Source organism: Nyctibius grandis, chromosome 6 (assembly GCF_013368605.1).
Source record: "Nyctibius grandis isolate bNycGra1 chromosome 6, bNycGra1.pri, whole genome shotgun sequence".
Classification (NCBI taxonomy): Eukaryota; Metazoa; Chordata; class Aves; order Nyctibiiformes; family Nyctibiidae; genus Nyctibius; species Nyctibius grandis.
In genome coordinates this window covers 35,668,991-35,813,169 of record NC_090663.1, presented here as the reverse complement: position 1 = coordinate 35,813,169, position 144,179 = coordinate 35,668,991, and the positions used below count along the sequence as shown (strand labels likewise).

The following is a 144,179-nucleotide window of genomic DNA, read 5'->3' as shown; positions in this document are numbered from 1 at the left end:
TGTGTAAGTGGAACAAAGCCCAGAATCATCTAAACACTACTTTTTCCCAGGTCTCCTCAGAAACAGAGCAGTAGCATAGCAGTAAAGACTAATTTCCACAAGAAGCATAGGTGAGGTGAGTACTTGCAAGTGGTTCTTTTCCAGAAGATTAGTCAGCTACTAACAGTGCATGACAATACTTTTGTCCTGTAGAATGACATGAACAAAAGGAGCTCAGCTACATACTCAGAAATAAAGCTTTCACAATAGCCTGTAAGAGTAGAGCAGATTTTCAGTTACTAACAAATCATGTCTGTACTAAAAAGACTTCACTTTTGATTCCTTAGTGAACAACTCTGAGCTTGAAATGTATGCTAATGAAATATGTAAAGGCATCATGGATGCCCCATTATCCAAAGTAGTATAAAATAAATGAATACATGTTCTCAAAAGAGGGGGGCAGTGCTTTTGGGTAGTCATTCATTGAGCAAGTGCCCATTGGGGGGCATTTGGAATTTCATATTTGACAGTACTCCTGCAGTGTTTCATTAGTTCTGTTCACTTAATTATATCTTGTCTAAATGATCACTTTAATTTTTTATAGTATCAGATTCTGTTCAAAGAAGCCAGTCATGCAATACTAAAGGCATACAGCTTTATAGCTCCAAGCAGCCGTTAAGAGGAGTAGAATCCCTCTGGACCTCAGTGGAGATTTCAGCGGGCACAATTGCAATGAAATGTTATCAATTTTGCATTACTTTTATACAGAACAGGTGTCTTATTGTAAAATATTCCTGCAGGTACTGAGAAAAGATAAACCATAGAGATAAGACAACGACTTCACTTTAGAACAATTGCATTAGGCAGTATAGACACAGTTTTGGCATGCCTTGTATTGCTTTTTCAGTGTTACTGGCAACTTCCTGAAAAAGAAAATCTTTTAGGATTAACTCTTTCCCTGTGTATTTTTCTGGGTACATTATATGTCAGTGAAGAGCCACACTTACAAAACATAACACCCTAGCAGATATGGCTTAAAGAAATAGGGCCGTATGATCACAAAACACTTGAAATAATGTCTATTTTTTTTCCCATCAATTAAAAACAGTTGCGGGGGTGGGAGGGTCAAGATTTTACTCATATGCTCCACTGCAAAGGAAAATCTCTCTGCTGGTTCACAGAACACTTTTTTCCAAATATAAAAGGATGAAAATTAAAATCCAAAGAGCACAGATGCACGAGTTGAAATTCCCACCCCACTACATGATCATTTTGTCCATTGATTTCAGTGAGGACAAAGTTTTACATGGAGTTGATAAAGCTCCAGCCTGTCCACCTTCCTCCATAAGAATTGCCATGAAACTTTTTAGCCAAATTCTTGCATCAAGACCATAATCATTATTCAGTCAAGTACCCACGTGGGTGTGAGGTCGAAGGAAGAAAGGAAATAGATATTCAGTGAACCTCCAAGGCGTATGCAATTCAGAGACATTAATAAGCACAGCAGTGTGGAAAAGATCAGCAGACCTGTTCCTGCCTCAATGCTCTCTCTGTGGACCACAGGCACCCCTCTTCTACCATTTGCTAGGAATGGGAGAATTACTCTGAGCCAGTACTCCAGGGAGAAAGGAGTGTTCAACTGAAAACAATGTTCGTCTTGGGGCTCTCACAGAAACCCTCCCAGCACAAAGTCCTGGACAGGCATGAAAGTGTTCAGTCTGTCATACACATTTTTTCACTTTCGTTAGTTTCAATCAAAGGCTGCATTAGTGGAACGCCAATCAAAAAATCCAATATGACAAAGTTGTCTCTTCAAAAGAATTAATATGCTTCGAGGCTTAAATCCAAACTGTAACAGCTAGTATGAATGATGCGAGTACAGTGGTAACCAGACCAACAGAATACTCGCCCAGAAATTGGATTACCTCTGCCTCTGTGCTTCCTTCACAAGATTTTTAGCAGAATTCAAATGCTAGAATTTTTGCAAGTCTTTACTCTTTAAAAAAAAACCTTTGTCTTGTAATTGTAAAACAAATACTGCGTACTTTATAGGTCTTTAATTTTCTTTAATGCTTTGGCCCCTGAGATGGACTTTAAAAGTTATTTGAATTCAATTACTTTCATAATGAGGATGCACAGTACAAGTGAACTTATTGCTGTAACAAAAAGGAACTGTAGTTAACAAATGTTGTCATCTCTCTCTCTCTTTTTACCTGCATTGTGTGTATCAATTTCCTAAGCTCACCTTTTCCTGTTCTGCCAGGGCATGCAGCACCTCTTGATTTAAAAAAAAAAAAAAAAAAAAAAGACACAGTCTCTGATTGCTATTATTTTCCGTAAAGGTTGTGGGTGGGCAGGATAGTTTGCATATCCTACTGTGTTCTTTTTTATACAGTTTTTACATCTAACCTTCATATTTTTTTTCAGATGAGAAATTCTAAGTTGGGAAGTCTTTCACAATGAAGACTGAAAAAGTGCTCTAGTGTCTAAAAAATAGTCACTAAATCTCCACTTTTCTTTTCAGACTCCCCTGCAAATAACATCCTCATTTACGTGTGCCTACAATGAGTGAAAAGGTCAGTACACTGCAGAAAGACTACATCTGAAGAACAGCTGTCGTAGCCTAGCTTACGAAGTCACCTCTGGTTGCCTGACTTTCAAGAAGCATTACAAAAATCTTAGAACCAGCTTCAAAAGTGCAGTCACTGCACTGTGCAGCTTTCTGACAATTCCTGCTCTGGCCCTATTTTTACATTAAAGAAACTCGGAATAAAAAAAGTGCTGTCGTTGGCAAAATAAAAAAATCCGAACCACTGACACTTAGGTAGTTACATTTAGCAGCTTTTCAAGGCTTTGATCACCCGCCACCTGCCTGAAGGTGATATATGGTTAAACACTCCCAGCTAAAGGCAGTTCCTGGGAAGAAGATGTTATCACTACATGAGTAGCAAGGGGGATTGATCATAATGCTGTACATTGAACCGTACCTCTGAGACTTCAGATTTTCTTCTTCAATACACAGACAACCATAAAAATCTGTTCTCATTGCTTTTAATGACTTCTAGACAACTTAGATTTTTTTTTACTAGGATTTCCAAGATTTGGATGTGTAGTAAGAGAAAAAGAACTACAAGTAAATGCTGGAGAAAGCATTAGAAAAAAATTAAACCAGTTACTACAAGCAGCTGAATATCTACAAAGATATAGAGCAACTAAAACTTGATGGAAAGTTATCATCATCATACTTAATTTTCAGAGCAACAAGGGCTCAAACTAAAACAGATAAAAGGGTAAAATCCTAATTCAAAGCACAATGGTGTTAATGGAAGGATTGATCAAGCTCTAATGTCCGTGGGCAAAGATGAGACCAGGGGATGGGTTGGGGTTCGGGGGATGGATAGAGAAACAAATTACTGAAATGTCAGCCAGAGCATGAATGGGGATCTCATCAGCTATTCTGCAGTAATTGTCCCAGTGGAAAGTGTTTGCTCCCTACAGCAAATGTAAAATATCTTGCCTGTGCTCCAATGATGAGCAATTTACTTACATTCACTTCAGGTATCTAAGAAAGGCATACAGACACTTGCCGTGATACAAAAGACATGCTGCAAACTCACACCTAGTCTACCATATATTAACCTATTTAAATAGCCACACCATTCCTTTCTAACATATTGTTTGTCCTCACTATCACAAGCAAAGCAGAGAATTGTAACAAGATGTCAATAGCTGCCATGGGACTTCTGACTTAATCAGGCTAGACATTCTCACAATAACCATCATTACAGTAGTTAGGGGCAAAATAATACATTGACTGAGAGTAGCATAAGATTTTTTTACATAGTCAGTTCTGACTCTTACTTGCCTTCGTACTGATATCTGAAAGTGTCTTTTTCCCTCTTCCTCACTGAAAGTCTAACGTGAATATTGAGCATTCACTAGTCAGCAGGTAGGGAAGTTTGGTCAGCCAGGGGCTGGAGAAGAAGCTCCCTTTCCTCCTTACGGACAGTTTTGCATGGTGTCCTGCCATGGATTCAGTTGTAGAGAGGCAAATAACCTTCAGAATTTCCCTTAGCAGGTACAATTAGTTATTTTTGTTCAGAGGGAGATAGAAGTGTCACAGATATGAATCCCAGAGGAACTGATTTTGAGGGTCCAGAAGCACCCCTCACTTAACATTTGGGAACAAGTCCCAGATTGCTTGTGAACAAAATAACTTAAAACTACAATCTCATATAGACATACAGTCCCACTCTTAATCCCTGAAAATCAGGAAGAAGTTCCAAAATACCACCTATGTGCCAGGAATACCCACATGATAAATAGCTATATTTTATGTGATGATGAATCACATCGGTGACAGGAAAAATCTGGTATCTTACTTTAATTCTAACTCAAGGAAGTCACATAAATCACGTGCAAGGAATGATAAACAGACAACAAGATTGAGATTAATATACCATCCCAGCCCTGGATACTCAGCAGATTACTATGCTACTTCAATTTACCAATAGTTTTAATTAAGAGAAAAGGAAAGAAACTACATTCTCAAAACCAACAGAGAAAAAGTGATTCCTCTTGACTCCCGGTATAAATATCCCTGAGGTATCAGTGCCGGCACTTATCAGTATAGGGCTGAACCCAGATCAGCAAATGTCTAGAACCCTTCCTGTGCAGATGTTGGTATTCCTGAAGTTATTTCCCTGGACTATAAGATGAGAAAAGAAATAAGGAAATGAGACCACTCTTACAGAGAACCACAGACCCCCTTGCACAATGTCAAAAGATTCTTCACTATGGCAAATTCTCGTGTCACACTATTTGAAGATTATATTTCAATATTTCTGCATGTGAATTATATACACACAATCCCACCAAACTATTGGATTACTAAAAATCAATTTACTATGGGATTACTTAAATACCATACTATGTATCCAGTGACTAACTGTACACAGTGTGTGCAATGTTCTGACTTGAGTGAGCTCAGCTCAAAAGGCACCTGCATAAAGCTTTTCAAAGCAACTGCAATAAATTTTACTGGATGTGGGAAACCTTATAAAAATTAAATAATGTCATGCTTTATAAGCATTTCATTCAATGTGACTAAACACATGGATAGCATTGAGGATGATATTTAACTTTTTCCATGTGCAGATTTAATACCGCACAAAAATTTGAGTCCCCTATTGCTATTTTCCACCATGTGGTAACTATTTAGTTGTTTTTTAAATGGTACTGAATCACAGAGTTGAATTACAGAGCACAGCAACTACCAGTGGGCGTTGGGTGTATGTATGTCCTTCTGGCTTAGCACAGGGTCACATATACTGGCATTAAATCATGACAGTAGTCCTATGGCAGTACTGGTTAGGTTAACACAGGAATGAACATGCTAGTTTGCAAAATCACAAGCTTACGTACTCTCTAAAAATAGAGAATATTAATGTCAAGATTTGATTAATGCGACCTCCATCAGGTTGTCATTTTTAGTACACCTGTGACAATAACATACTGTACAGAGGTATATATGATGCTGGTGGAAAGCCCTGTTAGCATACACAGCTCAATTAAACCAACTTAGACTAATTTATACAGCTGTGCAGGTCCAAACTGTAACTGAGAAGTGTCCATGAAAGTTGAGGTTAGAAGCATTCACAACATGGAAATAATGGAAAAAGAATGTTTTTCAGCTTCTCTCACAGGTTAGTTTACAACCTTAATCACTCTTTTTGGAGAGAGAAGCACTTTTACAGACCCACTGCAAACCACCACGGGAGTAAGAGAAACAATCATCACAAACACTTCTTTTTTTCAGTATCAGTGATGAAGATCATTCATTTCTAGTGAGTGAGTGCAACAGATCTTTGTTGTTTTTAAAAGTACAAAATTTTAAAATTTAACTAAAGATTTTTTGGTCTACATTATATGATGTACATCACCACTGAGGTATCTGAACATGTTCCTCAAAAGCAGGAAAAGATCTGCCAGATCTTATGCACCCCAAAATTGTGTACAAATATACTGCATTACTATGAGCTTTATGGAGCCTTAGCACTCTCTTAAAGTATTCAAATTCGTATTTCCTAAATTAGTTTATTTCTTACTTAGTACATCTTTAGCGGTGTTTGAGATAACACCCACAGCAACACAACAGACCATAATAATAATAGTATTGATAAGGAATGAAACAAAGAGTCCCAATTCCTAGCAATGTGAGCATGAAGATTTTAGTTATTCTTTTTAGAAGAGTCAGTGGTAACTAATGCAGCCTTAGCCAGGTTTAATTCTCTGCTAGTCATTGTCTCTCAGTATTGAGGGGAGCAAAGATTTCTCACAGTTTCTACTACCCAATGTTTGTAAACGTATACATAGTAAAAAACTGAGTAGATAGTTGAGAATACATCCCCAGTCATCTGACAGGGTATTCTTTCTAGACATATTGTACTACTGAGATATTGTACGTACAGCACTATCTACCTAAGGTGGCAAAGGGACGGTACCTTTTTATAGACTACAGTTTTAACATGTATCTACCAAAATCCTCTGTAGTATTATTAAGAATAGTAAAAGGCAGAGGAATGGATAGAAGTAGACCCTCCCCTGGAAAATGACAACTGAGATGAAAGATGGTGGAATTGAAAAGAAGGAATGAAGAAAAAAGGTATCCAGATACCCATATGGGGCAGAGGGAACAAAAGCAGAAGGGGCAAAAATCATCGAAGAAGTATCCATTCTTATGATCCCCATAAAACATTTCTGTTCAAGACATTGTATAAAGTACTGAATCCACTTCCATGCATCTGTTCAGTAAGGTCTGTATTCTGGAGAGTTTTATGATAGAAAAATCACTACTTTTGCCCCAGGACACAAAGAGGCTCAATTGCAGGATACACATTAATTCTCAGAAAATCCTTTGTCCTAAGCTTCTACTGAGACCCTTGAATTATGTCCCTGTCCTTGTATCAGTAACTCCCCATGTGCATTTTTCTGGGAGCATTATGTATATTAACAGCCTTTTGACATGCATTTCCATACATTTTTAGCTCTTGCTGTACTTAAATGTTACTGTATTTTACTTATCTTAGCATTTTTGTTTACAGAAGAAACCTTGTAACTATTAAATTGCATATAAACTATTGGAAGATTGAGACAGCATCAGTCTGGCCTTTCTGCTTTTTTTGTACTTGATATCAGACATAAGCAGTACTTTCCCTAGCTAACTATTTTTTTGGCATGAGACAAATCCAAGACCATAGGCATTTTAAAAATATTAATTAGATATTACAACTACAACTGTGTCGACAATCAGCAGTACTTACTCTTCTTTTGTTAATAATGCCAAGCTCCCTGGAGCTCATTAACAATCCTCATCTAGTCAATCATTTAAGCATCATGTCTGATGAACAGGATATGAGTCAGTGAATTAGCAAGTAGTCTCACTAAGACATCACTCCACAGTTACAGCAGGGCTTGTCAGGCCAAGTTCAAAATGAATGTACATGGAATCTCCAATTGCCTCTTGCTCAAAAAGCAAGGTCTTCTTTCATCTGTTCTTTCCACTATGGGCACTAGAGTCTCCGCTCTACTCCATCAGCCTCTACTGTTTCAATATTTCACAAAATATAGGAAAGAGGACTACAAAGCATGTAGTTTATTAATAAGTAGTTTCTGTAGAGTAGTTTCTGTAGAGAGAGGCTTAGTTTTCAATACATACATAACATTGTTTATAATAGGTCTTATCTAACTGTAATGGTTGAAAACCTTAAAATAGCTCTTACAAAAGGATAGACCTTCTGTATGTTACTTGCATTATAATAGGAAAGCAGTTCATTAGTACCTAAAGAATTACATCTCTGCACGAGGTTAATACCATTCTCTTTCTGCTGTCGGCATGATAATCTTTCCCAGGACTTCAAAGCTCCTCCTAGCATCCTGTGGAGGACAAAGCTTGTTGTAGGTGAAGAAAACTGAGTGTTTCTACATCATTCTACTATTTCCTTTGTTTGGAAATTTAAAAGACATTGTTGTAGAAAGCTACCTAATAAATCTATCATTTGTTATATTATGTTCTATATATATATATATAATCTATCTTTCATTATTTAGAGGCCAAAAGGCCAAAAGTAGAGATTTGTGTGTGCCCTTCACCACGGAAGAACAGAAAAAAGCAGCACAATGAAGTAGTCTCTCCCATGGAAAATAACATTGTCATCTGCCTTAAAGAAAAACACAAAACATTTCAAAACCCATCTCGGAGATCAGTTTAGAGTGCAGACATCATAACATCTAACCCAGAGAAAATAAAGTCTTTCCTGCAACTTTCTGCGTATATCTTACTATTATTTTCTGCATCCTATATGTAAATGTTTGCCAGTTCAATTAATATTATAAAGTTATTTTCATCATAACTGAGAAGGCAGATATGTATTCTCTTATTTCAAATGGCTGTCTCTTAAAGACTGCATTGACAGCAAGCGGTTTAGAGATTCTGAGCTCCAAGATGACACATAACTTCTTACTGCAACTGAAATTAGACTGTAAGACAGCAAAGAAATGCTAGTGGAGCCAACTTATCTCTGTATGAGAAAAGCTTTTCTCTGTCTCCCTGAGCACATTACAGTACCAGGCATCAATATTTATTCATAGGAGAAGGAGAAGGAAGAAGCAGGAGCATCTGCAATCAGGTATAGTGCAGCCAACAGATGCTGGGCAAACTGCAAAAGAATGCTACTGATGCAGTGGGAGTAGACAGCCAGACCTTTGATAGCCTCGCCATCTTGCACTGAGCCAAAACACCCAACCATGCTGAGCAACATGCTAGCTGGAACCAAACTCACACCAATCCAGTGCAAAGGTGAAAAGATGGTGCAGTAGCTTGACAGTGACACCATGCTACTTATGCTCCTGTGGTTTTATTTCATCTGGTTGAGCTGTTATTTTCCTCATCAAACATCTGTTTGTCATCTCTGCCTCTGCTTATGGATCTACACTGGTATAGTGTTGATATGGGAGCACTCAGAGTGAAATTAGATACTGAGCTCCTGAACATCCTTCTTAAATCATTTCCTGGCATTACTGGATGAGCTGCCTACAATACAGAACTAATGCCGAAAGCAGCTACTGCTTTCTGTTTTATGTTGCTCTGATACTTGTCAGGGAAGTGAGCAAGTAGGCACTTACAGCTGCTGGTAACTAACTCAAAATACTTGCTGGGAAAATAAGATTAACCACAGTTATCAAAAGTACAATGACAAGAATCTTGTACATATAAGCATGCACATCGATACACAGAATAGAAGAATAACCTAAATCTGAAACTTTCTTCACTGTCTCTATTTCAGTCTTATTTTGGCATTTGCATTTTATCCATACAGATGATTTCATAAATAGATTTGTCCCCAGTGCCCAACAAATCAGCGTCATTGTAGAGAAAGCTATAGCCCATCTGTCCAGGCACAGGGTATAGGATAATCTCTGCACATCAGCTACTGAACTTGTTACCAAAAATTGCACTGAGCCCATTTCTATCAGCTCCCATCCAAATCCAAGCCTTAATCTTCAATAGAAATGAAAACATTCCATTCTGCTTCTGTTCCCAGACTGACCTGTGGTTTGAGACAAACAGAAGAGAAAAGCAGGGGGTAAGGAAAAGTGCTGCAAAAGGGAAAGGGGGGAAGAGAGGAGAGGAGAGGAGAGGAGAGGAGAGGAGAGGAGAGGAGAGGAGAGGAGAGGAGAGGAGAGGAGAGGAGAGGAGAGGAGAGAGAGGAGAAAGAGAGAAGAGAAGAGAAGAGAAGAGAAGAGAAGAGAAGAGAAGAGAAGAGAAGAGAAGAGAAGAGAAGAGAAGAGAAGAGAAAAAAGGAAAAGTAAATAAATGCCTTTCCCTGCTGAAATTATCTTTTGCCAAAGGAAAACAAGGAGAGATTATAACTGTGGGAACAATTGGTCTTGTCAACAAGGGTTGTCAGATAACAGCTTTGGACTTGTTTAAAGTACCACAGATGAGAAATCTAGATGTTTGCATTGTTCTGAGGAAGAAAAAGCAGTAAAGAGAAGTGTTTAAGTGTCCCTGACACATAAAACTAAACTCTGCAGTTTAAAGGCAGATTGCTTTGATTCCAAGTGGCATTACCCTGCCACTTTCAAAGATCAGAGGGGCTTGTGAAGCTGTGTGATTGTTGGCATATTCACCACATATGAAAACTGATTATACAGCAAAAATAAAGATGAACACTGAATTGTTGAGTGTAACAGGAATACTGCCTCTGTCCCTGTTTAGATGGACTGAACACTCAGAATGGGGAAGTGAACAATAAAAAGCTGAGCTTGCTCATAATTCATATCTGATTTTTTTTTCCTACAGGCTGCTGCTGCATTGGTACTCTGTTACTTGCCCTCTCGTGTGTTGTTAATCCTTATGTGTCCATAAAGTAGTGGGAAACAGATGAGAAGAATAACAAAACACGGGACACAATACAAATCAGTCAGGGAGGAGCCAAGAAACCAAGGGTAAAAGTTGCTTTGAAAACTAGGAATACTACAGGGAAACAGAACTTCTTGTATTTTTTCTTCTGCAATATCCCATTACCCTCTATTGAAAGTAGATCTGTGTTTCATTTTTATCTACTACATCACTCCACTTTTACCACCAGATTTCTCTACTTATAACACGCATTGCTCATCGAGTAGATTCCCATTATCCTTCTGGTATGTGCCATTGATAGAGCAAACTAAAAATTGATTTCATTATCTATCATCACTTTACAGAAAAAAAAAGTATCTCAAAAACAATTACTTACGTCAGTTTCTCTACAGCACAGCTAAACAGGAGGCCCCTTTGGAACTGAACAGCTTTCTCAACATTAGAAAGGATGAAGCTTTAAGTTATGGTCAAAGTTACAAGTCCACTGTGACATTTAAGCAGCTTTCCCTCACATTGGACCTGTACATAAATAGGTGATCTTCATTCCCAGTGCTTTCAGTTTTCAAGCCTCAGGTATTGATGTAAATTCAGAAAATCTAATATCAATGGTGATGTTGGATTTGACACCAAAAAAAAAGTCTAAATATGCATAAATATGAAAAAAGGATACATGAGCCCACCAAAACATTTTGAGGATTTTGTATATAGCATTCCTAAAATTTGCAAGAATTCATTAACTTTCAAAACACTTGTAATCCAGGGGAAATGTAAAAGAATGCAATATAGCTAGCACAAGCAGGGCTGAACTCTTAAGGACTTGTATGAATTAAGGAAACAAGTTTCATTACCATAGCATGGCCTATTTCACACACATCACCACCCTGCTAAAATAGAACATGCATGGCTGAGAAAGCTCTAATCCTTGTAAAAGGGTGCAACAGTGCCTCACAAGTATATAAAACACATTTCAACAGTCATATATATATACAACTAGTTTCTATACATGTGAATGTTGATACATGCTATGCTACAAGTACAAATATCCCTATAGCAGTGTAATTTTTTAACAAGTGTTTTAATAGAAAAATATTTCTGTAATTATAAAGTGTAGTTGTATGTTCATATATGGTATATGTAACACACACACACACTATGACTCAGAACTTTCTCTTTTTTACAAGGAGCATCTTGCCTTTTTACAATTGGAGCACTAGAGCCATCCATCTGCTCCTATTTCGAAACTAACCTCAACACACTTTCCTCCCAGAAGCCTTCCAGCAAACATGCTTGGGGATTATATGAACAGACCTCCTTTCCAATCTTTTTTTAAACTGAGAATTTGTTTGAACCAAATTTTCACAGGAAAAAAAAATAAAACCAAAGTTGTTTAGGTGAACACAAGTGCAGGATGTTGGTGTTGCAGACTGTTCTTAATATTAGTTCTTGCAAAAGTACTCAGACATGTTTTCAGTGTGATAAATACCATTTTACTGATTGCTTCACCTCCTCTCCACACACTAGCTTATGCTCACTTAAACTATAGCTATTATTCATGTGTTCACAGAATACAAAGCTCTCTAAGGGCTCCTTGGAAGCAGCAGTCACACCAGTTTCCCTGACAATTTTCACTTCTATAAAAAAACCCAGTGGAAGCACTGGGTGTCCAGTCATTGTCTCCCTATTTCTTAATATTGGAAACACATCTTCATATGTTAGGAAGGAACATCGTTATATGTTACGAAACATTTCCTTACCAAAAGGGTAGTCAAACACAGAACTGGCTTCCTAGAGAGGCAGTCAATGCCTCAAGCCTGTCAGTGTTTAAGAGGCATTTGGACAATGCCCTTAACAACATGCTTAAACTTTTGGTCAGCCCTGAATTGGTCAGGCAGTTGGACTAGATGATTGTTGCAGGTCCCTCCCAACTGAAATATTCTATTCTACTCATAATTCAAGGAGCAGATCTCATCCTGCTTTTTCCTCTTTTCCATTCAGCTACCTCTGCAGCTTTTTCTTCTCTAAGTCAAGCACAGTTTGGAAAAGAGTTACACTAGGCAAAGAAAAGGACCCTTTTGCTCTGCTTAAACAAATAAATAATTAAATAAAACTGTCTCCCACTCCATATTTCTCATGTGCAATCTTAAACTGGTAAAGAGTTTGCATCAAACCATCCCCTGTACATACTTACAGGATGTGGATACATGCGTGCACTTACAGGCACATGTACATTGATTGTTGTACTACACATCTAAAAGCAGTGCCTCAAGCTAAATGAGAGAACTTGTCTTTTGTTTGCTTCCTGAGTCAAGTGGCAAATTATGCCTAAGAAAAAAATAACAGGGCATAGCAGTAGGCTGCTGCGAAAATGAATAAATCAGCAGCAGTCACTGCTTTAGCTCAGTTTCTCAAGTGCTGCTTTTTAAGTAATCTTTGAAAGATTTGGATAGGCTGAATAGCCTTTCTCTGATCACAGGGGATGAAGCTCAGTCTACTTTGCACAAAGTTTAAGTAGCAGAAATTCTTCAATGTACCAAAAGCAGGTGTGGAGCACTTGGGATAAAGGGGAGAAGGCCTTCACAGAGCTAGTTGTTACCAGGCTGTGATCCATACTATTACCCTTTTATAGGTATTGTCCATTCTCCAATTACCACAGGATACATTGGCATGCAAACTTAAAGTGGGCAACAGCAGCTACACAGTATCTGTCCATTATTAACGCAGTAGTACTCCAAGAACCATGCTATACAGCTGATCTCCTAGAGACAAAATAAAGTTGTCTTACACAAGCTTCAAGCTACAATCATAACAGCTTGTCTGTGTGCCTACACTTAGAAAATATTGCCCATTTTCTTGTTTGTTTTCAGAGACACTTGGCTGTGGAAGCACAGAGTCCACAGCCCTCCTGTGGCCTATTGCATCGCCTATGCAGCTTCCTCAAATGGCTTAATTATGTACCCTTGGGAGATTTTAACATCAATTAACTCAAATTGTTCTACAAAAGTAAACAATGGACAAAATCCTGTTTATATTACTCAAACAGTTTAGAATACTTGTTACTGAATGAGTGATGAGAGTGTATTTTCCAGGCCCTTTTGTGCCTGATTCACATCAGTCACATCCGAAGATGAGTTGATACAGGCCCCAGTAGCAGAATTGTAGCTTGGTGATCAAGATGCAGCAGTTCATGCATTTAACTGTGAAAAGCCTTTTATCAATTCCTGTCTGTTGGCCCAGAGCTGATCATCAAACAAAGCAAGCAGGATTTGGCCCACAGTGTGCTCCATTTTGAAAGCACACAGCTGGGATTGCCAGCATAAGCAAATGTTGGCAATGTTTAACTCTGACAGGGATGCTCTGTTACATATGCTACGGGACTGTCCAAATCCCTGGCAGAAAATAAAGTGCCAGTGTTTAAGTAACCAAAGATTTAGAAATTACACATTTGTTTATTTTAGAAGCTCTAACCGTACTCCCAAGCATAGCTACAGCACCAGAAAAAGGTTGTTCTGAGGATGATTCATTGCCAAAAGAGAAATCCTTATCAACTAGAAATCAGCAAGAGACAATTTCTTGGATTCATTGCAAGAATTATTTCTGAACTGAAACATTTAGTCTTTAAAGGAAGTCTCCTTCCATCCAGAGTCCTGGATCACTTTTATTAAAGACTGAACCTTCCTCATTTTATCATCTAAGTATCTGCTGGCACTGGCTGTAAATCAGGGACTTGGAAGAGAAGCTGAATCTATATCATGTTTACTGTGGCTTGCTTGTCTCCATTTTTTTAAATCGCATCCCATAACAGATTTGCTGAAATTGGTCCAGGAATGCCCAAGTGTAGCAAATTTATGTATATTTGACAAAGTGGGTTGCAACAGAATGAAAGTTATGAACAAAATCCCCAACAAATAAAAACTCTTCCTTTGTATTTATCTTACGCAAGCTCACATAAACACCTGCCCTCTTTTCTGCACCTCATAGCACTCCAGAGAAGAGAGTTAAGACTGAACCAGCAGTCAAATGAAAGCCACCTACACTAAAAAAATACATAAAATTCTAAAGTAAATCATAAATTCTAAAGCAATATCCGCTCAATTTCATTTACGATGCTTCTCAATGTAACTCATTCATCCCCTCACTCTATACTGTCTAACTACACAGTAAGCATTTCAAAAACCTTTTTTGTCCTTGTTGCTAAAGCACTTTGTACAGTGTTGGCTTTCAACTATTAATAACAATAACTTGTAAATAATGTTTACCTAAATGCAAGTGCCCAAAAGACTGACTTGGAAATGGATGGTCTATTTACTTAACTTCCAATGGGTACAAACATTCAGTCTTTAAAACTCATTTATTTCTAAACACTCATTCTTCCCCATTTAATTTTCTGACAGAAGTTACCCGTAGGTTAATAGAAAAGTAAAGCTGGAGTAGTCAGCTGCAGAATACTGAGCTGCAGGATTTCTACTGTAAATGCCATTTCAAAGACAAGTCTTTTGCACAAGCTCCCTTTCCATTCTTTTCTAACATTTTCTTTTCTTGTCTTGAATTGTTTTCAGCAATATTCCAATATAATGAATTTTTCTCGATTTACTTTCAAGATTTAGTGCCCACTGAAGAAAAAATTTGCAATAAATGCAAATAATGCACCTTGTCTATTCCAAGACTTCTCCTCAGGAATCATAATGGGACCACATGTACAGCTGTAAGGCATATCTGTATTTCTAGTTCATCTTGCATGGGACCAAAGCACCAGATCTTCACAAATCGCACCTGTTTTTATACTTCTCAGCTGCAGTAGCTTCATTTTTCAAATTCCATCACTTCTAGCTACATTTCTTTCCAACTTTAATGTCCTGATCAATCTATTTGTAACAGTAATCCCTATCTTTAACTGTTCTGGGGTCTACATGCTTCTCTATAGGGTGTATAGCATCCTATTTGTCATGAACTACACTCAGTTATTATATCCAAACTCTCATTAATTTATCTTCTTACCTCCAAAACCGAAGGAACTTCTATTCTGAATTACAAACTTTTTTCAAGCATTCCCACCTCCCACTGTAATCAGGAGCCAAACTCCCATCACTTTTCTGTTAAGTTCCATAAGATGACTCCTAACACAAGAGGAGACATGTGACTTCCCCAGGAGCTTGAAGTCTTTGCCAGCAACACCAGAAGAACTATATTTTCTCTTCTTAAAAGTGAAAACAACTATTCAGTTACTAGAGACACGGTGTTAAATGGCTTTCCCACTCACTCAAGGTTTTGAGGATGTCAGCTTTATCATCTCTCCTGAATCTGAATGGAATGTTTTAAAAATGCAAAAATTTATTCAACTGAAAATCTGAAAGATAATTGTTTCAGGGTAAATGAAATACAGTGCTTTGATTAAAATCACTTTGAAAGATTTTATTTTTTTAAATAAGTTATTCAAATTCTAAATTTGAAGACCCAAGTCAGTTTCACAGTACAGTGCTGAGCCCTTTCTTTGGAGGGACAAAACCCACTAGTACACTGCCCAGTAGCTGCGGGATATCTCTGCCAGCAAGTTAACTGTAAAACTACATAGATTAGTTGAGAATTGCCCAAGAACTCACAAATATTATTTTTGTAGTACACACACTGAACTTTCAAAGCATTTGAACAAATTATTATTCTTCTCTCGTGGCCTCCTTACTATTTCTGCCCTTTTTGCATAACTGTTTTAATCAATTCTGGCTTACTCCTAACATGCTCCAAAAAGCTATAATGCTTGTTTACTTTGAAGCTCCAGTACAGGCATCAGATGATAGATTTCCAAAGTTAGCTCACTAAGTAATTCACATGCATTTCTCTTCACAAATACAATCACACCTACATTTGGAGATCACTAAGCTGAGGAAGGTAAAATAACATGGAATAAATTATAAATACATATAGATTAAGGTAAACAGTATTTCACCTCTTTTTCTAATTGTCATCAGGTACATCAGTCTGGTAATGACAACTGCAAAAATATTTACCAAAAAGGAACATGCATGTATGTCATGAGTTATCCTGTCTAAGGGCACCTCTAACGTCTGATGGCATTAGCATCATCAGTAACATTTTCATTTTCCTGGTGTGGTAGAAATTTGTGTGTGCATGTGTATGTACACATGGCTATGCATAACTGGGATCTAAAATGATAAAAGAACTATTCCAAACTCTGAAAATTCCTTTTCAATCTTATGAGATTTAAAATTATTTCTATGATATATCTCACAACAAGTATTTCCACAACTTTTAAGTAAAACTGCAAACTTTGCATGAAATAGGAGCAAACAAATATCAGGTTCAAATATAGTAACTCATTATTCACACAGATTCATGCCTTTGCTAACCCAAATGGTGACATGTGAACTCGACTTCTCGCACATTTTAGCTGCAACAGTGATGTGCATTCTACAGTCATCAGTGTAAGTCAATGCCCAATCTGTTCCCAGATGCTCTAAGTTTTCCATACTGAAATCAGAGTTCTAAACTAGTATTTTTCAGATATTTCTAATTCCCTGCAACCATTTTTGGAATATGGTTTTAAAAGTATGAAAGAACTGTATGTAGTAATTAGTACTTAAGGCACCTTTTATAGTTACCTGTTGAAAACACTTTCTAATTTCCGTCACTGTGCACTGCACGCTTATTATATTTTGCAGCTATTTCACCTGGATGTTTTAATTCCATCAAAAAAAACCTTTCCCCCCTAACAAAATCTTCACTTTCAGCAAATGTCTAAGCTGTGTCTCAGGGTAGCCTCAAAATTTGCAACTTTATTTTGAACACAAAAATATAGCAATAATGTGTTGAGTTGATGACAAGCTAACGATAAAGCCCCTATTAAACTGGCTTCCATAAAGAGTGATATCAGAAAGGAACTTCAGTGCAGCAGTATTTGTCATTGCATTCCCCATGCAGAAATCTGAACTAAAGGAGTGCCTGCCTTCCCCTTGATTTAACTGGGAGTTACATAAATAAATTTCTTCATTGGTTGTTTGCTAGGTTGCCCATACACACAAGGAGAACATTAGATGTCTCAGAATATGATCCCAAATGAGCAGCCTGGTAAATAAGTTATTTCAAGCTAATAAAGAAATTCTAAGAAAAGAGGGTATACTTCCCCCCCCACCAGGAATCCTCTGGAGTGCTACAGAAACCCTTTCTTCTCTAAAGAGCTACAGTTTTAAATAGAATACATGGCAAATTCTCTACCTTTGAAAAGGTTTGTCTCAGCTATCAGAGAGGAGTGTGGTCCTCTGATATGGTCAGCAGTAGTCTCAACACATTGAATTAACTTGGGATCAGCTTCCAGAAAATACAATTAAATTAAATTTAAAAAAAAAAAAAAAAAAGCACTAGTATTAATTTTCCTTCCTGGGACTAGAAGTTTCACTTAAAATTAAAGCCCAGATTGTAATGACTCCTAAAGCTGGAAATTTATGAAAAATACCAGACATGGTAAGAGTTAGAAATGGTGTGTCAGTCTCAAAAAACCTTTCTACCTCACCTCATCTGAGCACATGGGTGGCCTACAGCTGCCTGGAGAGATCAAGGGCTGACCCAGAGTGTGTGCTGACACAACCAACCTATTAGGAACTGAAGATAAAAGTAGAATACTAGGAATTGATGACAGAATTTGCTCTAATCACTTCCACCTACCTTGATAAAAGAGCAAGGAAATACCTCTGTATTCAACTTGGGGAAAACTGACTTGTTAGGGGAAAACAATCTGCAAAGCAATGCTTTAAAATATCTGTTAAAAGCCTCTTAATATATCTATGTATGTCTTCAGTTATTTCACCTGAAGGTCAGAGAGAGAAGTAACCAGTGATTTTTGTTGGTTTGGTACCTAAGCACAAGAAAAGCCTGAAAGATAAAAATGTTTCTTGAACTCTATAGTTCAGGTTCACTAATCATTCTGAAAAATAAAACATTGCCCAAACATTTCAGTTTATTCCCACAACTGAAAAAACAGTTGTGTCATAAGATAGCAGAGAGCTTGAAGAGCTTTTGGGGGTAGTCCTCCTGAGAATACCAACTATTCTCTTTAACTCAGAATTTGTATACTTAGTACTGCTGCATGCAAAGCAATTTTTAAACTAGAGTTTACTTAAAGTAGATAAGAGACCAAAGCCATGTGTTTCAAACTGTTAGGACTCATAAGTATGATAACTGACTTACCAAACAGAGCTTTTCCAAATGACAGTGCGAAATCCTCACTGTTTGCCTGTATTAGTTTTAAATGCCTTCTAAAACCAGCTGTCTTCAAAACACATATTAACAAAAGGGCAAAAATAAAATTTCTTTCAATCTGCAATATGTTTGGGAAAATATATATTACATACTGTGTGTGTGTGCATGCTTGCAGTGGTCTCAGCTGTTACCCATCTACAAAACAAGTTACCAGGAGGGGAATGGAACTTCATTTGCAAAGTAATAGCTTTCAAATGAAGAGAACTCAAGTCCTTCATCTTATGTGTGCCCAGCTCGCTCCCTGAAATGCCTGTACACCAATGCACGCAGCATGGGGAATAAGCAGGAGGAGTTAGAAATCCGTGTTCGGTCGGGGGGCTATGATCTAGTGGCAATTACAGAGACTTGGTGGGACATCTCGCATGACTGGAATGTGGTCATGGATGGCTATGTCCTGTTCAGGAAAGACAGGCCGCTAAGGAGAGGTGGTGCAGTTGCTCTTTATGTGAGTGAGCAGCTAGAATGTATTGAGTTCTGTCCAGAGACGGATCAGGAGCGAGTTGAGAGTTTGTGGGTGCGAATTAAGGGGCAGGCTGGCAGGGGTGATACTGTTGTGGGTGTCTATTACAGGCCACCGGATCAGGATGAGGAGGGTGATGAGGCCTTCTACAGACAGCTGAGAGCAGTCTCGCAATTACAGGGCCTGGTTGTTGTGGGGGATTTCAACTACCCTGATATTTGCTGGGAGGCCTACTCAGCCAGCCAGCCCCAGTCCAGGAGGTTCCTCCAGTGCGTTGATGGTAACTTTCTGATGCAAATGGTGGATGAGCCAACTAGGAGAGGAGCGCTGCTGGATCTTATCCTCACTAACACGGAGGGTCTGGTTGAAGAGGTGAAGGTTGAGGGCAGCCTTGGTTGTAGCGACCATGAGATGGTAGAGTTCAGGATCTCATGTGGCAGGAACAGAATAGCTAGCAGAATCGCAACCCTGAATTTCAGGAGGGCCAACTTTGGCCTTTTCAAGCAATTGCTAGGGGAAATCCCATGGGACAGGGTACTAGAAGGTAAGGCGGCCCAAGATAGTTGGTTAGCATTCAAGGACTGCTTCTTCCGAGCTCAAGATCAGAGCATCCCAGCAGGTAGGAAGTCAAGAAAGGGTACCAGGAGACCTGCATGGTTGAACAGGGAACTGCTGGGCAAACTCAAGTGGAAGAAGAGGGTGTACAGATCGTGGAAGGAGGGGCTGGCCACTTGGGAGGAATAGAAGTCTGTTGTCAGAGGATGTAGGGAGGCAACTAGGAAAGCTAAGGCCTCCTTGGAATTAAACCTTGCAAGAGAGGTCAAGGACAACAGAAAGGGCTTCTTCAAATACATTGCAGGTAAAGCCAACACTAGAGGCAATGTAGGCCCACTGATGAATGAGGTGGGGGTCCTGGAGACAGAGGATAAAAAGAAGGCGGAGTTACTGAATGCCTTCTTTGCTTCTGTCTATACTGTTGGAGGCTGTCCTGAGGAGCCCCGGACCCCTGTGGCCTCAGAAGAAGTCAGGATAGAGGAGGAATCTGTCTTGGTTGATGAGGGCTGGGTCAGGGACCAATTAAGCAACCTGGACATCCTAAATCCATGGGCCCTGATGGGATGCACCCGCGGGTGCTGAGGGAGCTGGCGGAAGTCATTGCTAGGCCACTCTCCATCATCTTTGCTAAGTCGTGGGCAACAGGAGAGGTGCCTGAGGACTGGAGGAAAGCGAATGTCACTCCAGTCTTCAAAAAGGGCAAGAAGGAGGACGCGGGTAACTATAGACCGGTCAGCCTCACCTCCATCCCCGGAAAGGTGATGGAGCAACTTGTTCTTGGTGCTGTCTCTAGGCACATCAAGGATAGGGGGATCATTAGGGGCACTCAGCATGGCTTCACCAAGGGGAAGTCTTGCTCAACCAACTTGATAGCCTTTTATGAGGATGTTACCCGGTGGATAGATGATGGTAAAGCTGTGGATGTGGTCTATCTCGATTTCAGTAAAGCGTTTGACACGGTCTCCCACAGCATCCTCGCAGCTAAACTGAGGAAGTGTGGTCTGGATGATCGGGTAGTGAGGTGGATTGTGAACTGGCTGAAGGAAAGAAGCCAGAGAGTGGTGGTCAATGGGACTGAGTCCAGTTGGAGGTCTGTGTCTAGCGGAGTCCCTCAAGGATCGGTTCTGGGACCAGTTCTATTCAATATATTCATTAATGACTTGGATGAGGGAATAGAGTGCGCTGTCAGCAAGTTCGCTGATGACACAAAACTGGGAGGAGTGGCTGATGTGCCAGAAGGCTGCGCAGCCATTCAGAGAGACCTGGACAGGCTGGAGAGTTGGGCGGGGAGAAATGTAATGAAATATAACAAGGGCAAGTGTAGAGTCCTACATCTGGGCAAGAACAACCCCATGTACCAGTACAAGTTGGGGGCAGACCTGTTGGAGAGCAGCGTAGGGGAAAGGGACCTGGGGGTCCTAGTGGACAACAGGATGACCATGAGCCAGCAGTGTGCCCTTGTGGCCAAGAAGGCCAATGGCATCCTGGGCTGTATTAGAAGGGGTGTGGTTAGCAGGTCGAGAGAGGTTCTCCTCCCCCTCTACTCTGCCCTGGTGAGGCCGCATCTGCAATATTGTGTCCAGTTCTGGGCCCCTCAGTTCAAGAAGGACAGGGAACTGCTAGAGAGAGTCCAGCGCAGAGCCATGAAGATGATTAAGGGAGCGGAACATCTCCCTTATGAGGAGAGGCTGAGGGAGCTGGGTCTCTTTAGCTTAGAGAAGAGGAGACTGAGGGGTGACCTCATTAATGTTTCTAAATATGTAAAGGGCAAGTGTCAAGAGGATGGAGCCAGGCTCTTCTCAGTGACATCCCTTGACAGGACAAGGGGCAATGGGTGCAAGCTGGAACACAGGAGGTTCCACTTAAATTTGAGGAAAAACTTCTTTACGGTGAGGGTGACAACACTGGAACAGGCTGCCCAGAGAGGTTGTGGAGTCTCCTTCTCTGGAGACATTCAAAACCCGCCTGGACGCGTTCCTGTGTGATATGGTCTAGGCAATCCTGCCCCGGCAGGGGGATTGGACTAGATGATCTTTCGAGGTCCCTTCCAATCCCTAACATTCTGTGATTCTGTGAATCTGTGTGATTACTATTGCTATATGTTAAAGTGCCACATACTCTTAATAGCACCACAGAGAGAGAGAAAAGATCCCAGACTTGAAGAGACTACAAATTGTGAAGCAATAGCTCATCACAAATACTCCTGTCTACAAACAAGCAAACCCCAACAAAAATCAGCTATAATTTTTGACAGGAAATAAAAGAATGGAGACTGATTAATGCCAAAAATTGTTTGCAGAAATAAGGACATGGGAAAGTATTTAATTTTCTTACTTCCCTAATAATGTTCAGTAATCAGCATATTGCCTTTTAAACACCTTTTTCTAGAGCTACTCTAATGCAGCATGTTTTCTTTGATGTTAATGGGACTACTTCAATTTACGCCAGATTCTTTTCTACCATAACTTTCCCAAGTGCACGTACCATAGCTTCATTGCCAGTACAGAAACTAGGAATGGGTGGCAAAGTTTAAGACAGAAGACCATATTAACAGCTTAATTATTTTAATTCTTCATTTTCACATTGGTAGCATCAAAACTCAGGGAGATCTAGAGAGGTCACTTACATACTTCAGTTGTCTTTTTTGTTTGGTTTGGTTTTCAGGCTATTATTCCAAGTTGCTTTGGTTTTATTTCAGGTGTCAGAGACCTGAGGAGGTGCTCCTGTATTGGTTTTACATGGCAAGGGGAGGCCTCTGTGAAGAGAAAGCAGGGGCTGCCCCTGTTGTGGGCAGAGCCAGCTCCAAACCAGACCTACCGCAGGACACAGCTGAGGACATCCGCCAAGATGGGGGCACCTCTGTGGTTAACGTATTTAAGAAAGGATAAAAAACGTTGTACAGTAGTTGTGAGACAGAGGAGTAAGAAAAAATTGCATAGACACTAAGGTCAGCGGAGAAGGAGGGAGAGAAGGTGCTCCAGGTGCCAGAGCAGAGATTCCCCAGCAGCCCGTGCAGAAGACCATGGTGAAGCAGATATTCCCTGCAGCCCATGAAGAGCACCACAGTGAAGCAGGTAGCCCCTGCAGCCCATGAAGGACGACATTGCAGCCCATGGAGGACCCCGCACTGCAGCAGGTGGATGTGCCCTGAACAAAGCTGCAGCCCACGGAGAGCCCACACTGGAGCAGGCTTCTGGCAGAAACAGCGGCCCGGGAGGAACTCAGGCTGGAGCAATCTCTTCCTGAAGCCCATGGGAGGAAAAAGTTTGAGGAGGAAGGAGCAGTAGAGGCAAACTATGTTGTACTGAGCACAACCCCCCATCCCTCGGCATCACTCCGGGTGGGGAGGAGGTAGAAGAGTCAGGAATGAAGGAGTGACATTGAGCCTGGCAAGGAGAGGGGGGTGGGGGGAAAGTGTTTCTTGGGACACTTCACCATCATGGATCTTTCTGCTCCTCTTAGCAGTAGAGATTAACCCCAAAAATGGCACTTACTGCACATTCCTGAGACACACCATAGTCTTCCACTCATTAGATATTTCTATTTGGAACATATTCAGCATATACTTTGATGTACATCATTTGACAAACATTTTTTTCCCATGTAGCTTTACCTATAATTATACATATGCTACACACAGCATTGAACATGTTTGTTACATTTACTGCTTACTTTGAGGGGACAAAACAGTGAGCACCTGATATTTCATCCAAATCTTTAAGTAATTTCTGTAACTGGATACAGATGACCTATGGATATATACTATTTTTCTCATCTGCATCAAAAATTTCAGGTGTTTTATTTGTACCAAATCCCCATTCCAAGTGTTTATGACTCGGTTATAACCAAGAAGCAAAACCAGAAAATCTCACCTTCCCATTGTCTATTCAAAATTTATTACACAGTAAGATATGTCATTTTAAATAATAAATACTAGAGCTGGGATAATTAAATTTCTGCTATACCTATTTTGTTTTCTGAAGAAGTCAAATCTTATAGCATATTCAAAATCATAAATGTAGATGTTACCAGATCAAAATGATAATGCTGATTAAACTGTGAAAACAATAGAACAAACCTGTAATGCCCGACAGCCTACCTGCCTTTTGGTTATGATTTGCAAAACAAAATGGGATATTTCTATGTCAAAATTTTCATCAGAATCATATACATGAACACAAATGAGGAAAGACTTACCCAGGGCCATTAAGTTCATTCCCTTGATACCATGGGTGTCTCACCCAGGAACGCCTTTTAGAAACTTGCCAAATTCCATCCTAAAAGCAGCTAGTTGTTCTTCTAATTTCCACTTACATTTATTACTGTCCACCTGATCACCACCTATTCTCATCATAAATTTACCTTATATGATTCTTCTTTTCTGCTTACCACCTGATACATTCATAGAAAACTATAAAATCCCCCTTTCACCCTTCATTTTGCTAAGCTAAACAAGCCAAGCCTTTTCACTTTCTTTTTATATATGTCCTCCATTTTCCTCATTATTCTAATAGCAATTCTTTGCACTTGTTCAATTTTCATTTTCTCTTTATTGAATATGAGTGACCAGAACTGCACACAGTGTTTCAGGTAAAGCCTCTTGAAGAACCCCACAGTGGTATTCATCCTTTCCTGTCTTTCCTGGATATATTTTGATTGATAGACTGGGAATTTGTCTTTTTTTCTTTACTTTCTTTTCTTACATTAGCAACACTTTTCAAGTTAACCACTTCCTTCTCTAATTTAAGCCCTCACTTATTAGGTGTTCCTATATCAAATTCTGTAATGAAATCCAAATAGACAAGATCTGATACATTATCTTCGTTTAGAAAATCTGGTACCAAATCAAAGAAAGTAGTAACGTTGATTTTGTGCAATATACCTTTCAAAAACCATTATAGCATTTTAATCCCATTTTAATCCACCTCTTTAAATTGCATTTCTGTCTGTAGGCTTGAAGGCAACTGTGGGCAGTTTTATTGACATGCAGTTTTCATGATGACTTTTGCCTGCTTCTCAAATACTTCTTCATTTGTAACTCTGCTGGCCTTTGGAACACCTCTTTGCTTTGTTTAAAATATTTGCTACTGAGGTTACAACAGTTCTGAGAATTCTGAGATGGAAATGCCCCTTGAGTGTACTAACAACTTGAATTTCTAGCCTGTTTACATGCACTGCAATTTACATGCTCTCCTTCCATTATGCCTCTCACTTCAATGTCGCTATTTTTATCAAAAAAACATGGGGCACGGGCTGGCAATGGAAACCTCTGGGTTTGCGAACTACTCGCAACGGTCAGTTGAAGAAACAATAATCCAACTCTGGACAAAACTGGTTTTGGGGGTCACAGAACAAAGAAACAAGTATCTAACATAAGTAAAATGCACCACAGAGCACATTTGCAGACAAGCAATAGGACGAGAGGAAACAGCCTCAGGTCAAGTAACAAGTGGTAGGACAAGAGGCAACAGCCTCATATTGTGCAGGGGAGGTTTAGATTGGATATTAGGAAAAATTTCTTCACTGAAAGGGTTGTCAAGCATTGGAACAGGCTGCCCAGGAAAGTGATGGAGTCATCATCCCTGTAGGAATTTGCAAGACATATACACATGGCGCTTAGGGACATGATTTAGTGGTGGACTTGGCAGTGCTAGGTTAACGGTTGGACTCGATGACCTTAAGGGTCTTTTCCAACCTACATGATTCTATGATTCTATAGCTGAATGTACTATGTATTTGCTGTTTGAAATTGAAAAACCGACTATTATTCTTCCATTGAACTTAAACTAAATTTACTAATGATCACTTAATCCATAGTTACTTTCTCTGACTTCCTGTGTTATAGTCACAGAGTCATTTAGATCATAAGGGATCTCTTGAGATCCAGCCCCTTGAGTCCAACCACTGTGCTCATGCAGGGCCAGCTAGAGCTGGTTACCCAGAACCACAATGCCCTCTTACTCAATGAAAATAAGTTAAAATAACACAATGTCTTATTGTTTCAGTGCCATTGGGCAGCAAAAACATCCTGGAATGCAAGTACTAATAAAAGATACTATAAAACACACTTTCATTAATGTTTACTAGTATTAGTCATAGCTAAAAAAATTTCCAGACCTTGGAGTCTCTAGCCAAACAGCTACTCTATCAACAGCATAGTGAAAAGCATCGTGCTGCATCTAAAAACCTTTCAGTATGTTTGGGGCTTTGTAAAAGCACAGCCACTGCAAGTCATATCCAAACTAACTTAAGCTTAATTTACTCTCAAGTTTAGCAACAGAGGAGAGCAGAGTAAGGTGCAAATACAGGTAAATACTCAGGCAGTCAACCTGTTAAGTCGTCACGGCAGTAAGTCTGATACAGACAAACCCAGGATCAACACAATGTAAATTTGATATCCAGTCTTAATATGTACCTACCTGCTGGAGAGAGCAGAACTGATCAAATGGATGACTGCTTCTCAAGCTAGCATCACATCTGAAGCCACAACTGCTTTTTAGATGTTCTTTCAAAAATACCCAGGCTCCATCTAGTCTTTCTTATTGTAAAGCAAGGCATGCAGAGTTATTTAAGACAGCATCAAAGATGATTGTTTTTTGATTTTTATACTAGTAGCCAGAAATCATGTGAAAAACAACCATTTTTTTCATGTTGGTACATTAGTTCTCTAAACCTTAATTAAAAACAAAGTTTTGATTTTTCTATTTGAAACAGAAGATGGTTTGCACATTCACCTACATATGTGTCTGTGCATAGAGATACATACATGGACACACTCCTTCCCTCTCCACAAGCCTAGCATCATCCAGAATGCGAGAGAAACTGGGAGGGAAGAAACCCAAAACTTTCTCCTGCTGCTGTGCTGGCTTTGACACGGTTAAGTGAGTGCTCCTCATATCGCACATTTGTACTGCCAGTTCAGATAAATGGGTTTCATTTTATTGTTTACTTGTACTTGATAAGGTTCTTGGACTGATTCTGGTGGCTCACAATGCATTCCAGGCACAGGATGTTATTCTTACTACTGCATCCAATGCCTTTCACAACACAGTGGTTTTCTCTAAGAAAGGCAGGCATTGTGAAACTAAAATGTCAGCAAAATCAGTTTCTCCATTTTTGTAAAATGAAGGAAATTCTCTGAAATGAAATCAATTCTGTGCCAGCACAATAACCATAACAACCAGAAATATCAAGAGAGCTGGAAAAAATTCTATCAGTGCTGGACAGTATGAAGGTACTGTGGAATCCATTATTCACCTTGCTTACCTACAGCTAGAAAAGTATCTAAACATGTTTCAAATCACAGAAGCTGCTCTTACGGACCAGGCAAGTATTCTTTAACTGAATCAATTAGCAGCAGCAACTCAAGTTCTTATAATTGAAAAAGTATGTCTCTCTTCTCATTCATCTTCATCTCAAATACAGTTAATATTAACATCCAGTGAACTCCAAAAGGATTTGTATGACTTTGCACTGGGAAATACAGTGAATCTGATTATTTCAACCGAAGACTAAAATCAAGATTTTTTGCATCATTTCCTCACCTTGTCTCTGACTTGCATAGTCTCAAAACACCTGTATAACTGTATACCTTCATCTTGCGTACCATCTGTAATAAGAGGGATACTAACATCTAATCACCTAACAGAAATGCCGGCAACATTCCTCATTAACAATAAACTATTTTAAGAACATCACTTTTTAATTAATTCAAAGAAGCTAGAGAAATTATTTATTATCCACACAGTCCAGTGATTGTTTTGAACCTCCAAGACTGGGCCCATCTTTTTGGAGCACATGGAAATTCTTCCTAGAATAGCAATGCACAGTATTTCTGCTTATGATCTTACTGAGAAAATGCAGAGGTCATTAAAATAACTAAAGTTTTAAGATATTTTCCTGCTTTCTGTGTGAATTTGGAGAATATCATCCCTGGAGGTATGTAAAAGACGTGTAGATGTGGTGCTTAGGGACATGGTTTAGTGGTGGACTAGGCAGTGTTAGGTTAACGGTGGGACTTGATGATCTTAAAGGTCTTTTCCAACCAAAACGATTCTACAATTCTATTCTATTATTCTATGAATGCTTTACCTACAGGAGTTTGTCCCTAGGTTTCAGACCTAGAGAATCAGCTCTGTTTCTTATAGATGTGCTCTGGTTAAAATCTGCCAGGACTATTTTAAATTTCTCCTTACGTTTTCTTGAATTATCCAGCTCTTTCCTCCATGTTAACTTGCTATAAATTGGAGCTTTGGGACTGGCTGCACAAAAGAACTCCCACATTGCAATAGCAATGGCGTTACAACACCTGTCTCATGCATCCTGCCTTCCTAGGGAACCCTGCCCCACAGAAAGTACTCAAGGCTTAACTGCAGAAGTGGTCAACACTGACAGCAGTATCCGTGAGCGGCAGCCCCTTCGTCTGCCACAGCTACCTCTACCAGAGCTTACCAGTCTTGTAGCATAGGGAACAGAGCAAATCGTGTTATCTCCTCAGCTTCCACAACTCAGTAGCCTGTATGCGTGCATAATGTTAAGGAGACAGCTGTTAAAGTCAATATTCGCATCTGTAAGCTATGACTTGCAGTAACTGCTAGAGAAGCACTAGGATAATCACAGCAAGTATGATCAGGATCAGAAAGCAGAACCTTTATTAACCTAAGGGTAGTATTTACTAGGACCAAACACACTGCTCACAGAGCTCATAACCTGGTGAAATTGTCAAAGGAAATGCCAAAGAAAGTGTTTCCAATTCTGCCTTTCTTCAGAAGTTACATCCTCCCTCCCCCAAGGTCCACGGAGGCAACTAGCCCTGGTGAGGATTCACACCTCTGCATCCTCTGTATGATTATAGGATGGATACTAGTAACTTCAAGAAAGATGTTGAGGTGTTGGAGCAAGTCCAGAGGAGGGCGACCAAGCTGGTGAATGAAGGGTCTGGAGGGTCTGACCTATGAGGAACGGCTAAGGGAGCTGGGGTTGTTTAGCCTGGAGAAGAGGAGGCTCAGAGGTGACTTTATTGCAGTCTAAAACTACCTGAAGGGAGGCTGTAGTGGAGTGGGAGTCGGCCTCTTCTCCCAGGCAACTAGTGACAAGAGGACAAGAGGACACAGCCTCAAGCTTCGCCAGGGGAGGTTCAGGTTAGACGTTAGGAAGAATTTCTTCTCAGAAAGGGTCATTAGACATTGGAATGGGCTGCCCAGGGAGGTGGTGGAGTCACCATCTCTGGATGTGTTTAAAAAAAGACTGGACATAGCACTTAGTGCCATGGTCTAGTTGACATGGTGGTGTCAGGGTGTAGAGGTTTGGTTGAGTGAGAAGGGGCACGATCCTGTGTCAGTCACTGAGCAGTCTGAGCAACCCAGGCTTTGAGCAAGGGTTAAGCCCAGAGCTAGCGACCTTGCACTCCCCTTGCACGGAGCAGAACAAAGAACCTCGTGGTGCCTGCTTCGCGGGAAGCAAAACTACATCCGGGAGGGGAGGGGGCGGTCACAGCTCTGAATATGTAAACCTATGGACCAATCACAAGTGCGATCGGGGCGCGCGATTAACATATGCATAGTCTATATAACCACTGCTTTCTTTGTTAATAAACGAGAAGCTTCCATACTCACATTGAGATCACGTAGCTTACTCCGGACCGATCCCCAGCACCTGCGAGCGCGCCTCCCCCGGTTTTCCCCGTACTACAACTGGTAGCAGAGGATGGTTCCCTTCGGCGTGCTCTCTCCGAGACTGCGGTAAGCAGCGAAAAGGAGGTGTTGGGAAAAAGACGGCTGGGAGCAGTGCTGTTCGGGTTCAAGAAAGGGCAGAACAGACACTGGAAGGGTTGGCCACCCAGCTCCCAGGGTTCAGGTGCTGTTCAGGTCAAAAGGGCAGAGCAGACACTGGAAAAAGGGCAGCCATGGAAATAGAGGCTGCAGTCGTGCTGCTTGCAGATATCCTCTCTAAGAGAGGGAGCAAGACAGCGGAGAAACAGCTAATTAAGCTGATAAAGTTGGGCCAGCGCTGGGGACATTTTAAAGACACAGAGCTTGTATTTTCTGTGGAGGAATGGAAAGAAGTGGGAGACATTATGTGGGAAAAGACTGTTGGGAGGGACCCCGAGGAAGAAGAAATTAAGGAGGTGCGTGAACTCTGGCAAAACGTGATAGAGACTTTAAAAACTATGAGGGCAGAAGGAGAGGTCGCCCGCGCGGCTGCTGAGATGCGGCCGGCGCCGCCGGAGCCCAACCCCCCCGCTAAAACAGAAAAACCTGGGGTTCTGGCTCGTTTCTTCGGGTTACCGGCGGTTAAGGGCATGTCGGCAAACATAAAGCCATCCGTGGCTGAGGTCCGTACGGCGGTAGAAGCGGCGAACTCCCGGGAGAAATGGCGCAGTAAGAATTTACAGGAGGAGGCTGCGAACAAAGAACCACGTGGCGCTCCTAGGACCGCATGGCAAAGGGAGCGGAAACAGGAGGGGGAGGGGTGGTCAGCCCCTCACCCTGCTCAGCCAGCGTCCGGAGAGGGGGGGCTGGCCCCTCCCCTCCGCGCCGCCGGAGTACCCGCCCCTCCCTCCTTGGCCCTGTCAATCAAGATCACCGAGCGCCGTTGCGAAAGTGGTCTATCCGCTAGGTTTCTCGGTTTTCACCCCGGCGGCCCGGGTTCGATTCCCGGCATGGGAATCACGTGATTGGAAAATTCTTTAACAAACAAAAGCTGCAGCTACACAGTATGGAGTAAAATCAGACGCTGTAGCAATACCAAATATACAGGTTTAGTACTTTTTTTGCCTGTTAGTGAATGTTTTACATGTGTAAGGTTTTGGTTGAGATGTTAAATGGTGGAGGAGTACTGTGGATGTGAATGTGGGAAGTAATTTTAGTCATGTGTAATTGGTTATAGGGCCTAAGTTGCAGTAATTAACTTGTTGCTGATTTATTCAACAATGCCTTGTTGCTTTGTATGCATTAATGTTTGGGTGTAAAGATTGTATGTATATCCAACAGGGAGACACAGTATTTAAATTGACCAACCTAATGTTACAACTGCTTTGAGGTGGCCTATGACTGAAGAGCGACTGCAGATTACTAAGGGACTGGTAGAGGAACAGTTAAAAGCAGGACATATCAAACCCTCAGTTAGTCCTTGGAATACACCCATTTTTGTCATCCCTAAGAAAAGTGGAAAGTGGAGATTATTACATGATTTACGGAAAATTAATGAGCAAATGCAAGCAATGGGAGCATTGCAACCAGGTATTCCATCACCTAACATGTTACCAGCAGGATGGCATATATTGATTGCAGACCTGAAGGACTGTTTTTTCACCATATCTTTACATCCTCAGGACACCATGAGGTTTGCCTTTTCTGTTCCTGTTATCAACAAAGCGGAACCAGCTCAAAGGTATGAATGGGTAGTTCTGCCGCAGGGCATGAAAAATTCACCTACATTATGTCAGCTTTATGTGGCATGGGCACTGAAACCATTGCGCCAGCTACGGCCACAGACTATCATCTATCATTATATGGATGATATTTTGTTATGTCAGACCGATTCTTTTTCAGAAGAAAGTCTCCACAAACTAACAACAACGTTGGCGGAGAAAGGTCTCGTGATTGCACCAGAAAAGATTCAACGAACTGATCCCTGGAAATACTTAGGATGGACAATTTCGGATGCTCAAATCCGACCTCAAAAGGTGGAGCTACATACAGATTTGAAGAACCTGAAGGATGTCGGAGATATTCAGTGGGTCCGTAACTGTGTCGGTATCTCGAACACCGAGATTGCCCCCCTCACCGAACTGCTGCGACGATCACACCCTGCTGACACCATACAGCTGTCTGAGACTCAACAAAGCGCGTTGCGGTCAATCATCGCCAAATTACAAACTGCATGGTCGTCGCGACGCATTCGTGAACTACCTGTGTCTCTGCTTGTACTTAACAGTGAAAATATGGTTTGTGGTGTCATTTGTCAGTGGCAAAACAAAAAGGGGGAACTCCCCCAGGGCTACAACCAATGCCACTACAAATGCCACGATAAAGATGAAGCTTTTTGGGTGTTGGAATGGGTATTTCTTAGTGTACAACCAAAGACAAGCATACAGACTAGACCAGAAGCCATAGGGGAACTAGTGAGAAAGGGTAGATCTAGGATTGTAGAATTAACAGGACTGGATCCAGCGGACATTAGTATTCCTGTTAATGCTGTAGACCTAGAATGGTGGTTCCGTAATTCTCGACCCATTCAGGAGGCGTTTTTGGGGTACGAAGGAAGAGTCCATTCACAGCAACCGAAAGGTAAATTATGGCAGATATTACAGAAAAATCAATGGATAGAAAAATCTAAAGTACAGAAACCACCAGTAGTGGAAGGGTTAACGGTCTATACAGATGCGGGAAAGAAACAGCGCAAAGCGGTGTGTGTGTGGCAGGAAAAAGGGAATTGGGTACACCACATGCTGTATGGTCAGACCGATGATACCTTACAGACTCTGGAACGATCTGCCGTAGGCTGGGCCTTGACAAATTGGCTGGATGGGGCTATAAATATAGTCACAGATTCTATGTACGTAGCAGGTGTCATCCCACGATTGGAGGAGGCATTGCTCCGAAACACACAAAATCCCCGCCTTGGGCAGTTATTCTTGCAATTACAGTCTATTATGCGACAACGCAGTGCGCCTTGTTGCATAATACATGTGCGGAGTCATCAATGGGATCTTGGTCTGGGGAAGGGCAATCAGGTGGCAGACTCTCTAGTTAGCCCTGCTTGCCATATTCCTCCTTTAGACAAATTTCAACAAGCCAGACAAAGCCATGAGCATTTCCATCAAAATGCAAAAGGAATACAGAGACAATTTGGAATAACAGAAAATGAAGCAAAATCTATTGTTCAAGCATGTCTGAGGTGTGGGGCTCAGGGACCAGGCATTGGTATTGGTGTAAACCCGAAGGGCTTGGCAGCACTTGAGCTATGGCAGATGGATGTAACACATATTCCAGAGTTTGGGAGACAAAAATATGTACATGTCACAGTAGATACCTTCTCGAGGTTAATCTGGGCATCTGCAATGTCCGGAGAAAAGGTGCAACAGGTTTGTAAACATTTGTTGGCGTGTTTTGCCGTTATGGGGGTGCCAGAACAGATCAAAACAGATAATGGGCCAGCATACACCAGCCAAAAGTTTCGTGTATTTTTAACACGCTGGGGAGTGAAACATGTTACTGGTATACCACACTCCCCGACAGGTCAAGGGATCATCGAACGCACCCATAGAACCATAAAGGAATATTTAAGGAGACAGAAGGAGGTAGATACTGATCCAACATCGCGGTTGCATAAAGTGTTGTTTACTTTGAATTTTCTGTGTTTAACAGGGGACCGAGAAGAACCACCGGTTGTTGTATATCACCAGCAGTTGAAATTTAATAACACCATTATACCTCAGTTACAGGTGATTTATCGGGAACCTGCTACAGGGGAGTGGAAAGGACCGGTGCCAGTGATCCTTAGTGGCCGGGGATATATGTGCGTGGCCACTGACCAGGGACCACTTTGGGTGCCGAGCCGATCAGTAAAACCACACCTCCCCGAGAAATCGGATGGGTGATGGAACTGGTAAAAATGGTTCTTACAGGAGTTCTTGTGATTGCAGTTATATTGTTAATGTTACCATGTTTATTTTCTTGTTTGCAGAAAGCGTTAATGAAACTTGTGAATCAGGCCTGGCTTGCTCACAAACAAGAAGGGGGAATTGTAGAGGTTTGGTTGAGTGAGAAGGGGCACGATCCTGTGTCAGTCACTGAGCAGTCTGAGCAACCCAGGCTTTGAGCAAGGGTTAAGCCCAGAGCTAGCGACCTTGCACTCCCCTTGCACGGAGCAGAACAAAGAACCTCGTGGTGCCTGCTTCGCGGGAAGCAAAACTACATCCGGGAGGGGAGGGGGCGGTCACGGCTCTGAATATGTAAACCTATGGACCAATCACAAGTGCGATCGGGGCGCGCGATTAACATATGCATAGTCTATATAACCACTGCTTTCTTTGTTAATAAACGAGAAGCTTCCATACTCACATTGAGATCACGTAGCTTACTCCGGACCGATCCCCAGCACCTGCGAGCGCGCCTCCCCCGGTTTTCCCCGTACTACATCAGGGCAATGGTTGGACTTGATGATCCCAGAGGTCTCTTCCAACCTGACTGATTTTGTGGTTCTGTGATTCTGTGAACTGGTGCTCCTCAAATCGAAATGATGTTAGTTTTTCTAGCCAAACTGTAATAGCACCATATGGAAAAAATGAAAGCCCTACTCACAGCACTGTTGTCACTAGGCCTCAAATCCTGAAACCAGGAGATACAGATTCAAAACCAGACAGAGCAGGGTATCAAATCCTGGTCTCTGATATACTGGATGATCACTTAAGTGGTATGATAACAAGGTGAAGGATGTTTGGGTGAAGGGACTTATGTCAATTCTGCCAGCTTAGAAATATTTTTTAAAAAACCCTTTGACTTACTGTACAGCAATATGTTCATCACCATCTTCCTACATTCAGGGACAGTTCTCTTATACTCATGAGGAATTTCACACCTGTGCCTGAGCTTTCCTTTCAAATTAGCTGCTCATCAACTCTATTACTAAACAAACATGAAGCAGCTGTAGCTCTCAGACTATGATTAAAATTAAACCCTTCAAATCCAGCCTAGCTTAGAGAACCTCTGTACTGTTATTCTCAACTGATTAACTCCAACTGGCTCACTACTAAAACTAATCTACTCGTTTAACAGTCTGAAAAACAGCTTCAAATAAAGCATTTCATATAAAGGGGATCCAAATAATATTTCAAGTAAAACGCAAAAAGATGATGCCACTAAAATGCTTTAAGAAAAAATAAATAATTTATAGTTTTAAACTGTTTTTTTTTTGCCTTGGAGCAGTTAAACTGTGGATTATTTTATCGATTCAGCATTCATTGTTTTGCTTTGCACAACACTGGAAAAACAGAATAATGTCCTTATTGGTCTTCTAAGGGACGTAATGGAAGATGCTAGGAACTACAAACCAATCAGCCCACTATCAGCTGCATGCACCACCTGTGGCGAAATACTGAGTGCTGACCAGAGGGCTGGGTTCCAGCTAGGCTACAGAATAGGTTTTCCATCTGAACTTTCCAGAATACATACCCGCTCTGTGCAGACAATGAAATAAAGGAAAAGACAAATGGGGCTGATCCATAGGTCTTCATTATCCTGTTTAATCATGATGCGATGTATAAAATTATAGAGCTAGAAATTTATCTACCCAGTAGGCGAACGAGCGTTCTGCATGAACTTTCAAAACATTTCAGGAAACAATTCTTTGCCTTTACAACTTCTCTTTAAGAGAAAATACAAATCTACGTGAGGACTTCTCTGCTGCTAGCTGCAACTCATAAATATGAGCAATACTAACCCGATCACATACTGTCCTTTGTTTCTATTTTAGGTTGAAAAGTTTTGCCTCAAGATTCACTTCATTTTTACCGGAATGAATAAAGGGATGAATCCTCTCCACGTAATGTTCTAGTTAAATTACCAGCATTTCACTGGAACCTAAACAGCCCCATAAAAATACCTTCATTAATATTCTCGTGACTTTGTTCTCCACCTGCCGACTTCAGTATTTAAAGTCTGCCAGTATCTCCCCCACAAGTGCTGGATGGGGATTCACTTTGATACTCTGTTTGCATCCCTACCTGTTCATCACATCCTATGGTACACACAAAGTACACAACCTCTCAAAAAGAAACTCACAATCCCATTTAACAGTTATGAGACAATAGCCTGAGGCACTGCATGATCCCAGCACTAGGGATCTGTCTCTAAACCAGGTGGACACATCACAGTATACAAAAACTGGCACACAACTGAGGAAACTGCCTGATTCCATTCTCAGGATCGTAACAGATTTAAAAGCCATGCCAAATTAATGTTAAAAAATTAAAAAAGAGAGATCACAGAATCACAGAATCAACCAGGTTGGAAGAGACCTCTGGGATCATTGAGTCCAACCGTTGTCCTGACACCACCATGTCAACTAGACCATGGCACTAAGTGCCATGTCCAGTCTTTTCTTAAACACATCCAGAGATGGTGACTCCACCACCTCCCTGGGCAGCCCATTCCAATGTCTAATAACCCTTTCTGAAAAGAAATTCTTCCTAATGTCCAACCTGAACCTCCCCTGGCGAAGCTTGAGGCTGTGTCCTCTTGTCCTATCGCTAGTTGCCTGGGAGAAGAGGCCAACTCCCACTTCACTACAACCTCCCTTCAGGTAGTTGTAGACGGCAATAAGGTCACCTCTGAGCCTCCTCTTCTCCAGGCTAAACAACCCCAGCTCCCTCAGCCGTTCCTCGTAGGACAGACCCTCCAGACCCTTCACCAGCTTGGTCGCCCTCCTCTGGACTCGCTCCAACACCTCAACATCTTTCTTGAAGTGCGGGGCCCAGAACTGAACACAGTACTCAAGATGTCTATAGCTCTTTTATGAGAGATGGGAAGAGATAAAAGGCAAAACTTCTGTAGGTTGACCATGTTTCAGGGATGAATGAAGGCACCACACAGCATTCAGTCTGTGTAGGGAATCTTACTACCCTCCAGGAGGAGAAAGAAACAGCAGACCCCAAGGATCTGACCCTTCAGACATCACCCAGGAGGATGGCTACATCGCATTTCTCATGCCAAGAGCAGACCACAACCCCAGCAGCAGCCAAAAACATGTCACCAATCCAGCCAGGATTATTTCCTAGCCTCCCTTCAGGGAGACACTTTGTGGAGGCGTAAGACAGTACTATGCATCCAGATAAAACAAGCACTCTGTCACCAACATCAAAGGAGGCATTTGAAAAAAAACAGCTGCCTCCAGCTGCTCTTCTTCTTTCCACTAGCAAGGGACTCACAGGTTACCTTTAGGAAATCACATCACCTCTACATGACTTTCACCTGAATCACACTCCCACACAGACATGCACCTCTGTGAAGGCATCACTGGTACCAAAGTTTAAACTTAATTTACTCTGAAGTTTAGCAACAGAGGAGAGCAGAGTAAGGTGCAAATACAGGTAAATACTCAGGCAGTCAACCTGTTAAGTCGTCACGGCAGTAAGTCTGATACAGACAAACCCAGGATCAACACAATGTAAATTTGATATCCAGTCTTAATATGTACCTACCTGCTGGAGAGAGCAGAACTGATCAAATGGATGACTGCTTCTCAAGCTAGCATCACATCTGAAGCCACAACTGCTTTTTAGATGTTCTTTCAAAAATACACATCACTGGCATCAAGTCTGAGGTGTCTCGTCACATGCTTCCACATGCAGAAGAGGAAACAAGAGGTGGTGCCTGCAAATATTCTTAGCATCTCTTATCAGCACCCATACCCCAAGAAGCAAAGGGAGAAAAGACCTGTCACTTTCAGGTCAGAGGGGTGAGATAGTTGCTAGGTAAAGCACGGAAGGGGGTTTCACACAGCATCCAGGAGCCTGACAGCTCTCTTTCCATTTTTCCCTTTTTAGAGTTGTCACTGTCATTTGGTGGACAAATGCTCTATTCGCATGCGTGGGTACAGGTAAGCTGGGGTTTGCACTGCTACAAACCCTTGATTTTTATTAACTGTATTGCCTTGGACTCATGTTGATTCCACAAAGTGCTTTTGTTTCTCATTGCCTTTAACAGTCAGGTCACAATGTGGTCAGTGTTTATGTTTGTTGTCCTCCTGTGAGTAATCTGTCTCAGGCCATAACCCAAGCATGACATAGGAGTACAGTAAGTCTGAACTGATGCTGAAGCTTTCCAGACTGCTGCAGTAAACTACTATGAATTATGTTTCAAACAATATTTGAAAATATTATGTGGTTGTGAACCTTGACTATTATACACTGCTACCAAGAAGGGCTGTCCTTTACACACCGTCAGCCTCTGAGAAGAAGCCTGACCTACGCATAAACATCCTCTCTTCTTTTTCATGTCCCAGCACAGCAGAGGAGCACTGAAGAAATATTAAGGCTGGCCTAGTTTGCAGGGCTCACTTCTTGCCTCACACCACAAGACCACAAAAATTATTTTTACAGTAAAAAACTGCTCCACTTAAACAACATGAGCCTGTTCTTGGAACTTCATGTCAATTGGGGAAAAAAACCCCAAAAAAACACAACATTGCTCTTTTCTTTTTTCACTCTAACTTCAACCAGCTGCACTTGCCACACTCTTGTGTCCTGTCCCTGGGTGAGGGGGCCTCTGCACTTGCTGGGACAGACTGTTTGCCTTGCCCAGAGCAGAGGTAATCTCCCTGTCTCCAGAGGAAAATGAGGTGCATGGCTATGGTGTGCACAGTCTACATATCTGACCATAGATCCATAGATTGCCCATTGCTACTGCTGAGACCCTGGGCAGTATGGTATTTCTTTTAACTAGACTACTTGTGGTTTTCCACTGGATATTGAGAAAAAAATGCACGTCTCATTCATGGATCTAGCAGAGCTAGACATTTTGTACCTTCTAGATATGGCAATTCTGGACACCTCAGGCAGTGATGAAACCTGAGCTAGATCTTGGTCATCTGCACCAAAGACAACGCCAATGGCCCTTACCAATGCTGAATTATTCCCTTGGAGCCCAATGTAACCAGATCCAAGAATGATTCCTACTCACCACAGGACTGAAAGCCTGAAGCAGGTGTGGGAGAATTTCAGGTCTAGTGACAGCAGATCCTCACAGACCCCCCTACTGACTCCACCCCCCAAACAGGCCAAAGAACAGTATGGATATGGCTCAGTGCTCCACTAAGAAGTTAATTGTACAAATTATACCCCATATTGCACATGCCAGAAATTCTGCCTGGATTATTCCCTAGGACTCTGCTCCAGCCAGCCAGTACTCTGGGATGCACTGAAACACCATAGCCAGTCTCATAGACTTCACCTTTTAAGATCTAAACCAGATCATGCATTGTCACAACATAGTTTCATGAAGCTGTGACAGCAAAAAGACTATTTTTATCTTTGACAAATTAGATTTGGGATTTTCAGGAGCAGAAGAGACCCCTTCAGCAAAATAAAGCTTAATTGGGAACAAATATTTCGTGCTGCAGTTAGACTGTAAGAAAAGCACTGACGTACACTGAGGGTATGTTGTGGGGAAAGCAGCCTGAAAGCAGGTGTTGCATACTGAAATGTTCCCTCTCCTTTTCTCTCAGGATCAGGATATGGGAAGATCAGCAGTTTCATCTCCCACTCACTTACCTGCTGTGACAGGACACAAGCCAACAGATGTTGCCAACTCAAAGCACTCAAAAATCATTAGTCAGGCTAAAAAACTCAAAACAATGGCTTTAAAAGCAGTATTTTAAAAAACAATAGATGTGGTCTTCTTTTGTTCTGCCTTTCAAATTTTTAAACCCTTACAATCAGGTTTTAGTCTCTTCTTCACAACCACAAAGGATGGGAATTCTGGACTGCATTGTATTTTTTCAGTAGAAACTAAAAATCTGACATCATTCATTCATTCCGGTTACTGAAGCTTTAAAAAGAAAATCAAGCTGCATTAGGATGGTGAATGCTGCCATCTCTGGCTGCCATATTTCAAAACAGTTTCCATATGCTCTGCTATGGGTTAGAAACTTTATTTCCTAATGTCAAGAAGGAGGGGATGTTTGTAAACTTAGAACCTGTTTTGTTCTCCTTGTGCTGCTTTTAGAAGGCATAACACAAAAAGCTGGGCAAACCAGACTTATTAGATATGCAATGGGCAAAATTAAAAACAAAAGTACAACAAGATACTGATGAGAGTCCTGATTAAGGCGAAGATCAAGAAGTTCTACATTTGCCTGTCATCTCTTTAACTGCCTCAAAATCTGATAAATATTGCCATTATTTGGAGGCTCTCTGAATGAAAAAACAAGTAGGACAGTCTGAGTCAGGCCCTCACAGATGAGCAGGAGTTAAGTGTATTTATTTCTCTTTTATATTTGGCCGAAGACAGGAACAAAAACCCTACAAGTGGAACCACCATCACTTACATTTCACACATTTACAAGGAAGTGAAGGGACAGGGATAATGAACAGCTCAGAATTCCCTCCAGAGCAAAAAGCTTTTTCTATCTTTCCCTAGACTATACCTATTCTATATGCAATAGTCTACAGGTCTCCCTTCCACCTCCACAATTGCTAAGTTCATACAAAAGTATTTTTACAAGACACTCCCTGCCACTGCATTAGTAAAAATTGCCTTTTTTGTGGACGAGCATCTGCATTCAGGACAAATTACACAGAACCAGGAGCTACAGAGGATAAGAGAGGAAAATCACTTAGAATAGCTCTTCAAATTCAAATGGGCAATGAAAACAATCATAGCAGCTAAATGTTCCAGCCCTGTTAGAAAAAAAATTGCAAAGAAATTATACGGCAATCCTGGGGGAGTGGAAACATAATTTACAAAGAAAAAGTGTACAGTTTTATGGCCAGGAGGACGGCAGCACTGAAAATGAACACCCTGCATGGATTCATTCTCCTTTTAAGTCCTGCCAATTCGTATCTCCATTGAAATTATAAAGGACACCCATGTAGTCTCAGAGGACATGCAGTAAGAAAAACATATAGCCCAAAGGGAAGTCACATACTTTTGCAGGGGAGCAGGGAGGCTTACCCTCGGTAAGCCACTTCTCAGAAGGAATGCTGTGAAGGCGAGTACACCCTTCCTAGACCATGCAAAACCACCTGCTTATTTCTTACTTAGTCACAGAAGCAATACAAAAAGGAAGAAACCTTTTTTGAAACACTCAATTAAAAAAAAACACTAGTTAGAAACTGTATTTAAATTAAACTTGATTACAGGCTAACAAAGAACAACTGCAACAGTGCTACACATACATGAAACAGCCAATCTTTCCCCACGGATCCTGCGGCTTTCCTAATGAGATAAACAAACTCAGCCACATATAACAAGGGAAACAAGGCTCACTGAAGACAAGAAAAAAGTGTGTCTCAGAGAGGAAAAGTCTGCATAAGAACACATAGCACAAAGCAGGTAACTTGCCACAAAAATCCTGTTGTGTTTTATTTATAGTTGAGTCTGTATTTGCCATACAGTACCAGTGAATAAGGGAAGGGGTTTTCAACTACATTTGCAACAAACATGCTAGCTATTTGTCAGGAAACGTCAAAAAACATCAAATACACTCAACTTACAGAATCAAATTTCCATCCCATAAAAACTGAAATTACAGTATATAGCAATAAGTTGCTTCTTAGGCACTGGAAGTAATGCAGTTTGATTTTTCACTCATTAATGTCCTATGATTTACTAGGAGCTTTTCCTCACAGACTCCTTTCTGTGTGAGAGTTCTCTCCCATCTCTAGTTAAGACAGGAGTTCATATTGCAACCCTCCCCTCCGTTGGGGAAGTTATAGGTCTTTTTCCTACTTACCTAAAAACAGTTTCAGAACTCACCAGAGTTCAATTATTGTCGTGGCCTCCACCTACTTGTTAAATTGGAACAGAACTGGCCAGTTAAAAAAACTGATAAAGAAACGTAGACTAATAGGCAGAGAGACAAACATGTTCATACACTTACAAAAAACGTCCTTAGTACCTCAGGACAAAAATCAGAGCAATTAGAGGAAAAGAATAATGGAATTTGAAGCAGCACACATGATAAGGCATTTTTGATGATAAGCAGAAACCAGAAGGCCTGAGCCCAAGTAAACATCATACAGAGCTGGCATCTGCGTGAGACCACTGTACATTTACAGTTGCCTTTTCATTTCTCTTTCGCATTTCTTCAGTGTCCAGCAGAAAGGGATTTTGGTGAGTGCTCTGTCCCCCCCTTGCCAAACTGTAGAGCAGGGTCTCAATGTCTGGACTAGCAGATATTGGGAAGGCCTGGCCACCTACAAAAACTTAGCCACAATAATTTTTCAGAGCAACAGCAGATGAAAGTAAGGGAGTGATCAGGCAAACCAGAAGCAGCTGAGAAGCCACAACCAACACAGGGTTTCTGAACCAGGGATGCTGAGGATTGGGGAGGTCTGAGCTGGGCCTCCACCCTGCCCCTGACAGGCTGAGAAACCCTTCTTATTTTCCAAATACTCCAACTACTATACCATAAGCTGAGCAGCAGAAATGTCATTTTGAGAATATTTACTTACCTGTGCTAAAGATCTCACACTAACATTTTAGGTTTTAAAAAGGTAATTTCAGGTCACATTTAAAATTTAGAAGTTATAATACAAGCCTTTTCAGCATGCAGCATCAAAAATGCCAAGAATCAAATTAGCTTTTATTTACATCTGTCATGTCACTGTGGTATGCACCATCATGTCCCGGGGATGCTTCAACACTCTCACACAACTGCTGCTGAACATTATGAGAAACCACCGCAACATTCCAGTGTATGTACTTTGTCCCACTGGCGAAAAATTAAAAAACAGTTTTTCTGGTTCTAACTCAGATCAGATTTCACTCCTTCTGTAAATGAGTAAACAAAACTATATCAATCTTGGCTGTTACATCAGTCAGCAGCTTAGCTATTTCACAAGGGCCCCATACTTACAAATGAAAGCAAAAAAAAAGCATAAAAACTATCTGTCAACTCTGCTATCAAGAGAGCTAGTTCAAGTTTCTCTGGTTTGGGGAGGTATTTTTATATTTCCTAACATAAATAAACAAGGCAGAAGAAAACTCCAAAGCGCCCAAGTTTTGGTTCAGGCTGTTCTGACACTAGGCTACACCCATGGACGCGCAGCCCTCCACTTTCATCAATCCTGAGTGTCTATAGGAAATACTGTTTGTAATGATCCCCTTCAAACTTAAATGATGAAAGTGCACATTTTGCAAATGACATCTCAGCCAATCTGCCCCATCTGCATGAGAGACGGCAAATGATTTCACTCTTTAGGCATTCAAAATAAAATGCACATGCGGCAAATTCCAAGCTGGCAGGAAAATCCAGTCATTAAAAAAGTGATTTGTTTTCCACATTTGCAAACACAAAGGCTCCATTTATTTTCATTGCCATAAAGAAAATGAACTGTTATATTTTTTTAAACAATCATAGCCTGCACATTTTGGAAATGTTTTAATTTCAAAAATACTAACTAGCAAATTAGAGTTTAAATAGCTTTTTTTAAAGTGGTACCATTTTAGATACAGTTTTCTGATTGATGGCATCGCTCTGCCCTGCAGGAAAAGGTTTTACTGTCTCCTGTGTATACTGTAGTGATGCCTGTTTGTTGCTGGAGCCACTAAATTAAAGATGAAACCTAAACTATGCGAATTTTAAATAAAATTATAATCATTAACAAGAAGATATATTTTACATTATGGGAGCCTGAAAAAAAAAATCTACATTTCTTTTAAAATTAGAAATTTATGGTCTCTGTCCTTCTGTATTTCCCTCTTTCTCTTCATTATGGGGAAAACAGAATAGCAAATAAAGAAAATAGCAAACATAAATGATATAGCTCCATCCTAAGAAAGCTTATAAACACGCTTAACTTTACAGAGTGAATTGCTTAATTGAATTCACTGGGACTATTCCCAACGCAAAAATGTAAGCATGGGTGTAATTCTTTCCAGGATCAGGATATGCAAGGGTGATCTGTAATGAAAATAAAACTACTCATTTTTTTCAAATTTCTTAATCTCCATTTATTTTTGTGGCTATAGCAACATCTGGTGGACAAACTGCAAAATGTAAAGCCTGTGCACTTCCATCATATGATATATGTATTTTAAAAAACAAACTGTTTTACTTGCTTTTGTTTTTTTAATATTTAACAAGAAAAAACAACAATTTAACTTAGATAATCCTTAATAACTCAGGCAAGCACTTGTATATTTTGAAGTGCTGGTCATGGTGTATCAATGTATACTGGTCTGCTTTGACAAGAGTATACAAATACCCCATAAATGCTAAGGTTGCACAGTTCAGCAGTCAAAAATTAAGATCTATCACAAATAAAGTTGTAAAGTTAAAGCAGAGTTAAGAAAACAATAAAGAACCCCTGCAGATTTGCTCTCCACAGAATCAAAGCCTAAAAAGAACTCAAAATAAAACCCCAAAATAACCAAAATCTGAAGGGCAACTTAGCATGCAAGGGTGAATCTGAGTGTTCAGCATGCTGACAGGCATTCTTTTTGCTTCACTCATTTCCTCTGTGCTTTCTTCTAATTCCTATGTAATTGGTCTCTCATTTTTCATATTCCTTTTACTAAAATTTCTGCCTTATAAGCACATCTGTTTAGAACCAGCAAATAAACTATTTAATGATAAAATGAGAGTCAAATACAAATATAGCTATATTTGCTAAAATTGCTTGATGCTGAGGTTAGCTTGAATTAATTTCAAACAGGCTGGAGACATGAGAATGTAGAACAAAATATGAATACATTAACTAAAATGTTTTAACAGTGAAGAAGCCATTGTATCGACCACCAAGAAACAAGGAAGCAAACTAAGGAACAACCATTCTAGTATCAGTTGTAAAATTCTAAGATAGTATCAAAAGGTTTCTAGAAGAAGTCAGGCAATAATCTCTAGAAATGTGAGAACAGAAAACAGAATGTACTTGAGGCTGAGGTTGAAATCAGCAGATGGATTGCTAGTAGTCTGGCTAGGCATCTCTATCTTGTATCACAGAATCACTGAATGGTTGGGGTTGGAAGGGACCTCTGCAGATCACCTAGTCCAACCCCCTGCTAAAGCAGGTTCCCCTAGAGCATGTTGCACAGGGTCGCGTCCAGGCAGGTTTTGAGTATCTCCAGAGAAGGAGACTCCACAACCTCCCTGGGCAGCCTGTTCCAGTGCTCTGTCACCCTCAAAGGAAGGAAGTTTTTCCTCATATTTAGATGGAACTTCTCATGTTTCAGTTTGTGCCCGTTGCCCCCAGATTTGGAAATCTGGATCTTCTGTGGTCCTTCACCTGCAGTAAGATATGTGGGACCTTCACAACCTGACTGGATCAAGACTTTACAAACACAGTACTTCCCTGATTGCAGCTCCATGCAGAGATCAGAAGTGGTCAGGAAGCTGCCCATCATTGCCTGCAGCTTTCTGTACTGCCTACTTTTTCAGCTTTTACTGGAAGACCTAATGGCAAGATGCAAGTTCCTGGGACTGGTAAGTCAATAAAACAATAAAGTTACATACTGTCTACTACAGCAACAAGTTGCTTCAAGTTATCCACTTCCCAAACTCTGACCAAGGAGACAATTGTCTTTCACTGACAAACTGCAACAGATGAAGACACTGGCAGGAAAGTAGCATAGCAGCATGCCAGAGACACAAAAAAAGTATCCTGAATTTACACGCACCAGTAGCTTGATTCAAGTATTGCTCTTGCTGATAAGCCCACACCTCCTCCCAACCGCCTTCTCCCCAAAGCTCCAAAATGGGGGACTTGCCAAAAACTCCTGAAAGTCCATTACTGTTGCTTTCATTTTACATGGCAGATGTAACCACTCCAGCTTCACAGATAAAAATATGGGTTTAGTCATGTTAGGCATGTAGATAAAAATTGAAACCATTTTGGTGAGAAGTGGCAGGGTCCTGGATCCAGCCAAAGTATCTGTGGAAGACACCTGAAGTCATCCACAAACTCCAGGGTCATTCACCGGGATATTACACATGCAGAGTTTTATCACCCAGACACGATTTCAGTGATTTTAAAGGCCTTGACATAACCACATATAAGACTCTCATTTCTTCCTTGTAGAAGATACCTTTGAGGTGCTGAGAACTTGCAAGCGTAGATAGGTAGTGAAATCAGAAACCAAAAGGAAGCAATACAATGCAAGCATCTCTGTATGTGTACATGTAAGGCAAGATTTGATAGGGATGGTATCTTTCATTTGACCAGCTAATATAACCAGCATACAACCTTTTGGGCACAAAACCCCTTCCATTAGTGTGAAATAGAAACAAAAGACTAGAAGACTAAACACAAATTACAGATGACTGCTCTAATTGGGAGTCTAATCATACATGTACTAGTAAGGCCGTTCCCCAAAGGAGTAGCAGTACCTGTTGAGAAGATGGTAAGCTAACTGTGTGAGAGAAACGTGACTATGCCCCTAGGGGAAAGACTGAGGTAGATTTTACTCTGTGGAATACCAAGTAGCTAATGGGATGGAAAAAATTGTCATAAAGCTCATTTTGCCCGTAGTTTGGTGCACTTAGTTAACTTAGGAGCTTCATTTGCCCAACTTGTCTTCACGGGCTTCCCTTGAAGCTTTTGTTCCTGCATCAGCACGGCCTGGTGCCCGGACCTTGCTGTCACCATTGCCACTTAGCCACGCAGGCAAGGCCCGCCACCCCTGGCGGAGGGCACAGGTCCAAGGGCTCTGCTGTGTGGCCATTAGAGATGCTTTTAAATACACACACGAACAGGTCGCTACCACACGCCGGAGAGCTGTAGGCTCTTTGTTCCTTAGCGCTAGGGGTCTGCAGCCCTGCAAAGCACTAGAGCAACCTGAGGGGCCAAACCAGACTTGGAAGGGGAAGGTGCAGGGGGCTATGCTCTTGAACGCAATTTTAAACTTTTCTTATTTTACTTTTCCCGTCAAATTCTACGTCCACGGCCCGCGACGCAACACGACGAAAGGCGACCAGACGCTGCCGCCCTGGCACCTACCCATCGCGCATGCGCTGGCGCAGCGCCTGCGCGCCCCACAGGCGGCCGTGGGCGCATGCGCAGGAAGTAGCGGAACGAGGGCGGCAGAAGGTTGTCCTTGCGGGCCTTCCGTCCGCGCGTCGCTGCGTAGCTGGTGTGTTTTTCCGCGCTGGCCGTAGCCCGACATGGCGGAGTATTCCTGCGTTAAATCCACCAAGCTTGTTCTCAAAGGGGCGAAAGAGAAAAGGTGAGGAGCGGGCTGCCCGCTGCCACCGCCTCGGGCTCCCCGCCCCGGCCGCCAGCTCGTCGGTGCCTCGGGCCAGGCACCCCAGCTGGGCTCCCCGCGCTGCGTTGGGATCGCGTCGGAGGATGGGCTGGGGTGAGACCAGGCCAGGCCGTGCCGTCCCGTTCCTCCGGCTGTGGGTGTGCCTGGGCACGGCGGGCAGGGCAGGGATGGTCGGGTGGTCGGCCCCTTGGCATGGGTGGTGTCAGTGACCCGCTCCCGTAGGGCTTGGGAGCGAGGCTGTGGGAGAAGGCGCTGCGGAGGGCCCCCCCCCCGACCCCCCACGCTCTTACTTTGCATTTCCCTTTGCAGCAAGAAAAAGCACAAGGAGAAGAAAAGGAAACGGGAAGAGGATGTGGCAGAGCAACTTGATATTGTTGGTGAGCTGCTTTCCAGGAATTATGTGACAGCGTGGAAACTGTAGGGGATAGCAGAAGCTGAAGAGATTGTTATGGGACTGTGTAAACTAGGGGTAGTCCCTGTACAGATTTATAACTATTTCTCACATGTTATTTGCATGTTGGGATTTTCCTAAGCCCCAAATGGAACTTCTGACACCAATGGGATGGATTTTCCACTTATCTTTTTAGCTAAAGTATGTTCTTACATTATTTCAAGCTACTTACCAACTTGGATCTCCCCCCGTCAGACCCCCCGTGGTATTTGCTTCACGATGAGAGACTTTTTTAGTGCTGTAATACTGTTATTGTGCATTTCTATGTAAATAGGTTATGTCCTCTGTTCCTATTACTTTGAAAATTAGTGATTGGATCACCTGAGCTTTCTGTTCCTACTCTGCCACTAGTTACTTCTGACTGGGTTCTTTAGTTCACTCAAACCTTCAGTCCTTTCAAAAGGAAAAGAGTCTTGGTTAGTTTGTTTATTTGTTTTTAATTTGACATACTTGCTTGACTACTGTTGTGTATTCATATTATAAATTTGCTACTGTTAATTGAAACCGAAGACACAAACATTAAGTAGTAACAAAATATAAGTTCACTTTTTCTTTTTTCATAAAATACAAAGATCAAAATATGTATGATCACGAGTGGTAACTTGACAGACTGTTGCCCTTTGGCGTTGTTATGTCCTCGATTGATAACAGTTCACTTCACAAACAAAAACAGCTAAAAAATAACCACAAAATCCTGAGAGATACAGATGTATACCGTAGCACAGCACACATTACAGGATAAATGTCATCTTCTATTATGTGTATATAGATATAAGCTAAAGTGGTGCAAGGGGAAGTCATCCTTGTTCCTGTGTTAAAACGAATTATGATATATGAGGAAATCAGCTGTTGCATCCTGCACTAAAAGAATGTTACATATGTTTTACATTCTTTAGTTTAGCTAGATTTCAAAAAAGTAGGAGAGATTTGGAAAAGTCATACATTGATATGCAAGCCCTGACTGCATAGAACAAGACAGTTAGCTCCATATGTTGTATAAATATATGAAAAGATTATTTCTGCTCAAGGCAGATTGACTTGCCAATTTACCACGTGGAAAAAAGGCATCACATTCAGATTAATTAAAAATAGTTATTATCTTAGGTAGAAAATATTTGTAAGACAGTATACCAGGAGAATATTTTACTGTTTAAAAAATAGGAACATCACAATTCTAATTCATGTGTGTGAGTAGAGCTACCTTCAGCTTTGGTAGAATTCTGCGGGGTTCAAACATTCAAACACAGATTGGCTTGAACAACTGAAGTCTAAGGATTGCAACTCACCTGAAGTAATTTAACAGCAAGATGAGATAGTTTATTTGTTTCTGTTGTGTTGGAGAATCTAATAATTGGATATGACCCCAAAATTGCAGGAGGCTGGTCCAGAGGAAAAAAAAAATACCTTCCTTGCAAGGGGTATCTTTGCTGGATCAGCTGAATGGATCAACTTGCTCTATGGACTAACACAAAGAAGGGATGAAGCACAGGAGTCTGTGACTAGGGATGGCAGGGCGGGTAGAACAGCAGGACTTTGTTTCAGCAGCAACACCGTAACCTTGGCTCTGTAGTATAAAATAATGCACAAAGATCTTGAGATAAAAATAGCGATTGTATCTTTAGAATTTCAAATCTCAGGGAAGATGCAGAAATATCATCTCTTGAACTACTGTAATGAGAAGCTGTAATTACTCTATTAAGTGTCATGGTTTTGTATTTTAGGAAACTGGTGGGCTGTCAGTAATTTTGGTGAAATTACAGGAACTATAGCTATAGAAATGGCTAAAGGAGCTTACATCCATGCCCTTGACAACGGCTTGTTTACACTTGGAGCACCACATAAAGGTTTGTTTCAGAAAATTTGGAAATAAGCAGTTTTAGTAATGAAAGGCGTAAAAGTGTAACAGTAGCATCACATAAAGGCAAGCAGTTTTACAGCTAAAAGCAGTTTATTACAAATAATGCAATAATCCTAGCTGTAGTAGCATGCAGATGACTTAAACCTAATGACTACCAATCAGTTTCACTTATCTAGTTTCTTGCTGGTTTATGTGTGCAATAAATTGAAGTGCATTGGAGATGATCACCTGTTAAAGGCCGTACCACTTACTGGATAAAAAGCAGTATAACTTTTATTAAATCCTATAAAAGCTTTTTGGTGTAAGTTGAAGAGTAAATTTCAAGGCTTATTGCTGCATCCTCATCTTAATACACTTTTTTATGTTTTGTTGCTGCACAAGTGGGCTACTAATGTGGCAGCATAATTAGCTAGTCCTTACTTTGAATTTGAGAGCCATCAGTCAGACAAGGACTGTTCCAGAACGCTTGACAGGGTGTTTCACCTCCAGGGTGAGATCAAAGCAATGATGGCAATATTAGCTCATTTTGGTTTTGAGGGATGGAGAGGCTAGTAGCTTTCAGGATACTGAGTTGTGTTACCGTAGCTGAACCGTAATACGTTTTGTTATGGAAAAAATAACATTACAAGGAGATTAAGGTTTTCAAAGCCACCTGGAGAATTACAAAACATTCTCAACTGTAAATTTCTTGACACAAGAATTGTCTTTATTTTGTGTCTTGTTTTAAGCACCATAAATATATGAACATAAGTGAGCACCTGCATTGCTTTTTAAAAAGTCAATATTCAAAAAAGCAATTTTTAAAGAAATTAAGTATTACAGCTTTCCACAGCATTTAGCAATGGCCATTGTTTAATTCTTTTTGAAACTGCAGTATAACAGGTTAAAATATTGTATGTTTAATACTTCGTACCTAACTAACAGAAAATTCATTCCTCAGATGAGGAAGGCCCTAGTCCTCCTGAGCAGTTTACAGCGGTAAAGTTGTCCGATACCAGGTAAATACTGTAACAAAATGCTACAGGTTTTGATACTTGTTATCTTTGTTTCTGATGTGAATATGTATTTTAATATTCTCTTGAAATACATTATCTACTAATAATATGTTTGTGATGTGTTGGATTTTGCGAATTGCTTGAAGTAAAAACATTCTTTACTGTTTTTCTGCATTTCCTCTTTGAGGATTGCTCTGAAGTCTGGTTATGGCAAATACCTCGGTATAAATTCAGATGGACTTGTTGTGGGACGTTCAGATGCAATAGGATCAAGAGAGCAATGGGAACCTGTCTTCCAAGATGTAAGCTCCTTGGAGTAACTCTTTTGATGTTTCTAGAATTTGACTGTATTTTGAGTTAATCTATATTGATGTTCTTTGTATGTGCAGTAAAAGACTTTTGCAATCTCTTCCATATTGTAACTTTTAATCTTTTGTTTTCCCGACTGCCACATTTTGGCAGCTATAAGCTCCTTAAGAATGAAGGAGCCAGCAAGTCTGCTGTCTACCTATTGATGTGTCAATATATAAAGGTATAAAACACATTTACAGTGTTCTGGTGTATTGTAGAGGATAAATGTTATGAATCAAGGATTATATACAAACTCTTTATACTAACAATATGTGATATTCTTTCTGCAGAAGAAAATGGCATTACTGGCAGCAAATAGCCGTTTTATTAGATGTAATGAAGAGGGAGACATAGAAGCCAAAAGCAAAACTGCAGGGGAAGAAGAAATGATAAAGGTAATCTATAACTTCTACAATTAGTACAGGATTGGCACAGATACTCAAACAACCAGGTGTCTATGTGCTACAATTTACTGTTAATACAGTTATAATCATTTTCTATAAGCTGTCAAGTGATTTGGCCACAAGAAGGGCAAATGAGCTCCAGGGCTGCATAAACTAAGATACTTCCAGTATCTACAGGCAGCTATTTTACCACTGCAGAAGGGCAAGATGTTGCGGGGCAAGATCTTCCAATAGTTCTGAACAGCTTGGTACGGGAGAGATTAATTATGACTGAAGCAGGGACAGAGAAGGGCTTACCAGGATGATGCAGAAGGGGAAATATTTTAAGTAAGAGAATGTAAGAAGACTCCCTTGTCTTCATCTGGATGTGGAAAATATATATGTGCTTCCAAATAGAGATAGGTGTCTACTAGTCAGAGCAGTAATATTTTTAAGTCGGTCTCTGAAAAAGGCATTTTACCCCTGCTAAAACTAAGAACTGTAATGGTGCTTCTTTGATATGAAGGCGATTATGTCTTACAGTAGTATCAAGGATTGCACTTAACATTTTCCATACTTCAGGCAGCTCTTGCTTTTATTGCAGTTGTCTCCAGTTGCAAATTAAACAATTTGAAAGCTGTGAACTTAAAAAGTCCCTATGACTCTCATTCTGTTATGAAGGATATATTGTCATCTTTAACCAGTAACTTCTGGTTTTAAAAAAAAATGTGTTTTCTGTTTTCATTTTTTTTTCTCTCAATGACTAGATTCGTACTTGTGCTGAAAGAGAAGCTAAGAAGAAAGATGATGTTCCACAAGAAGACAAAGGAAATGTTAAACAGTGTGAAATCAATTATGTGTACGTAGTTTAGAGCTGTTATCAGGCTCAAGTACCTTTTTTCGCTTTTCTTTGGGGCCACCTTTGGTGGAAGGGCCAAACTGCCACCCAGCCTTTCACTCGCTTTCCCACCTCAGTAGGACAAGGGAAGAAGCTAGAATGAGAAAGCTCATGGGTTGAGATAAAGACAGGGAGGCTGCTTACCAGTTACTGTCATGAGTAAAACGGACTCAGCTTGTGGAAAATTAATTAAATTTATTGCCCATTAAAGTAGATTTGTGTAGTGAGAAACAAAGACAAAAATTAAAAACAACACCTTGCCTTCCCCCCTCTCCCAAGCTCAACTTCACTCCAGACTTGTCTACATGTTCCCCCAAGCAGGATGGGGGTATGGGTCAGTACATGGTAGTTTCTCTCTGCCACTTCTTTCCTCTCCCGCTTTTTCCCTGCTTTGACGTGGTCCTCTCCACAGGCTATAGGGGGTATCTGCTCCAGCACCTGAAGCACCTCTTCTCTCTCCTTCTCTGTCCTTGATGGTCACACTGCCATTTTGCACTTTTTGCTCTCTTCTCCTCTGCCTGTGGGGCATTTTGCCCTTTCTTAAATATGTTTTCACAGAGGTGCTACCAGCTTTGCTGATGGACTCTGCTGAGTCCTGTGGCGGGTCTGTTGTGGAGCCAGCTATGTCCAGCATGGGGTAGCCCCTCGCCTGTTCTCACAGAGGCCACCTCTGCAGCTCCCTCAGTACCAGCACCTTGCCACCTACACACAATACACTTTTGCTTCCTGACTTGTCATGCTAGTAGTTGAAGAAGGGGCTCTCTAGAACTAGTAACCACGTCATGCTAATCACATAGGGACTCATTCCCACTTCGACTACCAAAAAAAGCCTGTATAGTGTTCACCTACAGAAGTCTTAGTGCAATATTTAATACTGTGATGGTTTGCTGGATTTTATTAGGCCAGTTGTCTGCTGCATAATAGAAGTTAAGATTCTTATCATGGCTGTTGTTTTACTGAAACACAAAACTTTAAAGAAATTATGCTTTTTACATTTTCCCCCCCTACAGAAAGAAATTCCAAAGTTTTCAAGACAAAAAACTTAAAATAAGCAAAGAAGATACAAAAGCCCTCAGAAAAGCCAGGAAAGAAGGCACTTTTCATGAAATGCTGCTTGACAGGTACTTGACAAGAAATAATGTACTGATTTAAAAACTACTGGGAGATGGAATTACAGTAAACCTGGGGTACAAAAGAGAGCTAGATTTGAGGGGGATGGGCTGTTGAACATTTCCTCTCTGGTCAGTGTTCTGCCTCAGTTCTGGGGTTGGCTTTTTGGGTTTTTTTTGTTTTGAATTTTCGCTGCTTTAGCTGATGTTCACAGGTTTGCATTTACCCAGAAGTGAATTATTTTGGAAATCTTTAGGTTATTCAGTTTGTTTAGTACAGAGGAGTTGAGGGATGAATCTTTAATCACAAAAATTAAGCTAATTCTTAACGTTTTCAATACCTATGGCACCAGAACATTTTGGAGAGGGGAAAGCTGCATTTTGAAGAGAAATACCATTTATTAAGAACAGTCTTCATGTTATCTAGTAGGAATAATTTTTTTTTTCTTCCCCTGAGCTGAGACTATAGAAACTGTCTTGAATTTTCAAAACATTTTGTATGGGTATACAGTATAAATATTTGCATTAATTCATTGGGTGGAATGCAGAAGACTATTTCTGATAATTGCAAGTGATGTGAGAACACTCCTGGGCCATCACAGGTTGAGTGTCAGTTTCAAATGACACTGAATCTGAATTGCATACCTCAGAGTGAACAAAATGCAATTCATGATGATTTGAAGGGAAAGACAAGGTTAACTTTAGACATTGCAGTTTTAGCTCCTTGAGAAAACAAATTAACAAATCCAAAGTGTTGTTAGGCTTTTATATGTGCTTTGAAGTAAAGTTTAAGAAAAATTGCTTTCAATGCTTCCTTAACGCTTTGAGGCAGATAAAACACCCAGATATAATCATATTTGGTCTTAATCTAAATCTTGTTTCATTACTCTTTCTATATAGGAGAGCAAAAGTGAAAGCGGATAGATACTGCAAGTGACAACCAGCTGGTCCATTTTCTTCTGCATCTTTGGTGATAAGGTCAAATTGAAAATGAGTAAAATGTTTTACAATTATTTTTTTATCAAAGTCGTTCTGGTGATGTTTTTATTACGTTATTGTTAAAGGATCGCCTGAGAGCTATAATTCAGCATCAAACTAATGTCGTCTTTCAGTAATGAATACTATTAAGTTTACTTTAAAACTACATACTATTGAAACAGTGAGATAATTATTTAATGGAAAAGAAATTGATCCACTGAATCTTCCAAGGTTGATGAAAGGAATCTGAACTTAGAGACAGGGCAGAAGACATTACGGGCAGAAGAGAACGACGATGAAATTCAGAAGTAAAACATGGTTAACACATTGAACCATTAAGAAATATGTAACTGTATTGAAGAAGAACAACTAACTGAAAACACATGTCTTGGAATACATCCTGCCAGATCCTGAGTAGGACATCTGTGGAGCCATTCTACACTGCATCAGGTGAGGACTAGGCCAGAATATTCAGGCTTCATAAAACAATGTTCAAAACAGACCCATTGTTCAAGTCAATAAGTGGCATAATCCATATGCTGGAAAACAGAGCTGGCAAGTCACAAGAACCCTGTTACAAATGAAAATGCAGGTGCTTCATAAGAAAAGGGGATGGCTCTTTTGTGTTAGCGGGCCGCTTATTTTACAAGAGGGAAAAATTCATTTTGCAAACTTGCTGGTTTCTCTATGGCATGGACTTTGATTTGTTTAATAAAACAGCAGAGACTTTTTTTAAGGTCATAGTATAATACGCATTCCTAGTATCCCATATAAAATATGGTTACCTGTGTCTGTCCTGATTACCAAGAAGCTTTTCAGTAACAACATCTCTATAGGAACTACCACAGTCAGAACAATTCTGTACTCTCTCCACAGCTTCTCTAATCTGCTTCATAAAGATTACTTGGTAACAATGTTGAGGATTTTTATGGTAATAATTTGAATTGTTTCCATGGAGCTTATCGCTGTCAATTTGAACTGCACGCATAGTACAAAACTGTAAGCTCATGCAGGATAATGATGTGTCTAAACAGAGCTCAAGAATAGACCAATAAAGTCTAGTCAGTAATGGCAATTTATGTCAGCCTAACTTCGTAGGCAGCTGGTCTTGAAGAAGCAGAAGAATTTAGTATGTCACAATTGCTTAAACCCTCTATTGACTTTCCAGCATGAAAACAAATCATAGCTGGTTAGGGAAGGCTAGCTGAGGTTAGCAATAAAAGCATTTATTTTTCAAAGAATTTAGAAAAATACAGATATAGCCCATACAGATTTTGTGGAACCAAAAGAAGAAAATCTCCATGGGCTGGGCACATTCATGATGTAACAGGAATTCTTAGAAACTCATTTGATTTTAGAAAAGCAAACAAAAATCCAGACCTTTCTCTGGTGGTGTCTTTAAGCTTTCCATACTCAGCTCTATCCAGCAGAGTACAGAGATTTTTGCCACAGGGCTTTTCCCTCTAAGGCAGTAAATTTGTTCTGTTCTATACCTGCTAAACCTACTGTTCATTTAATACGTATTTTACAGGAATAGGCACACTCGCTAGTTCCTTGTATGAATAGCTGTTTTGGAATGAGTGCCTTTCTTCCCACTTCAGCTTTTTCTGCTGAGGGAGATACTAAATGAGAAATCAAAATGCCCCCTCTGGGGAGCTGGTTTGTGTAACTATATTGGGACAGTTGTGCTTTTAACTTTATACAGACAAATCCTTCTTATCATTCCAGCTGCTCCATAAGATTTTGTATTTTAATGCTGGTAGAAGTTTTAACAGAATGCTGAGAAATTAAATAAAAGCAAGGTCTGTGCTGGAAAAAAAAAAGATAGTAAAATGACTTTATCAAATGAGAATTTTGCCCCCAGTTTTCAGAAGTACAAAAGACCCCTCAGTAGCTGTTTTTCTGAACTTAAATGATCTTCTAGAGAGTTGTCTTTTCCTCCATATCTATCACTTATTTCAGGAAATACTGTCAACCAAAATGTAATCTTATCGGTTGCTCATGTAAACTGATTGAATGCTTGACCTTTTTACCGGTATCAAGTTCAATAGCTTCTTTTTAAAGTTTCCACAGATTTTATTTCTAGTTCTATTACAAAATTTTATTTGAGTTTACTCTTTCAGCTTACCACATAGAAGGAATGACTGAAAGTTATCTTTATTTCCTATCAGTGTCTATTAACGATGCATTCTTTCAAAGCAAGCAGTTGCTGGGAATATCAGTGTGTTTGCAGTGAGACTCTGCATTAAAACATTTTCAAAAAGAAACTATAGTTAGCAGAACTTATTTTTTATTTTAAAGTAGCTCCAGAATTGCATTAAAAATTCCTCACACATCAATAACCCAGTTATAAAAATCTTACTAACTGTATCATATGTGAATATTTGGCTTGTATTAAGGGATTGGCTCCAAGAAAAATTAAACATATATAAAATACCAGTGGGAGGCTTTTTGACATATAGCTTAAGCCCTGGGAGACAGACTGTACAATGATGTAGTGCAGAGAGAAAGCTCCCTGGCATTTAGTGGTCTTGAGAGAGACTAGTTAGCTTTTCCAGGGAACTCTGTGTATAACCTGATTGTTCTCAAATAAAAATAGACACCCCCTCAACCAGAGAGCGCCACATAGGCATAGTGGGTAGCTAGCTTTTTACCAACAGCAGAAATGGTCAAGCAGATGAAACTGATTTTGTATGTAGCTTAGAGTCTTTTGAATCGCTGTGTCTGTCCATATGCTCTGTGACTCGATTTCTGTGAAGAATAGGGCTATGCTGCCCTTTCCACAGTGAGTAAAGGCCATATTTTGAGTTAGTGTATTGTTGGAAAAGATGTGTTGTGCATGCCCAGGAGGTCTGACAGAAGTGTGAGCGCTGAATTTGCGGGGAGAAGGCCAAAAGCTAGAAATAGATGATTGTTGGCAAATGCTGCTGGCCAGTGAGGAATACTTGGATGAAAATGCAGCGTAGCTGTGGGTTGTGCCATCGCAGAAAAAAATGTAATTAATTTTTCCCCAGAGCTCCTCAGTTAGGTGTAGGACTGAGGATTAAGTAGTTCTGGTTGTAGGTACCACACTATACGTCCCTCCCCAGAAATGTAAATAACCTGATGAACAACCAGTGCAACATCATGGACCTGGAAGTAGCCTACTGCCAAAACTACTGCCAGAAACACTGGGAAAGAGGCAGCACCACAAGGAGCAGGCTGTGGGCCAGAGTAATTATTTATTGGGCAGTTCATTGCAGGTGTCAGTGATCCACAATCCACTGTGAATCTTAAATGCATCTGAAGTGAATGCTGATGGTTGAAGTAGACTGATGTTACAACATCTGTTTTTCCTTTCAAGAGTATATTGTTTAAATAAAATCATGTCTGGTAGAACTCATAAAAATGATTACTCAAAACACAGATGCAGCTGGAAGCGGAAATCTGCTATGCTGGTGGAGAGGGTGCTGAAAGGAGTACTCAGAATCTGAAGATGAGCCTGAGGATTACCTGTGGAAAGGAGTTTTCCATTTCGTATTTATCAGTGTAAATAGAAGAATGCAAGGTGTAGGCACTGTAAGTAGTCATAAGTGATAGTAAAGGAAAAATGGAACAGAGATGCTTGTTTGTTACAGACCTAGGAAGCAGTGAAGCAAAAAGAAACGTCAGAACAAATTAAATGAGACTGTCCCAAGTACAAGAGGAAGTACTGGATTTAGCAAGGGACTGGCAGCCGTGAGGGGAATAAGAATATTGTAGTAGCAAAGGGGCTCCCCTCTGTGTTGGGACTAATGAGACACTAGATTCTTACTAAAAAATGTGTCCTCAGATAACACAGAAGCAGAGGTCTGGGGAATTCACTGGAATTTTAGTCCCAGGAAAAGGAAATCAAAAGTATGACAAAATGGTGAAGATCAGTATGTGTCTTAAACTGTTACTGTAAGGACTCGGATATTGTCCCACTGGAAGCATTCATGGGTTCTTCCTGGTGATACTATGTCCTGGCAGTAGTGTAAGCACAAAGAGCTTTGCTTTAACTGAACCAGAGAGAAAAGGGGAAGTAATTTGTGCAGCCTCTACTTCTGGAGGAAAAACCAGATCTGGTAAGTGGTCATACAGTACTGGATAGATGAGTATGAGAAAGCAGAAGGATGGACATGAAGTACTAGTATCAGTGACACCACCTGTCAGGTAGGACAGTACATGAGTAAACTGCACATCTTAAGCAGCTTTTTTCTACTGACTTAGATTTAACTGACAGAAGAAACTTAGACAACGTTAAGTACTGGTGTGGACCCTGGCGGTGAGGCGTTCTGATAGGAACACAGCAGAATAGCCATAGAGAAACACAGGTGCTGGAGGATGTTAACTATTTCTTTACTGGTGAAAGAGCTAAACCAAAAGTACTAAGAGGCTTCAAAAAATTAAGTTGTGAATGGGTACCATGGCATAGTTTTGTATACAGAGCATTCAGAAAGAGTTTGTCATTTTCCAAAGTAATTTATTTTCTACGGTTAAAAATGCCCTAAAGATAGTAAAGCATCTAAAAACTGTCTGCTTCAGAAACTAAATCTGAGCAAAAGGGGCTGCAGATGTTTAGAAAATAAGAGGACCAACTTAATCTATTTCTTGCTATAGACCATAATAATATATTTAGGTACCTGCAGGTACGTATAAAATTAGTGTCTTACAGGTATTTGTTTTCAATCAGAAATGTTGGCTGGGCCTTATAGAAACTGCCTGATTTCCTGTTTGTGAAAGACACTGCCATAAAGACCTCGAGGTTTCTCCCATTACGCTGTAATTTTCATCATGTCTTAAATCGTGATTGGTTCTGTATCTTCTTTCACAGCGCTTAACGCTTTTCTGCCTTGGTCTCTAAAACTCCGTGCAATTCCAAGCTTACGTTCTGAGCTGATTTCTTCTTACACACTGCTGCACACCCTCCCTCTGCCCAGGGCTTTCACACCTTACCATGCATTTCATTTATCCTTTCCTGTTTCTTAATTTCTGCAATGCCATACAGCTTTCCAGTCAACCATCTGCCAAGGACTTCCCTTCTTTTTCTTTCTACCCCCAGTTTGTTTTACAAGAGAGTTAATTGCACAGCCAGTTAAGTCATGATGTTAAAGACTGTTGCTGCTTCTCTGTGTGCCTAAAAACATGTGACGTGTCTCAGGCACTGCATAAAGCACAAGACACAAGCTAAACCACAGGCATCCTAGGTGGTTTTTAGTATTTATTCATGGTGTTTCCAAGAACTGTTGCTTACCCTGTATTTCTACTATTAGACCGTCTCTCCAGTTGCCCGTTTCCTGCACTTAAGCAGGCAAGATGGAGATCGCTTCTTCCTAAAGGCGCCCGCCTTGCATCGCTCATTACCATAAAACCTGCCTAAAATCCCCCGAGGACACAGAGTCATTAGAAATCGCAACGTTTACGAAGTGAAAACTGGTGCCACGGGTTTCCTCTTAAGTGTAGTCGAAGAGAAGCGATTTTATTTCAGATTTTCTTGAGCGCAACTTCTCTCTTTTGCAAATGTGACTGAAAGTCAATGCTTCTGCTGTGTTAATAATAAAAAAGGAGGGTCGGGCTGACAGCGGTAGGGCCGGGGCGGTGGCTGGGCCCTGCCGCCACCGCCTCCCTCCCCTGCCGGGCGGGGCGGAGCGGTGTCATGTGGGCCGCCACACCGGGAAGCGCTTCGCCGAGCCGGGAAGGAGGATGGCGGGCTGGGGCCGGGCGCTGCTGTCGCCCGCCGCGCTGCTCGTCGTGGCGCAGCTCGTCTGGGCGCCGGACCCGGTGAGCTCGGCGACCTGAGGGGAAGGGGACGGCGCGGATCGGATCGTCCCCCACCCCCGGCCCCGGCATTCTCCCGGGGGGAGGCGGCGGGGCGCGGTGCGGCCGGGCCCGCCCGAGGGGCTGGCGGGGCTCCGGCGGGCCGGGTGGGTGGGATGAGGGGTGGCCGCTGCCGCTCTGCCCGAGGCGGGAGGCCGTGCGTGACTTTAAATCCACGCGTGTGGATGTAAGGCAGTGTCTCGCCGACCTTATGGGCTTCGTGACTCTAAAACGGCTCCTCTGGGAACCGGCGCGGCCGTGGCTGCGGTTACAAGTCTGGGTGTTTATCGGGTGTGTTTTACAAGTCCTTGCGCGTTCCTGCGTTCAGTTTCATGTACGTCTGTGTCGCAAATGTTGTAACATTGCACCGAAACAATGATTTTTCAAAGCAAAAATTAAGAAGAGCTTGCTAAAAGTATGTACGCTTTTGAATCTGCCAAGTGTATCTGCTATAAAGGGGAGAAGTGTAGAGCAGGTGGGCTTGGGCTGTCGGGTTTTGTGTTTGTTTTGGGATTTTTTTAAATTGAATAGGTGAAGTATTTAACGGGGTGAGTGGGTGTGTTGCGTGGAACAGGCTGGCTTCCATCTCCTGGGCATGTAAACAGCTGTTCGTTCTTCCTGATACATTTTTCATTCCCAAAGCAGCGAAGCACTCTTCCATCTCTTCAATGTCTGAATCTCCTCATCCTCTGTGAAGAGGACAGGTTTTTAAATACCTCTGGATTTCAAAATATTCTTTTGCAATATATTTTTAAATATCTTGGTAGCACACTACTTCCTATATTGTGTTTGCTTGAAGACTTTTCTTAGCAAATTATATTGATTTCAGGAAAATGAGTATGGGTTTTGGGGGAGGGGAGAACTGCAGGAAAGACTTTGGAGGACTGTGGGAATCAGGTTGTTCCCTTAGCGTTGTGACTACATAGAATTAGCCTCTCTTCTGCGCACCCAATCCCATCCTCCCCCCCCGGAGCAGCTTCTCAATACTATAAACCAGCTCCAGCTTAAAACCCTTCAGAATTTAAGACAAAAGTTTATTTGGGTGTGGAGTGGGGAAGAAAGTGCTAGCTGTCAGCAAAGTCTGTCATTAGAGCTTGATTTTGCATTTGATTGCACTTGCTGCATCTTTTCACTTGCACAATATCAACTAGCTGTGCTGCTGTGCAGCCAGATACCAGGCTTGGATATTCTGGTTTTGGTTCAAATGCTGGGATGCATCGTTTGCTGAAGAATAAACGATTGTTGTCTTCCTACGTGCAGCAGATTGAGTTGTTTTCATTAACAAAGAACATGGAAGCTGAATGCTGTGAATTACATCTCAGCGGTGCAGACTGTCAGTCCCTTCAGCTTTCAGTTAGGCCCCGTCAACCGTACTGAACTTTTTGTCCAAACTGCAGTTTAAATTGGCTTGGTCCTCATTTCTTGAGCACTGCAAGGGTGCTCTTAATTTGCGTGTTCCGAGAGGTGAACAGCATTGGGACTGCTGCAGCACAACAGAGTGCTGCATTGGCATTGTCCCATAAGGGAAGAAGAGCAGAGAGAAAAATGTGTTAGACCACAGAGTTCATAGAGCAGAAGATGCTGAATAGAACAGATTATTTTGTCGCAAAGAGATTGAATGCCATGTCCTTAACCTATGAAATCGTATTTGATAGCTCAAAGAGGTCATTTTGTATTTATTTTTAAATATGAAGATGAGAAACACTGAATATTAAGGAAGAATGCCAGAGAGGGTCCACACCAAAAATATTTTTGAGAGTAGTAAAGAAAATGTTAGTGCTGGCATTCTTTAGGCAGGACAAGCTACATTAAACCTATTTCATATTAATGAAGTCAGGCTAGGTTTTAAAATATTTACTCGGCAATCATTAAACCGTGCATTACTTTTCTTTACTGCAGTGAATAATAACTGTTATTGCTTGATTTTTTTTTCCAGGTACCAATTCCTCTTGATAGTTTGTTAGCTGTTTGGTTCTTCTTCTGCTCTACTCTTTTTTCATAGTCAGTCATAATATAAATCTTCTGTGCTACTTCCATTTTTTCTTACTATCTCCATCTTTCCCCATACCACATTGTCTTTCTTTTCCCCTCTGTTCTCTTTCTTTTAGTGTTTTGATCCTATGCTGCCACACATCTATTTTTGTATCATTACGTACATGTAAATTTGAAAGTCAGCAGTACATCAGATAATCAAAATATGCAACCTACTAGTAAACGGTGATTTAAAAAAAAAAAAAGAGCAAGCATTTAATCACCATTCAAGAATAGCTGTATTCCTCCTAGGGGATTCAATGCATGTTTGAAAAGCAAATATAGAGGCAGCCTCCTGTTTGGAGCCAGCTTCTGCTGGGTCTTTCTGAGAGACCACCTCTGGCTTGTCATGTTGGAAACTCGAGGCGATCCTCTTGTGCGGGAAGGCTGCTCCTGCTTCTCTTCAGACAGAATTTATTGTTCCTTTCCCAGTGTCAAGCCTCTGCAGAAGGGAGGATCTCGTTGACCACAGCATTAACTTCATAGGTGCTTATTTCATTCTGGTGCCTGGTGGTTTTTCTGTTGCTGTAAGAAGGGTGTTTAGGTATCTTTTTTTCTTTTTACCTTGTCAGAAAAGTTTGCAGTTAGTCTTCAGCTGATTGCAAAAGGTGACAATTTTTTTGTTCCTCATTAGAGCTTTGTGTAAAAAAAAAAACAAAACAGTAGTACTTCTAGTTTTCTGGTTGTCTTGACATCTTTTTGAATTACTGCTTATGTGCCAGCATGTAATAGTTTACCTGAAGAAACTGTTAATAATCTTGGCTTTCTTCAGATATCTCTATCAATGCTAACAGTTTTGGAAGATGTACAGGTTGTTTTGGGGATTACTGGTTTCTTTAGCTTGCTTTATACAGAGACAAGTGAGAAGTCTAAAATTACTGACATAAAAGGAGGGAATATTTTCTCTGTATCTCTCCCTTAACTCTTCCTTTAACTGTCACTTTGCAGACCTCTTTTGTGGCTTAGGTTGCAAAGGGCTGGGAAGATAAAAATAGCATCAAATACAAGACTAAAATCTCAGGAGAGAGCACCAGGAGTGACATAACACTTAGCACTTGGAACATCAGTTAAAATCCTCTGAAATCGGTTTCCACAGTCACCGCTGTTTCTTCTGTGTGTGCATGGGCTATGCTGACAGATGAACTGAACTTTCAGTTCCATTTCAGATCCATTTCAGATATTTTGTTATAGGCTCTATCTGTCAAGAAGCATATTTTGACAGCAAATATTTCCTGAAGGTCCAGATCTCTGCATCCGTTGCAGTAGGATGTATATGTAATGTCACTTTTTCTGATTGAGCTTTGTATTGCAGGATGGAAAATGTCACAAGACAATTGCATTAATGCTGTTAAGTATTTGCTTGGCTTTGCACAAAGCCTCTGACTTTTGTTGCCTAGTTTAGTCATCCAATATCCTCCACTACCCTCCTTGTTTTGAAACTTCCTCATTTTGAAAGGTAAATGGCCTGTTGTGTTTGACCTTTTGTTCCAGCTGCACAGAGGCTGTAACTGCACCGCAGTGAAATCTGGGAAACGCAGAGCTGCTGGTCCTATACCTTCGTCTCATGATCAGGAAAACCAAAATTCCATCTCGCGCTTTCTCCCACACACTGGAAACAATACAAAAAGAAAACACATCATAACACGCAGAAACTGATCCCACCTTGAAATTCCTGTTTCCAGTGGTAGCAAATTATGCCAGTGTTTGAAGTCTGTGCTATTGTGTAAGACATTGTGTTTTTTAGATTAATGCATTAAAAACAGAAAATGTGATTAGCCCAAAGAGGACATATGCATTAGTTAGCTTGTTTACCCCAGATACGTAGCTGCTAGAGATCTTGTCTCAGTTTTTATGGGAGCCAGAAAGCATTATAAGGACACACTAATAAAGTAATCTAATTAGTACAGCCAAATAAGTACTGGAAATAGTGGGCGGGGGGGGGGGAGAGGGGGTTCCACTTGGTGGAAGAATCGCTACATATTTTCGTTTCTGTCTCCCAAACGCTTGTGCTTCAGGAGCCTCTGTACAGACTCCCGGAATAGCACGTGTACCTTTCCTTTTTCCTAGTGGTACATACTGTGTGCTCTTAGGAGCTTACTGTTCTGCTCACATAGCTCGAGGACCAAATCTGGTATGATCTCAACTGGCTTGAAGCACAAGTGCAGCTAGTAGGCATTTGCTTGTATTTCACTGAGTAAAACATGCAATTACAATTATGGCATGTATATGCATACGTTTATGTATGTGTATGCATGCTTTATGTAACTGATGGGAAAACACCCTTCATTCACTTTGAGTACACCTAAATATAGTTCTCAAACTTTCATTTGTAGCTAGCTATGCTTACAGGAGTGAAGGTAATTAATTTTTAGTTGTATTCCTGCGCCTCTCATAATATTTAGCACCAGTTCAGCAGCACTTTCCTACACTAAATAAAAAGAAGTCATGCTCATTCCTCCATCTGAGTCATTTGCCCAGAGTTCAGTGTGCTTTGTACAAACTGAAGCTTAACACTGAGCATAATTATGGCAGACGCTATAAAATGAGATTATGAATTGAACGGACAGAACAAACTGGTCCATACTGAGATTTAGGGTTTCTGAACTTGTCTAAAGAATATGGTTTTGAAGTGCTTTTCGTTGAATTACACCGAGTAAAAACAGGTTTGTGTATTTGTCATAAACTTGTGTTTGCCTTGAACTGCATTAGGCAAGTTGTCTGAAGGTCTGTCAGACAGCATGGGGAACTTGCTGTTTGTCTCCTACCTCTCGTATTCTCCTCTGCACCCTTTCCAAAGTCCCAAGGCTTTCCCTTCCTTCACTACCAAATCAGCGTGAATTGAATTAGCTGACTAGTCCTAAAGGTTTAATTAAAAACTAAGTCTGCTAGAATAACAAAGTGTTTTAACAAAGAAGCTACATAGTAATGTTGCACTGTCTTTACAGTATGGAGAAGAGTGCAGGAGTAAAACATACCCTCCTTCAGGACCAACGTAAGTAATCTGATTCAACGTGTCTAACAAGTTACAGAAAAGTAGGGATTTGCAAGTCTGAACAGGTGTTTTTTTGTAACTTGTTCCTTTTGCAGATCTAAAAAATGATAGTTACAGGTGGGAAGCACCTATTTTGTCAAATGTTTTTTCAAAGCCACCTTTAAATTTGAACTCTGGTACTTATCTTTCAGGTTCAAAGGGAATATACCCACATATGTCATAAACCTTGATTTACCTCCCAGCAAAAGATGGGATAACTTGATGCACGACAAAAAGACAGAGGTATGAAATGCAGAGCTTGCTTTGAAGCTCAGTGGGTATAAAATTAGCACGTGGCCTTTTGTTTTGAAAAAAGGTTTGGAAAGGAACACCTGTACTAAAATTCTCTGAAAGGGATAATGTTTCTAGTTCACTTTTTAAATATGATTCTAGACTAAAATAATTGCTTGAGTAAAACTTTTTTCTGTTTAACACTTGAGCTAGCGGCATCAAGTGTAGGGGCACTGATGTTGGGATGTAGAGGAATGAAAAACGGTGTGGCATAAAGCAGGCTTTCATTTATCAAAGTTCTTTAGTCATGAAGTAATATAGAAAGAAGAGGGAGGCGTACACCAAAGGGACAGCCTCAGTAAACTGAAGTGAAACTGAGGCAGCAGCTCTTCTCTTCTGCGCATCCCTGCTTCTCTCAAAAGAGATGATGAAATGGTGATGGGGAAATGAATCCTGCCCTTTTCAGGGATGCTGGTTGCAGTACTGGGGTTTACACGGAAGAAATAATTTTTAAAATATTCAAGTCTATTCAAGTCTATTTCAGACTACTACAGCTGTTCTTCTTAAGGTTGCTGAAAATACAATTCATTAATGTTTAATTTCTCAAAACAGCCAGGAATTTTTGCTATATCCCTGCTGACTTTGACCTTTCAACTCTGAAAGCCAGATAAATTCTTCTTAATACCATAATATTTGTTTTAAAAGTCTAATTTAAGCCAGTGGGTGTTGGAAGCTTCAGGTTACACCTTAAATTCTGAAAGGTTTTATCTCTCATGTACTTTGGAGTTAGATCACATAGAGTGGAAGTCTGTGGCCATTCACATGTCGCAAATGGAAAACGTACTTTTATAAGAAATTTATTGAGTCGTCTTGGCTTCAGGAGCATCAGTGCTTAAGCAAAGAACTTTTAATTAACATTTTTAAAGATAGAAGAGTGCAGAGTATTAAAATGTGATCAAAGGAGCAGAAGATGAGGATGGCTTTTTCCTGTAATTCGTTTTCTCTGGTAGAGGGAGATGTTGGAGCTAATCTAGAAAGTTATTTGAATAAAGCTTGAAGAGTGACTCTTTAATAGGGAGTTGAGGGTGTTTTTCTCATGAAGAACACCACATTTAGCACTTATTTAAATATGTATTTTTTCAATAAAATGTTTTTTTTGAAAAGTATATGAAGGAGTTCTGTTAGTATTCTAGCAATTCTTGTGCTCAAGATCTTCTGTTCAATAAAAGGCAGTGTTCTTTTTAGCTGAAGACTGTGATCCAGAATATTAAAGATATAGCAAATACCTTCTTCCCCAGCGGCAAAATTCTTGACATAGTGGATAACAAAATAGTAAGTATTTTAACCTTAATTATTTTATTACTGTATGCTCTGCTACCAGAATTAGAATGCTACTAAATTTGGCAATTAAGAACTTTACAAGTGATAATTCTTCCACTTCCAGAACAAAAATGCTATTTTGAAGAGTTACTCTGAAATTTTGCCTTCTTGGTGAAGTTTTGCCTTCTTGCCTACTCTAAATTACTCTGAAGCCATCAAACCTCAAATGCACATGTCTCTTCCTCCTCTTAATTTTTTCTAAGATCTTTTCAAGTTTAGATTAGTCATGCTAGATGTATATGCTACTGACTTAGTCACTGTAGCAAAACACTTCACTGAAATTCTCTTTGCCATGTTCAGCACCTTTTAAACAGTAGAATAAAATCAGGTTTTGAAAACCATGATAAATGTCTGATTACGGGGGCAATTTTGACCAGGCCTCATCTTAAAAAATAATTTGGTTCTGATTAAAATAGGCTTTGGCATAGAATCAGGACAGGAGAAAACTGTGTAGTGCTAGAGACAGCATAAGGTCAAATCTATCCCCCATCTTTCTTTACAGCAGCCTTAGGTCATGCTGGCCACAGTTCATTCGTATCCCTGTGTGCCTGAGTGGGGTTGACATAAAGGTAGCACATCCGGGTGGTCATACCAATGTGTGAAAGTTAGGGATTCCCTTAAACACTGACATCAAGCTCAGTTCCAGTTGAGCTCTTAACGTATGAGAGTCCTACTTCACTCTGTTCTGTGTGTTGCTGCTAATGATAATTAAGATACTGTGCTAATCTCCATTGCTCACATGTCAATATTTTGATAAGTAATAGTTTTTACTTTCCCTGAGTATCTACTTGTCTTCCAAGTACTCTACAAACATCCTCAAGTTCTACAGGCTGCAGAGGAATTAAGTAATTTGATAGTTGTGAGAAGGATGGACCTATTGGGGAGAGGTTTGTTTTAAGTAACAAAATAACGTTAATTTAAACAAACAACATACAAAACTTTTCCTTTCAGGCTCATCTGACCTCCTCGCTTCCTTATCCTTTCAATGAAGAACTCCAAGGGATTGCTAATTCATCTGGGATTCCTTTGGGTAATAGTTTCCAACACTTTATTAAAGTAGTGGAAAACTAGGAATGCAGACTTGTTTAAAATTAGTATGTGTACCAGTCTGTAGTATAGTTGTAGTCATCTTTGACTTTAACAAGTAAGTTATGAATTAAGTAGATAAAGCAATAAATTGCATCTCACACTAAATTAAAAGAGTATTTTAGAGGAGAATGGCAATAAATCACATAGGCCTTTCATCAGGGTGGGACTTCTCTGTAGAGCTGTGTCTTCTCTCTCCTGAGTTTTGGAACTGGAGTGAGTTTCCTGTGCACCAAAATTTGGGGGAATCCTTGATGCTCCTTGGTTTCCTATTCAGTTGTGTGTCTGCTGTTGACATACTAAGAAGGCAAGGCCCAGGTTCATGCTGTGCTTTCTTTCCATTGTGATCCTTACCAACCACATCCTCCTGCCTTCCTTCCGCACCTCCTGCAAAAGAGTGCAATTCCAGGTGAGAAGTAGACACTGAATTCTTCTAGAATTGAGGCAGAGAAGTCCACAGACCTGGTTCCACTGCTTCCCTCGTACAGGAGCAGCACACCTAGTGCTAGTCAGCAGCTCTTATAGAGGAATAGTGGTACATATAGCAGCTTGCTTCTTTAAAGTGAATTTTATAGCTTATTTTGAAGTTTCCAGAGGAGGAAGTAGTGATGACTGTCAGCTTTCTGTATGGTAAGGCAGAAGGCCAGGGGGTTCTGATCCTTCTGTTTGCCTTTCAGGAATCTCTTGATTTTGCTGAACTAGTCATTTAAAAGATCAAATGAGATTTAAACAAATTCTTAAGAGAAATATTATAGAATGCTGAACTTTGCAGTATGTTTTTTTCTAACCATTTTTTTTCTGTTTATAGCAAAAGTTTCAAACTACTGAACTTTGTTTCTTTTTGTTCTAGGGGAAATTGTTATTTTTAACATCTTCTATGAAATTTTTACTGTATGTACATCAATAGTGGCAGAAGATAAAACAGGTAATGCAACCCACAATAGCGTTAACAGTTTTCTCGTAGGTAGGAGAGGGCCACCTCAATTATACAAACATAGTCCTTCTCAACTGCAGGCAAGAAGGTCTAGTACAAGAGACTAAAAGCGACGATAATAAAAAGGTATTTCTTGAGAAGGGAATAAGAGATCACAGGTGTCTTAGGTTTAAAAAAAGGAAAAAATACTTTGAAAGATGGTTTGGTTTTGTTGTTGGTTTGTTTTTTTTTTTGTGGTGGTTTGGGCTTTTTTTTTGATAGGTGGCATTTGTTTTTCTAGGGGAAAGAAACACCAGCCAGATACCTGATACTTTCTCAGTGCCATGACAGATTCTAGTGCAATCTGTTTTGCATCTAGTTCCTAGCTATCGCATCTGTATGGTGCCAGAGAAAAGGGATAGTCTGTTTTAAGAAAAGAGACTTTTTCATTCTCTTCCTCAGTTCTGCAGCCCTTGTCTGCACCTGTTCCAGCTTAGGAAATTTCTGAGGGATTTTCAGAGGGCTTACAAACGCCTGGCTTTTAGAGGAAGCTCAAGGTATTACCATTGTATTAAGATAATATGTAAAGCATCTGAGGCTGAGATGGACAGCAGTTTACAAGATTACTTGATTTCAGTTCTGGCAAAACACTTCTCTGATCCAAGCACTATTTTTCTGTGCTTATGAAAAGAGCAACTAGACAATGGTATTTCCCCTGCTTACTTTCCCAGATATTTTTCCTGCTTACTGATTTTCTGCTTTTCTAAGCTGAAATTTATGTCTCTCTCTTTAGAAAATGGTATGTGTGTTTATTTATTTTTATGTAGGGAAGCTGTACCATGCCAGAAACTTGGATTTTGGACTCTTTCTCGGGTAAGTACCTAAACTTGGGCCTTTTATTTTTATTTTTTAAACCCAAAGAAAAAGCTAGCTGAACTTGAAATTTCTACATGCATTCATCAAGTCTAAATGATGAACTGGATGTTGCTAAGACTGTGACAAGTAATTCTGCATTGCATGTTGTGAAAAAAGGATAAAACGAACAACAGGATTGTTCTGCTGATCTTAATGTGAAACTGCTCCGGTCTTATCAGGAATGACTTTGTAGAACAGTTGTGTTCAGAGTTATACAGTGTTTTCTCGGCTCCAGTTGAAACTGTCTGGAACCAAAGAACGGTCCATGTAACCTTATCTCTGAGGCGCAGTGTATCTATGTTGTTTTTTACATGATCAGACAGAAGCATCAATTTTAGTGTATGCAGTGAAATGTGAGTTTGATTGAGGCTTGTTTTTGTGGTTGGTTTTTTTCCAAATTATCCCCCTAGTTACTGTACTGTGCTCTATTGGCACTTCCCGTCATTCTTCATTTCTACCTAGAAGACAGTGATTTGTATTCCACTGATCTAACATTGCCATTCATTTGGATACAAACTCTGTAGTTTGTTTCCCAGCACTGGATTCTCTTCTAGTTCTCATTTCATACCTTGTGATAGGTAATCACTGTTTGCTTTTATTATCCCAGTATATTTTGTAGCGTCACTCATCCCGATGACTCTCAATGCCCAGATGGAATTTAAATGTCCATCTTCATTAAAATTCTTACCTGCCTATCAAAAACTCAAATGCTGTCAACTGTGACTCCACCTGTCCCTTGGTTTGGCTCGTGTTGAACTTTCCCATTTGTCAGAAATACTGGAAGCATGGTCCCTGAAAATTAAGGCAATGTTTCAAAGCTGTTCCCAGAACCTGTTTCCACATAATTTAACGATCTGCTAAGTGTTCTTTAGCACCCTCTTGCCTACAAACTGTTGTGGCTTATCTTACAAACTAGAAATGGGACTTCCCTTTGTGTAGATCAAATCCAGTAGTATGTGGTTTTGTTTTCTCTCTTTGAAAAGTAAGGATTTGAGGGAACCGGCTCATTTGGCTACAGAACAAGCTACACATGCTTTCAGGGTACGGTAGGTTTGGTGTCACAGGCAGTACCCATAGTGGCCTCCCTTTGTCCCCAGGAATAGAACAAGGATATGTGTGTTCAAAACAAACCAGCTGTAATGGTGGTGCTGATAATACTGAGTAGTGTATCTGCTCCTGGTTCGAACAAAACTTGGTTCTTTTCACTGACTGCCTATATGCTTAGACTTCCTAGTTGTCCTTGCTTGTGCTGCTCAGGTAACTGCTGAGCGGTGGTGTTGGCTGACATGAGTAAGATCAGAGGACAGGTATCACACACAGGAAATCTGTGTGCTGTGAAGGAAAGTTTCAAAAGCTGCTGAGGGAGGGAAGTTTCAAATGCTGTACTGTCTTCTGCAGGTGGGATGTTAAAAATAATTCCTGGACTGTAACCCAGGAACTGAAGCCTATAGTGGTAAACTTGGATTTCCAGAGAAACAACAAAACAGTATTCAGGTCTACAAATTTTGCAGGATACATAGGCATGGTGTCTGGAGTCAAACCAGTAAGTATTGTCAATTTGTTAATAATGCTTCAAACATTCCTTTAAGATGGAAATTTTCCTGCTTTTGTACTCTGCCTTGGGATGTTTTTTAATAAATGATCTCTTAATTGTTCTGGTACACAGTATAGCTATTTGAAGAAAGATAAAAGAAAACAATGCTGCGCTCTTCCTTGTAAAAGGAGGTTGCCTAAATGAAATTTTATGTTTGGACAATTCTGAAAAACAATGTTGAATTCTGAATACGAACAGGAATGAATACAAAGTGCTCAAGTGGTTGGAGTTTCTTGCTAGCAAATAAGATACTGCTGTGATCCCAGAGGGGAAATGGCATGCTTGTGCTATTTTAGTTCTTTCTCCAGTCCTTGGAAAAGGAGTCCTACATTACAAGATTTTTTTTTTTAATAGGTACCTGAAATCTGGGGTTTATCTACATCTTAAAAGCAGTATAGAACTATACCAGGATCTCCAGCTTACCACAACTCCTCCTCTTCTACATGCTCTGCCTTTATCCTCTACTATAGGTGGCCCTTTTCATAGTGGAGCATTTCTGGCATAAATCCCTGCATTGTATCCATTTATTTTTGTCTTCTGGCCAAATAAATTTGTAAGAGAGTGTCCATTCTGAAAACGATCCAGTGTAACTGAATTCCAGTTTCCTCTGAAAGAAACACTAGTTGAAGAAGACCAGGATTTGAGTTTGAATTTCATGTTGCAAGTAGCGTGGATTGAACTGCGTACAGCTGTGTGCCCATGTGAACAGCAATAACATATCAGGGTGTACTTAGGACTGGGACTTAAAATCTGCCTTCAAAGTAGAATAGTAGTGAGAGGTCTGAGAAGGTTGCATACATCAGGGGAAGAAAAACTGGTAATTCAGTGATGCAACAAGGACCAAGAGAAAAATGGCCACAAGCTTGACTTCCATAGCATAAAAGCATGGTTTGCTGGATTGCTATGCCAGGTCAGAAAACTATGAATTATCATTGCTACTTACTCAAGCTGTGATAAATTAATTACTAATTACATCTAATTTATCTAATAAAGTAGATAAATTCTACTTACTCAAGCCATTCTGCTCTCATGGGCTTGATCTTGCAGCCCATTGCTCAAAGGGGAAGAGTCTAATTAACAAGGAGCTCAGTTGGCCTGTAAACTGCAATGCTGCCTCTTGTTTATGACTGGTATTAATGGGATGGTGATGGATGAAGGTTGACTTGTTTAATGCTTTTCAGGACTTGTTCACTCTGACCATGAATGAGCGTTTCAGTCTTGATGGTGGTTATGTTGGTGAGTAATGCTCATTTATTTACTTCTGTACAAATTTTCCAGCCCTTGGGCATACCAGTTACCTTAATAAACAGGCACACAAATGGTGAAAAGATTCCAGATGAGTAAGATAAAACACAGGACATTTTAAAGGCTGTGAAAGTTAGAATAGCATGAGTGAACCTTCTGAAAACAAATTATTGTAACCAGTGGTATTTTGCAGGAATCTTCGAATGGTTTCTTGGTAGAAGAGATGGTATGTGGATGGGCTTTCTTACAAGATCAGTGTTAGAGAATGCTACAAGGTATTCCCCCTCTCCCAAAACATTCTACTGCTTTGCTTCCAACTGGCATGAATACTGTAGATGTATGCTTAGTATCTAATGATATCGATATCTTCCTAGAAGCCTTAACATTAAATAGTTGTGATTTTGCTGGTACTCTGGTGGGGGGGAGGCATCACACACTCCGTAAAACTCCTCAAACTGTTTTCTCAGATTTTTTTTTTTTTTTGTAATGAACCTATTGTATCTGAATGCGTAACAGCATTCTGCATCAAAACACACCCAACATGTAGTAGTATATCATAGGAAGTAAACAAAAACAAAGCTCTCCTACAGTAAATTGATTAGGTGGAATATGACACAGCATGTCATCGTTTTATTCCTGCATTAAATGTAGAAAAAGTGCAAAGAGCACCTCTCAACAACCATACTTTAAGTACAAAGTGAGTGGAGGAGCTTTGCTTAAATGTGTTCCTTCATTGTGATACAATGTCCTCATACATGCATGAAAGGGGAACAAAGGTGCAACTACCCAAACTTTTCCTGGGTCTCTGAAACTCATTCTTCAGTACTGGAACCACTTACAGTGTTTAATAGTCCAACACTACTTTGTTATCTGCAGTTACCAGGATGCAAAAGACAAACTGTCAAAAACAAGACTGCTGGCTCCAGCTTACTTTATACTGGGTGGAAAAAATTCTGGAGAAGGATGTGTGATAACTCGTTCCAGGACAGCTGCTCTGGATATCTGGGAGTGAGTATGCTTCACCTGACACCTGACTCAGCCTTCCAGAAGAGGACAGGTTCCACCAATAATTGTGTCCTATGTTTCTTGTGACTTCTGTTGTGCGAGAACTCAGTTCTTCAGCATCATTGAAAAATACCACAGCAAGCCTAAAAAAAAATCTGGCTGTGTATAGTATATAGTATGTATGTACTTACTATATAGTTAGACAAGAAATACACAAACATATGCCTCTTTTCCAGCCTTGACATCAAGAAAGGCACGTGGTATGTGTTAGAAACAAACTACGATCGCTGGAAGCCTCCACTAATCTTGGATAATCGTAGAACACCTGCAATGAAGTGCCTGAACCAGACAATGCAAGAGGTAAACATCCTCTGAATACCTCATCTTGGCTTTGAAGCTCCCAAGTTACAGTACTGATCTGACACAGCCAGGAGCATTCAGGGCATTTGCAAGCACAGCTGTAACGACAGAAGTAGCTAACAGTTTTGTGACAATTTATCTGTGCTTCTGGGTTATGAAGTACCAGGTGGCTCCTAACACAAATTTTTTTTTAGTTTTAGACTTTCTCTTCATCTAGGTGGGTTTCCTGCAAGCATTTTCTGCGTCTGCATAAGAAGGGGGATAAACCTGGGGATACTTTGAGAGAGATTTTCATTCTTTCCTGAGCTGGTTTATCACCAGCAAAATTCAAACACATGCTGTCAGGCAGCAAACAGACACTCAACTGTCCTATGCTGTACTGAGATCTGGTCTGCTCAAGTTTTTGCAGCTCATGTTCTTCTGATCTCAACATGCATGGGTATCATGTACTCTTAAAGCTTTATCTTATTACCTAATTGAGCAGTAAAAAAGCTACAGTTCTCAGCATTTACACTAACAGGTTAATGTCCGTTAACATCAATGTATTATTTTCTTTCAGAACATCTCCTTACCAACAATTTATGATGTTCTCTCCACAAAGCCTGTCCTCAATAAGGTAACGCTTCTATTTTTGCAGTAAGTTTAGAGTGGGGGGATGGGAGCAGACCACTAACTACTGTACACCTAAGGAGGAGGTCACAGTGGTACATTCAGGGTTTTTTTTAGGTGAAAACATGCACATAAAACCAAAACAAATTCCACGTTACTTTCTAAAAGCAAAATGTAATTGCTGGAATAGCTGTTTTCCAAAGGCCCTACAGCTTTAAAACTCCGAGTAGCCTGAGCCCTTTCCTCATAGCAGGCTCTGGTTTGAGGCAGCTTTTGCACTATGGACATCTCAAGGACCCTTCTAACCTGAATTAGCCTGTGATACATGCCTTTATAAGTAGCATGAAACAAGTTAAAACTTAATGGTTTAGGCATACTACAGGCACATTATTGCAACAGAAGATGTTTTAAACTGAACTTGAGGGTTTGGTGTTTAGAAAAAAAAAAAAGAGACTAAAGAGGTGAAAAGAGTTTTTGAATGATAAAGTTCAGTTACTGTATTGTGGAGGCAGCATTCTTGGCTAAGGACACAAGCTATTCATACTTGCATGTTGTCGACTAAACAAGATAAATGCTCGTTTTAGTTGAACTGTTCAGCTAGTATCAGAGACAGTTTTTCACTAATTGCTGTAATGAGGTGCTCTCTTTTTTTTTTTCCTTTTTCCTTCTTTTTCCTCCCACCTGCCTATTAGCTGACTGTGTGCACAACGCTGATGGAGGTGTATAATGGTCATACAGAGACTTACCTGCGGGAATGCCCAGATCCCTGTAGTCCTTGGTAGTCCTGTACCTTTCCTGTGTTGGAAGCTGCTTGTCTGAATTGGAGGTCCTCCAAGAAAAAATACTTCCGGAAAAAGATTTCTCAGCCTGACTCCTTTCTTCAGAAATCTAATGGCTATATAGAAATGTCAATGAGCTTCTAACAATGGAGGACCCTATCTCACACTGGACTTTCTTGCTTTCTGATCAGCAGTTCTGCTGATGAGAAATGTATACTAATGTATGTCTGGTTTGATTTCAGCCATTTCTGCCACATGAGTTCAGCAGTTAGCTCTAGATCTCTCCAGTCTGGACAGTACTCTTGGTTTGGTTTGTTGTTAGTTTGTGGGTTTATTTTTTGTTATTTGGTTGGGTTTTTTTAAGATTAAAGCACACATGAGTTAAAATGGCACCTAACAAGCATGAAAAAGAATTGGGTGTAAGGCTGCCATCTGGGACAGTACAGTTCTGGTATTCTTTTCTAAGCACTGAAGATGTATAGCTGGTGTTCTGGTCCAAAGTGAGGATATGTCTAAAATGCCCTGTTATGAAATAACCTACCAAGTGTCATATCTAGTCACAGAAACAAAGTCTTGGGGAAATATCTAAAATGAGATCTGAGCCAAAAAATGTCTTTTCACTGATTTATACATCTTTTGCTGAAGCTCTTTCTTGGCCTGTTAACAATTTTTTTTTAATACAGATTTTTCTGTGGCCTCAAAAAATAAATACTAATACAAAAAATACTCTTAAGAACTACTTTCTTTGAGCAAAGTACACACACACTGATTTCACACCTCAGTGGAAGTCACCATGCATGTTACATACCCCATGGCAGAAAGGGCATTCACTTCCAAATAGGCTGATTTTAACAGTGTCTGAAAAACTGATTTCTTAAACTGACAGTTAAAACTATTACCATAATGGGAAGCAGCCAACTCCTAATCGTGATTGGGTTGTTTGGGGGATTTTGATTGGTTGGTTGGTTTTTGGAAGGTGGGGGAGGGAAGCCAAGTCAGACTACAACATTGGCTGGAATTCAAATTAAGAAAGTAAAGGTCCTTTAGAAATAGAAGTGCAGGCACCCTTATATCCTAGGCAGCAGATCATGTAGAAGGCAGTAGTTTTATCTGTGTCACTGGCTGTGTTGCTGGGACTAGCTCCCAGTGCCAACTCTTGTGTTTTATAACATGCAAAGAGAAGACACTGGAAAGTAAGCTTAGGGACTGGTACATATGGCAGTTCACTTGTAACCTTTTCTTAACCACCCTAGGAAAGAGGTGCTATTCATATTCCCATTGAGTCACGAATTGAAAGTTGCCACTGGTGTAAGGGAAGTGTTTGCTGTCTCTTTGGTGTCTGCAGAGACGATAGTTCCATAAGGCATTCTAACTACAACCTGCAAGCTCATGATGTCCAGTCACAATGGGATTCTTGATAGCCAGGACATGTAGAACAGTATTAGCGTAGTGCAGAAGTTCAAAACAGGATATGACAGTTTTATGTTCCAAGCAGTAAAGGCTACTATAAGATTTTTCTAAAAATAATTTGAAAATTTAACATTAAGAAGTTGACAGAGGAGGAAACAAGTTATTGCCCATAAATCTGAGATGTGAAGTCAACTTTCATCCGAGTTTGACTGCCTAAGTTTTATTTAGTATTGCTTCCTTTTCTAAAAGAAATATTAAAAGATAACCTTTAATCATCCCTTGTTTCAGTAACTAGGTTACTGGCTTACAGCAAACTGTTCTTTATTAGAGGCTCCCCCTCTATCAACACTGGAAGAAGCAGAGACAAAAGGAATGCTATTTGCCAAATAACTTAGGAGCTGATAAAGAAACATGGCTTCTGGTTGAAGAAAATTATATTCTGGGCCTTAGACCAGTGCCTGTGGGAACACAGCAAGAAGCAATTCAAAGCAGTGTAAAGCACCGACACATTGAGAGCACGCAGAAATCAGCATCCCACTATTTAAACTGATGTTAAAAAAAGGGTCAGTCTAGTTGTACATGAATTTTTTTTGAACTGAAGTATGCAAGCAGAAGCATATTAGCATGATTGTACTACCAGAGTCCATTTTTAATCTCAATCATGAATGTTGAACCTATGTAAACCAAAATCAACATAGCAGCACGATTTAGATTAGGGGAAAATGCATGTATAGTGTGAAATGCAGCTTCTGGGACATCTGATTCATCTAAAATGATTAAACCAAATCAAATGTTACAGTCTGTACCATGAAGGGCACATTATATACTGCTGAGTTTGCACATTAATCTGGTAGAAGGTTGTTCAGATTTATTTGGAATTAGTTGCATAACAGCCATAATCAAATCACATTGTCATTTAAAAATAAGTAGTAACTTTACTTGCTTCATTAGTCCTGTCCCACTTGAGCATATGTGGAGCAAGGCAGTGTAGACTATTTACAGTCATTAACTAATGAGCTTTCGGTATGTCCCTTGTGCAAGACAATCCACATTTCCATACTGGAAATTGATTTACAATTGCAAAAGCACAGCTAAATCCTATGGATGACTGTCCAGAGCCTGAGCGCCTCTGCCTGCTATTGACTGAAATAAACAAAGACATTAAAAACAAAAACCCCAACAACTATGTCTTACTGTGTCTGCCTTAATGTAGAAAAAGTTACAAATGTGATTAATTGCTTATTGATTTAACCTTCATCTGTCAACTTTGAAAGCACTTGTTCTGGAGGCTTTCTCAAGCCTGACAAGTTTAATTTGCTCATTACAGATAGAGACATCTATTTACTATAAACATCAGTTTACTGCCTCCCCCCTGTTTCTGCTGGCTTTGGCATTGTAATGGAAGCTGAGACCATTTCACTGAAGAAATGTACACAATGACTTGTAACTTTGGGATTTATTTTAGCTTCCTTTTTTTTTTAAAAAAAAAAAACAACAGAAAGACACAAAGAAAAAAAATCGGTGTGTTTCTTCATATTCATTTGCTGTACACATAGTTGAGATGCCTCCAAACACTGAGAGGGTGGTCTGATTTTTTTTTATTAAGTTTGTTTTTTCCCCAGGTCAGTAAGCAACCCTATGTATTTTCTCTTTTAAGTTTAAATAAGAGATTTACACAGTTTCCCTAGTTCTGGTGTGAAAAGTCATCAAATGGTTGAAAAAAATATAAGCAACAAGACAAACATACTTTTCTGTTATTACTGCATAGTCTAGTTCTGTGAAGAACAGCCTCAGTATTTTAGTTTCCAGCAGATTTTTACTGTTAATGTAAATACAAAGAGTTAATGAGTTTATTCTGAACTTGATTAAATAAGATGTTATAGGGAAGAGAAAGCATTTGTTTGGGCACTGACTTAAACGCAAAAAATGTCAGTTTGCCAAGAAAATTTTACACCTCTACAATTTAAGAAACCCATGCAGTGAAGCCCCATACCATTTCAGAGGATGAAAGAATGGCATATACCATGTCAAAAAGTAAAATGTTGGCAGCTAGCAAGGACTGGAGAAATTCCAGGAAAGGAATTTGATTCTGTCAAAATCAAGCAGTAGTTTTGTGATGGGACACACATGCAAGTGAGTTGGCATTACAGTCAGTTACAAGTTAAGGCTTTGCTTAGAAGCAAAACTCCAGAGCAGCACCCACAGATGTCCTGGAAAGCATCTGCAAGGAAAGCAGCAAGAGTAAATAGAAGACGAGCTGGAGCGAGTGGGCATGATGGGCTGCGACCTGACAAGGGAGCAGTTGAGAGCTTAAGGGAGGCACCACAACTAACAACAAAATACTCCTCCCTGTACAAACACCTGTCCCAGCTTCACGCAGCCAGCTCTTTGGGCTATGGGTGGAAGAAAAAAGAAAGAAATGTGAACAAAAAGCTCAAAAGCTTGGATTTCACCTTAGTGGCAACAGCAGGCAAGTGACGTGCTTGTGCCACAGATCATCAGCTGGACTCTTTTCTGCTTTTGGAGGACCAGAAGTGTTGGTGAGAAAGGTACACTCAAGCTCTCCAAGCAGCAAAACCTCTCAGCCTTTGCACCAGAAGAACAAGATGAGCCAGAAAGAATAATGCTCAATCACAGCACTGGCAGAAACCACAATTTGCCTTGGGAAGAATCTCCAGATATTTATGCATTTTATAAGAAGCTGCCTTTGGCTGTTTTAAGAGAGTCTGGAAACACAACACACCCGTTGGCCAAATACTGTGATCAAGAAGCAAGCAGACCATGCAGTTGTTCCCTCTAAGTCTGCCTACCAGTTTTTCAGAGCATCACAACTTGTGGTATCAAAGATTTTAAAGGTCTTTTGTAGTTTAGTCTACTCCCACACTCTGTTACTTAGAAGAGAGGACAGTAATTATAAAGGAGTTACTCTGTTTACATACTGAGCAGCACTGTACTCAGGACATTTTCTGATCTACAGTGAATCAGCTCTGAATTATATTAATTGTATATGGGACAACCTCTCTCAGTCTAATTTGTTTTGCAAAGTGTTCTCCTAGCTCAAGGGTTATGCATGAGCAATAGAAGAATCTCAATAGTGTGGCTGCCTCTATTGGTTATTCTATATTTAAGGTAACCCCAGTCATAAGGCTTGCTTGAGGTTTCCCACTATTAGTCTTGTCTTTCTTTTAATCTTGCTAAGCTTTCTCTGTTAGGCAGATACCCAATGTAGAAAAAAATTCATCCCTAGACTTTTCCCCTGTTTATATTTCAGTGAAAATGGTTCACCTCATTAAGAAAAATAAGAACATTTTTTTTGTCTATAATAAAATAAATAGATCACAAGCATTGAGTTACAGCAAAGTGCTGAAGTGCCATCTTGTTTTTAAAGCGGAACTTTAATTCAGGTACCTTGAGGTGTTTGGATTAGACATAGCCTTTTCTCAGGCTACACTCACCATCTGAACTACACCAGTATTTAAACCTTTGAGTAGTTATATATAATTTGCATCAACTTAGTTCCCAAAATGCTACATCTGCATTCCTGCAAGAGGTGTACCTCCACCATCCCCAAGAGCTGGAAACAGTTCTCTTAAGACAGCAATGTCCAGCTGCAGAAGGTGTGCCTTCTGCATGAACCAGGTGGGAGGAAGAAGCAGAAGCAACTGGATGGAAAGGGGAAAATGGGAAAGGGGGGACAGAGAGGAGTAGGAGCCAGGGTGTCACGCGATGTCAGAGGAAAGAGAAGTAAAACAACAGGAAGACAGCCGAGAGTGGCAGGCTATGAAGACCTAGCAGCTCCAGTATACTCCTCTACTGACCCCATTACTCCCTAAATTAAGCATTCATTTTCTGTCATTTGAAACCCCAACCAAAACATGCCACCCCACCCGCAGCAGCCCCTGTGGTTAGTAACTGCCGTTACCACGTTTTTTCTAATTATGCTGAAAGACAGTAGATCTAAAGTACTACAGGCACGGTATCCTCTATCTTTCTAGATACGAGAAGATCGCAACATAAACTAACCCGAAAAGAGGTCTAAAGCCCTCAAACAAAGCTGATGTAGTTCGATACCAGCATGCCTTCAAGGATCATGGAATTCAGTAATACAGGGAGAGCACCACAGAAAAACTGGTAAGAAAATGAATCATCTCAGTGTAAGGTTTGGATGGTTCACAAAATAAGCAGGGCTCAGGGCCACACACTGGGTGCTGAACATTAACACAGTGCATGTTAGCTGAGGCAGAGGCTTTGTGAAAGCCAGCATGGGGAAAAAGAGCACAATTAATCATACAATCACATCTTTCCTCTTTTTAGTAAGAGCACTTACTATGATCCTGGTGTTTTCTTGTTTTGCAGTGCTTGAATATACAAGCTAGACAGCTAGAGGTTTTATTTTTTAAACTGTGGGAAGGGTATCAGTTAGCCTGGAGAATATAGGATACAGCAGAACGTAGCTTCCATGTGCCTGTCTGGAGAAAGGCAGAAGAGTGGCTGTTGGGCCTGGAGAGGACAATAAAGCAACTTACAACAGCTCCCATTTACCCAAGGTGCACATGACAACCTCCCACCAGGTCAGCTACACCAACCTCTGCTCTGCCAACAAGTAAAACATATTGCATTTGCTCAGTGAGGATCTTGATTATACCTTTGCCCCTCAAAGCAACGACCCACTAATTTTCTCCTTCAACCTCTGATCAGACTCTATATTTATTTCTCCCACCTGAGACTGCTCAGTTGATTATCCACCTCCTTTTCATGAAGTAGCCTGAGTGTGCAGTGCATGCCCATACCATTCGAGATAAACGCCCCAGCCACCCAAACGGGTTTGAAACAAAGCCAGGTGACTTTGCCTGTCTCCATCTCTAGCTCCTGTTTTCAATAATGTCTCTGTTACACAACATCATCACAACATACCAGCACAAATCCTGCTTCCCATGGCCCTCAGTGCCAGGGCTACCCGCAGTCAGAAATACCTGCTCAAACCACACTTTCTTCTTTTTGTTTTTTTGGCTTGAGATTTTCCCTCCTGCTCTGAGCATGCAGGACAAAGGCAGCACAGCATGAGCCCATACAGAATTGCCTCCCAGCTGCCAAACAGGCAGACACCAGGCTGAGCAGCACCTTTGCTACATGGAGATTTACCTCTGCTGTGTGGAGGTTAAGCATCCCTGCTGAACAACCCTGGTGTTGTCAGCTGCAGCTTGCACAGGTGCTCCTGATTTTCTGTTTCTGAAAGCAGTGATACCAGCCAGACCATCACTCTCCTTAAATTAGAAAGCTGCTTCGTGTTTACTTGTTATCTGGTTCCACACCTCCATGTGCAGGCTGAGGGCTGTCACATGAATAACAGCGCTGAGGTTACACGACACTTTCCCTGTTCAAAACACTCAGCGAGGAAACCCGCAGGTATTATTCATTGTAAACATTTCCCACAGACTAAGCCCAACAGGTACCAGCAAGTAGTCTTGCTCCTTTGCATTGTCTAGTGTAACATGACAACAAAGGAGCATGCTCAAGAACCACTATATGGAATGAGGTACATCTGCTTAATTTTACCTGTGTGAACTATTTGCAGTTGAAGGTTTATGCCAATTATACTTGTCAGTTGGGGTATCTGCCAAATAGTTTCTTCTTTAATGGAACAAAAAAGAGTAGTAGCAGGGTTTTTCCCGGCATAAGGCAGGAAACTGATCCCTGCTACTGTAAATCACAAGCAAGAGCAGAGCTCATCTCAGGGATTTTTTTTATAGTCACCTGTTCCTGCAGTTTCTAAACTGCAGTCTCAAACCTTTGAAGTGTTTTGATATCTAAATTCTTGCTACAGCTACTAAATTATAAGGTTTCTTTTTTGGTATTGAATATTTCTCAGAAGCACTACCTTCTGTAGTGATGTTTACAGATGCCAATCTCACAACCTGTCCTATGCAGACAGACAAGCCCCCGCACCTTTGGGGCTCTCCATGGACCCATGTGCCACGTTAGTTGGAGAGTCAGAGTTCCAGCAACAAACAGCAGTAACAAAAGCACAATACACGCTGCAACACATACCAAGAAGACCTAAGTCACACCCCTACAAAACACCAGCCTCCACTGTGCATATATGAAAAACCACAAGACACATGGATTTGAGATGGAATGCGATGATTGCAATCCTAATAGAATTCAGCATTTTAACCCTGGACTGTACAGTGGCTAGCAACCTGATTTCAACATTGTTTTTAAACACGGGTGTCTAACCTATAAAAGGAAATAATAGTATCTATAATTTTATCTACTAGAGAAACACAGTGAAAAATTCTTTATGTTTCCTTTTGAAGACATAAATCACCTAAAAAAATTAATAAGCAAAAATGGAAAAACTAGTAAACTTATCCATTTCAGCTTTGTTCTTTGCAAGATAGTCAAGTTTTGAGGTTATGAAAGCTCCTAAACACAAATTATGTAAAGTACCTATACTAAATATTTGGGTTGCAACAACAAAAAAAGTTAATTATTATGTTACTTTTAGTCTTCTAAAGTCATGCTAATGAAAACACTAATCAGAGATTGCACTTACATTTTCAGTCCTTGCCTGTTCTAGGTGGATTTAATTGAGCAATAAGATTTATAACTTTATCATGATGCAATGTATATAAGGCTGAACTCATTCAGTTGCTAATAAAATGTGATTTGAGGACTCTCTTGCTCCAGCTGGGTTATAATTAAGGCTTATCACAAACAGGTCTAGGAAAAGGCTGGGAAATACTTAAGCTTGTTGTGCAGTTACTTTGAGCTCTTAGGAAAGGAGCAGTTCTTCTACAATATCACCCTGAAGCTTTCTGCCTATACAAGAGAGGTAATGATAAGGTTTTTAACTTACTTGCAAATGATATGGTTATATGCAGTCTGACAGAGGACTACTTTAATAAATCTTTCTGGTTTAGTGTCTTTTAAAGTGTGAGATAGGTAGCTTGCCTTCTCAGGCAGCTCAAGTAAAATGTTAATTAAGCAACTGGCTTCAGAGAAACCTTGTAGAACTTGCTCTATGTGGTGCCTATTAACTTGAAATTCTGCTTTTGATAATTGCCTGCCAACACAAGCAGCAGCTCCGTGTAGGCTTCCTACAGCAAAAAGAGATCCTAAAGGTAGTTCCTGCCTATGGCAAAAACAAGTTCCTCTCTCCTTGATGAAGATTATAGTGGCTCCATATTAATGCTAAGCAGAAGGGCCTCTCAGGCATCTAAGTGACTGAATAATCTTAAAAATAATCAATATGTAATAAGGAGGTAGCTCCTACTCTTATAAAAGCAGCTAAAGGTAGAAGCTAGACTGTGACTTCTAAGATGTCTTGTCCATACATGCTATCAGCTGGAAAAAATAAAAAAATCTACATGAGTAGCAAAATAACACAGCTCCTTAACACAGCTGCAGAGCTGTTTAAAGCCCTTCTCTCTCTGCAGGGAGCTGCTCCTCTTCCTCCTCCTTTCCTTGATAAGGGTGGTCTCAAGCTCCTCTTAAAGGAGAACTACTGCCTGTGAACTGAAAGCTACACAACAGCTTCTAAAAATGAGTTTTCCTGAATTACAAGATTTGGCGATTATGAGATGGAGAGGTTTTTCAAAATGGACTGGAAAAACACAACCTCAAATGTACCAAAGCACCATAGAGAAAGCTCCCCCGATTTTGATTTTATGTAGTTTTTACTATAAAATACATACTGTTTTGGTTCTTTTGTAGGAACACTTCTCGAGGGGGTTTATTTTCCATGAATGTTCTTTATTCAGGGCAAGTTCAGCCATTTTTGTAAAAGAAAGCCGTTTCCTTTTACATTGAATCAAAGGTTTGCATATCTAAATTTCCACTGCAAATGAACAGTGGGTTCTATGGATTTGTTGTTGAAAAAAGCTTTTCCCTGTTCTCCCAGGATATATTCACAACATTTACACTATGTGTGTATGTATGGGAGGGGGTTCTGTTGTGTGGCTGTGGTGGGGTTTTTGGTTTGTGGGCTGTTTTGGTTTTTTTTTTTTCTTTCCCGGAATAGTTTACATGATTGTAAGACTCTGGACCTGAAGAGCTTTTAACATCAAAGTGCTGGGAAGCACTTCAGCGCAGTCCAGACTTCCTAGCACTTCAGAGTACTGCTTGCTTTAGAGATGCAGATATGCAATGCAAGTCTGGTATAAGGACTCATCCAGAGAACTCATAGGTCAGCAAACCTCAAGCTTACAGTTCAGGTCCTACTTCTTCCTTAATGATGTTATCATCTACTTATCACACTCCCTTTGAAATTATTTCATTTGGTATTTGACTTAGGGTAAGAAAAAAAAGTCATGAGACCTGCTTCTAATAAAAGTCCTTTAAGTGTCAGGGTTCTGCCCCCATTAGCCAAGGAGTAGGTGCAGAAGTGGTTTTGTTCTTTTTTTAATAGTGCCACAATCCATCTGGCGTTCATATAAAACTAAGCCACACCGAGGGCACCTTGGCCCTTTCTGCAATGCTAGCCCAGACTAAAGCACATGACAGGTATCGCATGCTGGGGCTGCACTTATCACTCCTTGGTGAGGCTGGACCGGGTTACAGAAATACGTGATGGCTGCTTTCCTCTGGGCCTATGTTGGAGGCCACAGTGCCTCCCTTCTGTGGGCAGATAGGCCACAGTGTAGGACAAGGCCTAGTGGTCTTCAGAGCCTGAGGAGACTCAAAGCCCTCCTCCTGATCTCTGGGGCTGGCTGGGGACACTGTCCATCCTTCCTTCCTGCTGAGTATAAGTCACTGCACAGAAACAAATTCCAAATTTGTGAGGCCAGAAAGAGGAAGAGAGAGAAGTCTTCAGCATAAGTTAGCATAATTTTCTGTGGAAGAAGTCTGATGTTTGTCTGTGCTCCAGAAATCTTGTTTTTTAAGCTCAAGTGCCCCTGGGGTTAAAACACTGGAGTAGATGTGGGAATCCAGCCCATAGCCCTGGGTCCAGAGCAGTAAATCTAAGCTGTCCTGCACTCTGGTAGCTTCTCTGCTGTCTGAAGCTTCTCGGCTATTCTCAATATATAGATCATCTCCTCTGCATACCCTTATCCTGACTTCAAAGGAAAGCCTACTCAGCTCTAAGAGCAAAGAGCCCTTGCTGCAGATAGGGAAAGGAAAATTGCCTGCTGAGCACAGCTGGGGCATGAACATGGTTGAGTAGCTCAAGGATAGCCACTGTGCTCACTAACTTGTTATCTGATAGGTCTGCATATGGTTTTATCTGGCAGAAAATGCAATGGCAACTTGAGGTAGCTCATCCATCAAGGAAAGAGGTGGAGATGGGATTGCAGCCAAAGATTTTATTAAACTTCTGTTCTCTTTTCAGCAGATGGGGTTCCTGACTCTTAACTAGAGTATGTCCCTATCCCACCACAGACACACCGCATTCATGTACGCAGATGGTGTGTCATACCCTTGCTAGGGCTTGACTGGCAGCAAGAACAGGATTTAGCTTCTGGGAGACTTGGCTGAGCACAAGCTCAAGGTCCTGTGCTTTCCTGCCTGCAGAAGGGAATATTGTCTGTCTAGTCATGTGATGAGCTACGCTGCCCCGCTAACACATGACAGTCAGGAGCACTGTTTAGTTAAGCCTATTTTGAGGATGAGGGCAAAGAAGTGAAAGAGTAAAACTATAATAAAAAAAAATTTTGCTTCTTCCTCAAGGCTTTTGTGAAAAAGCATAGAAATGCTCTTCTTACAGTCTGAGGAGCACTGTCAAGGAACTGACTGACATTCCCAAAGCTTCTCTCCTTACTATGGTTAAATTTAACTCTCTTGGAACAGAACAGAAGCATTTAGGTTGGACAGGACCTCTGGAGGCCATCTGGTCCAACCCTTGCTCTTGGCACAACTAATCTCAAAGCAAGGCCAGGCTGCTCAAGCTCTTGTCCAGTTGAAGAATGGAGACTCAACCTCCTCCTTGGGCAGGCTATTCATGTTCCTCCACTCTTCCTGTGGGAAATTTAGGTCAGTGTGGTGCTATTGCCTTCGAGGCTTTGAGTCTCAGACAGCAGGTTTACATTTGGTTTAGATTAACCAAAAGGTAGTGCTTCCCCTGTGAGATGCGAACTTAATTACGGCTCAACTACTAGGCTACTGCATATAGGTTTTGTTTGTTTAACTAGGATTTCTGATGAAGGTCTCCAGAAGCTCTGTGTAGCAATATGCAATTACCTGGGCTTAAGCAAGGTGCCAGTGCTGGCAATGTACCATGCTGTAACACACCATCCCACTACCTGCCCACCTTCTGATCCAGTGGCTACCCCAGCACTATGTGGCTGCACATTGCATGGTTCTCTGCAAAGCAATGTCTAGAGCCTGTGGTATCAATGTTATGGTAGGATTTTAACAGGCCTCAAAGAAGGGAATTGGGATGTGGCTTTATTGAAACACACCTCAAATTTTTTCTTCTCCCTCCACTCCTTACAAATAAGAAACAGTTAAGACAGTTGGACTGATTAAAATCAGTTACATCCTAGTTAATATGATTAGGAATTGGTTATTGCTAGAGGCCCTATTTCATCATGAGAGAGGAGTGCTAAGGAGAAAAACATTCTGCTGCAAATGTTCCCTGGTGATTTAGTGTGGTGGAACAAGCAGGCACAGCCCCAAACACCCTGTGCTGAGTGAGGACAGTATCAGACAAGATGGAGCATCCTGTGCCCCAGGTTCGCTAGGCCTTTGTTGGACCACAGCAGCCAGTGGAAAAACCACAAAGAGCAAGCTAAAAGGTGCTCAAACACCTCTTTGTAGCTTTGCCTCAAAGGCAAATACAGTCTCATCTATTTCACATGTTGTTATGAATTCAGCTAAAGATTTCTTGCCCAGCTTGTGTCCTGAGCTTTACTTTTGAAGACATATAAGGTTCACTTCAGATCTTTCTTGTCTGGCTGTGAATGAAAAGAGATACTTCAGGCAGACCTAGAGATGCAAGTTAACTGTGCTGTCCTCTGTAAAGAGGGTTATTAAGAACTTTCTGTAATCTCATTTCCTAGATATCTACTGTGGCTTTTTACACAAGAGGACACGAATATTTCCGGTGTAATCACAGTACCTGAAGATTACCTAATCTTTGATATCTGTCAATACCTTCCCCATCCCTAGGTGCAGGTTAAGGATTTTACATTAATCTATTCAGTGAAGACTTGCAGAAGTGTAGCGCAGCAAATGACCTGCTTTGTACCTGCCTGTGAGCTCTAACAAAGGTTCACTACAGCTCACCTCCCTTCTGTTTGTTGCACAGCACTTCTGACAGTGGTTCAGCTCCTGATGGAAGAGCAAAATGTTACCACAGAGGTCCCGGCAGCTCTAAAGCGCCTGGCCAAATATATAGTACGTGGTTTCTATGGAGCAGAGTACGCCCTGGCCCTCGACATACTGATCCACTACCCCTGTGTGAAAGAGGATGACTTGTTACAGTTGCTCAAGTATGAACGTAAACAACTGCGTACGATCCTGAACACGCTCAAGGCAGACAAGTTTGTGAAGCTGCGTATGCGAGTTGAAACAGGGCCTAACGGGAAGAGCACAAGGCACAATTACTACTACATCAATTACAAGGTGCTGGTGGATGTGGTAAAATACAAACTGGATCACGTACGCCGGAAGATAGAAGCGGATGAGCGGGATTCAACTACCAGGTCCTCTTTTAAATGTCCATCTTGCTCCAGCACTTACACGGACTTGGAAGCCAATCAGCTCTTTGATGTATTTACAGGTATGTTGCTTATATTGCTTATTTGCTCTTATCTTAAAGAATAACTCTGATAGCACAAAATTGGCTCCTGTGCGAACTTTGCAATAAAAGCATGTTTGTTAGGATATACTTCTTGTTGGACAAGGGTCTGGGACAGAAGCTGGGAGGTGAGGGTAAGAGACAAAGCTGTCTCTGGAGAACAGGCCGAGCAAAAGGAAGAATAATTCTGAATATAAGAGCTGGGGTTGGGAATCAGATTTCAGGCCCCAGTTTTGCTAGGAACAAGACACTTAACCTGGGTTAAGATTACTCATCCAAGTCTTGTGAGTCCCATTTCCTCATATGGAAATGAGAATACAGTACTCCTTTTACTCTGTTTTGAATTTGTTAGTTAATGCATTTGTGTGTTCAGCTCTTCTGATGGAAGAGTTTGATAAGATGGATAAGGCTGTTTGCAGCCACCTACTGTAATAAGCGTATTGCAGCTCAGCAGCAGAGGAGAGGCGTTCTGGCACGCCCGTGCTGGAAACAGGGAAGTTCACGCACCTCCTAGGGCAACACAGCACATCTGCAGCAGAAGTGGCATCAGAGCTTGCGGGTTTCTCTTCTCTAAAATCAAAATAACTAAACAGACAGTTCACCAAGGGCAAATCATGTCTGACAAATTTGGTGGCCTTCTACGATGGGGTTACAGCACTGGTGGATAGGGAGAGAGCAACTGATGTCATCTACCTGGACTTGTGCAAAGCATTTGACACTGTCCCGCACAACATCCTTGTCTCTAAACTGGAGAGACATGGACTTGACGGATGGGCGACTTGGTGGATAAAGAATTGGCTGGATGGTCACACTCAAAGAGTTACAGTCAATGGCTCAATGTCCAAGTGGACACCAGTGATGAGTGGCGTTCCTCAGGGGTCGGTATTGGGACCGGTCCTGTTTAACATCTTTGTTGATGACATGGACAGTGGGATTGAGTGCGCCCTCAGCAAGTTTGCTGACGACACCAAGCTGTGTGGTGTGGTCGACACGCTGGAGGGAAGGGATGCCATCCAGAGGGACCTTGACAGACTTGAGAGCTGGGCCTGTGCGAACCGCATGAAGTTCAACAAGACCAAGTGCAAGGTCCTGCATGTGGGTCAGGGCAATCCCAAGCACAAATACAGGCTGGGTGGAGAATGGATTGAGAGCAGCCCTGAGGAGAAGGACTTGGGGGTGATGGTTGACGAGAAGCTCAACATGAGCCGGCAATGTGCACTTGCAGCCCAGAAGGCCAATCGTATCCTGGGCTGCATAAAAAGAAGTGTGGCCAGCAGGTTGAGGGAGGTGATTCTGCCCCTTTACTCCGCTCTCGTGAGACCCCACCTGGAGTACTGCATTCAGCTCTGGGGCCCCCACCATAAGAAGGACATGGAGCTGTTGGAGCGAGTCCAGAGGAGGGCCATGAAGATGATGAGAGGGCTGGAGCACCTCTCCTATGAAGACACGCTGAGAGAGTTGGGGCTGTTCAGCCTGGAGAAGAGAAGGCTCCGGGGAGACCTCATAGCAGCCTTCCAGTACCTGAAGGGGGCCTACAGGAAAGTGGGAGAGGGGCTTTTTACAAGGGCATGTAGTGACAGGACAAGGGGGAATGGTTTTAAACTGAAAGAGGGAAGATTTAGATTAGTATTAGGAAGAAATTCTTAACTGTGAGGATGGTGAGACACTGGAACAGGCTGCCCAGGGAAGTTGTGGCTGCCCCCTCCCTGGCAGTGTTTAAGGCCAGGTTGGATGAGGCTTTGAGCAACCTGGTCTAGTGGAAAGGTGTCCCTGCCTGTGGCAGGGGGGTTGGAACTAGATGATCTTTAAGGTTCCTTCCAACCCAAACCATTCTATGATTCTATGATATAGCAACACATTACTCTGCCACAGCCAGGGAGAATGAACTTCATTCTATGTGACTAACCTGGAATGTCAAAGGTGAAGTTAGCGTACTGTCAGCTAGAAAAACCACCCCTTTGTTCTAAATGGGGGGACTTTGTCATGTTACTGAAACGCAAACTTTGAGGCTGGTAATATATTTTAATAGAATATGCTTTATTTTTTTTGCTTAAGACATAAATATAGGTTTTTAGCATATGCTTCGACTCTAAATGAGTCTTTTTGAACTTCAGAAGTCTGAACAACTAAAACCAGATGCTATTTATGCTTGAAATGTCTTTTTTCTTACATTATAAACTAAGAAAAAGATAAGACTGGAGAAGAAAAAAATAAACCTTACTATCTGATGGTACTCCATGTCTAGCCAACTTAATTTTTCCCTCCAATATAGACATTTCTCTCTTGCATAGCAAGTGTGTGAATATCAGTCCTTTTCAAAAAAAAAAAAAAAAAAAAGGGCTTGCCTTTATAATTTGAGTTCCCTTAGTTGCTGTGAACAAATGGATAAAGTCTAGTGCAGTCAGAACACTTTGGTAAGTGTCCAGGATTGCTTAACAAGGTACTGCTCATCTTTTGCATCCTATGAACATGGGAATTTCCAATTTGGATAATATTGCAGAGACTTTCCGCTGCACTTACTGCAACACTGAAGTAGAGGAAGATGCCTCAGCACTTCCTAAGCGCGACGCTCGAACCGTGCTAGCAAAATTCAATGAGCAGATTGAACCGATCTTTGTGCTGCTGCGTGAGACCGAAGATATTGTTCTGCCATACGACTTGCTGGAGCCTCAGCCAACAGAAATACCAGAATTATCAGAAAGGTATAAACATAACCCTAGAACTTCTGATCAATACAAAACCCTCCAACAACTTTCCAGTTGTAAAATCTTTGAAATACTGAACTTGCAGCCTACTTTCTACTCCGTTCTGCTTTGTTCAGTAGTCAGCTGCTTAATGAAGCCTGTAATATCTAAAGCATTCTAAATTATTGATATGCATTTATAGTTTTATTTTTGCTACATTTTTAAGTAATTAATTTTCCAGACTTCTCCCTCAGCTAATGTTCATAGCCCTTTCTGTGAGACAGTAATGTTTCTTGATCAGTGTGCTTCATCCAGAGATGCACTACTGAAGAGACCATGCAAAAACCAATGGTTCAGAATCACTCGCCTCTGAGATGAGGTACTGGGGAATGCAAATTGTTTTAATACAGAGAACTTATTAAAGCTAGTCTGCTGACAAAACATGTTTTTTTTGTCTTTTTTTGAATGGGAACTGGGGGGGTTTGTGCCTGAATTTAACCTGCCCAAAATGGGTGACATTTCATTCAGCTTTGATCAGAAGGTGGGTTCAAGTGTGCTGGAATCCTGCAGCCGACCTGAAAAATGGGCCAACAGAAGTTCCTCTTTTGGCAATATGTACACCCAAAACTTAGTTATTGATGCCCAAGACTCTGAGCCCAAGAAGAAAACAAGAGAAAAAGCAACTAAAGAGCAACCTATCTGGATGTCACAGAGCACCGTGGAAGGAGCAACAACAGCCACCAACAATAGTGTTGGTAAGTTTTAAGCATTGCCACATACTTACATTCAGCAGCCTTACTGCATTTAAATATAGCTTTCCTATTGAAAATGTAGTGAGCTTGGTTTAGAATATAGAGTAATGCTTCAATTCTGCCCTAGTGGCTATCAGATCTTAGTTTCTAAAATCTAGTCTTTAGACAGATTTAGATAGTATTCCTAATGCCAGAGGTCAGGTACCAGATCCTGAAATTTTTGGCTCTAACCTTTCAGTAACATTAGTGGCAATCTTTAAAGTGAAAAACTCTTGGAAACGTATGCAGTTCCAAGTGAATTCTAAGGTGTGGGTAAAAAAGGTCCAGAGTAGAAGAAATCATTTATGTAGGGTGCCTGTGGTAAGTGTAAACTATTGATACCGCTAACACTTATTGTGTATTAGGAGTAACTGCTTCTGAAGAAACTGAAGAAAGTTTTAAAGAAACTGTCACTGATAATGAAATCATCAAGACTCTTCTGATCCATGAATCCAAGTCATCGTCTAGCACAGACCAGGCTTCTGTTGTCAAAACCAAACTACCTGAATCAGACAGTGATACCAGTGAGTCTGAAGAAGACTCCAAGCACTCAAGAAGAGCAGGAATGAAAGTAGCAGGCAGCAACTTTGAGCAAGAGGAGGAACAGGAAACACAAGGTCCTATTTTAATGGTAGCTGGTCAGCCTCGTTCATATGCTGAAGTTAGTGAAAATCCAGAGCTTGTCTCTCTCATGACAAATGAAGAGAGAGAAGCTTATATAAAAGTAGGGCAAGAAATGTTCCAATCTGTATTTGAATAAATACTACTGTATGAATATGTAAACATGTATAGAATGGGTGAAGGCTTCTTTTGAAATAAGACAGTTAGTTTACTAGTTTATGTTCTTCAAAGTTTACCAGTGAAGGGTTAAGTTTCGTTTGAACTCCTTGCTCTTATGCAAGGTAGTAATCCTGTATTAGGTAAGTACAGTTCAAAATACTAGCATTGCAGCAAAAGCAACCCAAAATTACTATGGGTTTTCTTTTGTCTTAATGCTTAGACTTTGTGAATGCTGTAATTAGTTTTGGAGCATGAATCATTTCTGGGTACAAGGGGATTTGATTAAAATAAAGTTTCAAAAGCAATGTTGCAATCTGTTGTAAGAAATCAATTATTCCACCTTCCTCCCAGAAGTAGCAGATACTGCCAGTAGTAAAAATGAGTCAAAGTCCAATATGATTTGGTTTCACTTCATACCAGTGTGTTCTATTAGGTCATTCACTATCCAGCAATAATAGACAGCTGTGACACAGCAACCTGTCTCTAAGAGAAGAGTGTTGCTGAGTTTTGTTGGCAATGGAGGAGAACCAGCTCTGGCCTCTTAGCTTCCATCAGCTGAATTTTTTGTACTCACTGGTCCACAGAACTGTCTCTGAAGTGATGAACTGTGCCATGGATACTGGACAGTAAAATGTAAATTCATTTTGGTCCAGAGTGCTTGCTTTCTTACTAATGTATCAAGCAGAAGACTCTGCTTCTCATCTCTCATTCACACACTCTCCTATAATCTTTTTAAGCAAGATCTTCTCTGTTACCACTGGGAAGAGACATTATAACTAAGCTGAACTACATATGAGTAGAAGGACTGGCATCAGAATATAACAGCAAGCTTAACTTCTTCAGCAATTCTATTTGTGCCCTTGTAGTCTACTTTCATTATCCATTGCTCAAACAAACATAGGAGGTTCCCTCTAAATGTTAGGAAACACTTTTTTACTGTGAGGGTGACTGAGCACTGGCACAGGGTGTAGTCTCCCACCTTAAGAGATATTCAAAAGCTACCTGAGAATAGTCCTGGGCAACCAGCTCTGAGTAGCCCTGCTAGAGCAGGGGCATTGGACAAGGTGACCTCTAGAGGTGCCTGCCAACCTGAACCATTCTGTGAAGAAAGTGTAGAGAGGAAAGTATGACCAAAGAAATACTGTTTCAGTGCACTGCTCATACACATCATTCCAGGGCAAGAATTCAGGAAAGGTGTGTGCTTATGCTATTTCTTGAGCTTAGAGTTTAATGATTTACCATATAAATTAGATTTGTCTCAAATATGCACAAATCTTATTGTTATACTTTATGAAAATGTCCTCTTTTAGGTCTGCTGAATGATTTTGTGCCCAGTTAGGGATTAAAACCTTTAATTTTGTTTCATGTTCACAGGTTTGCCTTTGTCACAATGTATTTCCTCTGTCCTCAAAAATCGTAAATTTTTTTCTGCATACAGTATCATTGTGAGTTTAAAGCCTACACAGTAATTAAGCTGTCTTCAAACCTTTTAATGTAGTTTTGTCTTTGGAGATGAGAGGCATGTGATTGTAATCTGCCATTTCAAAATTCACTCATAAAACCTGGAGACACTCAAAACAAACAAACTTAAAGAAATCACAGAAGAATCACACTCTCATTTTATTCAAACTTCAGGCATATTTAGGCTTGACTGTCACTAGACAGTCTCCCACAGCATATAGCCATATTATTACACTAACCTCAAAAGGAAGACAATCCTGAATTAAACATGACCATTGCTCTTTAACTACTTTGAGAAAAGCCTTGTATTTGTTTAAGATAATGCAGCAGATATGCTGAATAAGCTATTTCTAGCTCAATTTTATTACTTACTGTTATTAGCAACTCTGATCTGAAAAAGTGAAGAAAATTTTTGTTCTGGTTCAAGTTTTCTAATCTACTTTTCTACAATCCTACTTCCACCTTTGCCATGAGACTTCATTAGGTGCTGTCTTTAACTGTTTTTTTAAACGTTAACTTTTAATTGTAATTTCCTAAATTTCTTCCTTGCTACATGAAAATCCCTTACAAAGTCAAATACTTTAGGAACAAATTCTACAGGCTTTCAACTGCACCAATTTTAAGTGTTACATGTGAAAGGATACTAAAGTTTTCAGACAGGTTTATCCCTTTGCATATTGAAAGTGCAAACCAGAAAATGCAGATGATTTCTGCAGTTAACTACAAAACCAGGGTATTTACTTCACCTTGGATCAATGTGCTGATGGAAATGAATTCCACAGGCCATAACCAGGATTTTTTTTTTTTTTTTTAAACAGTCCAGCTATACTTAGGCTATAAAGGCAACATGTAGGTACATACTGTATCTATACCTCATATTTGTAGAAGTTGGAGAAACCTAGTGGGACAAGAGTCTCTTGTCCCAGGAAAATTAGCAGTGCTTCTCTGAAGAGGAGTAACAAACAGCTACAAGCACACTGACACTTAAAATCAGTTAACTTCCAACAACAAACTCTGTGTACTGTTTTGTGAGCCAGAGGAAAACTTTTCAAGAGACAAACTTACAGACAAGTCCAAACTTTATTTAAAACTACCATTTTGAACAATTTTAAAATTACTAAACAAGTCACAATAAAAAATAAAAAAAGATTAAGACAGAAAAAGAACGGTGCAGCAAACCTGAATAGAAGAGGATTCAGTTCCAGCTGTTCAAACTGCCACAGGCAGAAGTTAGCATACCTATCCTAAGAGGCAGTGTGTCAAAAATTTTACATTTCTACACTTCCAGAATACTAGGAAATTAGTGCTGATCTTCCATATGTGTTTGTATACATGGAGTTTATAAATGCAGGTATCTTCAGGTTATTCTCATGCACTTTGAGCTCCAAAAGTTTCTGTAAAATAAAAGTATACTCATTATTGTCTAACAGCTACAAGGCATCAAACACAGCTCTTGACCACATTTAAACTCCTTCTAAGTATCCATTAAAGCACCTTGATGAAATATTTCCTCCTCACCTTTTTTTTCACAAGCATTTTGAGCCATGGCTTACTTGAACAGCTGCAGCCACCCCCCATAGACAGATGAAGAATGGCTTAGTTGCTAGCTACCGATTTTGTGTGGCGTGGCATTCTTAGCCAGACTGTTCCCACACCTGGCATATGCATCCATATTCACGAAACTGATACAAGAGACTTCTGCCAGCATAGCTACGACAAGCAGAATGGTGATGGGCAGGGAATGAACCGGAAGGAAAGACGCATCTTCCTTCACACTCTATTCTGGAAAATCCTGTGCTGTCACAGAGGATTTAATGCAGCTGTCCTACAGTTGCATTAAAAAAAGCATTTTCATCAGCTTATAATGTTTGAGGAATTGGAACTAGCTACACTAGCAGAAAACTACTACCATCAGAATACCCAGCTCATGCATTTATATATGCCATTACTATACCCTCCATTGAAGAACTACAAGCCTAACAATAGAACAGAAGCCTCTAATACCATAACTTGTGTCACAATATCAACATTATATTAAAAAAAGTTTCTTTGACCTGCATTACCATGAAGTTTTTGTAGCTGCATAAATATTGTTTGATGAAAGTGACAGATCTTTATTGCTGTCATACGCACTGAAAGTTTTTTCTACCTCATGGTATGCTTCATATAAAATTATTTTTTATTTTCCCTGAGGAGATATTCTGAAGTCTCTTGAACTTTATTACAAAAATACTGAGCACTCTGTCAGCAAATTATATTGAGCACTATTAAATCAGATAATAGCAATTAGAATTTACAATATTATTAAACCCAAGCTTGTATAACAAGAAACAAAAATACTATTCCATTTTAATAAGTTTCAAAACCATTAAGTTATAACATGCATTTAAAATATGTTAATTTTTTAACTTTATTAGCCACAGAATCTAACAGAAGTATATAGAAGGGACATGGAAGGCAAAATCCCTTCGTATCAATACATCATTTTCAAATGCATGATAACTAAAAAGGATATTCTTTCAGCACCACGACAACTGCTTACTTCAATCAGTGATACAATATATTTAAATTCTAGGCCATTCCAGACTGTTTTCCCAATAGGTGTAAAGGATCTAGAAAATAATCTTTACCAGGTTCTTTCAGAGTTTGGGCATCCCCTACTAATTCTTGATCTTGAGCTCCACCTCCATCCAGTAATTCATCAGACAAACTGTTGGTTTGGGCCTCTGTTGCCATTTTCTTCATTAAGTCCACCTTTGTAACAGATAAAGCAAAACTCAAAATTCTGGTTAATTCTTATTGCTGTCTAGATAATTAAGACATTTAGGGTGTGCACTTCTAAACAACAACCCCACAAACAATAGCAAAATACCTCTGAATATACTGCAAGTTTAAGGGGCAAGTCTTCAACTTTCACAAAGTCATCTTCATCAGATTTTTGACTTACATTTCCAGAACCAGCTTCCTGTTAATAAAAATAGTGATATTTAAGAGAATAGTGCTACTTTGTTTTATTTTCACTCCAAAACTAGATTTTTGACTATTACAATGAAGTATATCAAAAACAATGCCCATACCTAATTGGCAGATGAAAACTGAACAAGACTGTAAACGAGAAATAACACGGAAATAGAAAAAAGCTTCTATTTTCTCTTGGATGGATCTTAACTGAAATATACGTACATATTCATTCACTAATACAGGTGACTCCGTATCAGGGCTGCCAGCCATGGAGATTTCAGAACTTGCAGCAGATGATTTGTTTCCTACACATGTTGTATCTAGTGTTTGAGTTTCATTTACTGGTAAAGGTGAACTTGATTCTTCTGTTTTCATACTGGCTGTTATAAAGGATTCTGTAGTATTGACTGTTAAAGGTGGTGTATTCTCCATGACATTGAGGTAATGAGGCAAAATTGTAGCCACATCTTGTTCACCTAAGACCACAAAACTACATTTTAACTAGGTAGAGATAGTAAAAGATTCAGAGCATACAAAAATCCCACATTATTATTATTTTTTACAAATTATTATTCAAAGCTACAAATGAGCAATGAAAGTGAATTAGTCTGATTGAAATAAAACACCAGTTGCTTGTTGTCTCGTACACTGAAGTAGCACCAATTTTCACAAGATAGTATCTGACTTAAAAATTTCTGACTTGATACAGCTTTAAAAACAAACAAATAAACAAACAACAACAAACCAAAACCCGACTTCCAGAACTATATGACCTACTGTAAAATATTCATTCTAGGTATATGGAGATATAATACAGAACAATAAGTTCCTTAACATTTTGCCACATTCTTGTGGCAACACAGGATCTACTAAAATACTGCTTTTAGTCTACAAAAAAAGACCAAGAACAAAACTGGTATTTGCAACAGAAAAAAAAAAAACACATAAGAAAAGAAGGAGGTAACAACAGTTAGAGGATATGTAACATTCATACCACCCAGCAGTGTTTCTCTTTTGACAGAAAATGATTTATTGGTTCTTAATCAGTTACAACACAGCATTACCCACAGAAATAAATCTTTGAAATATAAAGTGATTTCAATTGCTAGTAAATGGTAGTAGCAAAAAAGCAAGTACTAGACAAATCTAAATATCAAAATATTGTAACAGAAAAATTAACTCTGCTACAGTTGTGTGCCAAACGCTGCAACAATCAACTGAAATTCACACTATTGTCAAGCATCAAAACTACATCTACCTAGCTAAGATTATTCCAGGTTTCCTCTTTAAAAGGTTTGCTGTGTCAGTATCAACACAGATATATCTAGTCAACTGAAATGGTTCCAGGAAAAAAATTCAGCCCAGTAAACTCTTGCAAAATTTATGTTCTTCCTCTTAATTGCATGTATCAGAAGCACTGTCCAAGATAATTCTCACAAGATGCAAATTCATAGAGAAGTGTTAATCTCTCAGTTGCTGCATACTGGGCTTACCTTTAACATTAACAGATTCTTGTTCTGATGACAAAATCTCACTGCTTTTTGTCTTATTCAATTCTTGGTTTGAAGCCTATTAGGGAAGGTGAAAACAAGTTAGAACAAATTCTACTAATCAACTTCATAGTTTATTGGCTAATTTACTCTTCCTTTCTAACTAGAAACACACTGTACACTTGCTCCATGTTTTTGTCTTTTAACTAGTTTGAAATAAAGATAGCAAGTTCTACTTTCTATTCATCAGCTGGTCAACCACACTTTAAGAAACTATTAACGCTGATATGCGTGTTTTATCTGAACATTTCATTTTATTTTTAATATAGTAGTTCCCAGGTAAACTCTTAATTCCACTGAAAAGATCCATTGTTTTAGCCTTTAAAGTACTACGTTCCAGTTACATCCTTGCCTAAATGTTAGTAGCTGTTGAGTAACCAAAGTTTCAAAAGCCTCAGAAGTCAATCTTATTTACTGAAATGTCAAGAATTGACAAGTCTCCAGAACCAGGTCACACACATCCAAATGCTTTTAAGGAAGCTAACAGTGAAATGACAATAGAAGCCAATAACATTTCACCATTGTTCTAGAAAAATGTATTATATGATGAAGAGGAAATACAAATCAAACACATGCCAGAATACAAGAGTTGATGGCTTCTGCAAAGGAAAGCCCAATTAGAACTTGATGTCAGCAAACAAGGGGAAGAACCAGTTAACGGTTTAAAACCTGATGCTGTTTTGAAAGTTTTTCTGCTGCAACTTAACATTTTCTCTCTCTGACAGCAGATTTAAACATTAGTTTTGTGTGTGTCCATCCATCCATTTTGACATCAGCCATACCAATAATAAATTCAGGTGGGGAATGAGCAGTAGATATATTTTGTATGTAGCAGCTATTGCTTTCTTGTAATTTCTTATATCATTCTTCTACTTTCATTAGTATGAAAACAGTGCAACAAGAAAAACTGAAGTGTGATATACAGATATTTGTCTGAAAAGCTACACACTGGCTTAAGTTTGTTCTGCATTTACAACTTTGATGATACCTGTTCATTTTCAGTTGTTGTTTCACTGCTGGCTTGTAGTGATGTCTGCACATCAACAGGTCCTTCCTCAAATTCTATTTCTTCATCTTCATTCTCATCTTCTCCACTGCCATAGTTAGTCAGAGCTTGGGTTTCTGCTTTTGATAAACCTGAAAGCAAATAAATGTAAAGCCACCTCCATATTGGATTTACATATTGACAGAGCCTGACAGACTAAAAGTCAGGCTGCAAAATCCAAATCCCTTTTGGGAATTTTACTGCAACGATCACTTATAACTCATACTTCAAAACACTCTTTGAAATTAAGATACAGTGATGACTTACTTTCAAAGATCTATATGGCTCACATAAGCTGTATTACCAACAAACACCACTGTGTTTATGTGAAATATCTAAGTTATTAAACAAGTTGGTGTGAAGAATGTAAATATAAGGGAAATCAAGCCATGTTGATTTAAGTTGGTGTAAGATGACAAACAGGACAAAAACAAATTATTAAAAACCTGCAAGCTTAAAGAGAAGCATATTCAAAAGCCATCACTGAAATGCAAAAAAAAATTTCAGCAGCTTTCACATCCTTCAGGTTAAAGGTTGAGAAACTTTAAGTTTAGCTGAGACAGGATACCTAACTTAAAACAATGAATCTGATTCCAACATGTGCTTCTACAGATCTACTGATTACAAAGAACAAAAGCTCCTCTAATTGGAATGTTTAACCCTTGATATGATATTAGTAAATAAAGTATTGGAAAACTTTTACTGGAAAAGACCTGACTAGAAAATCTGTGAGGGAAGGTGTTACACAGCAGTACTTCACACAAATCCTGCTGTAAAATTAGTTGGTCAAAACTACAGTGAAAGCATTGAATAATGAGCTATAAAAATCACTTACTTATTGCCACTGGACCGCTTTCACTTTCTTCATCTTCCTCTTGATCAGATGCATCAGACCTAACACTTTCAGGAACTCCATTACCCTCATACGTTTCTGAGTCCTGTACCAGTTTAACAGTTTCAGTCTCATCCTTGTCCTAGGAAAACAAGGCATGCTGTGCAATTTCATGTTTGTTTATCTAAAGATTAAGTTACAGTTTCTGCATCAAGGAGTCACCTTTGTTTCTCAAAATCAAAAATCTACAGACTAAAAACTAATGTTTAAGGAATCCTTAAGGCCTTGAAATAAATCCTGCAAAGCTACTCCTGAAACAGAGCATCAGGAACTACTATAAGAGATCATGCACTGTTCAGACATAGCTATCAAAGACATCATAACTGAGTATTTAATTATCTGAAAAGGTTCACACTGATCAGCACATTAGCTTAAAAAAAGATTTCTTTAAATTAGATTTGTCATTATCACGAGGAAGAAAGACACACTTGCGTTATTACCTTCTAGTGACTTCCCTGCCTCTCCTAAATGACCTAAAAATCAGGAATATTCCTAACTGCTGCTTCTCATTTCTTTGGCAATGGCTACTCAGCAGTTTCTCTACTCAATGATTTGCTCAATACCTTGAGCGAAAGAATGCTACTCAGTCTATACAAACAAACAAACTTAAAGAGAAAAGGGAGAAATTTTGGGCCCTAACACTTAATCCTCAGAGCGCACACAGACTTTGACTCTGAGGACCTCTGTCCCAACTCAGAACATCTGCCTCCTCCTTAAGATGGAAAGTAAACCAACTTATTCCGTATCATTAAAAAAGATAAAGATAATTGCTAAAATTAATTAAACACCATTGCTATTTACTGTCCTTGTTATTTAATTCTTCAAGGAATGACTACTTTTTCAATGCTCTGAGCTGAGAACACAGGCAACAGCCCCAGACCAAATCCCACAGTAAACACTTTCAGAACAGGTCTTTTCTTTTTTCTTTAAAAGACAGAAAATGAATACTAAAAGGAAAAACACGGTCCTAGCCTAAAGCTGCTCAGCAAGTATCACAAATTATTCCATGTCAGTTCCATAGCATTCCACATAAACTTTAGTCTTTTTAGACTTTCAAATTGTCAATCCTAAAGCAAAGATCATTCTACATAAAGGTCACCAACAATAAGTAGAAAAGCATCTTTAATACTATTGTTTGTTGATCTGAGTGCACTTCTTGAAAGGTAACAAGATAATGTAATTATAAAAAATGCATCAATTTTACACTGGTAATGGCTCTGCAGGAGAAACAGGAATAAAAACAAGAACAACCAAGGAACTGATATCCAACTCATGTTTACTGAATGCATATATAATAACAAAGACTTATTGATGAAGGCAGATTTTTTGGTAGTCATCTTCCAGACTGTCAACTCAAATTTAAAAAGGGAAATTATAATCTACTTTGTTACTTTGATGAAGTAAATCACTGAAAATAACAGAAAGGAGATAAAACCCATGATGTTTAATAAATTTATAAACACTAGGAAATGCTTAGAGATACTGGATTTATATGACAGAAAACAGCAAGACTAAGTGGTCTGTAAAATTATCTGAGGAATAAAGACAGTTGAGAAGTATAAACATACTTTGTCCTCATCGACATCTTCAGCAGATGAACAAACATCCACCTGGAGACCTTTTTTTGCCTAGAAGAAACACAAACTGTCTTCAATTCTAAAACTGGAGTAACTTTGAAATGCTGAAGCAAACTAAAGCTTCATGAAAGCCTGGCTTAAATGCCAATCTGACCAAGAATTGCTATCTCAAAATGACAGTAAGACACAGGGATTTCTATACTACAAGAGATGTTTACACAGATGCCTTCAAAATTTTAGAGTTGCAAAATATTACAAAAAACTGCTAGCCCTTTTTATTTAAACAATTATGTTTACATGGGCTAATTCTCCAGTCTGTGGTTAAATCATATTTAACATATAGAATTAGATACACCAGCTCTGGTCAAGAGATAGAGCTGTGGTTTTAGATTGACACTGAAAACAAGTCAGCTTACTGGACGCAAGACAGCCACGAAATCGAGCAAGATCAGATATATCTGCATCAGGATCTCAGACCTGAAAACTGTGAGAAGACCATATAGAGATAATTGTGTGGGTCTGTACAAAGTAACCAGGAGCTATCAGTTCTGGCTCATCTCTGGCTCTGTTGAATCTGAACTGCTGCCACAGCAACAAGGCAAACATTGACCTCTAATTCTCTGTCTTCCAGGAGAGGAGAAGAAATGCCAGATCTAAGTTGGCTCCATGCATTCTCATAGCAGTGTATAAACCAACCCTTTATGTAACAACGGCCCAGTAAGTAACTTCACATAAAAATCCTTCTGGATTCAGAATGTTTTCTTTGGCCTCTTTACAAGGCACTGTGCAGTCTCTCTCACACTAGCCATATTACTCGTATACCTAAGCTGAACTATCTTGAAATATAGCTGATGATATGCTTAAAACTAGGTATAGGACTTTATGATAGATTCACAAAATATCTTCCATTGATATTTTAAACTGAGTTGAGTGTTTCCTTTGGTATTTGTATTTCTAAAGAAAGCTGAAAGGACACTGAAGTCATAACTACACTATACAAGAAGAAACATTGTGGTAGCTACCTGACCGATTTAAGTATACGAACATGATCTGTTTGTTTTGTAAACAGTTCATGGAACTAAAAAAAGCTATTAGCATATTATTTATGTTCCTAAAAACTGCAATATTAAAATAAAAAATGGTGATGCAACATCTTTAATAATGTAAATGGTGTGAAAACCAACCAAAACTTTTGTTAGAGCAGAATATGTACTACAGTCTCAAATATTTCTGAAAAGTTTATATATATTTTACACTCCAAGTCTAGAAAGTGGTACTTTCTACATATGCCAACAAGCCAACTATTTGATGACTTCATAGGACTTATTCAAATTAGGTAAAGATGATGCTTGACTAAGCTACTGCAAAGAAAGCTGTAGGGATAGCTGGAGAGATGATGAACTGGGACCCCCATACGTCAAAATATTTCGCTCAGATAGAGTTAAATTTCTTCATAGTAGCTAGTATCGGGCTGTGTTTTGGACCTGTGATGAAAAGTGTTGATAACACAGGGATGTTTTAGCTACTGCTGAGCAGTGCTTACACAGTCAAGGCCTTTCTGGTCCTCACACCACCCCACCAGCGAGTAGGCTGGGAGTGCACAAGAAGTTGGGAGGGGACACAGCTGGGACAGCTGACCCCAATGACCGAAGGGATATTCCATGCCATATGACATCATGCTCAGCCATAAAAGCTGGGGGAAGAAGGAGGAAGGGGGGGACATTCGGAATTATGGCATTTGTCTTCCAAAGTCACCGTTACACATGATGGAGCCCTGCTTTCCTGGGGATGGCTGAACACCTGCCTGCTGATGGGAAGTAGTGAATGAATTCCTTGTTTTGCTTTGCTTGTGCATGCAGATTTTGCTTTACCTATTAAACTGTCTTTATCTCAACCCACGAGTTTTCTCACTTTTACCCTTCCAATTCTCTCCTTCATCCCACCGGACGGGAGTGAGCGAGTGGCTGTGTGTGGATTAGCTGTGTACTGGGGTTAAACCACAACTACTCAATGGCCCCAGATGTTAATACTATTTCAACATTTGACTATTCCTTCTTATGCGCATAAATAACCATTAAAACACATTTCCTCTGAATTACCAACAACAGAGTCTACACAATTAGATATCTGTAACAGACACTCATCTATAATACAGGACATCTCACTTACTGAGGAAAACTAGCTCATGCTTCTACACAAGCAATACTGGGACTACACAGCCCTAATTTGTAAAAAAACATACATACAACATATGAAATAAGGTAATCAAAGTAGTTTAGGAAATACAGATATTTAGGAAACTCAGAAAAGCTACATTATTCAAAAATATAATAAAACAAACCTCTTTAGCATAAGACTGTATCACTTCAGTAGTTTCTATTTTTCTTTTACATCTCTGCTTTACAGAAATACTGTTGTTGTCCAAGTCTTGCATGAGTTTAAAAAAGGCTAATTCATTAAATAACACTTCAGAGATCTCCACAAGAAGATCCTCCCCACAATCTTTTAATTTTCTACCAGCAAATTTCGCCAATGAATCCTGTGAAGAGAAATAATTCTTCAGTTTTTGAAACAGGCTTTCAAACTTCAAAGACTAAGTATTTGTCATATTCCTAAATCACTCAAAGTTAGTTAGGTATATAAGAGCTCATATTTTTTCAAAAATGTGGTTTAGCATCTTAAACAGATTTTAAGTAGAATCTCTAGTCACATAACACATAACTTAAAGTTACTGATTTAAATTCTATACTTGTAGAAAAAAACAAAAGAAGAAAGAAAAGAGCAGCCTATTAATTTTCAGGAATTTACACAAAGTGTCCACAAAGAGCATCACCAGAGCTCTCCTTGAAGACAGCCACAGGCAGGAGATACACCTCTTACCATCTGGCAGTGATGGAAAAGAAGTTGTATGCATGGTAAAGCTTTAACGTTAGGAAACAATACCTCATTGATGTATCAAAGCTGCAGGAGAACAGGAGCTATGCTATTGAAGTTGTAAAATGTAACTTCAGGAAAGCTGGTCTATCTGTTGCTCATTATCCAAGTTGCAACAGTGTTGCAAAACAACACTAAAAGACTACTAACCTGAAGTATACTGCCGAGTTGCTTATGAAAGAACTTCACAAATTCTTTACTTTCATCGTTTTGTTGTGTAAGAGTCAACACCATACGTCTTACTGACGTCAGTAATTGAGAAGAGCATACTTCATCCATGTGTTCCTGAACAAGTATCACAGAATGAGCTTAGTTACCACTTAAAATAAAAAAATTAGCTATCAACACAAATACTGAAATTCATTTATAAAAAAAAAAAAAAAAAATCACCTATCCACTGAAGGAACAGGACTCCATGAACAGGCCCTAACCCATCTCACAAAACAAACTAATTGGAACACAGCTAGAGCAGATACCATACTTCATTAATGACCGATTGGCCACGGCACACAAACTTTACCGCACTTTTTCAATACATTAGTACAAGCCATCTTTTAACATCTGGACAAACTAAGAATCTTCATATACTGTGGTTGTGTTCTCAAGTGTATTAAAGTTTATGTTAAGATATCTACTGCTGTAAGCTTCCTTAAAATTGCAAACAAAACAAAGTCTTCAGGCACTGAGACTGTGGCATGTCAACAATACACACTGTTTTTAAAACTAGTATCAATCAAGTACCTTATTAAACAAACCAAAGCTTATATACTGTACGTACTCTAAAAGGGAACAGGGAGATTACTTAAGCATCTTACAACTCAATCTTATCTACTCTTTAACATTGGAAAGAATGAACTGGGACTATTTCTTCTTCTTTATAGTACATTTCTCCTCTGCATTCACAGAAGTTTACAAGCTCTCAACAACTTTAAAGATGTTTGTAAACAGAAGAAAAGAATGCTAAAACTCTCAGAGCTATTCTTCAAACATATCTCAAGTTGCATCGTATGTAACTTTATGTAAAATTATCTCCGTTCTCTTTGCTAAAAGGCAGCAAGTATTTCAGCAGTACATTCTGAAACATTTCTATTTGATTTGGTCGGCTCCAAACAAAGAAATCTCTGTTCTTCTTGATGTCAAGTCTACCAGCCCTATGCAACCTAGAAACCTTATCATTTCTTTCTCCTATTAAGAACTCCACAGAATCTTGCTGTTGGAGTATTTAATCCTTACTTCATCCTCTGCAAGGGTCGCACTTAACACGTTTATTGGCAGCTGTTGCTAAGATGCTAGTTATCAATTTTAAATTATGTTCTTCTATGCAATTATGCAGCTCGTTTTCCTGTTTTTCTAATTCACACATTATTGAGAAGCCTTCTTACCTTCAGAAAAGGAATGACCTCTTTCATAATTGCTTTAATCTGCCGGTCAAGCTGCTGAGTATCTATACGAGGACATGGAACAGCAGAAACTTCACTTGACTGTGGGCACAGGAAGACATTCACTGGTACTTGGACCTCAATAAAAAAAAAAAAAGCACATTTAAGTCATCCAACATTACTATTAAGAAAAAGAAAATACCAATTCCAAAAACATGTATTTTCCTTTTTTAAAAATAAATCATATACTTTGAAACTTTGCTAAGTTTTCAAACATAAAATGAAGAGGAAAGCAAGCCAGCCAATTAAATGATTCTTGATATTTAGAACAATTATTTTCTAAAACTAAGCAAAATACGTATATATGTGCATACCTTCTAATTTAGCAGCAGAAGCACCCTGAAAATTACTAGAGCAGCCCTCAGAGTCAAGTGTACTTTCAGCTTCAATTTTCATACGATCATATTCCCTCATCCTAGCCAAAGCTTGATCTAAGTGAATCACTGTGTTGCCTATATTTAGGATAAAAACACCTTTTAATCTAAATAAAAAGTTTTCAATTGATAGACAAGTAAACAGTGATAAAAATCAGTTCAAAGGCACAAGTTTTGCAATTTATATATAACTGTAATTGAGTTATAATATTTTATTACACACTTTGATCATCTCGAAGTGTTTCATAAGTGGCTAATTTCTCTAAGTGTTGTTTTACACAACATTTGGTTACACACTGAAAAAAAAAAGAATAGTATACTATTTAAGAGTAGACAGTTGCAGGCATTTTAGCACTTATGACACTGTAAGTCACATCATTCTTACCAAGGTTATCAGTGGCAAAAGGTTCAAAATTTGAAGATGTAGACATAGTACTCCCATTGTCTGCATCATTTTGTTCACAATCTTGACATGCTTCTGTAGAAAAGTTCTTGCCAAAAGTTTCCTAAAAAACACCAAAGAACTGAATACAAAGCAGGAATGCACCATCCTCTCACAGATGTGTCAACAAGCCAGCAATTCTTTTCAGCCACATGCTGTGGTATCAAGACCTGTCACCAGGCTGCTTGACTGGGGAACAACCTTACTTTCAGGATATAAATCCATCAAGTGATTCTACCATGTTTGTTTCAAATAATTCAACTATAAAATACATAAGAAACTGTACAGAGGCATCAGTGATTTCTTAAATACAAAAAAGCAAAAATTCCTTGGGGAATCTCGTGATCAGTACTTGCCCTGACCTTACTCACAAGAGGATTTTGGCTCTTTTTGAATATCAGTTTCCAGTTTGTGCCCCTCTCCATGTTCTATTCCTCCCTGACATATCACTCATTTCACATCAAGAATCCTACCATGTTTAACCACTTTTGCATTAAGATTCTCTTCCATGTCTTTGTTTAGAAAAGTCTGTGTAAGTTGGTATGAATTTTAGAAAAATTCAATCGCTAGTATGAATATTTCAGTACACGAGCCGCATGTACTTGAAAAGATAGGAAAAGTTGATGGTAAACTAGCTTATGGGTTTGAAAACTTACATCATCTGTAGAAGCAAGGCTTTCACTGGGAGTGAGTTCAGAATTTGATGCCATCCATGTTGCAGAATTCAGTGATTTCGTGCACTTCCCTTTTTCATTGTTCTCAGATAAATGTCTGGCCACTATATCCTGGAAAAGATAATAAATCTATACTGTAAAAAAGGATCTAAGATTTCTTTGATTCATACAAAAGATCAAAAATTTTATGCATACCTGTAAAGCATATAGAGCCCTTTGCCTCAGGTAATCTGTATTTAGCAGCTGAAGCTCATGGAAAAGTTCAATAAGAAAGTGGGTGACGAGACTCATTTTGAGAAATAAGAGTTGCCACTTCAGAATAAATTGTGTCTCGCAAAGCTTCAAACATAGAAAGATCACTACCAGTTTCTGTAGAAAAAAGGAACTTGTTAAGTGCTTGACATGCATCCAGTTGAAAGACAACTGCCTATTAGGTATGCAAGTTACAGGCACACAAATCAAATCTCAATCATTGTAGATTCCATTATATAGCTGCTTTCTTAAAGCTTACTCATTTCCTGAAGGGCAACAAAGACTTAAACATTCTGAAATAATACTTTATGCAATCCTTTATATATGAGATAAAACAAAGCATTCATAAGAATAATTTTCTTTACAATTCTAAACAATACCTTTAGAAAGTATTCTTTATTAAAGAGAATATTGCACACACCACAATGTTGCTTTCAGAATAGGTATTCAACACTGAAAATGGAATTTTAAGATATTCCAAACGAGATAGCCAAAGGTGTCAAGTTTGTATAATACAAGTAGTCCACACTTTTGCAACACAAGGAACAACATTAAGAAAGCTCTAGACTGAATTCAAGAAAGCCACTCCTTCCCACGCCCCCCCCACAAGCATAAGTCCCACATTATCAAACGTCTAATATCACTTCTGAGGCTCACAAAACCTCTTACCCTTAAGCCCTATTACATATGTATGAGAAGACAATGTGTTCCCTAATAAGTCTTCTATTCCTTTGAAAATTAAGGACTGTCCTTGCATCACAACAGTTAAATTATTACATACATATTCTGGCAAGTGTTGAATGGGAAAAAGTTAAATTTGGAAAACTCAGCTTAGTTTAACAGATGCATATTTGTTAGTACTCAAGTTAATGAAGTTATTAGCAATACAGCAAATGTTACTGTGCAATTTGATTACGTGCAAATAGTTTACCAGTATTTTTAAGCATAGAGGCAAGCTTTTTCAACCTTTAATAAGCCACCAGAAATAGCTTCCCTCCCCCATTAATAAAATGTAATAGTAGCTTTTAAAGATACTAAAACTGCCTACTGAAATTTTTTTTTGTTGTAGTATCTACCTGCGTATTTTCCACTTGTAATTGTGACTAACCAAGAACATGATAAACACATTCTCCACAATTCAAAGTAGTCTGTATCATTGCATTTCATGCAAATTACAAGTAACTTCTCTTGACTTGTTTATAAAGAAGGTGCTGCAATAGTACTAATTTTGAACATCTGCTAAACAGTCTGAGTTATAGGACCAAAGCTAAGAGGAAAAAAAAGGTAACAGGACATTGTTGAAGCTAAGCAGTGAATGCATTACCTGGCGCTTCAATGCATGCATTTCTGTTAGACTGCTGCAGAATTCTCCTAGCATGTGCTGTAGGAAAGTGGGGATAGACAGTGATAAACACAAAAATGTGCACCAGAAATAAAGACAGGATCTATACAAAACAGCAGGAGGAAGGCTGCTTAGTCATCCAAACCACATCAAAGCTGCTTATTGTGAGAACTTGACTGGTTGAAGTTTATTATGTATTCCAATAAACAGCTCTTAGTGTGGACACAGCTACATTGACAAAGCTGTACATCATGCCACAATGACTAAAAATTCTGCATCTTTCAAACAAAACAAAGGTACTTGCAGGACCTAAAGAGACACATTTTTATGATCTAGACACCAGAAAAACAGTGCAGATGGAAAAAATGTAAGGGTTTATGTGATGTTATAAGACTGAATTTGAATACTTGATAGAGCTCCTTTAAGCATGAATAGAAAGAAAACATGTATGCAGTGCAGGATGTAGTTTAAATGCTAAACAAAGTTTCATCGGTTGTGTAGTTACTTTCCATAAAAACACCAACAAATGGGTGAGGTTTTTGGTTGGCTAGGTTTTTGGTTATTTTACAGTAACAGGTTTGTTTCCAAATTATTTTTTAATTAAGTACCTAATCTACAGAAAGCACTCAAAAGTAATCAACACTCAACTGGTTACACACTTTTATGGTTACAGCATCCTTAGAAATGAAAAAGCAAAACCCACATGCTAGAAATATAGTAATGTCATCTAGTCATACATAATATACTGCTTTTAAATAATATGCTAGCAACTAAGTATGGAGGTCCTTTACTCACAGAAGTTCACAAAATAATTACTGACATTCAGAAAAGAATACCTGAAGACATTTCTGTAGATCTACTGTATTTAATTATTTTTTCCAATTGTTCCCGATTCCTTTTGCTGAACACCTTTGCATGAACAACCTCTTCAGAGTGTCTGCTTTTACTGTTCTTGCAGGGCTCACACACACTAGAACCGCTTGCACTTTCATAACCTTATGTGAGGGAATGAAAAGGAAGAAATAAAAAAAAAAAGCTTACAAAATGTTTTATTAATGCTAAAAATTTGTTTGAGGGCAATCTCAAAGATGCAAAACACCAATGATGTTTCCTCTCTACACTGAAGCCATAGAGTAGCACTAAATCCTCAGTGACTGCAACGGTACTAACACATGCTAGTACTGTCACACAGAATCACAGAATCACAGAATGTTAGGGATTGGAAGGGACCTCGAAAGATCATCTAGTCCAATCCCCCTGCCGGAGCAGGATTACCTAGACCATATCACACAGGAACGCCTCCAGGCGGGTTTTGAATGTCTCCAGAGAAGGAGACTCCACAACCTCTCTGGGCAGCCTGTTCCAGTGTTCGGTCACCCTCACCGTAAAGAAGTTTTTCCTCATATTTATGTGGAACCTCCTGTGTTCCAGCTTGCACCCATTGCCCCTTGTCCTGTCAAGGGATGTCACTGAGAAGAGCCTGGCTCCATCCTCATGACACTCGCCCTTTACATATTTAGAAACATTAATGAGGTCACCCCTCAGTCTCCTCTTCTCTAAGCTAAAGAGACCCAGCTCCCTCAGCCTCTCCTCATAAGGGAGATGTTCCACTCCCTTAATCATCTTCGTGGCTCTGCGCTGGACTCTCTCTAGCAGTTCCCTGTCCTTCTTGAACTGAGGGGCCCAGAACTGGACACAATATTCCAGATGCGGCCTCAGCAGGGCAGAGTAGAGGGGGAGGAGAACCTCTCTCGACCTGCTGACCACACCCCTTCTAATACAGCCCAGGATGCCATTGGCCTTCTTGGCCACAAGGGCACACTGCTGGCTCATGGTCATCCTGTTGTCCACTAAGACCCCCAGGTCCCTTTCCACTACGCTGGTCTCCAACAGGTCTGGCCCCAACTTGTACTCATACATGGGGTTGTTCTTGCCTAGATGCAGGACTCTACATTTGCCCTTATTATATTTCATTAAATTACTCCCCGCCCAACTCTCCAGCCTGTCCAGGTCTCTCTGAATGGCTGCGCAGCCTTCCGGTGTGTCAGCCACTCCTCCCAGTTTTGTGTCATCAGCGAACTTGCTGACAGTGCACTCTATTCCCTCATCCAAGTCATTAAGGAATATATTGAATAGAACTGGTCCCAGTACCGACCCTTGAGGGACTCCGCTAGACACAGACCTCCAACTGGACTCAGTCCCACTGACCACCACTCTCTGGCTTCTTTCCTTCAGCCAGTTCACAATCCACCTCACTACCCGATCATCCAGACCACACTTCCTCAGTTTAGCTGCGAGGATGCTGTGGGAGACCGTGTCAAACGCTTTACTGAAATCAAGATAGACCACATCCACAGCTTTACCATCATCTATCCACCGGGTTATGTCCTCATAAAAGGCTATCAAGTTGGTTAACCATGACTTCCCATTGGTGAAGCCATGCTGAGTGCCCCTAATGATCCCCCTATCCTTGATGTGCCTAGAGACAGCACCAAGAACAAGTTGTTCCATCACCTTTCCGGGGATGGAGGTGAGGCTGACCGGTCTATAGTTACCAGGGTCCTCCTTCTTGCCCTTTTTGAAGACTGGAGTGACATTCGCTTTCCTCCAGTCCTCAGGCACCTCTCCCGTTGCCCACGACTTAGCAAAGATGATGGAGAGTGGCCTAGCAATGACTTCCGCCAGCTCCCTCAGCATCCGCGGGTGCATCCCATCAGGGCCCATGGATTTATGGACGTCCAGATTGCTTAATTGGTCCCTGACCCAGCCCTCATCAACCAAGACAGATTCCTCCTCTATCCTGACTTCTTCTGGGGCCTCAGGGGTCCGGGGCTCCTCAGGACAGCCTCCAGCAGTATAGACAGAGGCAAAGAAGGCATTCAGTAACTCCGCCTTCTTTTTATCCTCTGTCTCCAGGGCCCCCACCTCATTCATCAGTGGGCCTACATTGCCTCTAGTGTTGGCTTTACCTGCAATGTATTTGAAGAAGCCCTTTCTGTTGTCCTTGACCTCTCTTGCAAGGTTTAATTCCAAGGAGGCCTTAGCTTTCCTAGTTGCCTCCCTACATCCTCTGACAACAGACTTATATTCCTCCCAAGTGGCCAGCCCCTCCTTCCATGATCTGTACACCCTCTTCTTCCACTTGAGTTTGCCCAGCAGTTCCCTGTTTAACCATGCAGGTCTCCTGGTACCCTTCCTTGACTTCCTACCTGTTGGGATGCTCTGATCTTGAGCTCGGAAGAAGCAGTCCTTGAATGCTAACCAACTATCTTGGGCTCCCTTACCTTCTAGTACCCTGTCCCATGGGATTTCCCCTAGCAATTGCTTGAAAAGGCCGAAGTTGGCCCTCGTGAAGTCCAGGGTTGTGATTCTGCTGTCCCTCTCTTCTCATGCAGTATTTTACTGAAGCACATCTTTCAGCAAGTCATCCAGTTTGTACACGAAGACATAATGAACAGAAAGATTCTCCTGGTGGCTTATTCCAAATCTCAGTATATCTGCATGCACTGTCCATTCAAATCATGATGTCCTAATCAGTTATGCTTTTTATTCACTGAAATACTAAAAAACCTTATGTAGTTACGTTATGTAAAATGAATTCATATTTCAATAATTTATTTTCATTATTATAGGTACCATTGACGGAGAGTAAATTCTCTGCAATGTAATGATTACAATCCAAGTTGAGTTCACCATAGTATCTAAGATTACTTTACAACCTACCAGTATTTTTAATTCTGCCTTTTAGCTGAGAAGAACTCTTCCTCTTATTCTTCAATTTAGGTGTTTTATCTTTTGATGCCAAGCTTGCTTGCGCTGACGCTTTTCTAGATTTAAATGTCTTCGTCACAGTAGTTGGGTCTACTGGATCAGGCATGCTGCTAAAACTCTCCAAAGACTCTTCATCAAACTCTCTTCTCCTGCTCATATCAGACTGATTTTTATGACCGGAAGCATTGTTTTGTACTGATACTGCAAAACCTGCTTTCAGCTGAGACTGATCATCTTTTTTGACTTCCAGGCTATCGTTAAGCCAAGTTGATCTTTTTTCCATTTCCTCTTCATGTTGTCTATGACTCCTTCTGTCAGAAAGACAGACCACAATATATCATAACCTAGTCTCTCAGATAGAAACAGCGTGTATTACCAGACAAATAGCTTTATCCATAATGCAAGTTATCTGCCCTAGTTACTTAGTCATCAACTGAACACTGAAAAAAAAAAAAAAAAATCTAGTGAGAACCCTTCCAAATGGAAAATGGAAAACGGAAAACATTTGAAGAAATTCACATTTATCACTGATTTCAACCTCCATATACTTATGCAGCTACTGCTGTGCTGAAGGACAGCAATATTGCTGTACCACATTTCTTAAAACAACATTCATTACAATCTACTGTAGCACAAAAAATAAGCATTCACTGAAATGATATCCTCCAGTTACTCAAACAGCTGTTTCAAAAAACATGGAAATGAAATCTTCCTCCACTTACAAAATGTATCATAAAACCACTCCAACACTATATTTGATCTTAAAATATTAATGAAATAATACATTAGTTAATATACAGAAAAGCAGAACACTTTACTGAAAAAAGTAAAAAAAATGAACTAGAAAATGCAAAAGTAAAGCTCATCTTGTAATTCTATTACAATAAATTCCCTAAAAGAATGATGAATTCCCACAAGGCCCAGAAAAGGGAGGAGAAAGGGAGAAAAAATTATTAAAGAAGAGTTGCACTGTGACATTAAATACCTTTGTTTTTCTGTTCCATTAGAGGAACTGCTTTCAAAAGGTTTGGGGAATGCCATATACTCAGTTTTCCCAGAAGCATTATGATCTAGAGGATGTTGCTGCTGCTGCTGCTCACTGCTGTGTGGGGAAATATTGTGTGCAAAATCTCCAAAACCAGAAGTGAACACTGGATTACAGTTAATACCTACAAAGTAAATAAGAGAGTCAGAAGATACTACCTCATTTATCTGTGTGATAAAAGTTAAATTTGAGACAGTGTGGCAACAAAGTTATGAAGCAAAAATACAGTGGAGAAGTAAGAAAAAAAATGTTTTCATCCTGAAAGCACTGCAATAATCAGAATTTATCTTAAATACAGGTTTCGAACATTACTGGATACTACATATGCCACTGCAATCCCATCAGTGGAGAGATGAAGGTACTTCAACAAACCCCAGTAAAGAGCTCGTACTCATGAAGGTAAAAATTACATCAGTTCCAAAAAAAGGCAGAGTTCTGCCTGCATGAAGACTTTATCAACACTTCAGCTACCATCAAACTGATGAGAAAATTCCAATGGTACAAGTATTCATAGGGCCAAAGAAGTCATAAATTCACAATACTTATTTTAACTTTAGAACCTTTATAGCAGTGGCAAATTGAATGTAACTACTCTTCTGTGCAGGTTCCATATAATTTAAAACAGACTTTAGAATCTGAAAGCTAAAATCTAGGTCTATGCCTATTTCCTGGTTTCCTGAAAAGGCTGAAATATATTATTAAGACAGTTTTAACAACTTTTAACGATACAGTAAAATACCTACACTTTTTTCAGTTTCAAATTCAACAGTAAAAATAGATTTGGTAATGAGATTATGAACCCTGTATCCAAGTCAACAGTTACTGTATACCTCTGATCGGAACAACACTTAGTAATATGCTCCATTTACAGGCATTTCAAACAAAAATGAGTGCTGGAAGTTCTAAGAAAAAGAGAAATAATTACCAAGTGCCACCAAAAAATTAGAGGGTCCACTTAGAACACTCAAATGATTGCTGAAGGTATGTAAAAGCTTCAAACAATGCTTTTCACATGCTGGATGAAGAACATTTAAAATGTTAACTTTGTGGAGTGAGTATTTTTAACTATAATCAACTTCTTATTGAGAAAGTCTTGCTTTTCATACTGAAGTCAAAATATACAATTGTTCAACAATAAAGACTAACAAACTTCTGCTAAGATAGTCATGGCACATGAGCCAGCAGTGTGCCCTTGTGGCCAAGAAGGCCAATGGCATCCTGGGGTGTATTAGAAAGGGTGTGGTCAGCAGGTCAAGAGAGGTTCTCCTCCCCCTCTACTCTGCCCTGCTGAGGCCGCATCTGGAATATTGTGTCCAGTTCTGGGCCCCTCAGTTCAAGAAGGACAGGGAACTGCTAGAGAGAGTCCAGCGCAGAGCCACGAAGATGATTAAGGGAGTGGAACATCTCCCTTATGAGGAGAGGCTGAGGGAGCTGGGTCTCTTTAGCTTGGAGAAGAGGAGACTGAGGGGTGACCTCATTAATGTTTATAAATATGTAAAGGGCAAGTGTCATGAGGATGGAGCCAGGCTCTTCTCAGTGACATCCCTTGACAGAACAAGGGGCAATGGGTGCAAGCTGGAACACAGGAGGTTCCACTTAAATATGAGGAAAAACTTCTTTACTGTAAGGGTGACCGAACACTGGAACAGGCTGCCCAAAGAGGTTGTGGAGTCTCCTTCTCTGGAGACATTCAAAACCCGCCTGGGCGCGTTCCTGTGTGATATGGTCTAGGCAATCCTGCTCCGGCAGGGGGATTGGACTAGATGATCTTTCGAGGTCCCTTCCAATCCCTAACATTCTGTGATTCTGTGATAATATGGACTCATTCAAGTACTGTTTAGGACCATTTCAATATAAAGGAAAAGTCAGAGAGTTTCAGCAAGTTCACATTAAGATTTCAATTAAATGAGGGAATGGAACTTTTCAAAATTCATATTACTTGTCACACCTGTAGTAATACTCACCTGGAGCAAAGGAAGAACAATTAGCAAATCCTGGTACATTAAACAGGTTCACAGGTTGTGGAGGAAAGCTGAACGGACAGAAAACAGGAGATGGAGGTGGTGGCACACTACTGCCTCTCTCCTTTCTTGATGGCTTCTCTTTACACTGTTGTTCCTCTTGCTGGCGCGTAAGATCATTTAACATTTGTTTCAACCTTGAAAACCAGGAAAAATAAGCATTTGGGGGAAAAAAAGAATGCTAAAGGAAAGCTGTAAATTTATACTCAAGTAATTTGAGATTCATATTATCTCATCTGCCCCATATAATGTACATAAAGAACCGCTCCATTTAACTAGCAAAAAAAAAAAACTTCAAGAAAAAGAAACTTGCATTTAATCCTGAGCAACAGACAGGAACGGTTTTAAAACCAACCACTCTGCAGAGTGGTCATGTTTACAGAAGTTAAAAATCTTTGCAAGAACTACAAAAAATTGACTAGATACTAAAAAAAATAAGCAGGCTGAAAAGGAAACTTAAACAGAAGTTACAAAATATTTGCAGAATTGTCATCAAAACTACTTTAAAATATTATGTAAGAGGCCAGTAACTATATACCACTTACCAAATGTAAGACAGAGATGAAGAGCGTGAACTTTCATGCAATAAATTAAAGTGACTATTACATTTTTTTTTAAAAAAAGATCATTGTTCAGAAAGTAAAAGTAGTACAGGCCAAATGGAGCATTAAGTAAGCATAAATTCTGCCTGACAACACTAAAAGGACAAAAAGCTTTTCCACCACCTTTCCACAACCATTAGAATCCAGAATCGTGCCAGGTAGTCTAGCAAAGACTACAGACATAAAAGCATATTCAAGGAAAGCTAGTCTAAACCAAAAAAGCCAAATAAATCTATTGCAACAGATTTTTGGAAGAGATGCCAACTTTGAGTAATCTTTAGCAAAGAGAACCAAAAGAACCATCTCAAAGGTGTTAAAGTAGTGGCGACAAACACAAAAAATTATGTATACAATTTCAAAAGCTTGTAATCAACCTCAGAAGTTCAATAGTCTCATATTTAACCATTATCTGTAATCTTTTATTCTCATAACCATGTTCTCTGTTACTGAAGCATTTCAAATTCCACAGTCAAACACTAATACAGCCAACAAACCTTTGGATATTGTTCTGCTGCCAAGTCAGTTGAGTGTAACACTGGTTTAATTGATGCATAATAAGATGTACTTGTGAAGATGCAACATTATTTGGCATCATACTGTAAGGGCCTGTAAGCAAAGTCTGTAGAAGACAAGAGAGGGTCTGTGGAAAGAAAACAAATGATAGTGACCAAATTACCAAAATCAGAAGTTTTGCTGGAAAGATTAGAGAGAAAAAAAGACAGAAAAATAAGAACAGCAAAACATCTGCTCTTCATATCTACCTGCTGATCCTGCATCAAAGTTTGACAAATGCTAACAGCTAAATTCATGCTGTTTCTTCAACTGATTGATCTGCTCTTGCCATTGTTCCTTTTCTTCCACATATGAAACTTCGGAACATCCACCGAAGGTTTTTCCTGACGGTCGCATACTTATGTTTTGCTGTTGCCTGGTCTTAGACAATGGATGATAATTCCCATCTGCTGCAAGAGGACAACACTTTTTCCACCTGGGCAGAGGGAAAAAAAGGAAGAATGAGGACAAAACCTGACATTTCAAACAACTTTTTCTAATGATACTTCCATTATTCATATTATGTTTCAGTTGTATGTCAACAACTCACTTAGCACAAGCCATTTCAGCATGCCAGCTAATCACCCGTGCGATTTTGTCAATCCAACATTACCCTAAACAAATGGAAAAGAACAGCCACCCAACTGACAATGACTATCAAAAAAGAACTGCTAAGGATGTTTCTGGATCTTGTTTTTAGTATGTCCGTTATGGATATATAGTATGTACTCAGATGAAAATAGAAGCCACCAACACAATACACTAAGATTTAAGAAGCCTAGCTCCTGACTAGAAGGCCACTATCTACTAAAATTATTTTGGTATCAAAAACAGAGGAAATCAATTGAAGAGATAAACATTACTTTTAACATGGCATTTTCATTTAGTTACAAAAAGCTTATTAAGGAAACCAATCAGGTAAGCAAGAGTTAAAAATATTCATGTTTATTAAAAAAATCAAATAAATAGTTTTCAAAGCTACAAAAGCCAACAATTTGAAAGCAAAAATTTCAGAGTTAGTTTAATTCTCTGAATTACTTTTTTTGAAGAGACTGATCAATATCAGGGCAAAAATTTCATATAGGCTATCTTTTAAGCTGATTAAAACAACATGGAAACATAAGAAGCTACTGCAACACAACTGGAGAGCTCAATGGCAGACATTTACTATGACTGGAAACAGAAGAAATAATCGAATTAGTTATACACACTGCAGCTACAGAGATTCAGACAAGAAAGCACCACTCCACACAGCTCCCTAGCAAGCAGAAAGAAATTTCACTTTGCTGTAAAAGGATGCTTATAGTTAATGCAATGCTTCTCCCACCCCTTCCAAATATACTCTGATGAGCATCAGGTCAACAAGTAACACCACTAACCTATCCTTGTTTTCTTTAACAAAATATGCATTTTCTGGTATGTTGTTATTGGGATAAACAGAGAAACTGTCATTCAAACTTGATGCATCTTCCTCCTCTTCTTCTGCCTGACCAACTCCATCAGAGAGATAACCGTCTTCATCTCCATCCTCTTCTAGTGCACACTGGGTAGAACCTCCCCAGGTAGCCATTGTCCTAGTGAACATTGGAGAAAAAATTGTTCTCAAACATTGGGGTGTGTTTGGGAAGGGAGGAGTACTTTTTTTTTCGTTTATGACAAATTATTAAAACAATCTGTTGACAATTCCAAGTCTGTCTTTCTTCAGTTAATCAAAAGCTGCAACCGAATTAATTTAAACATTATCTCACCAATGCAAAATCAAACTAGGATTCTTCTGATACTGGGAGAGTTAAATAAAATTACTTACTGTTTTGGAAAATATAAACTTTACTATTATTATGAATGGTGTAGAGATGAAGAAAAATTACTCTGAGCATTAGGGCATTTTCCACAAATTCTCTTCTCTTAGGTGATTTTCACCATTTATGGAGCAGAGGAGACTAAATATGCTAGGAAGACTTATACACCTGGCACGTTGCCAACTAACAGTCAATTTAGAAGTCAAGAAATTAACTTACTGCTCTGTTATATCATCACATTCAGTGCTCAGATGAAAACAGGCAACTGCCCCAAGACTGACATCCTCAGGGACACAACAGAAGCACCCACTGACTAGGGCACAGAGTGACTCATATTCTTACTTTTCAGTCCTACTCTGCTGTGGAGTACAGCTGAGCTTCTGATCCTTCACTTTTAACAGATGCAGCAACAGCAGACATTGTTTCTGCAAGCTCTCTCCTCCTCTGATGTTCAGCCATTAAAGCTTCAAGTTGCTTTCTTCTCTGTCGCAATTCTTCTCGTAAAATCTCATGTCTTCTCATCTCAGACCATAACTGTTTGCAGTAAAATGGAAGACATCAGAATATAAGCAAAATAAATACAAGCACTTTAAAATTTCAGTATTTGATACTACACTGGTACCTTTTTGTTCTGTACTGAAGTTACAGTACAGAAAGCTGCAAAATACATCCCATATTTACTATTTATCCCAAATACTGCAAAATCTAAGAAGGTAATTAAACATTATAGGGCAGAATTTTTTAAGAAAAATGCACGTTTTCCTCCCCACTGTTTTTAATCGCATAATTTATGCATTATTAGTTAGCTCTGAGTAGCATGATAAGAGTACTGCCTTCTGAAGAAATCTGAAAATTGTGCCAAGTACTTCTCGATAACTAAGTAGATGATACAAGAAAAGGATTGTCTGCAACCTGCAGAAACTTCAAGTTGCAGTGTATGTTTGAACAAGACTTAAGGAAGCCATGATTTACAAAGAAGAGCACATAAAGGGAAAGGTACAGGTAGAAAGAGGCCTTTATTGACCTTAAATTAGACACAGTGAAAGCATAAATGGCAAGATACTTTTACAAACATGTAAACAGCATAACATAATAACTTACAAAAACAATTGTGTAAGTGAACTAGACTAGAAAATGCAGACTTGAGAGACAGGCAAGTAACAATGTACTCAAGCCTGAAGCAACTGAACTAGTTGGTGGTGCTGGAACTAAGTAGTTTTCCAACAAAAATCCACACATTTTGATAATAATCCAACCTGTTTGTAGAAGTGTTAGCAATTGCATCAGCATATTCATTTTAGAGACAGTTTCTTTTTAGCAGGAAGAATTTGATCTTTTTATTTAGTGAAAAGAGACAAGTTGTCCTATAATGCTTATTTGGAAGATGCCAAAGTTCTGAAATTCTCCTCTTGGAGAAGGAAAAATTTGGCTTTTAATGACAACAGTACAGGCATTGCCCAATGCGCCTCACCTAATCCTGTTAAAGGAAAATTTACAAGAATGCTGATGAAACTCACAGAGAAAGTCTATTGAAAAAGGTATTTTTCACATATTTGTTTCTGATGTCTAGTCAAGAAAACACACTTCATCACATATCCCTCCACCCCTACAAATGCCTAGCACAAATTCTCAGAAAGGACTAAGTAATATCTAGATCATTATTTAAGACATGAATTTTGGGGGAAGAGGGGAAGGAAGATGTGTAGAAAACAAACTATGTTTTGAATACTGCCATCATTTTCTTCATGGATGACTTCCCTGTGGTATACACTATCAAATGTTCACAGTACAAATTCAAAACTAATTCAAATTCTCCATTAATATTTAACAAGAACTGCTATATTTGGGGAAAGATCTCTTGCCAGTTCAAGTCAACATTTACTTCTTTCCAGAAATGAACAAAGAAGTTATACAAACACTTTGCTAAAACAGCTAACTACTTCCACTCCCTGTGGCAAGTACTTAAAAACGCATCCAAGTTACTTAGAACTTTTCTCCTTTTTAAATCTTTTTTAAGTCACAGAATATCAAGTATGAAATACCTCATTGCCTACTGGTACAGATTCATCAAATTCCAAGTAAAGTCTTGCCAGCTGTGTTACACTCATTCATGGCCGGAGTTGAGGTTGCTGGTGAAGTCTGCCTGTTTGCTGGGCAGTTACCCAGACCAGCTGACAACTGAAAGAGAAAGAAAAATGGCAAAATAGAGTACAGCACCTTTCTAAAACTTACGTGCTGTTAAAACCCAACAGAGTTCAGGCTTTATGAGATACGAGAATTAGTATTCAGTGAAAAGGGATTTTTTGAATCAAGGCTAAATACTTATTTCAGAACTTAACCAAGAATCAACAAAACTTATTTTTATGTAATATACTATTATATAATTGCTGTAGATGCACAATACTGATATTTACTGCTCACTTCATAGAAAAAAAGTTCATCTTTAAAGAGTATGAGAAACAGTACAGCAATGTGCAGTTAAGTCTGAATACGACAAAGTGTTGCTCATGCTTACAAGATTCAATGTTGTTTCAAAACATCAGACCCCGCAAATTACTAAGAGGAGTGAAAAGGCAGTGACTAGCAGGTATGGACAGACAAATTTCAGGCTAAAAATTAGATAGAAGGTTGTCTAACTTTGAACACTTTAAATCAAGGCTTCTGAGGACAAACTGCAGTGAAATTAGAGCTTGATACAGCAATCACTGAGCAAGAACCTCCAATGGAATAAGATAACCAGAGCTCTTCTCTAGGCTTAGAAATCCAGCTGCTTACAGTATACAAGTATTACCAATTTTAAGGTTTTTTTCCAATTTTTATAGTGAAAAAATGGTGTGAAAAATATTTTATGTTTCATGGCTCAACAGCTTAAGGAGGCAAAGAAATACATTCTACCTACTTGAAGGTCAGGACAAGCTTTCTGTAACACTTGAATTTTTTCTTGAATTTCAATCAGTTTTCTTCTTTCTTCTTGTAACTGCTTAAGTTCACGCTGCTGCTGCTGAAGTTTAGCTTCATAAAACTTCTCTCTGTGGAAATAAGTTATCCGCATATTACTTGGCAAGAAGTTGCCTAAAGCGTGATTCTATATCCTTTGACAAAGGCCTACCTTGCTTTTTCATTTAGTCCTATATCTTTTTGTAACTTGTTGGTACTAGCCCGGACATTGTTTGGTTGTTGCTTTGTCTCTTCCACCTCACCCAAAAACAAGTCACCAATATTAGATGCATTTGCAATTGTCGCTTGAGGTTCTGGATCATCATCCTAAAAGGATATCAGAAAGGCAGACTATTTTCAAGTTGATACACAAAATGTAATAAGTTTACTTTGTCAAACTAATTTTTCAAAACTAAACAGTCTGAATAGCTCTATCTTTAGTTCAGATCATAAACTGAGAAGTCATTGTCTTCATGACTTTGAGATAAAGTTACTGAGAGAATTTAAAGTTACAAAGCTCACACTATCGAAACTTCCACTATAAATTCACGATAACTTGCCTCATTCTGGAAGCATAAGCTATTTGAATTGTATTTTAGGCCTACGACTGAGTGGATAGATACACACAGGCATGTCAAGAAACAAAGAGAGAGGTGAAGAGAGGAATAGAAGGAGACTGAGGTGAACAAGACTGCTTAATTACTGTAGTTATGAAGTTAAATACTACTATTAACATCTTAAAATAAAAACAAAACTACTCTTGAAAGTTAAATCTAAAATATTTTAGAAACAGTCTTCTACATGGTTCTGTATTCCACTTTGCTTGTTTTCATAATTTTTGTATGCTTGGTTCTCAACTTAAATTGAAAATACTAAACTGAACAGGAGAGATCATCATCAGTGACCAAGTATGACACAGCTATGCAGAGCTACAGTACCATTACTGAGTACATATAGATACAAGCCCTCTAAATATGAAGGAAAGATTGAAGACGTGCCATTAATTAGGTTATTTATTAAGGAAGTTGCTATATCGTCTCTAATTCTGATTTATACCACTGTACATTCAACATCTCTCTAGTGATTATAAAAAACAAGCCTGATCCAGATGCTGAGAAATTTGATAGCAGTATAATCTTGAAATAACAATATAGCTTTTATACTGTTGCTATCGTAAAACGTATGTTCTAATTGAGACTGACTTTAGAGTTCTCACATAAAGCCACTACATTTCTGATACACCTATGTGTATTCAGTATGCAGACATTACATTAGATGGTGCTCAAATGGGAGCATTCTGTAGGGACATTAGACATATGAAAGTGTTTTTTTTCAGAATCTTGAGGGCCAGCTATGTATTGACAGTGTTTTTAATTTAGAATATCTCATGCTAATTTAGTGATGTTTATTAAAAACAAAAACATGCCCCCCAAACCAAAGTACGCCAACTTGAACATGTTGCAACATCCAAAGATTTTAATTGAAAACAAATAATTTTCCTCACTGATTGAACAATGTTACAAAACCTAGGATTCAAAAACTAAAACTGATGAATATTCATTATAAGCTTAAAAATGTAGACTAATATTATTTAAAAAAATATTAGACTTCTTGGTTCATATTTTGTAAGCCAGTGCTAAGGTTAAGTATTAAGGCCATTCTTCCATCACGTTAGCATCCCCCAAGAAAATTTCAGATTTGAACTGCAGAAGTATCATCCTTGACTTCAGAAAAATCAAACAGTATCTCTTTTATACATTACATGAAATAATGAATGATACACTTTTGTGCACAGATTTACATTCATAAATACCTGCACCATAGCAGCAAGGTTTTGTAACTGTCTAAGTTTCTGTTTTGCAGCTATAAGCCTATTGATCTTCTGCTCAAACTCAGCATCTCCAGCATCACCACCCAGGCTGCTTCTGTGACTAGATATGGAATCTTCACTAACTCTATCTTCTTCCACTTCATCATCTTCACCTTGGGGTAGGTCAGTATCTTTGTCATCCTCCCTATTATGACAGTCTGGAGGCAGGGAGAGGAGGAAACAAAACAGTACCAATGACACATTATTGAACTGCTGAAGTCAACTGTAATTATTGGACATTAGAAAATACCATCTTAATGATTAGACTCTTGAACATTTTGCTCATCAAACAAGGTTCTCCCAAAGTCTGTGCAGCTATGAGAATTATTTGCACTACGACTTAAAATTATTAGAAGATTTTAGAACGTACCTAGAGTAGAAGACATTTTTAGAGTCCTTATATTAGCAGCAGATCGGTTATTTATTTCACAGTCTGTATTAAGATGTCTTCCATCTCTGTTATTAGTTCCACATTGTACATTTGAGTTGCTATTTATTTCACTCCAACTACTGATTCCTTGGGGGTTTCTAGGGTAAAATACATTACTCATGTTAACTTTTCAAGAACTGATATTGATGGAATTTTACTTCAGCCATTTTATTAACCAGCTTTTATAGGAATGTGTCTTGCCCCTGAAAAAAGAGTCAACTCCATATAAAATCAGTCCAGACATTTGGAATTTCTCAATATCTATTTCTTCAATAGTTTTTTTTTTTTAAGCAATCAGAAGCAGCTGTGAATTATCCCCTGCTAGATCTACAACAATACAAGAGGCTTTCAAGGTATGTGTCTATATTATAAAAGCTAGATTAGTATTTATTTCTGCACAGTGAAGATCCTTGATGCACACAGTTGTCCTGTTAGACTATAGCTCTAAATGCCTCTCTAAACTGAAGTTTGTTTTTATTCCATTTCTCTAGTCTAGGTCTGTTAACATTCTAGTGGAATTCCATACACATAATTCAGCGCTTAAACCCAAAGGAATTACAGATTTTGAAGTCTCTTATAGTGATTTTCTAAATGTCCAATATAATCTACATTTGCTATATAAATAAGTGACCCAGGACAGGATTATTATTCATCATCTGTATAAGAAAGCTACTTCAAATTAGAAAATTTGGAAAGTTAATGTAATCACAGAATTAAGTTACTTCTGGTTGACTGAAATAATGTGTAGCTTCAGGAAACCTGTAACAACTTAGCTACAAAGATTTAGGATGACAAAAAATACGACAACCTAATATTTGTAACAGGCTGTGGATCCTCATGTTCAGAATCACTTTCTGATTCTTCTGATTCTTCCTCTTCCTTAGTGTTTTCGTTCACAGCATCTGTCATCATATCAGATGTTTGCTCATAGTAGTGAACTAACTCGCGTAACTCATTCAGCCTCTTACGAACTTCATTTAGCTTCCTGAGGAGAAAAAAAGAATATGCTATGTGTTTTGTCACATTAATCAAATCTATGTAGAGTTGAAAAGCATATATATCATTTATAGTTCTTAAAGTTTGCTGCCATTTTCCTAGCTGTAAGAACCTTCTGCTTGAAGCTCTGAACTCATTTAACTGTCTTGAACCATTTACTAAATGGTCTATAATACTAAATAAAGTAGATTAAAATATGAAATCATTTCTTAACACAGAGCTTATTAAAAAAGTAACACTCAAAATCACTAAAGCACATTATGAAAAAAAATAAAGAACTTTTACTGAAGATTTTCTGTTGGATTTAGATTGTCATCCTCTTCACTCTCATTCTGAGAAACCAGGGAACCAGGAGGATAGGGAGCAGATGCCAGGCTATTTGATTCACCATTGACAATAGTTACTACAGGACCAGAAGCAGCTGAAGTTGTACTTCTTTGATCAATACTCCTTTGAGGAGAATCTGAAGTAGGAAAAACTACAGAAAAGAAATATAGCTCATAAGAACAACTTGCAAAAAGGAACACACTTAACTGAATTATATTAAAATGTAACTACAGACAATATTACCAACTTATAAAACAGCAATTAATAACTTCTTCTGTTAGAAGAACAAAAGCTTTTGTCTTAAGTTTCATGCCATGCAGTGCCGATAGGTAAAGTGTAATAAGTAGCTTCTATAAACAAGACTTCAGTTAGTGCCTTTTAGCTTTATCAAACTTCAGAAGTGTAAGCTTTCATGCTGTAAATCTGCCCAAAGAGTTCTTTTAAGGGTTTATTTATGGCTGAATTGCTTTTTTTGAAATTTAACATTTCAACAAGAGAAAAAGAAAAATCCTATCAATTTTTTTCCTCTGCTAAGCTCTTGCATCCATATGGTGTAGAACAGATTTGAGATTTAATGTTTTCTTTTTCCAGCTACTTGAAATCATATCCAAATATGTTCATGTTATATGCATTAAGTACATGTAGAAAGATGGATGTATAGTAATGTAACTATGAAATCAGTCTGCCCTTCTCCAGGAGCAAGCTTCAAGTACCTCATTTCTTAATGTTAAGCAGAATTATCAGTTAGAAGTTTCCAGCTATAGGACAAACTTCACCAGTACAACTGTATTTCTAGAAATAGAAAGCGAGAGCAGCAAGTAGGCCCACAGCAAGACTTTAAGAAGAAAAAGCCATCTAAGGAACAGGCCAAAACTCTAGTCCATTCAGACAGTCAGGTTCCTCTGGTATTGCCTATGATCAAAGTCCCTGCACGTACTGCATGAGAAAGTCTTGTCAGTGGACAAGCAAACCCTGTAATGCCCCAGCACAGCTTTATCACCTCCATTTCATTACCCAGTTGCAAATGGAAAGACCATGTTACAAACATGCACATTACAAAGGTTGTATTCCTAAAAAGATACAATTCTGCCTATATTTACTTACAGGAAGAGTTATTTAGATGTTGGTCACGAAGTGTGTGAAGTTCTCCTAACAGTTTGTCCATTTTTTGCTTTTTACCCTGCAACATTCGCATCTTATTAAAAAGCTGTGCCTTCTCATCTGACAGGTGTTCAGACATTGAAGAGTTTCTGCTTTGTGAAATCTCCCTTGTAAGTGAAAGACTTTCTGCTTGCCTTCTATTGTCTGGCACAGATTGTGTCTAAAAAGAGTAATTTCATTTTATTCAGAGTACTATGAAAAAAGCCAAATAAATTCTAAGAAACAAAAAGCCCTCTTATAGGCTTGCTAGGCTCAACACCAGAACAAAGAACATGATTAAGGGAAACTGATACTGAAAACACTCTCGTGATATCCCAATTATATATTGAGTTAATATATATTGATACTGCAATATAGAAAGTACTTCTCTGGACTTTCATGCAAAACTGAGACAGAAAGCACAGATCAGTCAGCTAATAACTGAGCTTTCAAGTTTGGGGGAACCCTAATTACTCCACTAGCAAATGTACTTAAATAAGCAAGACAAACATTTAACTGCACTGTTCAAAAGAATAAGAAGAACAGAAAAAGGCAAAACTTATACAGTGCAATCCAAGGACTGACCTGAGAATCATGAAGCTGGTTGTGAAAGCGCTGAATTAAGTCATTCAATTCTTCATTTAGTTCTGATGTAAGGCTTACTCCTGAAACACTACCTGTAGTCTCTGTTACAACTGCACATGCAGAAGAAGGAAAAAATGTAAATACCTTTCCATAGCCATGAAATAAAGCCTATTTGATGAAAAGGTTTGGTTTAACAAGAACATCAAGATATTGCACCTCTTAAAATACAGCAATTATTTTTAATGTTCTGTCCTTCCCACCAACTTTACACTTGAAATATTACTTCCATTACAGAAATACTAACAAGCCAACCTACAGCTCCTGGACTTTATAAGTCTGTTCTGTGTTTTGCTAAAAAGGTCAGAGCAAAATGAAAACAACCAAGTTGTCTAGGGTTGATGGAAACATTTTGCTTGCTAGAAACAAAATTGTTATTACTTAGTATAGTCAAACTAAGAACAGTGCACGTAATTTTACTTCCTTAAAGTAATAAATTAACAGGACATCAAGCTTTCATTTTGGTATAAGCTGTAATCTTTACAGCTGCAAACAGTCTCGGGGGTTCGTCCTTCAAAAAGCTTTATGAGATTAATAGATTAAAAAGAAAGCTTTTTTTCCCCTCCCTGAAAGCTCAGATTCAAACAGTACTAATATATGGAACTGGCAGTTGAGAGATCCAAATAACTCTTTTGGTTTTCCCCAAATATGAATCAACACTTCAGAAGAAAAATCAAGCACAAATATTACTTATTTTCCCCATAGATCATGACTTCGTTACCTGCACAATAAATTTTTACTATTTTCAAATTTAAAAACACTTATTTTGCCTTATGTTGAATTTGAATCCTTACATTTCCTACCCTACAGTTCTGGCACATACCATATCTTTAAGTAAGTCAACACAAACAGCAGTAAGAAACTGTTACTAAGAGCAACAGAAGTGGAAATGTGAAACAAATAAAAATAACACCAAAGAATTAAAAAAAAAGTTGTTCTAATTTATAGTAAGTAATCCTATTTTCTAGCCACTTCATCTACCCACTCCTCATCAAGATGCAGTTTTGCATATTTGAGGAAAGAAGAGAAAGCAGATTCCATCACAGGTCTACTGCTGCAGATTAGACAGGATAAAAGCAATTAAGAAACAAGGAAACACCTTTTGAAGGCACTTGCTTCTCTTGCTCCCGTGGTAGCTTTCTAAAAGCTCTCTACATACCAACGTCTCTGCTTCTCCTCCTACACTAAAATCTAGAGTTTTCTTAACTAGTTCCACCTTCTTTCCTATAGTCTACCAAATCAAGGACAGAAGAAAAAGCAGAAAGAGGAGCTCATCAGAGCAAGGAACCTTAAAGAGAGACTTTTTGCAAAATGTAGACACCAATGTTTATATTTCTACAAATGAAGCTATTTTAAATAAAAAGACTAACTGTAATAAGAACTGCTATCCCATATACCCTCTAATCAAACCTAATGGCACCTCTTATGGGGAAGAGTCATGGAAAAGTAACACGGACTGAATCTGAACTTGCTCAGTGCAAAAACGTCATTCCCCATGGCTGTACAAACAGCTGAACCCCATTTCCAAAGAAAACTGAACAGGATTTAGGGAGGCGTTGGGGGAAGGATGAGTTTCCAACAAACAAAAGATAATTCACAGTGCACAAATCAAGGACAATTGTCTCCCTTTTAAGATTGAATGCTTGAGAAAACAACTCTGCTGACAACCTTTAAGCAGATACCAAAAAGAAGTCGCTGTCCCAAAGATAATTTTTTGAAAAGTTGGGAATATATGAAAACGAATTAGAAGAATGTTTAAACCGAAGATCATAACAATGGTGGTACTCTATTATCAGAACCATGCCCCCAACTTACATGCCACAATTTCAGAGTTCCAATTTCAGATCTACTTATGTAACTGCTTTAGTAACTTCCTCCTTTCTTTTATTGTATAAACTATTAGCCTACCAATGGCTATTAAACGGTCAAGAAACCAGCCACCCAAAAAAAAAATCCCATGAAAAAGCAAACAAAAACTGAAACTACCAACTGCCTGTAGCCAGAAGAACGCAGAAATGGAGAGAACACTCCGTATCCCCCACTCCGATTCTTTCCTCAAAGGCCTGGTACAATGATGGAGATGTGAGGCAGATTCCTAATCTGACATAGTAGGCCAGTTCTTAGGAGAAAACCCCCCACTTTTAGGATTTTACAAGTCAGTCACAGAAATCAGCTCTGTGGTTTTTAACTGACACACCATTTTGCAATGTTACATTGTCAACTCTTTTCAGAAATAGAAGCCTTGCAGTAAAATTTTTTGAAGCCCATTATAAAAAGGCAGTGTTTAAGGCCAGAATGGATGAGGCTGTGAGCAACCTGGTCTAGAGGAAAGGTGTCCCTGCCAATGGCAGGGGGGTTGGAACTAGATGATCTTTAAGGTCCCTTCCAACCCAAACCATTCTATGATTCTATGAAATGTGTATTCCACAATTCCAGCTTTAATCATTCAATCAGCACGCTAACATGCTATCAAAGACACCATTATTCCACATACCAGAATCATCCATGACAGCAATTGCTTGCTCTGCTTTATGCTGCAAAGCAAGAAGAGCTGCCTGTCTTCCTTGAAGAGCCTTCAATTGCTCCTGCTGTTGTAGCATCCTTTTCAATAAATCATGCTGCTTCTTCAAGTTCTCCAACTCCTCTTTAGCTTCCTGTTGAGGATCTCTGGCCTGTAAGATACAGAACAACATTACCATAATCACAACAATTTATTTGTTGAGTACTAATGACAGAAGTGTCAAAGCAAGCAGGAATTTAAACAAGCAGGACTTTAAAAGAATCAAACAGCCTGGTTAGTGTAAAAAGGTGAAAATTAAAAGGCTTCACCTTTCTGGTAGCCCTTTTCAGTCTAAAGATTTTAGACATCCAATAGGGAGAAGCCTGTACTACCAAGACATGCTTACCACTCCTGGCGGTTAAGTTTTCTTTAGAAATCCAGCCAGCCGCACTAACGTGTCCCAAAGACTAACCCAAGCATCCCTCTGTCTTTTGAATCATAAAAGAGGCCACTAGGCTGTAAGACTGGTAAAGCTAAGCAAGACAAGGCACAGTATCATGGAGCTACATAAAATACAAGATCCAGATTGATTTACTGGCCTAAAATCAGTAAATTTTCAGCAGAATGTTTTGGGCAGTTATTCTCTCTAACCTATAGTGTGTTTACTTGTGTATGGTATATTTATGGCATAGATACTAGAACAGACCAGATTTAGGTAAACTAATTTCAAAATAAAAACATGCACATAACCCCCTCTATACCATATTTGCAAACACATGGAAACAGATCTGAAGGAATGAAAGCATGTTCAGCAGTTAAAACGTATTGTTATTTTCCTCATCCTATCCTAATGAAAAGCTGGAGATTTGCCTCAAAACTTTTTTTCAAGCATTGTCAGCAAATTAAGTATTTTAATGAGACATCCACAGTTAAGATCCTGATCCTGTTTGAAGTTGGATTATTGCACTATGCAGATGAACCCATGGAAAAATTTGCCTCCTTTTGGTAAGGAGTTGACAAGTATTTGAAAAGAACATTACTAACTTAAAAGTATCATCTTCCCTCCACACAGTGCTGAATTCCTGAAGTACAAAATTCTCTCAGTCCAAAAATTCTGCACCAAATGTCAGTACAGAAGCAGGTATCTTATTAACTAGTTTTGGGTATCAGAGAACACTCAGATTTCCAGCAGAGAAAGGAGAACACATCCAGAATTCTAAACTTCTCAAAGTGTCACTAAAACGTGCACTGCAACTAGCACTGATCATTCCTGTTAAACTTTCATCTTATATATAAAAAGCAGAGTAGAGGCAAAATAGAGTACACAATGAAATCAACACAGGAAGGAACGAGGTGAAGAAATGGAAAAAGGGGATGTGTCTCAGTCTCGCTCACCTGTTAAATAATCCAAGCTTTATCTAAAGTACCAGACTTGCTTGAATCACGTAACAAATTTTTCAAGCTTAGTTCTGCATTTAGACTAATAAGCTTGACAAAACATTTAAGCCCTTTGTTTTATGAAAAAAAATAATCTAACATAGACTTTATTTCCCTTTCTTTTTTTTTTAAATCAGAGTAAGAGACAAAGCCATAGAAAAGCTGGTAACAGATAACAAAAGCAATTTTAGACTCCAAGCCCCTTAGTCTTCCCCCTTCCAACCAAATATTTATATAAACAGCTACACAAAACCATTTGTGGAACAAGTTAAGGCTATTATTCTCTAATTCATTTTCTCTATATGGTATTAGCTTAAATTTGCATTGGCAGACTACTGGTGTAAATACAAGTGTCTGAAAGTCACATTTACAATATGTTTTCCCAGAAAGAACAGCAAAACTGGAAGGATCACCTCCGTAAAATCAGAACAGTGCTATACAGAGTTACATGTAGTACTCTTCCTGTCAGTGTTGACACTTCAGAAGAGAAAGTTGTCAAACATCTCTATTTAAAGAAAAAAAAAAATGTGGGGAAAGAAGATTTATTCAATGAAAAGACAGCTGGATACAGATAAGCAGGCCAAATGAGAACATTCACTGTAAGTAACATATACATGTGAAGCAGTTAAGGCGTGGAGGGGATCAGCATATATAAACCCTGTTTGAGGCTAAAATAATATTTTGAAGTGTACACAGAATCACAGAATGTTAGGGATTGGAAGGGACCTCGAAAGATCATCTAGTCCAATCCCCCTGCCGGAGCAGGATTGCCTAGACCATATCACACAGGAACGCCTCCAAGCGGGTTTTGAATGTCTCCAGAGAAGGAGACTCCACAACCTCTCTGGGCAGCCTGTTCCAGTGTTCGGTCACCCTCACCGTAAAGAAGTTTTTCCTCATATTTATGTGGAACCTCCTGTGTTCCAGCTTGCACCCGTTGCCCCTTGTCCTGTCAAGGGATGTCACTGAGAAGAGCCTGGCTCCATCCTCATGACACTTGCCCTTTACATATTTAGAAACATTAATGAGGTCACCCCTCAGTCTCCTCTTCTCTAAGCTAAAGAGACCCAGCTCCCTCAGCCTCTCCTCATAAGGGAGATGTTCCACTCCCTTAATCATCTTCGTGGCTCTGCGCTGGACTCTCTCTAGCAGTTCCCTGTCCTTCTTGAACGGAGGGGCCCAGAACTGGACACAATATTGCAGATGCGGTCTCACCAGGGCAGAGTAGAGGGGGAGGAGAACCTCTCTTGACCTGCTGACCACACCCCTTCTAATACAGCCCAGGATGCCATTGGCCTTCTTGGCCACAAGGGCACACTGCTGGCTCATGGTCATCCTGCTGTCCACTAGGACCCCCAGGTCCCTTTCCCCTACGCTGGTCTCCAACAGCTCTGCCCCCAACTTGTACTCATACATGGGGTTGTTCTTGCCCAGATGCAGGACTCTACACTTGCCCTTGTTATATTTCATTAAATTTCTCCCCGCCCAACTCTCCAGCCTGTCTAGGTCCCTCTGAATGGCTGTGCAGCCTTCCAGTGCGTCAGCCACTCCTCCCAGTTTTGTGTCATCAGCAAACTGGCTGACAGTGCACTCTATTCCCTCATCCAAGTCATTAAGGAATATATTGAATAGAACTGGTCCCGGTACCGACCCTTGAGGGACTCCGCTAGACACAGACCTCCAACTGGACTCAGTCCCATTGACCACCACTCTCTGGCTTCTTTCCTTCAGCCAGTTCACAATCCACCTCACTACCCGATCATCCAGACCACACTTCCTCAGTTTAGCTGCGAGGATGCTGTGGGAGACCGTGTCAAACGCTTTACTGAAATCGAGATAGACCACATCCACAGCTTTACCATCATCTATCCACCAGGTTATGTCCTCATAAAAGGCTATCAAGTTGGTTAACCATGACTTCCCATTGGTGAAGCCATGCTGAGTGCCCCTAATGATCCCCCTATCCTTGATGTGCCTAGAGACAGCACCAAGAACAAGTTGTTCCATCACCTTTCCGGGGATGGAGGTGAGGCTGACCGGTCTATAGTTACCAGGGTCCTCCTTCTTGCCCTTTTTGAAGACTGGAGTGACATTCGCTTTCCTCCAGTCCTCAGGCACCTCTCCCGTTGCCCACGACTTAGCAAAGATGATGGAGAGTGGCCTAGCAATGACTTCCGCCAGCTCCCTCAGCACCCGCGGATGCATCCCATCAGGGCCCATGGATTTATGGATGTCCAGATTGCTTAATTGGTCCCTGACCCAGCCCTCATCTACCAAGACAGATTCCTCCTCTATCCTGACTTCTTCTGGGGCCTCAGGGGTCCGGGGCTCCTCAGGACAGCCTCCAGCAGTATAGACAGAGGCAAAGAAGGCATTCAGTAACTCCGCCTTCTTTTTATCCTCTGTCTCCAGGGCCCCCACCTCATTCATCAGTGGGCCTACATTGCCTCTAGTGTTGGCTTTACCTGCAATGTATTTGAAGAAGCCCTTTCTGTTGTCCTTGACCTCTCTTGCAAGGTTTAATTCCAAGGAGGCCTTAGCTTTCCTAGTTGCCTCCCTACATCCTCTGACAACAGACTTATATTCCTCCCAAGTGGCCAGCCCCTCCTTCCATGATCTGTACACTTTCTTCTTCCACTTGAGTTTGCCCAGCAGTTCCCTGTTTAACCATGCAGGTCTCCTGGTACCCTTTCTTGACTTCCTACCTATTGGGATGCTCTGATCTTGAGCTCGGAAGAAGCAGTCCTTGAATGCTAACCAACTATCTTGGGCCCCCTTACCTTCTAGTACCCTGTCCCATGGGATTTCCCCTAGCAATTGCTTGAAAAGGCCAAAGTTGGCCCTCCTGAAGTTCAGGGTTGTAATTCTGCTAGCTATTCTGTTCCTGCCACATGAGATCCTGAACTCTACTATCTCATGGTCACTACAACCAAGGCTGCCCTCAACCTTCACCTCTTCAACCAGACCCTCCTTGTTAGTGAGGATAAGATCCAGCAGCGCTCCTCTCCTAGTTGGCTCATCCACCATTTGCATCAGAAAGTTATCATCAATGCACTGGAGGTGCAACCTCCTGGACTGAGGATGGCTGGCTGAGTAGGCCTCCCAGCAAATATCAGGGTAGTTGAAATCCCCCACAACAACCAGGCCCTGTAATTGCGAGACTGCTCTCAGCTGCCTGTAGAAGGCCTCATCACCCTCCTCATCCTGATCCGGTGGCCTGTAATAGACACCCACAACAGTATCACCCCTGCCAGCCTGCCCCTTAATTCGCACCCACAAACTCTCAACTCGCTCCTGATCCGCCCCTGGACAGAACTCAATACATTCTAGCTGCTCACTCACATAAAGAGCAACTCCACCACCTCTCCTTAGCAGCCTGTCTTTCCTGAACAGGACATAGCCATCCATGACCACATTCCAGTCATGCGAGGCGTCCCACCAAGTCTCTGTAATTGCCACTAGATCATAGCCCCCCGACCGAACACGGATTTCCAACTCCTCCTGTTTATTCCCCATGCTGCGTGCATTAGTGTACAGGCATTTCAGGGAGCGAGCTGAGCACACCGATTTCACCCCAGGGGGATGGGAGGCCTCCTGGTCTACCTCAACACTAGAGCGTTGCCCCAGTGGTGCAAGCCCAGCTACTACCCCCTCCCCCTTTGAATCTAGTTTAAAGCTCTCCGAATGAGCCCTGCTAATTCCTGTCCCAGAAGCCTTTCGCCCCTACGACATAAACCCTTCCCATGTATTACGGTCACATGTACCTTTGAGGGAAATCCATGTTCTTGGCTATTAATCCTACAAGGCCAGATTTCCCTGTCATTCAGAGCAGCTCTGTCACTTTTCCCTTTAGGGCTTGCTGTAACATCAATGTCTGTAACCTGTTCGTGTGAAGCTGAATTCCCTAGTTTGTCCTCAATGCAGGGCCGAATGCTCAAACTAAAAGATACCTCCTTTATTAAACAGTTTAGTATGTTAGATTTTGAACATGTGCTCCAACTTAGCATGCATTTTTAAGTTACAAAACTGCCCACTTGTATCTTGTCAAGTAATAAAACCTAATATCAAATAAAATCTACTAAATAACAAAGACATTTTTAGTCATTTTTAGAATTTTCATAATAATAAGGCTCCATATAGCAATTAAGTTTAAGACTAGAAGTATTCACTCTGCATGTAATATATTCAAGCTGCATGTAAATAGAAATTAGATGCAAAATAAAGAGCCAAACATAAAACTAAAACCCATTTTGCAAAGATGAAGAAAAATGCAAGTTTACGTGCATACTTCTTAAAAACTGTACTGGTCTTTTTCTGCATTTTTCAATTATATTTTTAAAGTTAAAAAAACATCTTCCATGTCTACCATTTTGTTTCTTTAAAGGGATAGAAAGAGTTCTTACAAAGCAAAAAATAGTTACAAAAATCTCTTAAGTTTTAACTGCTGTTTTACTTCCAAGCACATAAATTCTCCTTATCTGTAAAACATTCAGTGTACTACCTGGCCAGAATAGTACCAGCTCTCTAGTACTTTTCCTCAGTGTAGTAGTATTGGAAGATGTAAATCATAAGTTGTTAATAAAATGCTTTTGTATCTACTAGAAGAATTGTTTACCAAGTTAATATAAAAGCTTTTATAAATAGGAAGAATGTCTGTATATCTATCTCAGAACTAAATTCAGAACACATTTTCTAAAAGGTGCTCCTCTCTCCAAAAAAGGGGAGAAACTTCTGTGTTAGGTCAGTACTTCTGTCACTAGAAAGATGCTTGGGCAATGGCCCACTAATGACTCACTTCTAACCCTCTTCTCACCCAACACCATCAAGTTTTCTCCTCTAACAGAAACAAACTTATAGATGAAAAATTGTATAGAAAACTATTCCTTCCTACATCAATCCAGTGCATGCTCTGCCAAAGTAAACATTTAACCCTTCATTCTACTTTGAAGAAAGACTAAAGATTTTTTTAAAAACTAATCTAGTCATATTGTTGTTTTGACAGAATCATTAATTTTTTTCCTCATACAAAAAAAAATAATAAAAATATCCACACATGCATGAACATCTCCTGAACAGAGTGTTTGGGGATTTACTATTTTTTAATTGAACTGCAGATTCTGACACTATCATAACAATCAAAACAAAACCAAAAGAAAGTCTTCATTTCTAGCACCTTAATTACTAAAAGGCAGCTTACCGTGGTATCTGAAGCCTCAGACTGCACATCAATGTTTAGCGATGTGCTCTCACCTACAGAACCAGATCCCACAGCTGAATCTATAGTCCGAACATCATCCTCCTCATTTTCTCTAGCCTGAAATATTTCATTGGCATAAATCAAAAGCTATATAAAGGGGGAAGTAAAAATTAATTATGGAAGGTACTACATACCAAAACCAACACCCCCAGTAGCACCTTCAAAACATCAATGGTCAACTCCTAAACAAGCTTACAGTGCAGAAACAAATACATTATGTTCTCAAACTTACAAGCATCTTTTGCAAAAATTTCAGATAGGATTTCTCCTGCTCTTTAAGGTGATCTATAAGGTGTGATAAACGCTCAACATTGGCCGATCTTTCATTTTTCTCTACAAGATCATCCCGCATGGAGCTGGCCTTAGCAATATAGTCGCGAATTTGAACTAGTCTGCTCACAATCTGTAAAGACACCGAAGTTACTGAATGCATTCAGCTACGGCTTTAACGTATTTAATGCGTAAGACATGGTGACAGCAACAGCAAAGTAGTAATTAAAGGAGTAACATACTAGTATTTTCAATCCTATAAGCACACTTCTGCAAGTGGTTAAAAGTCAACAGCCTTTATAACAATAGATTTACGCATGCGTGAAGTTGCAAGGCTGAAGCACGGTGCTTCTTGTCAACATAGGCTAAAACAGAATTGAGCTCATTAACATATGAAAATATTAAACTGAGAGAGTATTTTCTGGAACCGCATAAAAGAGAACCAACCTCTAAGATGAAAATAAATACTGCTTCTTTTACCAATAAGTAGATTTCTAAAGAACAATACATGATTAAATCTGGTTTCACGTTTTCCTCAAGTTGCCTTTTAGGACAGTGGGAAAATAAGTAATTCCGACAAAGATTTAACAGTTATACTTTTCGGAAATTTAGAAAGATGCACTGAAAAGTAATAAGGTAATGAAAACCTTTCTAAGCAACAATATTCTGTAGACTTCATAGGCTATGTAAATACCTGGCTAGTATCCATAGCTGGTTCTCCCCTTCCATCTTCTTGAGTAGAGACTTGGCAATTTTGCAAGAAATCCTTGCTTAGAGCAGCTCCAAACAACTCTTTACATTGCACTGATACCCCACTTTCCTTTTTTTGGGAACCTGAGGCAGGATCTTTGCTTTTGTTAGTGTTTATCTGCAGTGACAGGAAGTTGAATGGTTTTTTGTTTTCATTAAGTTGACGTTTGTTGTTAGCAGCTGTTGCCCTGCCTTGAGAATCACTGCCAATGCTTCTCTATAAACAAACAAAAAGGACAATTTCTTAATTTTTTTCCTCTAATATATTCTCAACACAGATTAGTTTCACTGCTTGGATTACCAGTTCTGCAGTATTATTAGAGTGGTTTTAAAGTTACCTTATTAGTACTAGCCAAAAACTAGCTAAAGACAGTGCCGGTGATTTTTGCCATATAGTCTTCAGAAAGCAAACCCACCCTCCCAGAACAGCTGAGAAGCAAAAGGGTTCTGCAGTTCCTCAGAGTTTAGCTCCTCATCCTTGCTGTGGCCTCCACCATTACTATAGTGAAAGGTATCCTATTAATCCAGGTATATTTGAGAGAATAACAATAATAAAAGACCAACATATTCACTTGCAGAATATGATACCTCATACTTCAGCTTTTCTTTAGAACCTTCTGAATAGCAACTTGTTGCCGTAACATACATTTGAGGAGGACGTTACGCCCAGTTGTTATATTCTAAGTCAAATCAATGAATCATATTTCAAAGAATCTTCACAACCCAAACAAGTTAGCAACAAATTTTGGCAAAGATTAACAAGCCTCTATTCTGAAACTGTTAGCCCAAATTTATGCCTTGTTACCAAAGAATTAATCCGTCACACTTTTCATTGTTTTAGACGATGGAAGGATGAATGTGCCGTATTCCCAAAGAAGCAGTTATGGCTCAAAAATTCATTACATACATTTCTCTACACTCTATTGAGGAGCAGTTTTTAATGCTACTCTTCTGCTTAATCCACAAGGATAACAATGTTCAGAATCACAAACTGGCACCTCAAGAACAGACTTTCAAAATACAGTAACAGATTTTTTTAAGTGGCAGACAAGTATGATTAAGAAATACTGATCTGAGGACAGAGGAATTTGTTAACGATTGAGAGGAAGAAAGCGAAGACAGCTCACATACTCTCAAGCATAGGAAAGCCATGGTCTTGAACTTTTCACAATTTTCTCAAGTTCAAAACCAGAATTTTGATTTGGCTCCCATGGTGCCTACAAACTTTTTTTAATCTTAATCACTTGTGAAAGCTTATTTATCTGTCAAATTATTAAGAAATAGCTGAATAAATTTTGTAGTCAAATTTCTAGTGGAAGACAGTATTCACACAAACCTGATCCAGATCACTGAAGTTTATTCTTTGTTTAAGTCTTTCTAGCTCAGCCTGCTCTGGAACAGACATCTGGGTCATGTATCGAGCATGAGGAAAATTATGAGGAGTTCTGGTCTTTCGTCGTCCCATTCCAGGTGAGGATTCTGGAGATATATCATTAGTAAGCCTTGTTTCAGCTTCCCCACCAAGCTTTTTCTTGTTTTTTTCTGAAGATCTGTTTGCTTTCTTCTGTTGATTTCCCCAGTCCTTAAGGGGAAGGAGAGGGAAGAAAAAAGTTGTATTTGTTAACCACAGAGATAAAAATTAAATGTTTTAATTCAGTGAAAGAGAGTTTACTTCCATTTTAGAAGTAAAAATAAAAAGCAATATCAAAATATGCACTAAGTTTTCTAGAGCAAATGTCACATTATAAAATATAACTTTCTCCACTGCATAAATTAAAAATAACTCGTCAGGAAATTTTAAACTCATTTCATCCTACAATGCATTTGATTAGTTTCAAATGAAGCTAAAATCATATTTTTCTTCTTTGCTGAAGACTCTTCAGCAGTTTAGAACTTATAAAATTAGAGTTTTCACTTCCATGACATCGACAATGCTTTTGTGTCTAGCTACTGTATTTACCCAGAAGACTTCCCACAAATACATCTACAGACTTCACAACCTCTGAATTACACTCATTGCTCGCTTATACCTACCTCAATTATTTGTATTGGTTTTGAGGATACTCACCTGTAAAGCTGTACTGACAAGGCTTAGGGTTTTGCATTGTTGCCTGCCGCTAACAGAATCTACCTGGTAATTTTAATGTACAGCATAAAATGTCAACTGAAAGATAAGATTAATTATACCGTGTTGTTCAGCCGGTCATCAAGGCTCTCATTGCTCCAGCTAGGCAAGTCCTGATCATTCATGCCTTCTTCAAAAGGACCACCTCCTGTTGCCATGACAAGCAATCAATAAAAAGAATCTAAAAGAAACAGTTGAAAGAAATGTGTTGTTTTAGAATCAGTTTAAGTACAATATTTTAAAGATTCATCATTTGAGACAAGAACAAAGAAAGTAAACTTTTTTTTTTGAGGCTCCCAATATTCCTCACAGTGCTTGGGAAGACTGCTTTGTGATTCATAAAGCCTGCACTTTCAGGTCTAGGGTGATGTCTATTCAATATAGTAAGTGACTTTGGAGCTCTAGTATGTCAAAATTTCACATTTATTTCAATACTAAGATATTGATAACAGAGCACTGAAGGGGATATTTGCTACAATACATGGAAAATAGAAATCAATAAAAGCATTTTTACTTTCTTTGCTATAGTTTAAGTTTTTTAAGCAGTGAACGCCATGCCACTTACATTACAGTCTCTAGCAAAAACAAAAAATAATTTGGGTTTCTTAGAGTTTTGCTGCTCTCCGATAGTGTCATTCTGTGCAGTATAAAGCAATCTATATGTTAAAAGTTTTCACTTTCACTTCTAGTTTTGACATGAGTAATAAAAAAGTTGTTAAAGCTGAAAGATCAGAAACAAAGTATTCCTTTATAGCAGTAAAATTAGCCTGTTCAAAAAGGTGAAGAACACAGAACTGCATATACTCTCAGTCTGCAATAAAAACTGTGTAGCCTAAGTGCTGCTGGCACAGTTCCATTGCACAAAGCTACCAACTTTTTCTATGTAACAGCTATGAAGTTCCATTACAGATATAGAAGAAAAACAGTCTTGAAGTGAATTACTTTTTCCAGCTAGTTTTAACTGCTATGTTAGGACATGATCCTACCTTTATCTTTAACTGAAAAAAAATTAAAAGGATCATTTATTTCTAAACATTTTACTGCAACCTACCTACTATTAATTTTCACACCAAGATTTCACACAGTGCAAGTGAAGAAATCACCTAAAACTCAAGATTAAAAAGTATCTAAGAAGGTGTTTTGTTTTTTTTTTTACAATCAGTTCCAGAAAAAAAAAATTAATCCTGAACTAAGTTTAAAAGCTGTACTAGTACACCTATCTTGCTTAGGTATAGTATTCAATCAAAATCACACAGTACAGCCCTCTCAGTAGATACACTTGCACAAAGCGGTATTTTTATGCAAACACAGCCTATTACTGTACCTTTAAGGAAATGGGATCTACCAGGTATGCTGATTATACCATAGCCACATCTCCAGTCAGCAGTGTACCAACCTAAGTCACGCTAACACAGTTAGGAGTAATTCAGTTTCTGCATCTCACAATCAGAATCATAACACAGGTATAATTAAGTGCCTGCTACTTTGGGAACTGGCAGATCCCTGCCCTACTGTCCTTGCGCATTTATTTGTACTTCCTTCTTTGCCCCAAGAGAAGTGTCCACTAGGCCATGCAATCAGAGGGTATCATCTATAAACTAGCTACCCAACAAACAAAACTGAAATTAAAAAAAAAACAGATGAGTTCTCAACTGGATAAGCTCCCTGATCTGGCTAACCTTATGACTATGTAAGAACTATGTGTGGGCCCAAGGAAGGCAAATAAAAGCCAAGTCATCAGAAGGAGCGAAACCCAGTCAGATCAACTGTAAAAACCACAACTTCTGTGCAACTTTCACCCAGGTGGACTGTCAGATTTATTTAGACAATAAGAATACAATGCCCTTTCACGTTTTCTTAGCTTTCATGTTTTCTTCGCTTTCCTGTAGAAGTACAAACATCCTACAAAAAGTTCACACAAAAGCTCTCCTGCCAACTCAAGGTAAATTTGACAAGCATTCAAAACAAAGGCATAGTTATCAGTTTAGCTTCTTTTAGAGAACAGCTATGTTTTGTGAGAACTTTCTTCAGTTACAGATGAACTGTTCAGTTTTGTAGATGTGCAAGACCCAACATTTCAACGGCACTCTACCCTGACCTATGCCACTAAGCACCCTGAGTTCACCTTGACAAGATCAGAGGCCATCCGGGTTTACAGTCCAATTCAGTAAGTTGTTTTCTCATCATCATGTTATACAATTCTACTGAAACCGTAGCAAAAGAAGTTTTTCTCTACCTTCCACTGTAAAAACACTAAGTGGCAGTATTCATTCATCTTTACATAATATAAATAACTATTCAGATCTGTTTTATTTAAAACTTCCACAAAAGCTACCGTCAACTATCTTTGCCGTAGGAGTCTCTGATTACCTCTGAAGTAAATTCACTGCCACAGATGGAATATTCTGAATAATATTCTCAAACAAGCACACTAGGCATACCCCAATGCACCCTACTAAATACAGCTCAAAAAATAACAATATCCTGGTTACTTCCTGCAAGTGGATTTTAAAGTTGTCTAACAGAACTGTGTCCTTCCCAGAGAGCAAGTCTCATATTATAGTCTTTGATATCTCCAAATTAGTTATGTTCAAGTGAGCTTAAGAGCACAGAACTATGCTGGTATTTTATCCCTTCAACTCAGTTAAAAACACAAAGAGGTTCAGTCAGATTTTTTCTTAGAAATGAAACTCTCCCATATGAAGCTGTGTTTTTCACCTCCCCCCACACCCTCCACTAATTTGTATTTTTTCTTACTTTGCATTTTACCAGCTATTTCCAGAAGAAATCCTCTCCTAAAAGCTTTGGTACCCTCCCATTACGCTATTTCTGCATCCAGCAACCCATTAGCAATCTCAGCTTCTTGTGCATTAGAGAATATGTGTAAAAGCTCTATTTGAGCATGTGCATACCGCCTCACAACATTTACTAGGGACTTGGGGGGAAAAAAAAAAAGACTTTCGAGTATATTTTCTACAGAAATAATAAGATAACATGTAAGATCGTAGTCAAAACATCTTGTACGTGTAACAGCAATATGCAAATTGCTCAAAAATATCACTACGAAACATGCTAACAAATCAAAGACATATTTTAAACGGCTTTTTTTGCTACAGCAGTTGTTTTTGACATTTTTTTCCTATAGCATTCATGTGAACTGGAAGAGCTCTGAAGAGCACTTAATTCTGCACAGAGAAACTTTTGAAAACTGAAAATTAATGTACAACAAAAAGTTGTAAAAAAGCCGTCACAGAGGCATAAAAGCTGAAAATGGGATCAAACATTTTTTTAAGCTTAGCTTTTTAAGATATGTGCTCCTCACTGTGCATTAATTTAGCATTAACTCATTAAATGCCTAGAGTATTGTCAACCATACATCATCAAACAGGAGCAGAAAACAGAGCAAGTCCTCTCTTGTTGCACCAGACAGCCCTCACAGCAGCAAGGCGTCAGGAGAACCGCGAACCCGAACACCCGGACCACGGAGGGATGCCCAGCGCTACCAGCCTGCAGAACCGGGGCCGAGCCGCGCACCTCAGCCCTTCCCGGGGCCCCGCAGGCTGCCGCCCCGACCTGGTCCACTTACACGGCGAGGCGCCAAGCCCAGGCCCGGCGGGTCTCGTCGCCGCTAACGGGGCCAGCAGATCGAGCGATCCCCCCGCGGCTCTGCCCGCCGAGCTTCTGCGTGAGGCAGCCGAAGCGCTCCCGGGCCGGGGCGGTGAGGAGGCGCGCGGAAAGGCCGCTCCTTCGCGGCGCCAAAGCCCGGGGCAGCGCGGGGGGGGTGGGGGTGGAAGCAGTAGGCGGGCTCCGCTCGAAGCGCTTCAGGCAAAAGCGCGGCCGTTGCTACTGCCCCACCGGCGTCTCCCTGGAGAGCGGGTAACGCGCCCTTCCCCGGGGCGGAGGGGAGCAATCCGCCCAACCTGCCGGCACCGCAAGGCTTCCCGGGGCCTGCCGATCCCGGCTCCCCCGCCGCGCCGGACAGCGAGCCTAACCCCCTCTCCTCGCCGTCCAGGTGCCCACCCCCGCGGGCCCGCAGAGGCGCAAGGCCGGGCCAGTCGGCCCTGCCCCACCAGCGGCGGCCTGCGCCTGTCTCTCCCTGCGCTCCGCTGCCAGCGAGCGAAGGGGGGCAGCCCGCCGCGCGAGGAGATGGAGACGGCGGCTCACCCCGCAGCGGAGCGGAGGTCACCCAGGCCTTGTTTCTGCTTCACCGCCGTTCGCTACCCGCGGGGCCCGGGCTGCCCGGCCAAGCGCTTCGCCTTACGGCAGCGGAGAAGAGCAGCGGCCTCGAGCCGCTCAACGCCGCGGAACAGCGCTGGTGGACGGACTCACAGCCCTGCCTCAGGGGCCGCCGCCGCCATCTTGGCCGCCACTCCGCGAGGGGTGCGGGGGGCGGGCCCCAACGGACGGACACACACCGTTACCTGGTAACCTCCGCCCACCCAGGCCCCTCCGCGCTGCGCAAGCGCCGCCCGCCCCGGACCACGTGACGCCAGGGCGGCCCTTCCCGCGCTTCTGCGCGCGCGTGCCCCGCCGCGGCAGTCGGGGGCGACCGAAACTCCAAATCCCAGCGTGCACTGCGCGAGGAGCGGGCCCCGCCCAGCCCCTGACGGGCTCAGCGACCGCCCCGCGCTGGCCTGCGCGGGCTGCGGAGCGCCGGGCTCGGGTAAAATAAAATACGGAAACGATAATGAGCTCTATAAATACCTTGAGCTGACTGGGAGAACAGTGA

General features: G+C 39.8%; 4 protein-coding genes across 5 annotated transcripts; 3 read left to right on the top strand and 1 right to left on the bottom strand.

Annotated features, from left to right (window-relative positions):
* The first annotated feature begins 46,400 nt into the window (after window positions 1-46,400).
* Window positions 46,401-54,384, top strand: FRG1 (FSHD region gene 1). Its single transcript, XM_068403122.1, has 9 exons — window positions 46,401-46,573; window positions 46,922-46,989; window positions 48,785-48,907; window positions 49,862-49,919; window positions 50,104-50,218; window positions 50,558-50,662; window positions 51,418-51,509; window positions 52,559-52,669; window positions 53,558-54,384. Exons 1-9 carry the CDS (start codon window positions 46,512-46,514, stop codon window positions 53,592-53,594), a joined length of 771 nt encoding a protein of 256 aa, XP_068259223.1. The 5' UTR covers window positions 46,401-46,511; the 3' UTR covers window positions 53,595-54,384.
* A 4,915-nt stretch (window positions 54,385-59,299) lies between these two features.
* On the top strand, window positions 59,300-77,224 carry ASAH1 (N-acylsphingosine amidohydrolase 1). Of its 2 annotated transcripts, XM_068403216.1 has the most exons (14): window positions 59,300-59,416; window positions 64,429-64,475; window positions 64,667-64,757; window positions 65,991-66,077; window positions 67,077-67,155; window positions 68,062-68,136; window positions 68,952-68,997; window positions 70,438-70,582; window positions 71,815-71,869; window positions 72,072-72,153; window positions 72,755-72,886; window positions 73,120-73,243; window positions 73,803-73,859; window positions 74,545-77,224. In XM_068403216.1, the coding sequence occupies exons 1-14, from the start codon at window positions 59,339-59,341 to the stop codon at window positions 74,632-74,634; spliced, it is 1,188 nt and encodes a 395-aa protein (XP_068259317.1). In that variant the 5' UTR covers window positions 59,300-59,338; the 3' UTR covers window positions 74,635-77,224. The 2 variants fall into 2 exon arrangements, with proteins under 2 accessions (XP_068259317.1, XP_068259318.1); XM_068403217.1 differs by lacking the exon at window positions 64,429-64,475 and having other exon boundaries at window positions 59,335-59,416.
* A 10,043-nt stretch (window positions 77,225-87,267) lies between these two features.
* On the top strand, window positions 87,268-92,016 carry LOC137665166 (general transcription factor IIE subunit 1-like). The gene is made up of 4 exons (XM_068403997.1): window positions 87,268-87,763; window positions 90,282-90,483; window positions 90,994-91,220; window positions 91,622-92,016. Exons 1-4 carry the CDS (start codon window positions 87,316-87,318, stop codon window positions 92,014-92,016), a joined length of 1,272 nt encoding a protein of 423 aa, XP_068260098.1. The 5' UTR covers window positions 87,268-87,315.
* Window positions 92,017-94,558: 2,542 nt separating this feature from the next.
* Window positions 94,559-143,857, bottom strand: PCM1 (pericentriolar material 1). Its single transcript, XM_068402602.1, is given in 44 exon segments — window positions 94,559-94,891; window positions 96,128-96,251; window positions 96,370-96,462; window positions 96,681-96,934; window positions 97,952-98,027; window positions 98,997-99,145; window positions 99,889-100,027; window positions 101,514-101,573; window positions 103,864-104,061; window positions 104,607-104,741; window positions 105,839-105,943; window positions 105,945-105,973; window positions 106,210-106,347; window positions 106,655-106,775; window positions 107,368-107,496; window positions 107,581-107,664; window positions 107,666-107,754; window positions 109,816-109,974; window positions 112,703-113,061; window positions 113,736-113,919; window positions 115,760-115,953; window positions 116,913-117,058; window positions 117,180-117,215; window positions 117,217-117,406; window positions 118,350-118,544; window positions 119,112-119,140; window positions 119,142-119,303; window positions 120,812-120,847; window positions 120,849-120,947; window positions 121,669-121,798; window positions 121,879-122,033; window positions 123,520-123,734; window positions 123,947-124,104; window positions 124,815-124,991; window positions 125,288-125,480; window positions 126,434-126,650; window positions 127,055-127,164; window positions 129,606-129,783; window positions 136,246-136,362; window positions 136,538-136,708; window positions 137,270-137,542; window positions 138,662-138,907; window positions 139,513-139,631; window positions 143,615-143,857. Coding segments are annotated over 43 exon segments (6,174 nt in total). The 5' UTR covers window positions 139,609-139,631; window positions 143,615-143,857; the 3' UTR covers window positions 94,559-94,865.
* Between the last annotated feature and the right edge of the window lie 322 nt (window positions 143,858-144,179).

What these genes read in the sequence shown, in the direction of transcription:
- FRG1 (XM_068403122.1), top strand. Translation starts at nt 46,512, where the DNA reads ATGGCGGAGTATTCCTGCGTTAAATCCACCAAGCTTGTTCTCAAAGGG. An exon ending in ACTTGGAGCACCACATAAAG is followed by an intron (nt 48,908 to 49,861) that starts GTTTGTTTCAGA and finishes TTCATTCCTCAG; the next exon opens with ATGAGGAAGGCCCTAGTCCT. An exon ending in GTAAAGTTGTCCGATACCAG is followed by an intron (nt 49,920 to 50,103) that starts GTAAATACTGTA and finishes TTCCTCTTTGAG; the next exon opens with GATTGCTCTGAAGTCTGGTT.
- ASAH1 (XM_068403216.1), top strand. Translation starts at nt 59,339, where the DNA reads ATGGCGGGCTGGGGCCGGGCGCTGCTGTCGCCCGCCGCGCTGCTCGTC. An exon ending in TCGTCTGGGCGCCGGACCCG is followed by an intron (nt 59,417 to 64,428) that starts GTGAGCTCGGCG and finishes CTGTCTTTACAG; the next exon opens with TATGGAGAAGAGTGCAGGAG. An exon ending in CAAAGCCTGTCCTCAATAAG is followed by an intron (nt 73,860 to 74,544) that starts GTAACGCTTCTA and finishes CCTGCCTATTAG; the next exon opens with CTGACTGTGTGCACAACGCT.
- LOC137665166 (XM_068403997.1), top strand. Translation starts at nt 87,316, where the DNA reads ATGGAAGAGCAAAATGTTACCACAGAGGTCCCGGCAGCTCTAAAGCGC. An exon ending in GCTCTTTGATGTATTTACAG is followed by an intron (nt 87,764 to 90,281) that starts GTATGTTGCTTA and finishes ATAATATTGCAG; the next exon opens with AGACTTTCCGCTGCACTTAC. An exon ending in ATACCAGAATTATCAGAAAG is followed by an intron (nt 90,484 to 90,993) that starts GTATAAACATAA and finishes CATTTCATTCAG; the next exon opens with CTTTGATCAGAAGGTGGGTT.